Here is a 124,727-nt window from a genome sequence, read left to right on the forward strand (position 1 = left end):
ATGACGAGTGACAGGGGAAAATGGAACAGGATGACATATTGCGCCGACTCAAAATAATATTGGGAACAGGGCAGGAGGAAGAAGATGTAGTATTGTGTGTATACTCACGCGCGAGGCGGTGCGCGGGCGCGTGCGGCTCGCGCGGCGGCGACGCGCCCGCGCGGCTGCCTGCGGACACGGAGCGACGTATTGCTACTAATATACAGAGAGTTATTGATGAATGCCTACGCTGCGTAACATGCGAGTGGTAATAGGAAGAACTACATATTTATATATGTAGTGTACATATTTATATAGTTATATATACACATATATATTATTATTTACTTATTTGTGTATTTTAATATATGTAGGTTTATGTGTTTTTCGGTTTTGTTTGCACCTACCAACGCTTTCTCTCCGCCACCCAAAGGTAGACTGGTAGAGAACGCCTTAGGCGTTATGTCCGCCATTGTACTATATGTGCAAGAAGTATTAAATAAATAAAACTACTGGCACTGTGTGTAGAAAAACCTTAATAAGAAATACTAAAATAACAAAAGAAAGTACTGAAAGCAAATTGACAGTTATTTCTTTTCTTTTTAGTCTAGTGTGGTGTTTGTTCTATCGGGAAACGCGTGACAATTATTTGTTTTCTTTTAATTCTAGCGTGGTGCTTATTCCCTCGAAAAGCGAGCCAAATCGTTATCTTGGGCTGTATTTTTTTTTATCAATGGCAAAAATCATCAAATGACCCCTCCCGCTATGGGTTAGTAGTAGTGAGAGAGTATCAGACTCTTTCTGACTAAAAATCCATCAAAATCAAAAGACATTTATTCAAAGTAGGCTGAAAATCAGCACTTTGAACGTCAAAAACAAAAGACAGCCCCCAAAACGCCCGCCCTTCACCACTGCCTATGTGTTTTTGCTGAGAAGAAGAAGTGGTGGAACAAACTCCCCAGCAACACAATTCTGTCTGCATGGTTTGAAGAACCGTATACAAATATTAAAAATATCAGTATACAACATTGTATACATAAATAAATTAATCATCATGTTCCTTCATAAGTCTTTCATGTCCCAGGGCCGCGGTAACATCCCACAGCCTTGACTCACCACTAGGCTGATGCAGCGGCGCGTGCAGAGCGGCGACGGCGGCATGAGCAGTGCGTCGCTCGTGCGGCAGCGTGGCCGAGCCGCGGGCCGCGGGGGCGGGGGCGCGGGGCGCGGCCGGCGCCAGGGGGGGGGAGGCTGACACCGCTAGGGGTGGGGCGCCGGCGCGGGAGGACGAGTATGCTGTAATGTGTGGATGGTTAAGTGTTTTGTATGATAGACCGTAATATGGACAGTTTTGTCAGTCATTCTGTCCCGGTATAGTTATCGGCACGAATCTTGAGCTCTGACCTTCACCTGCGCAGAAGTAATTTATTGGGTCCCTTTTGTGGTCTGAAGTGAGGCGCGGGGGCGGGCTAAAGCGGTGATTGGCCCGCAGTGCATCGCGTCATAGCCGTCACTCGGGATTAATTCTTTGCTAATAAATCACTTGTGCGCAGATGTAGGTCAGGCTCAAGATTCGTGCCGATAACTATAAATAACTTATGTGGTCACGTTTGTATTATGCAGTAGTTACATCCATAGCGCTTTGCCTTGCTATTTGTATCTAATTTGTAATTTACTTTTTTACAAGCCTCATGTTATAGTAGAATATAGTCAATGCACATTTTGTTAACTATAAGATCTCCATATATACATATGCGCAAAATTGAATGTATTTGAATCAAATAGAAATAAAAACATCATCTACACCATTTTTTTTATTTGATAAAGACTCCGACACTACTGTACCGATTTGAAAAATTCTTTCACTGTTGGAAAACTACACTTCCCGAGTAACATAGCCTACATTTTACCCCGATACGATCAGTAGTCCCCAAGAAAACAAGAAAAACCACATAAATCGACTAGTTAAACTTAACCTACCTCTTATAACGGATAGTTCGATGGCGGCTCTCAGCTCGTCGTCGTCGGCGCGGCTGCGGAGACACGACATCGCCTGCAACACCAATATACATGTCACATTACTTCACTGTACCCACTGAGACACCGACTTCCATGTGTGGACAGCGACTTCCCCTATAATATATACAGCCAGCGACTTGTAGAGCAATATACATGTCACATTACTTCACTGTACTCGTATAGACACCGACTTCCATTGAGGACGGCGACTTCCACTATAATATATACAGCCTGCGACTTCTAGACCAATATACATGTCACATTACTTCACTGTGCGAGTATAGACACAGACTTCCATGTGTGGACAGCGACTTCCACTTCTAAATGTACAGCCTGCGACTTCTAAACCAATATGCACGTCACATTACTTCACTGTACGCGTATAGACGCCGACTTCCACGTGGGGACGGCGACTTCCACTACTATATGTACAGGGATTTCAACACCAATACACCTACACCTAACATTACTTCACTGTACCAGTAGCGACACCGACTTCCATGTGTGGAAGGCGACTTCCACTACTATAGAGACAGCTATATCTTCGTTTAATTACACGCTAATTTGCGTTACTGTATTCGATGCCGACTGCCATGTGGACGGCGACTTCCACTTCACTTCAACATTAAATCGATTTACTCGTAACGACGGCGACTTCCACCACAATATAGACAGTGTCTTCAATACCTATTTACATGATACGCTGCTTCAAGCTACTTGTTTTACATCGACTTCCATGTGGTCAGCAAATTCAACACAATGCGAAAACGACTTCGAAATAGACTAGAGTGAGTTACTTAGTTGAATTACAATTTGGGCCAATGGCACATATGACGTTTCGGATGGCACCTTAAATGCGCTGGTGTGGTCAAATGGTCCCGGCTGTCATTAAACATCCTTGGCAGTCGTTACGGGCAGTCAGAAGCCAGTAAGTCTGACACCAGTCTAACCAAGTGGTATTGGGTTGCCCGGGTATCTGGGTTGAGAGGGTCAGGCAGGGCAGTCGCTTCTTGTAAAGCATTGGTGCTCAGCTACATCCGGTTAGGCTGAAAGCCGACCCCAACATAGGGAGATGTACAAATGAGCTGAACCAGAGGTACAGTGATACGTTGGGACAATGGTGCAGTAAGTAACTCACTGGCGTGTGTTCCCGCTGCTGCCGGCTGCCGTGAGCGCCGCCCGCCCGCTGAGCTCGAGAGCCTGCGGAAGCATGACACTTTAAATAATAAAAAAGAGACTACTTATGTGTGAAGGATAAGTGTCCGTCCAAACAGACCGGCTCGGAGAGCATCGAAGAGCATGCAAGTGGAGCCAAACGTCAAGAAAAAATACACGATCGGAGCCGGTCGGCTCCTCTTATTATTTCACACCGAGCGCCTTCGAGCATTCTTAATGACAAAAGCAGTGCACATCCAAAAATAAACCTTGCCACAAATACTAAGTACTCGATTTTCAACGTGTTAAGAATTTGCTCTTCTCTCCGAGCCGGTCTGTCTGAACGGACCCTAAGTTATAATACATAGGCTCCGAAACTACTGAAATGATTTAAAAATTGTTGGGAAGATACAATATCCCTGCTAATTTGCTACATTTTATCCATGTACGGGAAGTAGTCCAAAATCAAAATCAAATATAAGTTACCTGGTCGTGGTGTATGCGTAGCTCCATCACCCAAATCTAGCTGTAGAACTCCTCCACCACTGTATTCTAAAACAAAATAAATGAAAATTATTATCATTCGGGCTCTGCCACATTGAGACGCCATGGCGACGTCGCCAGTTGCGCAAGCCTGGCTACTTCTGGCATCCCAAGGTCGCCAAGTCGAGTAGCCATGGTGTTCCGACAGTCAATTGATTACGTCGTCGCTGAAGAAATCGCACGCTGACTGGCGACCACACTGGCGACTGACTGAGCTAGGTGCACAATACCGTGTACATTATGGTGGCAACCGTGGCATCGTCGCCGAGCTGCCAGAGTATCTAGAAGCCACGCTTTCAATTTGGTGACGTTGCCAAACCGTCGCCAAGTGAGTAAGGTATCATATATTTCAATATTATGGATACGTAGCCGGCGACGTCGCCATTGGCGTCCTAACGAGGCAGAGTTCTCATTGGATTGTTTGCATATATGCTGTAATTTGAACAACTGCCTCGTTGGTCTAGTGGTCGCAAGCCGGGCTACTGTGCTCGTAGTCTCAGGTTCAATTCCCGGGTCGGGCCGAAATCGCTTTGTGGGCTTTAGAGAGTTTCACAAAGCAGCTCGGAGTCTGAAAGTTGGTGATTGATACACCCGTGCATCGTAGAGCTGATGAATTTCAGACTAACGAGCCAGTTCACACCCAAATCCATGTATGAAAAGTAGTTCCCTGTATAAAGAGTAGTTTCCTGTCAAAAGTAGTCCTCACTATAAAGTAGTTACCTGTCAAAAACAGTTCCCTGTCAAAAGTAGTCTCCCATATAGTGTCCCTACCAAAAGTAGTTCACCTTACGTACCCCATGGCGGCGCGTGTCGGAAGTAGTCCCGGGCGGTGAGCAGATGCGTGTTGGCGTTGGGCGCGCACACGTCGGGCACGCAGGCGGACAGTGCTGCGCGGGGGACTGACTGTGCTGTACATACCCCATGGCGGCGCGTGTCGGAAGTAGTCCCGGGCGGTGAGCAGATGCGTGTTGGCGTTGGGCGCGCACACGTCGGGGACACATGCTGATAACGCCGCGCCAGCCGGCCTGCCTGCCGCCCGGGGAACTGACTGTCTGAAGGGGACAGAATAATAGATGCTTCAAATGCCAGAAACGTTTCAATTAGGGCGGTTTGCAACAGGTAAATTGGCAAGAATTAGATGAAAATTAATAGTTTTTCGATCATAGTGTAGCAAGGGAGTTACGTCGGAGTCACAAGGACTGTTAGAGACTGACTTTCAATGCTTATTTTTAAGGAAAACCATAGGTTCTGAGCAGAAAGTATCTATGATGATTTCAGTGAATTTTTTTGGTCATTCTATGTGACACAATTCAAAAACTGACCATTTGTAAAAAAAAAACTGACTTCTTTGCACACTCTGGTCCGTATTCCTTTCAAAAAGATATATGTAATTACAAATAAACTCTTTTGCAAAAAAAAGCGGGCACCTATGCGAAATCTTAGTTTTAAGGACTTTACGTGTGTTGAGGCCTAACATGGCTCAAAGGACTATGTTCCAGTTTGGTTTTGTACGTACTTGATGTTTTTGTTATGTTTTTTCTTCCTCTTACCTTTTTTATACGCCATTACTATCACACCACACAATATTGTACAAATTCAATTAAAACTTATAAAATATAGAAGCAAATCTATCATTAATGTCAAGATCAGACATAAATTTTGGCGACCGTGACAGGACCGAGCGTGTAAACACGGATATCCAGCCAATGCAGCCTACAAATACCTGGTTGAAACACACGTGAAGAACACCAAATTCACCGTCACCAGCCCGGCCAATGCAGCTAAGTTTCCTCCTAAATTCCCCACATTCCTTAACCTTGTGTATTCGTAACAATAATAAGAATGGACAAAGACGAGAACATGCAAAGTTTACAAGAACTATTTGTTAAACGTAGCTCTATAAAGGGTCAAATTACCAAATTTAAAAATTATTTAACCAATTTAACATCAAAAGCCACAATTACAAACACCGAAGTAGCTGAGTTGGGACTTAGACTCAGTCGATTTGAGTCCCTATCATTAAAATTTGACGACTTGCAGAATCAGATAGAAGTGTCAAATTCAAGTAATTTACAAGAGGAGATTGACGAACGCGACAATATTGAACAATCATTTATCTCCAGCATTTCAAGTGCTAAAGGCATCATTCAAAAGCACCAGTCAAATAAAACCCATGTGTCATCTGATCCCATTGTATCTAATAATCTCATTGCAGGTTTCAAGTTGCCGCGGTTAGAAATTGCTAAATTGAATGGTACATACTTCCGTTGGCTTGAGTTCCGTGACACTTTCAAGTCTGTCATACATGATAATGGGCATATTGCACCTATAAATAAATTTCATTATCTTTTATCATACCTGGAGGGAGAAGCATCTAGAATAGTGAGCAACTTAGAGGTATCTGATTCTAATTATAATATTGCTTGGAAACTACTTTGTGACCGTTATGACAATAAGCGTCAATTAATTAGTCATCATTTCACTTCACTGTTAAACATAAATAATATGACTCGTGAGTCGGACAAATCCCTTCGTTACATGGTGGACCACGTCACCAAGAATCTGAGAGCTTTGTCTGGGCTAGGTCTACAGACTGATAATTGGGACCCTTTATTAATACATATACTTAGTTCTAAGCTTGATAATCGTACTCTCACTAAACGGGAGGAGTGGCGTGGCTCTATGGAAGATGTGGTGCCCAATCTCCAGCAGTTCAACAAATTTCTAACTGATCGTGCAGATGTTCTTGTATCTTTAAATAATTCATCGAATAGCAATAACAGCAACAAGGCTTCAGGTTCAACTCCATTTAAGAACAACAATAATAAATCTGATCGGCCACATAATAAATCCTTTACATCTAACTCTGCTTGTCAGAATAATTCTTCAACTGCCTCATGTTGTGTTGTTTGTCAAGGCCAACATAGAATTTATGATTGTCCTATTTTTAAAGCCAAGAGTGTAGAAGAACGTATAGCTGAAGTAAATAAATTAAACCTTTGTGCAAATTGTTTAAGGTCAGGACACATAACACGGAACTGTTACCTCCGGCCTTGCCGGGAGTGTAAGAAAAAACACAATGCACTCCTGCACATCCCGGTAGTGACAGAAACACCTGATGAAACTACCACAAATTCTTGTGGAGCTATAACTGTACAACACAGGGTTCAAAGTATATTTTACTATCCACAGCGATGGTTGAGGTATCCAATCCAACAACTAATAAAACAGAAAGGGCACGAGCATTATTGGACTGCGGGAGTCAATCCTCATTCATGACACAATCTCTAAAGGATAAATTATGTCTATCAGGTAAATCTTTAAATAATGATTATATAAACATTGTTGGAATCGGCAATCAGGTTCATAGTAAAGTAAAGGAAAGCTGTGTGGCACACTTTAACTCTTTAATCAAGCCATTCCATGTCACAACTTCATTCTTAATTCTACCTGAACTAACTAGTAAAATTCCTACATACACGCTAAACACTCAGCAACTGAAAATACCTCCAGAGGTACACCTTGCTGACCCTAATTTTAATCAATCCTCTGATGTTGATTTGCTCATCGGAGCAGATTTTTTTTCTTTTTCAAAAATTTTGGGACATTCTTGGCTGCCACCAACAGTCATTAGGCCCTAATAATCCTACATTAAGAAGTTCTGGATTGTTTCAGGTCCAACTGAATTAAATAATTTAAACGACATAGTCAATATCCAATGTCATCATTCTTTGTCTTCATCAGACATAGTGGAAAAAGATTTTAATCAGCAAATTTCCAGATTCTGGGACCTTGAAGAAATACCATTAAAATCAACATTAAGTCATGAGGAACGGCTATGTGAAAAACACTTTATAACTCATACTGAACGATTAACTACTGGAAGATTTTCTGTTAGATTACCCCTTAAAGATTCACCCAATTGTTTAGGAGAATCATACACACAAGCAAAAAAACGATTTCATCTTTTAGAGAAAAGATTTAGAAAGCACCCACAGCTTAAATTAGAGTATGTTAAGTTTATAAAGGAATATGAACAGCTGGATCATCTCTCACAATCTGACATATTACGCCCTGATCTTTCACATTTTTTATGCCACCATGCTGTATTCAAAGAAAATAGCGAATCAACCAAAATTCGGGTTGTGTTTGATGGCTCAGCTGCTACTTCATCTGGGCTGTCAATAAATGACATTCTCATGGTAGGTCAAAATTTGCAGGATTCTCTTTTCTCCATTTTAGTACGGGCTAGACAGTATAAATATCTTTTTCATCCCACCATCTCGAAAAGAGTAGTTTTATCCTTTGATATCTGAGCACAAAAGCCGTTTTTATCCTCTAGAGCGGCAAAGTGATTTGAATTTAGAACATTACACATCGTGACAAGCTTGATAAGACTTTTCAAACAAATACATATTAAACAAATAAAATACTGCTTAAAATAATTATTCAACTAATTAAGTGATTTTTATTATTGTTTTTACATAGATTTTTAACCTCGTTTCATTTTTAAGCTGAGTTTTCAAATAAATGAACTTTAATAGGTCCTTCTTTTTAAATTGATACTCATATGCGCGCCATTTTGTTTTTTTGCATTTAGAAATTTCCTCGATGAGGAGGGATGAAAAGTTACGTGTTGCACTCGAGTGCAAAGATTTTTCACCTTGTGCTCTTTTGATTCCCTCGCTATCGCTCAGGATTCTAATTATTAAAACACTCGCTACGCTCGTGTTTTTTCAACACTACTACGCTACACTCGCTACACTCGCTACGCTCGTGTTTCAATTTTAGAATCCTTCGCTTGCTCAGTCATCAAAATTGAGCCCGCGTTAAAAAGCAACTTTGCACTCTTGTATAACAAATAACTATTGACCGGAGACTTAGAAAAGATGTATCGCATGGTGGAACTTAATGATAAAGACAGAAATTTACAGCTTATACTATTGAGAGACGATGAGTCTTTACCTATCAAGACAATGAAACTTAATACTGTCACTTATGGTATGGCAAGTTCCAGCTATTTGAGCACTCGTTGTCTTTGGCAGCTCGGTGAAGACTATCCAGATGTTATAATTAAAAATGTTATTCAACATGATTTTTATGTAGACGATATGATCACTTCAAGTGATAGCGAGCAAGAGCTAAAGCGTATTCTTAATGGAGTTACTGCGGCATTAAGGTTGGGTTGGTTTAATTTAAGAAAACTTAAAAGTAACTTAAAAACTCGTGTTTGATTCTTCTTCAATAAATACTGATGATAAATTAACTCTCAGTGAGTCTTCTAGTACATTAGGTTTGGGTTGGGACCCATCAACTGACACACTTCATTTTCCTATACATTCATCACTTTTATCAAAGAACAATAACCCACCCAACTAAACGTTCAATACTGTCAAACTTGTTTAATTTTTTTTTTTTCCGATGACCTCCTTTGCCTTACCCCTGGTCATTTTCTGATTGGCCGGGCTCTCACCGCTATTCCGTCGCCTTCGCTTGAGGACCACAACATCAACAACCTACGACGGTACCAGCGGATACAACACCTCCATCAACATTTTTGGCGTCGATGGCAGCGTGAATACATCGCTGAGCTACAGCAACGCTGCAAGTGGAAGGTTGACAATACCAGTCTCAACATTGGAGACCTGGTTCTTCTAAAAGAGGATAACTCTCCTCCCTTATGCTGGAGACTAGGACGAGAGACAAGATTATTTCCTGGCTCGGATGGAATTTCCCGAGTTGCAGATGTGAAGACTCAGCGTGGCGTCGTGCGGCGACCACTAGTTCGGCTGTGTCCTCTACTTTCGGCTGATAAACTGCATATGTAGTTGAACTCCGAAGATTTCAACGGCGGGAGGATGTTGAGGCCTAACATGGCTCAAACATCGTCCATGTTCCAGTTTGGTTTTTATTTTTCTTATATTGGTATTACGTACTTGATGTTTTTGTTATGTTTTTTCTTCCTCTTACCTTTTTTATACGTCATTACTATCACACCACACAATATTGTACAAATTCAATTAAAACTTATAAAATATAGAAGCAAATCTATCATTTATGTCAAGATCAGACAACGTGTATTTCAAAGGGTTTTATTGATTGTAGTATGTTTCTAGCATCAAAAGAGTTAGTCAAGCATGCGTGAGAGTGTATTCTAAATTTGAATTTTGTACAATTGCTAAGAAATTGGTTAAACCTTGTTTTGGACTGATTGCTGGCTGAAAATTCGTCGGTGTTTTGAAAAGTTTTTGAAATGATTTTCAGAAAAATGATGATGCAGTTTTAATTAATGATTAATGTACCTTTTTGTTAGATCAAAACATTTTTGAAAAACTATGCGCATTTGATAAAATTTTCACCTGCTCAATGGGCTATACTGATGATTGATGGCAATCTTAAGAGTTTCGGTATTTTAGTGTAAAGCGTTCTATTGTTTAGATATTGTACCCACGTGTTTTAAAATATCGCTTTTTCATAATTAAATAATGTTTAGAGGAGTATAGTACTTTGGGCTGCGACAAAACCAATTTAAAGTAAGCAGTGCCGATCACATCTCGTCTCCTATCGGACTTTTACATTTCTAAAAGTCTTGAAATTCTACAAAATACAGAAAATAGTGCATCTGCATAGACTGTGAGCACGGGGTCTTAAGGTCTCGTAATCACTGATTTTTAAACAACCTCGTCTCTTGGAAAACTCCGTAGACCTCCGAAGATCTATGAGTCTGAGCGTTCAAATAGCGTGTTTTGATCCCACGGACATTTTATTAAATAAACTTACCTGCACCGAGATTTTCTGGTATCTACAGCACTTTCCTGCTTAAATCATAACAATAATTGGCTATCTGCTCATTTCTTAAGAAACATACGTTTGGCCAATAATTTTGAATTCTTGACTCCTTTTCAGCTAAATCATCGTTTAGTAACCCGATACCTATGGAGTTATCGAGAGCTTCAACGCGGCAATAATTTGACTTTTTAGATAGCTTCAACCCTCCTCACCATTTTTCATGTGGTTAATTTTAACATTTATCACGAAATTTGGTATTTTTTAAATGTCAAAGTCCGATAGGAGACGAGTTGTGATCGGTACTGCTTACTTTAAATTGGTTTTGTCGCAGCCCAAGGTACTGATACTCCTCTAAATAGTGTTTAATTATGAAAAAGCGATATTGTAAAACACGTCGGTACAATATCTAAACAATAGAACGCTTTAGGGCTGATTTTTCAAGAGCCAGATAAAACGTCAAGTAGCTAACTGATCAATAACTTTATCTGATTCTTTAACGAACCAATAAAGAGTTTCAATTTTTCAAAGCATAGTTACCAGTCAGTTTACTACCTGACCTTTTTTTGTGACTAGCTTCACACTACATCTGTGTGAGCGAGACGCGCTTATGAACATTTACAGATCTAAGAAAGAGACAAACAATTTTCAACTTAATGACAGCGGTTGTCACATTTTAGAGGGAATCATAACATAACCTTAAACTTTGACGACTCGTCTTCGTGTTAATATTTATTTTCCGTTCGAATTTATTGTTTGCTGTTTGTGTGTTGTGTGTAATCATGGAAAATATCGTAAAACGTGAACGTTCCACGAATTTTAACAAAAGCGAAATAAGATTATTGACTGAATTGGTGGCAAAACACCGTACTATAATTGAAAATAAGCAGACAGACGCCGTAACCAATAAAGAAAAGGAAGCAGCGTGGATAAAAATCAGTTCATTATTTAATGCGGCTACGGGATTTACAGCGAGGAGTACCAAGAGCCTGAAGCTTAAATATGAAGGCATAAAAAAGGAAACCAAAAAAACATTGGCCAAACATCGGCAAGAGCTGTACAAAACTGGTGGCGGGCCCTCTTCAGCCCCAGAGGTTACAGATATACAGGAGAGGGTTATCGCGATATGTTCGAATATCAATGGGCTGGATGCTCGAAATGACAGCGACAAAATTCCAGGTATGAAGTCAAATATTTTAAAATATTTTTTGTTGATGTTACCATGGGAATTGATATAGTGTTTATGAAAACAAAAGTAATAACGCACTACATTTATCTTTAGCATCTTTCTAAGCAGTTTGTGTATTGTTGTTTTTTTTTTTCAGAACCTTTAGAACTGGAAGAGACTGCTAAAGTTGACCCGCTATCGTTGCCACTGCAATCATTAGAAAATAATTTAGTAATTGTACCATGTGATGACGATATTCCGTGTACTTTAGGTAAAATATCTAATTCAATAATAATAAATAACTTTAGAAAATAACTAAACATGTGCTGTAATTAATCTCTGGCTGCAGAATGGAAAAGAATAAATGTTTGATTTTTACTCATATCCTTGATAGATTTATGATCACATGATGGCCACTGATTTTTTTACAGAATGTTCAACCTATATATATTTATTTAATGTAAAATGAAAAACAAGGACCTGAATATATTTTTTTGTTTTAGATCAAGAAGAGTTTTGCCCGCAACAGGATTTAAAGGAGAAAGTTAACAGTGAAATTGGAAATGGTATTTTAATTTATTGAAAAAAAAGTACATAGTATAATAGTGTAATAAAATATAATAGTAAATTAATTTGTTTTCAGACAAGGCCTTTGATGACTTTCAATCTATAGAGATACAGGATATGGAAGTGGATCAAACTGAAAAAGGTATGTCTTTATCAATTTTCCAGTTCATTTATTTACATTGTATAAAATAACATTAATTAAAACTTATCATTATTTTCAGAGAATAAGTGGTCTTCATGGAAGCCAAAGGCTTTAAAAACTAAGATTAGTCCATACTTGAAAAGTAATCAAAAAATTACTAAAGTTGGAGTGACTGCAAAACTGGACCATTTAACTGAATCTCGCTTAGAGCTAGTGAAGCTCCAGAAGGAAATTGCCATAAAAGAGCATGAGTTTGTCAAACAGGCACACTTATTAAAAATGCAGAACCTGCATAATGATGAAAGAAGGAAGCAGGAAATGCATGAAGTACTATTAAGTAAGCTCCGTACTGGTGTAAATTATGGAACAAGTCCTTTAGAAATAATAAATAAAGATTTATAAAATGTTTTTTTTTTTCATTTACCTATTCAACAAAACAAGGATCTCTTTAGTCTTTGACCATTTTTTATTGTAATGTGTGTGTTTAGTTCCAATAAATTAATTTTTTATCACTACAAACCCAGACTGTTAAATTCTAATAATCCTATTCAAAAGCAGTGAATACCTCACCACAAATTATTTGATTATAACAATATGATTACTGTAAAGTGGAGGTATAATAAAAAGAACACATTGTAGTTATAAAATTGTGTTTATTAATATATCATTACTAGTTGATTAGACTTTCAAAATATTCTAACATAGAGTCCCTTGTACTATTGTGTTGGTGTCCTGGCTGGTCAGCAATGAGAGTTTCAAATTGTGGTTGTTGTGGTATGTGGACTTCAGGATCCACAGGTGGTTCGCTTTCATTTCTAATTCTTGCAAGATTATGTAAAATTGCTGTTGCTACAATAATGTCTTGAGCGAGAGGGATTCGGCACCGCATTCCTATACTTAACACAGGAAATCTCCTTTTCCAAACCCCGAAACATCTCTCAATTACATTTCGAGTACGAATATGAGACTCATTATATAGTCTTTCGGCTTCTGTTCGAGGATCACTTAACGGAGTTAGTAAATAATGATTTAAGAAATAACCACTGTCACCTAGGACCAGTCCATTCTGAAATCTATTAGTATCAAACTGAAACTTTGCTGCAGAGTTTGAGAATATCAAACTGTCATGTGTTGAACCTGGCCATCGTGTTACTATATCTTCAAATTTTAAGTCGCTAGTACACATAGCTTGCACATTCAATGAGAAGAAACCTTTTCGATTTCTGTAGTCTTCTGCAGTATTGCCACCTGGTGAAATTATCTTGATGTGAGTACAATCCAATGCCGCTATAACCCTCGGAAATCGGGCAATATTAAAAAATCCTTCCTGTACTAATAATATTTCTTCTCTGTTAGCTGGCAATGTAACAAATTCCTGGCGAAGAGAGGCAATTGCTTCAGTAACTTTTCTTATAATTTTGCTCGCAGTTGAGTTGTGTATTCCAGCAAAATCACCTATCGTAATGTAGAAACTACCACACGCATAGAACCGCAAAGTCAGAAGTAATTGTTGTAAAGCTGGAACAGAATTGTTTCTGAAAAATAAAAAAATAATATATAGGTATCTTTCAATGTTACCTAGATCGTAGTCAATATACAAAAATCTCGTTTTTATTATTTATATAGAAAATAATTCTTACCTGTTTGTTACGTTGGCGATTTTACTTTCAATGAGGGTTAATAAAAATTGCACAGTACTTTTTTCGAGACGAAATCTCCTATGAAATTTCTTATCATCCCATAGAGACATATTATCAGGTCTCTCTCTAATAACTCTTTCTCTTCTCTCTGACTCTAAATAATTTAGCACTATATCATCTTCCTCGATTGTTTCGTCGTCGATAGAATCAAAAATATCCATTATTTTATAATTTAGGAAGCAAGAACACAAGTATAACCTACAAAAACGAACGCGCGTGATTGCAGAAATGACAAAATATCTGAGTTATCTGACCGTTAGCGCGCTACCTGGCCCGTAAAGGGCCAGATAAATTTATCGGCTGGATAGAGAGTTTACCTGACCGTTAGGGCCTATCTGTCAATTGAAAAATTGAGATTCTCGCTAACTGTGGAATAAACCTTATCTTTCCCTTTATCTGACCATTGAAAAATCGGCCCTTACACTAAAATACCACAACTCTTAACATTGCCATCAATCATCAGTATAGCCCATTTAGAGCAGGTGAAAATTTTATCAAATGCGCATAGTTTTTAAAAATGTTTTCATCCAACAAAAAAGTACATTAATCATTAATTAAAACTGCATCATCATTTTTCTGAAAATCACTTCAAAAACTTTTCAAAACACCGACGAACTTTCAGCCAGCAATTAGTCCAAAACAAAGTTTAACCAATTTCTTAGCAATTGTACAAAATTCAAATTTAGAATACACTCTCACGCATGCTAGGCTAACCCTTTTGATGCTAGAAATATACTACAATCATTAAAACCCTTTGAAATACACGTAAAGTCCTCAAAACTAAGATTTCGCATAGGTGCCCGCTTTTTTTTGCAAAAGAGTGTATAATGTACAAAAATTAAAAAGGAATCACATTTTTGTCACACTGTGCTCTAACCTTGTATAGATCGGAAATACGTACGCACACATAAATCACCCAATAAATAAATATAAAAATTATAAAAAAACAAACAAGTAATGATATCATACCTGTGTAGTGCAGCATCAGCAGATCTAGAGGCACCATCTCGTCTCCCGCACGTGCCCGCGCGACTGTTGTCTGTAACGCAACAACAGTACGTTTATTACGTTACTGTTACAGCCTTTATATCGTCCCACTGCTGGGCTGCAGCCTCCTATGTACTTTCTAAGAATATCTTGGACACCAATGGCTAATAAAAAGGTGAAGGAAAACATCTTGAAGACTTGACTACGAGTCATCATCATCCTCTGAGCCTTTTCCCAATCATGTTGGGGTTGGCTTCCAGTCTAACCGGATTCAGCTGAGTACCAGTGCTTTACAAGATGCGACTGCCTATCTGACCTCCTCAACCCAGTTACCCGATATTCATTGGTTAGACTGGTGTCAGACTTACTGGCTTCTGATTACCCGTAACGACTGCCAAGGATGTTAAATGACAGTCACTTGAAGACTTGACTACGAGTATATAGTCTGAAATCACCAACCCGCATTGAGCAAGCGTGGTGGCAACAGTTACTTGGAAATTACTGTTACAGGCTTGTTATCGTTCCACTGCTGGGCTGCGGCCTCCTCTCACACGGAGAAGGATAGAGCGTTAATCACCACGTGCGCTCAATGCGGGGTTGCTGATTTCAGACTATAAGTCCAGGTTGCCTCAAGATGTTTTTCTTCACTTTTATATCTGTCATTGGTGTTCAAGATATACTTAGAAAGTATGATGTCGATGAACTTGTACCTTTATTCGGACATGTACAGTAAACTGCACATCAGTGGTAACTGTCATGCATCATAACTCAATAGTAATAAGTAGGATTTTCGTATAAAACTGTTACCACTGACCTGCAGTTGACTGTACATAGATACATTAAAACCACGTATAGACAAAACTCTTATCTCGTCTTGTTCCGGGTCGCAGCATTATGCTGAGCGAGGGACTATTGCGCTTTAAGCTTATATTTTCTCTTTCTATAATTATTTCTGTATAATGTGTCTAATTTTAAGTGTGTGTAATGCGTCTTTGGTTGCGCAATAAAAAATATTTTCTTTCTTTCTTTCATCTGACAAAAGCGAGTCGGGCATATAATTCGACTTGCGAAGAAGTCGATATCGATCTTTGTAACACTAGTGTTGTTAACCACTTCACTGTCCACGAAGCAGACACAATAGTTTAAACAATCGGTGTGTATCACATATGACTCATGGGACAGGGAAGTTTATTAAACTTAAAAAGACTGTGTGAATACTTCTTTAATCATGTTCAGTAGTATCTAGCATGCATTTCATTGTATAATTTTATTTTTTTAATTCAGGTTTGTCTTGATAAGTAGCTTACTATTGTTCATCTTAGTTGTGAAAACTTCTAATTGGCGATATCTTACTTATAATAATTACTAATGTATAGTTTAGCACAGAACCGGGGATTGTCCTTGGGTACATTTCTATAGTGTATACTAGCCCGGTCAAAATAGACATTTGAAATAACAAAAATTCCCACAGAGCTAATTTTTGGTGGAGAGCTAGATTTGATCATTATAAATAAAATACTAAAAGTCCCCATCGATCCCATGTGTGCGTCAAAAGTTATTCGAGGGCAAATGTCAAAATTTTAGGTTTTTTTTATTTTTTTTCGAAAACGGTAAGTTTTATCAAAAAAAGACATCAGACCAAAATTGTAGATCTTTAAATTTTCTACAAAAATTGCATTAACAGTTTTCTCCTAAATCTTACCATTCCTGAGATATTGCGCTTTAAAGTATATTCCATACATGACATGCACACATTTCCACGCCAGCTATGAGGTAGTGTACTCGGCGCGTTTTTTTTACCGTAGTTTCTCCTGTAGGCCTACTCCACTAACTGTCATGACAATTTTAGGATAGTTTAAGGGAATAATTGCCGTCAAGTTCTAATATGATGTCATTATTGATATTATCTATTGGGTTAACTATTATTGAGATTGTTTTAGATTTATCAGATTCATACAAAAACTCGTGGTGGCCTAGTGGGTAAAGAACCAACCTCTCGAGTATGAGTGGGTTCGATTCCATGTCAGACAAGTACCAATGCAACTTTTCTAAGTTTGTATGTACTTTCTAAGTATATTTTGGACACCAACGACTGTTTCTGATGGCACGTTAAACTGTAGGTTCTGGATGTCATTGAACATCCTTGGCAGTCGTAATGGGTAGTTAGAAGCCAGTAAGTCTGACACCAGTCTAACCAAGCGGTATTGGGTTGCCCGGGTAACTGGGTTGAGGGGGTCAGATAGGGCAGTCGCTCCTTGTAAAGGACTGGTACTTAGCTACATCCGGTTAAACTAGAAGCCGGCTCCAACATAGTTGGGAAAAGGGCTCGGAGGATGATTTGATACTACAATCTTTTTTGCAATTGCAAAAAATTATGTCAGGAGTTTTCCTGGAGCAGGTGGGAGTAAAGTTTTAATAGGTTCCAGATATTATGTATCAATTTCCAACCCCAGTCTTCTGGATAAAAATGGAAATGTCGAAGTTAAATAAGCGTGCGATAATTTTCTACAATTTTAAAAGCGGATTGTCGCGAATTCAGCGCTTTAAAAAAAAAATTTCTGTGTTTAGTGATGCAGAACCATGCTTTAGGACTGCAGTACGCTGATATTTAGGATTTAAAAGTGGGCAATCTAGCCTTAGGGTGCTTACATAAAGAAACAGGTTGCCGGTACAGACAAACCTGTACGGGTAGGTACCGATCAGTGCAGGTATAATATTCTAAAGAAACAGGTAAACAGGTAACCTGTTTCTTTATAAGTGAGTCAATAGGATTGTATTGAAATATTATATGATAGGTTTGTCTGTACCGGCAACCTGTTTCTTTATGTAAGCACCCTTAGAGACAAGCCACGTGAAGGTAGTTCAAAACCCGATATGACCCAAGATAATATCGAGGCTATGCGGCAGTTAATTGTCGCAGACCAACATGTAACATACCGTGACATAGATCCGTGGGCATAACGATTGTTTTACATTCCACAAAATTAAGCAGTCTTCATGGTAAACGTTTCAGCACACCTGAAAAAGCTGTTGACTCATACAAATCGGCCAATTTGACTACCCCCACTTTAGAATGGAATAAATGTTTCAAGCACTGGGTTTAATGCGTGCAAAAGTGCATTAAATATCGCGGAGAATTCTTTGAAAAACAATAAATGGTATTAACCTATTAGATTGCCTGTACTTATTTCAAACGATACAACTTAAAGGCAGCCCTCGTATGTACGTGGCTTATATGTGCATATCATGTACGTACAGTGTGACTCTTTGAATCGCGATATCTCAGGAATGGTAAGATTTAGGAGAAAACTGTTGATGGCATTTTTGTAGAAAATTTAAAAATCTACAATTTTGGTCTGATGTCTTTTTTTGATAAAACTTACCGTTTTCGAAAAAAAATCAAAAAACCTAAAATTTTGACATTTGACCTCGAATAACTTTCGACGCACACATGGGATCGATGGGGACTTTTAGTATTTTATTTATAATGATCAAATCTAGCTCTCCACCAAAAATCAGCTCTGTGGAAATTTTTGTTATTTGACCACTACTTTTATGTCTATTTTGACCGGGCTAATACGGGGATAATCGTCGGTTTTGTGTCACCATTTCATTAAAGTTGTCTCAAAAGGGCTTCAGCGTGTCGGCTTCGGCCCCACGTTCGCCTCCCATAAATCTGGGACTTTATAGTCCCGAGGTCTGGTAGAGACATACAAGCTATTGTATTACCTAACATTTAAAATAAATAAAATGTGAGTATACTGACCGATGGGTATGTGCAGCGCGGGCTGCGCTCGCACGCTGCCGCCCGACGCGCAGCGCAGCGACCCACTGCCGCTCAGCGTCCTGCTAACAACATACACGTACATATTTATATTGTAATGTATACAAATCACTACTTTTACAATCGTCAAATTCACGTAAGACAGGTTAGGTAAGTTAGTTAGTCTACTATATTCAAAAAAATATGAACAGTTAATTTTAACATCTCATCTCCACTCTCCGTCCACTTAATTAATTATTTTTGTTTAACAGCAAGTTTCTTCATCAAAAGTAAAAGCCCAAGTAATGGCATAAAGTAAAAGTAACGGTCAAATTCGGTTTATTTTTTAGTTTTGCTGTTATTTTTACTTGGATAGCAATTAAACTAATTAATTTTAGTTATATTTCAAAATTCAAATTCGCTTTTTCTATTAGTGTTGCTGTCACTTTAGCCTTGAAAAAACGAATTTGACCGTTACTTTTACTTTAGACATTACTTTGACTTTTATGTTTGATGAAGAAACTGGCCGTAAGTGAGCGACTAACCTTAAGTGACGAAAAATCAACAGAATAGTATCTTACAAACATTAATTTGAGTTACTTAAAATACAAAATGAGCAGCTTCATAATATTTGAGCGACTTAATATTTGTTTGAGTGTCAACGTTACGTCCTGCATTTTTTTCAATATTTGGCAAATGTATTTTTTATACTGAGCGGCATTTTATCTTAAATGAAGTGTTTCGAATACAAAATGTGTGAAATAAATTACATTATACGACATTTCCTAGGAAATCTATTCATTTCCTAAATATTAATCGGAAATGTATAATTAAGATACCAAGAAGTAAGCGGGGGATAGCGGAGCGAGGGAAGGGGATTGAAGCGAAGCATGCAAGCAGGCATGCAGCATGGAAGCACAATGCAACATTCAGCAAGCATGGCTTCTGTCACGGCTCCGGCGCTGCGGGGCTCCGGCTGTCCCATGCGAGCTTATCGTCGCAGATGGTTTTCACGCTCACCTTAGCCTTAAAAACTACCTGCGCCTCAGCTCGCAGGCCGCCTCGCCCCTCCGCGCCTACGCGGTTTTGAATTGCACTCTAGGGGTAGGGCAAACAAGACTACGTGGAGTCGGTTTTGCAGCAATTCGTTTTCAAAATTCTGCCATCTTAAAATAGAATATCAGGAACCAATAATCATTAATAAAGCAGCTTACAAAACTTTGCTCAAAGTGAACTATTTAGTAGTACGTTATGTATAACCACACTTAGAAAAATCGATTCTATCTTAATATTGAAGTTGCCCTCTCTGTATTTCCAGTCGCTCACTTAGTAATGTAGTCGCTCGGATAAAATTTTAATATATGAAATGGATTTATCACAATGCACTTTTTGTAAGCTCGTTCTGGATTTTATTATTAATCAATATTCGTTGTTAGTTTAGTTAATTTTTCGCTTACTCAAATTCATACCGCTCAAGTTATTAATACAGTATGCCATCATCAGTCGCAAAGCGTTTTTTTAATCGCTCGGTTTATAATTCCCCTTTTTACTTTATGACATTACTTTGGCTTTTACTTTTGATGAAGAAACTGGCTGTAAGACGATCATAAGATGAACGTTTGGCTCGGTCTGACCATCTCCACAGTGACGAATTCATTCATGTTTCAGAATACACATTAAGGGTTCGTTCAGACAGACCGGCTCGGAGAGAAGAGCAAACAAGAGCAAACACGTTGAAAAATAAACCTTACTACAAATACTAAGAATCGAGTACTTAGTATTAAGGTTTATTTTTGCATGTGCACTGCTTTTGACATTAAGAATGCTCGAAGGCGCTTGGTGTGAAATAATAAGAGGACGACCGGCCCCGATCGCGTACTTTTGCTCGCGCAGCCGATCGGCTCCGGTCTGTGTGAAAAGAAAAATGCGCGCCGATGCTCTCCGAGCCGGACTGTTTGAACGGACCCTTAATTAGTTCCGGCTGTCATTTGAACATCTTTGGCAGTCGTTACGAGTAGTCAGAAGTCAGACAGTCTCATAATTAGTAGCAATAGGTATCAGGTTGCCAGGTTACTAGGTTGAGAAGATAGGCAGTTGCTCCATGTGGCACACTGACTCAATGCTAAGGAAGCGGCTAGGCGGATGGTTACCTGCAGCAGTCGAGCGGCGGCTGGTCGGGCCAGCGCTCGTCACTGACTCAGTGCTAAGGAAGCGGCTAGGCGGATGGTTACCTGCAGCAGTCGAGCGGCGGCTGGTCGGGCCAGCGCTCGTCACTGACTCAGTGCTAAGGAAGCGGCTAGGCGGATGGTTACCTGCAGCAGTCGAGCGGCGGCTGGTCGGGCCAGCGCTCGTCACTGACTCAGTGCTAAGGAAGCGGCTAGGCGGATGGTTACCTGCAGCAGTCGAGCGGCGGCTGGTCGGGCCAGCGCTCGTCACTGACTCAGTGCTAAGGAAGCGGCTAGGCGGATGGTTACCTGCAGCAGTCGAGCGGCGGCTGGTCGGGCCAGCGCTCGTCACTGACTCAGTGCTAAGGAAGCGGCTAGGCGGATGGTTACCTGCAGCAGTCGAGCGGCGGCTGGTCGGGCCAGCGCTCGTCACTGACTCAGTGCTAAGGAAGCGGCTAGGCGGATGGTTACCTGCAGCAGTCGAGCGGCGGCTGGTCGGGCCAGCGCTCGTCACTGACTCAGTGCTAAGGAAGCGGCTAGGCGGATGGTTACCTGCAGCAGTCGAGCGGCGGCTGGTCGGGCCAGCGCTCGTCACTGACTCAGTGCTAAGGAAGCGGCTAGGCGGATGGTTACCTGCAGCAGTCGAGCGGCGGCTGGTCGGGCCAGCGCTCGTCACTGACTCAGTGCTAAGGAAGCGGCTAGGCGGATGGTTACCTGCAGCAGTCGAGCGGCGGCTGGTCGGGCCAGCGCTCGTCACTGACTCAGTGCTAAGGAAGCGGCTAGGCGGATGGTTACCTGCAGCAGTCGAGCGGCGGCTGGTCGGGCCAGCGCTCGGGGTCGGTATCGTCGGAGGGTCTCTCGCGCTCCGTCACTGACTCCCAGTCTTCAGCTTCTCTCTCCCTGCAAACATATAATTAAAATTTTAAGTTTAAAAAATATATCTATAATCTCATTTTTTTTTAAATCTGAACTCAAAGTATCATTACTGTCTTCCAAGCTAAAATAATCAAACTCGCAGTGAGTATTTCTACAACAAAACACGGGCATCCAAATCCACAAGTCCCTCCTTTTTAGAATAGAAAAAAAAATATTAAATTTTTTCTTTTTTTTCCCTAACTCAACAAATACTAACTGGCGTTACCAAAATTCTTTTTATCCAATACTTGCACTTTGACATTACTTCTACGGCGGTAATATCATAGCCAAATCTCTAGTGCGCATAACAACAGATAGCATCGCGTATAAACACATCATGATGGTAATATATGTCTGCTCACCTGTCTAAGTCTAGGTCTGCGAGCAGCAGGTCTGCGCACGCGTCGGGCAGGGACATCTCGCGCACCGCTCGTAGCGCTATCTGTTGGCGGAAGAGAGAAACATTTAATGTTTGTATTGTATTAACGCCATCTATCGGTGAATAGGATTAACCTCTTGTACTGTTGTCAAAAGCAAAACCGACTTCAATAATACACCTAAAATCTTTTCCTAAGTCTGACATATACTAAAGATACGCAGACATGAGATAATTGCGCACAAACATACATCAATACTGGTCAAACCGGGAACCTCTTTTTTGAAGTCGATAAAAAAATCGTTTATTCAGACTTGGCTGCAAAACAGCACTTTTCGAACGTCAGAAATTTACATAAAACAGCCCCCAAAACACCCAGCTTTCACCACTTCCTGTGTTATTACTGGGAAGAAGTGGTGGAACCCAGCTTACACTGACAGCTGTCAACTTGAATAAGACACGGTGGCAATTTACATTACATTTTGAAGAGGTATTTTCTAAATATAATTATTCTTCATACCCCTAAGGATTGGGAGTACCCTCCGATCGGAGGCGTATTTACAAAAGCTATAAGAGTCACGAGTCAGAGTGAAATGGATGAAAATCGACTGAAATGAAATAGCTTTTGGCCTCGAATTTTGTTCATTTGATTCAATTTTATAACCGAGATAAATTAGGGTTGGTCGTGTAATATACATGAGTCAATCACTCCTGGTTCAAATAGCTTTTCTAATGACGTGACCAGAACGCTGTTGTTTTTGGTGGACTTGCCTGATAATTGTCGGGTTCTAACATACAGCTGGTGTTGAAATAAGTTGTGGGAGTTTGTGCGATGTAGGATTGACACGTTGGTACCTACCCCCTCTTTTTGATGATGGCGGTCAAACTTTTTCTATTGGACATTTCGATACTACATGTCCCTCTCTCCTGCAATGAGTGTTCCTGGCCCCTAGGTGTACCTGCAGTAGTACATACCTGCTTGTACACAGTGTCCCTGCCCCCCTCGTGCAGCGCGAGGGCCCGCGCGGCGGGGGGCGCGGCGCGGAGCAGGCGGGTGCGGGCCCCTGCAGTAGTACATACCTGCTTGTACACAGTGTCCCTGTCCCCCTCGTGCAGCGCGAGGGCCCGCGCGGCGGGGGGCGCGGCGCGGAGCAGGCGGGTGCGGGCCCCTGCAGTAGTACATACCTGCTTGTACACAGTGTCCCTGCCCCCCTCGTGCAGCGCGAGGGCCCGCGCGGCGGGGGGCGCGGCGCGGAGCAGGCGGGTGCGGGCCCCTGCAGTAGTACATACCTGCTTGTACACAGTGTCCCTGCCCCCCTCGTGCAGCGCGAGGGCCCGCGCGGCGGGGGGCGCGGCGCGGAGCAGGCGGGTGCGGGCCCCTGCAGTAGTACATACCTGCTTGTACACAGTGTCCCTGCCCCCCTCGTGCAGCGCGAGGGCCCGCGCGGCGGGGGGGCGCGGCGCGGAGCAGGCGGGTGCGGGCCCCTGCAGTAGTACATACCTGCTTGTACACAGTGTCCCTGCCCCCCTCGTGCAGCGCGAGGGCCCGCGCGGCGGGGGGCGCGGCGCGGAGCAGGCGGGTGCGGGCCCCTGCAGTAGTACATACCTGCTTGTACACAGTGTCCCTGCCCCCCTCGTGCAGCGCGAGGGCCCGCGCGGCGGGGGGCGCGGCGCGGAGCAGGCGGGTGCGGGCCCCTGCAGTAGTACATACCTGCTTGTACACAGTGTCCCTGCCCCCCTCGTGCAGCGCGAGGGCCCGCGCGGCGGGGGGCGCGGCGCGGAGCAGGCGGGTGCGGGCCCCTGCAGTAGTACATACCTGCTTGTACACAGTGTCCCTGCCCCCCTCGTGCAGCGCGAGGGCCCGCGCGGCGGGGGGCGCGGCGCGGAGCAGGCGGGTGCGGGCCCCTGCAGTAGTACATACCTGCTTGTACACAGTGTCCCTGCCCCCCTCGTGCAGCGCGAGGGCCCGCGCGGCGGGGGGCGCGGCGCGGAGCAGGCGGGTGCGGGCCCCTGCAGTAGTACATACCTGCTTGTACACAGTGTCCCTGCCCCCCGCGTGCAGCGCGAGGGCCCGCGCGGCGGGGGGCGCGGCGCGGAGCAGGCGGGTGCGGGCCCCTGCAGTAGTACATACCTGCTTGTACACAGTGTCCCTGCCCCCCTCGTGCAGCGCGAGGGCCCGCGCGGCGGGGGGCGCGGCGCGGAGCAGGCGGGTGCGGGCCCGCAGCGCCGCCAGCACGCGCGGGGACACGCAGGCGCGGGCGCCGCCCGTGTCCGCCGCGGGGGCCGAGCGCGGGGGGCATGACCGCGCCGCTGCCACCTACGAGATAAATTACAGTTATAGAAAGAAAGAAAAAAATCTTGCACTCCGAAAGGCGAAATCTTGACGAAACCGTAGTACAGAAATTGCCCAAAATAGCGAAGACTTTGTTCAAGAATTCACTCAATCGTTGCAGCAACGAAGATCCATCAGAATGAAAATGCAAACTGAATTGGTATCTGTCGCTTGACAAAACCCCTGATCTATTTATAACAGTACTGCACATAATCTAGAAAGAACGTAACAGCGGTAACTAAATATTTTGATCATTCAAATAAAAAACATAACTGAAGTCACAAACAAATCGGCGACAGAAAAACTCTTTCGCGGTAAACAAAAATTGCATTGAGTTTCTACTCAACTAGATTTTGTTCACGCGTAGGTGCCTTCCTACGTAGACTAAACTCGACGGAACCTTATATATTTGAGGCAAATATACTAGATTTTGTCTGTTAATTGCTGAAAATACTAAGTCATAAGCTATTCTATTTCAATCAATTTTATAACCGAATCTTTTTTGGCAGGTAGATTTTGTCGTCGAATAATGCGTGAACAAAATATCACCTATTTCAGTCTGACACGTGACTCATATGGCTTTTGTGAATTCGCCTCCGAGGGTGCCGGCAGAAGTGAATACTTGAATTATAACGATGTGCAATTTTGATGTTTTAGAATAGTTAGGGATTTATTTTGTATGAATTTCTTTTAATTACTTAGCCAAAAATTACTGCTTATTTTGCTAGGGGGCTAATTTCACGAGGGGCCTTAAGTTAATTTTGCTAAGGAGCCCCGAGGTAATTTTGTTGAGGCCCCGAGCTAATTTTGTTAGGGCCCCGCTCTAATTTTGCTAGGGGCCATCGCTATTTTTGCTAAGGGGGGGGGGGGGGGCGGTAATTTTGCTAAGGCCTCGCACTAATTCTGCTGGGGGTCTCGCACTCATTTTGCTATAGGCCCCGCACTAAGTTTCCTTGGGGCCCACCCTAATTTTGCTAGGTACCCCGCGCTAATTTCACAAGGGCTCCCCGCGCTAATTTCACTAGAGGCTTCGCGCTAATTTCAGTAGAGGCTTCGAGCTAATTTTACTTGGGGCCCCGCGCTCATTTTGTTCAGGGTCATGAGACCCCGCGTTAATTTTCTTAGGGGCCTCGCGGTTGCTTCTGTCTGGTACTGATAGTACTCACCATATACAAGGTGTCGGGTATCCGATGCAGGTAGCGCTCGCGTCTCGCGCGGGACAGCTCCGCTTCCGGCACCGCTTGGTCCTCTAGTAACGCCTGGGGAAAGATATAATATTATAGGCTAGTTCATCGACTAAATATACACCCGTAGGCGTATAACGTTATGTTGTACATTGCATCATTTTTGTGTAGAAATTGTAATCATAAAGATTTTTTTTTAAAGAAAGACAGACATGTGTTGCTGGGGAGTTTGTTGCGCCACTTCTTTCCCAAACTTACATTCTTTCACAAAAATACATAGGAAGAGTTGAAGGGTGAGCGTTTTGGAGCTGTCTTTTGTAAATTTTTGACATTCAAAAAGTGCTGTTTAGCAGCCAAGTTTCAATAAATGATTTTTAAATATTGAGTTTTATTTGTTGTCATTGCAGCAACAGAAATACACTTCTGTAAAATTTTCAATTGTCTAACTATCACGGTATATGAGCTACTGCTTGCTGACAGACAGCGAAGTCTTGGGAATATGATCCCGTTTTACCCTTTGGGTAGTCGCCCGCCAGTATGCCGCGACAGTACAACATACCTTCAGCTCGTCCAAGTAAGGCAGGAAGCAGCGGGGCGGGCGGTAGGAGCCGCGGCCGAGCCACGCGGCCGCCGTGCCCGCGCCCTCGCCCGCGCCCATAGCCACTATGCCGCGACAGTACAACATACCTTCAGCTCGTCCAAGTAAGGCAGGAAGCAGCGGGGCGGGCGGTAGGAGCCGCGGCCGAGCCACGCGGCCGCCGTGCCCGCGCCCTCGCCCGCGCCCATAGCCACTATGCCGCGACGGACCACCTGGAAAACAGGAAATAACTGTATTAGCAAAATATACGAGAGCCAATTGATAAAAGTCAGATAAACGAAAGGATCTGTTCATTTGAAACCTCTAAATATTCAAAGACAAACATTTCATTTAGGACCATGTAGAACAAAAGAACTAGCGGAGATATCATAACGCAAAATCTTCTAAGAAAGTAGCGCGACTACATGCGGGGGCGAAAGGAACGAGAAACATTAATAGCTCCGCCCTTATACGCCATCTTTGATAAACGCCGCGATAACTCGCGCGAACAATCCCACAGCCCCGGTCCATACTTAGACTTTATGGCCAGTTAAACGCTCTGGCAAAAGCCGTTTTTTGAATATATAATAGGAACTCTATGGGGTTTCCGCGGGGTCTCTTATAGTGGGACTCTGTGGGATCTCCGCAGGACCCCTATGGGGCTACACTGCGAGACACAGGCACTCACCTGCTGCAACAGCTCATGGTCGGGCGGCAGGTGCTCCAGCCTCAGCAGCGGCGCGAGCGGCGCCAGCGCGTCGCGCAGTGCGGCGTCGCCGGCGTCGCGCCGCCGCCCGCCGCGCCGACCCACCGACTGCGCTCGAGCCCACACTAGGCCTGATTCTGTGAGGAAGACATGATAAAGATAAGTCATTTATTCAAAGTAGTCTGAATGTTCAGCTCTATCGGAAAGTCAAGTTTACAAAACGCCCGCCCTTCACCACTTCCTATGTGTTATTGCTGGGAAGAAGTGGTGGAACAAACTCCCCAGCAACACAATTCTGTCTGTATGGTTTGAAGAACTAAGACCAAGAAGTTTTATACAAAATTGTGAAACACAGGCGGACGGACTGTATCTCAATGCTCCCAGATCTCACTCTTCTTCACGAGTTGGGTAACTTTGGTAGGGACCAAAGACCGAAAGGGGGTAAAATTACCCCATAAGGAGTCATTAAACGTTGTATACGGTAAGTATATGACTTACCGCAAAAAATGCAGCGACTCTGTCGTCTGTTCGGGTCTGTTCGGGTGTCAGGTCTTACGGGTGCGACATGCAAGTCTTGTAGGTGCGGGTGGAAAATGTCGTGGGAGCGGGTGAAACTCTTGTAAGTGCTGGTGAAAAGTGTCATGGGAACGGGTGAAAATCCGGCGGCTGCCCAGCGCAGCAGCGCCCGCAGCGCCTGGGGCTCGCTGGCCTGCAGGCAGGGGGGGCGGACACTCACCTCGCGGGGGCGGGTCGGGGCGGGCGGCGGCTGCCCAGCGCAGCAGCGCCCGCAGCGCCTGGGGCTCGCTGGCCTGCAGGCAGGGGGGGCGGACACTCACCTCGCGGGGGCGGGTCGGGGCGGGCGGCGGCTGCCCAGCGCAGCAGCGCCCGCAGCGCCTGGGGCTCGCTGGCCTGCAGGCAGGGGGGGCGGACACTCACCTCGCGGGGGCGGGTCGGGGCGGGCGGCGGCTGCCCAGCGCAGCAGCGCCCGCAGCGCCTGGGGCTCGCTGGCCTGCAGGCAGGGGGGGCGGACACTCACCTCGCGGGGGCGGGTCGGGGCGGGCGGCGGCTGCCCAGCGCAGCAGCGCCCGCAGCGCCTGGGGCTCGCTGGCCTGCAGGCAGGGGGGGCGGACACTAACCTCGCGGGGGCGGGTCGGGGCGGGCGGCGGCTGCCCAGCGCAGCAGCGCCCGCAGCGCCTGGGGCTCGCTGGCCTGCAGGCAGGGGGGGCGGACACTCACCTCGCGGGGGCGGGTCGGGGCGGGCGGCGGCTGCCCAGCGCAGCAGCGCCCGCAGCGCCTGGGGCTCGCTGGCCTGCAGGCAGGGGGGGCGGACACTCACCTCGCGGGGGCGGGTCGGGGCGGGCGGCGGCTGCCCAGCGCAGCAGCGCCCGCAGCGCCTGGGGCTCGCTGGCCTGCAGGCAGGGGGGGCGGACACTCACCTCGCGGGGGCGGGTCGGGGCGGGCGGCGGCTGCCCAGCGCAGCAGCGCCCGCAGCGCCTGGGGCTCGCTGGCCTGCAGGCAGGGGGGGCGGACACTCACCTCGCGGGGGCGGGTCGGGGCGGGCGGCGGCTGCCCAGCGCAGCAGCGCCCGCAGCGCCTGGGGCTCGCTGGCCTGCAGGCAGGGGGGGCGGACACTCACCTCGCGGGGGCGGGTCGGGGCGGGCGGCGGCTGCCCAGCGCAGCAGCGCCCGCAGCGCCTGGGGCTCGCTGGCCTGCAGGCAGGGGGGGCGGACACTCACCTCGCGGGGGCGGGTCGGGGCGGGCGGCGGCTGCCCAGCGCAGCAGCGCCCGCAGCGCCTGGGGCTCGCTGGCCTGCAGGAAGGGCGACGCTAGTGCCTCGCACAGCGCGCTGGTGGGGATGCGGCCGCAGCTGCTGCCCGACATTATCGTGGGGAACTCGTCGCGCAAGTACCGCATCGCTTGTCTACAACATCACACACAACATAGTTACATTACGCAGCGCAGTAGTCTGTGTTACGCTACAGGAAGCTTGAACTACGGCATACTAAACACTACGCCGTAGCAAAAGTTAAGTTCGTTCGTCGCAATCAACCATTTCCTAAACCGTAACCAATAGAACTCTACTATGTCGTAACGAAATGTTGCTACGTCGTAGTAATTGCCCGAGACGCTACATCACATTCTGCTACACTACATGTACAATGTCGCCACAATGTGTTTTACGCCGTCGCGTCGTCAATCCCTTCCTACAATCTGCTCTATTGCTACGCCGTAGTAAATCCCTTGAGCGACAATCTGCTCTATTGCTACGTCGTAGGCAATCGCTTTTACTCTATAATCTGCCCTATTACTACGCCGTAGCCAATCCCTTACTCCACTAAACTGTCCAATTGCTACGCCGTAGTCAATCCCTGCTTTACAATCTGCTCTATTGCTACACCTTATTTTATTCAATGCCCCATACTACTCCACTATTTTGCTACCGTTTCCTATAGCAAATAGACCAACATGAAACACACTCAACCTGACGACACATAGTGTCATTTCGCCTTCACAACAACACATAGGCATCTCCTTATCCACAAGCACCAAGATACATACCTGTGCACCCAGTGCGAGGCGTGCGGCTGTGCGGCCCAGCGCAGCACGTGCGGCAAGCTGTCGGGCGTCAGGGCCTCCACGATCGCGTCCTCGCAGCCTTGCACCACTATCGGCATCTCTACGAACCTGGGGACGTTAATACAGAGTAAGTTATTTATAATGAAAATTGTATATTGAAACTTTACTGCTAAGCAGTACTTTTTGAATGTTAAAAAATTTACATTTTATCGCTCTCTGTGTTTATTCAAATATCATTTGTTGTCACAGGACTAATTCAACGATTTGGCCCAAGTTCACCAATAACATAAATCGGTTCAGCCGTGCAAGAGCTATGGTGCCACAGGCAGATATACAAAGCGATCAAATTTATAACAACCTCCTTTTTTACGTTAATAGACAATAAAAAGAAGGTTTTAATTATGTTGATTAGAAAACAAAGAAAAAGACACGGATAATTTTGTATGAACTCCTTTCATGCCATGTCAATTTTAACTATGAAGATTTTCTATTGTTCTCTAATTAGCGGTATCCAAGTAGTCAATACCAATTAAAAATACGAAAAGAAATCCCCCCAGAATCCCCCAATCACCATTCTGAAGAATAACTGACCAGCTAGAGTGAGTACTGACCTGGCGATCTCATATAGTTGGAAGGCGTCATCTAGCATGGCCGCCGTGACGGGACGCGAGCCGCCGCGAGATACACCCGACCACGCCTGTAATGTTACAGTTTATTGTGAAGTTGCAAGAAAATTTATTCAATAAGTACAGTCATTTGAAATTAAATCATGTTTATGTACATGGCTATAGTTTTTAAAAGTGAAGTTATTTTAATAACAGTGGGACCGGCATTTCTTCACTGACTATCCTTGAGAAGAAATGCCCAAACCAAACTTGTAGTCTCTTATAAAGAAACAGAAAACAACGTTATCTTAGGACTTCTATGTCATAAAAAAGTTTGAGAATTAAATATGGGCAGCCATTTTTCGCGATTTTTACATAAGACATTAGATATTATTTTATTTTTACTGAATTTTTGTTTTTTATTTGTTAACTTATTATTTACTAATTATTTACAAAGATATTTACAGAATACGGACATACAGATCTTAAAAGTAAATTGAATTTTATTTTAGACTCACGTTGCCACTGCCGGTGCTGTTGGTGGAAGACGGAGACGTGGAGTTACGACCTATCAGACTTAGATCCACCTGGAACAATAACAATTAAACAATTAGTACAATCACAATAACAACATACATCACGATTTTTTCTGTATTGCGTGTATTACTTTGTGTACACTAGAGAATATTTTTTTTAAAATGTCCGTTGTTTGATAGTTAATGCTATCTTCCAGATAAAGATGGACTTCAGGCTCAGGATCGAAATTGACGTGCTCTCCGATGCACGGGTGTATCAATAGCCAACTTCCAGGCTCCGGGCTACTTTGTGAAAGTTTCTAAAACCCATAAAGCGATTTCAGCCCTATCTGAGAACCGAATCTGAGACCTCGTGCTCAGCAGCCGTCCTTGCAAAAACGAGATAATTGAGCCTATCAAAAAACACAAACACTATGATTTTTTTCTCCGGTGATGTTGGATTGCAGTCTTATCGCGCTATGAGAGTGAAGGAGTAGAGAGCGTGTCTGCACAAGTATGTCCTGCGCAACTGACTAATCTCCTCGGCCGACAATCAGCTAAGGCCACTGTTACTGTTACTGTAACAGCTTTTTTATCGTCCCACTGCTGGGCTGCGGCCTCCTCTCACACGGAGAAGGATCGAGCATTAATCACCACTAAGCTAAGGCCACTATTACGTGTAAGTACAACTCACAGTATCAGTATAAGCAGCATGCAGCAGTGCCCTCGCGAAGCGCCGCGGCAGCACCTTCTCGTCCACGCACCACGCCGCCGCGCCGCCGCCCGCGCCCGCGCGCCGACACAGCACGCTCCTGTCGGGGCACGTAGCTAAGTGTAGGTGATACAATACAGACAAGATGGGCTTACATGGTATATTGTAGAGTCAATGACGGGCCTGCTGGAAGAAATTGCAAATGAAATAACCTGTGCCTTTGTACAATTTTCTGTTCTGTGTATAACTGAGTACTTACATAAAGTATTAAAGTAAATAAATAAATAATGAACCTTATTTTAATTTCATTCGCATCGATTTTTTTATAACTGCGAAATAAACAAAAAACACTGAAGTGCAAGCTCTTATGATTTATACAAGCCCTATACAAGCTGTCATATTCATACCTCCAATAAGCAAAACGACAGATTGATTTATTGAGATAGATTATTATTGAGAACCGCTGTTAGTAGACAGCCCAAGATGACGAGAAAATCTGCTTATCTTTTTGAAAATGATTTTAAATCCGAGAATGAAAACATTTTTCCCATCATTGAAACAATATAAACCAAGAAAAAACTACCAGTATCTTACCTGAAAAACACCTTGTGGCACACCGGTACTCATCTACATCTGGAAACCAACCCCTACGTAGTTGGGCAAACTCACCTAAAGAACCTGGACCGGGCAGCCAGTACGATCCTATGGCAGGGCAGGTCAGCGGCCGCGCGGAAGCCGTAGGCGGCGCCGCAGCCCGCGTCCAGGCGGAACACCAGCCGCGCGTCGGCCGCCTCGGCGGACTCCAGCAGGTAGCGCATGTCGCGGTGCAGCGCGTCGGCCGTGAAGCCGAGCAGGGCGCCGAGGCGGCGCAGGGTGGACGCGTCCGTGCGGGAGCGGTTGCACGAGCACGAACGACATGCTGGAAGTCAATAGAGGATTAGTTACACAGTGTTCACATGAGATAGTGGTATCACCTGAGTTTAATGGAAGCAACTTTCAGCATGTGGATAAAACTAGGTTTATGTTATTGTGATGTAAATGGATCAAACGGCCATACATCATTATGTGAACGTTTGGACCTCTTTCAAGCAAAAACTATGTAATTGAAACTTGGTAGAAGAGCTTATGTATCAAAATAACATATAAGCTACTTTTTCGCCATCCATACATGCATACATACCTACTTTCGCATTCAAAATATAACTAAGACATTTGTCCTTCAAAAAATGGTGACATAATTTCCACCTTATTCGATTAAAATCAGAGTAAAGTTTTAAGTTGTAATGTAATAACTCTTTTTATTACATATTTTTTAATCTTGTAAATCAGACTGTATGTAATATCTTTGTTTTAAATAATTAGAAAATAAAAGTAAAAATGTTACTCACTGGCATTATTATCCACATTGATGATGTCGAGATCTCCGTCCGCGTTCACGCCGCGATCCCACTCTGTAATGATTTAGCAACCATGTTACTTATTTGTGAAATGAGAAAATCTCCAATCGGGTTCGATTCCAGGTCAGGCAAGTACTAATGCAACTTTACTAAGTTTGTATGTACTTTCTAAGTACATATACGTTACGGGAAGTCAGAAGCCAGTAAGTCTGACACCAGTCTAACCAAGGGGTATCGGGTTGCCCGGGTAACTGGGTTGAGGAGGTCACGCAGGGCAGTCGCTTCTTGTAAAGCACTGGCACTTAGCTGAATCCGGTTAGACTGGAAGCCGACCCCAACATAGTTGGGAAAAAGGCTCGGAGGATGAAAAAGTGAAACTCACTCGCACACAGATGACACAGCGTGTTCCTGGAGCACGCGATGTTCCCCGCGTACAGCGCCAGCACCACCGCCTCCAACTCCTCGCGGGAGAGAGCTGAGCAGGCTCCTTCCAAGGGGACGCGGCAACATGACCTGCGGATATGTTAAATAAGGTGTAAAAAGGTTTTAGTCTGTCAGTAGACTACAGGCTGCCAACAGGCTCCAGGTTAGCAGCATACTACAGGCTGCCGGCGGACTAAATGCTGTCAATAGACTGCTGACCGTCGATAGACAGTCGAGAAATTATTATAGACTAGCTTCTGCCAGCGGTTTCACCCGCATCCCGTGGGAAGCTCTGCACGAACCCGGATAAAAAGTAGCCTATAGCCTTCCTCGATAAATGGGCTATCTAACACTGAAAGAATTTTTCAAATTGGACCAGTAGTTCCTGAGATTAACGCGTTCAAACAAACAAACAATCAAACAAACTCTTCAGCTTTATAATATTAGTATAGATTATCGACAGACTGTTGACAGACTATCGGAAAACTACAGAGACTGTCGACAGACTACATACTATCGAAAGGCTATAGATTATCAGCAAACTATAGACCGTTGGCAGACTACATTGTCAACAGACTACAGACTGTCGGCAAACTACATAGGGCCTCTTACGACCGTTGAAAATATTCCATTTATGTAAATGGATAGATAGATAAAACATTTATTCAGCATAAACAAAAATACACAACAAGAAATAACAAAAGTAGGTAAAAGTGTACAATGCAACTTTACCTATTAAACTACTGCTACGTTTTACCTGCTAAAGATAGAACTTTAACATTAACCCGTACAAGTAACTTCAAACCCCTATCTCCAGTAAGTACCCAAAACAACACACAGACAGCATATAGGGATCACTCACGGCGGGTATCTCTGCAGCAGGTCGCGGAAGTAGGTGCAGCGCGCGGACAGGATCGCGCGATGTGCCGGGATCGACCAGCCCGCGCCTACTAGCTCCACGTCACACCACCATCTGTGAAGAAGGGTCGGTTGGTCAGTCGTTGGGGTTATAAATAATAAATATGAAGGTTCGTCATCGATGGTCGAGATATCGCTGAGGACACGAAATAATAGTCACAAAACCTTGGTTAACATTTGTAATAAACTATCCAAAAACCAAGTATATGCTTGAGATGATTATAGATTTTGTAAGAAGGAACGCGGGAAGTTTGGCGCAGAGTAATGGCCAACTACACAGTCTCGCGGTCCAGCTAAAGATTGATATTTGACTCCACTCGCTAGCCATCATTTTCCTCTGGCTTATTTGACTAGTTTCGGTCCCTTGAGTTTCCATCGATTTCTTAGGGTTCCCATCGTTAGATCCTGACAGGATAGCAATTGGAACCCAACACTTACATATAGAAAATTATCACCAAATTCGGTACGAAAACGGTAGACTTATCCGCAAATACACATATTTATGTATGTGACGGCGCCACCGTCGATGTGTCAACGGTGGACCTTATATAAACCGGCGCTGGCGCACGACTCGGGTCATTCGTTCACCGACCGTTGCCGAGTGCACACCTCCCACAAATTCGTGATAAATAATTGTAGTGACTAATATTGTGTTAATTGGAATAAACCAAGTGATTGTGTGAGAACCCCTTTGTTTTATTTAACGATGTCGGATCCTGACGCCGACATATGTTATTTAACAGGGACTTCTTTTCGGAGAAGTTGGTTGAAGTTGAAGAGTGCCCATGGAGTTTCTTGCGGACTTTTTTCCAATAGATCAACTTTTTGGAACCATGCAACTAGTGTGACCTTTCATTGGTAAAACACATAAACACTGGCAGTCGGCTGAATCCAAAAAAACTCAGGCTGGAAAAGGCTCAGGAGATGATGATGATGATGTTTACAGATAGTAAGTATTTGACCTAGTACCCCGTGTTTCATACAAATAAAGATTCTTATATTCCTATTCTTAGAAGAAGGCGCCTTTTCTGCTTGCCTCTGTGGGTAGAACCTATAGAAACCTGACCTGTGCCTTAAGACATCTCTCCTCCCTGTTGACGAGAGCTGTAGTACCCCTGTCCTGTGAGGTGGTTACCTGTCTGCGTGCGCCCGCGCGAGGTCCTGGTGCAGCGCGCCGGCGGGCTCGCGCGCCAGCTCGGCCTGCGTGACCAGGTCGCGCAGCGCCGCCGCCGCCTCCAGCTCCTCGCACAGCAGGAACACCTCCGCCAGCCGCCACGACGACACCACCGCGCGGATGAAGCGCGCGTGCTCGCAGCCTGCCGACCAACAACACCAGGTCAACACGACGATTGCAAAAAATTGTTACCCTGTCAGACAGTCTAAACAAGGCCTTTTCACATCGAGTTTCTTGCAGGCGTGTGCATAGGAACTAGTGTACATAAGATCCTGCAAACATTTGACTTTGACATGTATATGGTTTTCACACGGTTACGGCACGGTTATGAAGAAATTTATATGAAAGTCATCGGCACGGTCGCCGTGTCATGTCTTCTGCTCATCGAGAACCCAAGTGGAATGTACGCCAGTCTGCCTGATGGTCTCTTCTTTTTCTCTTTTCTTTCTTTTCTCTCCTGAGAAGTCATCAATATCTGACTCTTACTAACTAGTACCACCACGTTCCTTTTTTAGCCCATAAAAGGCATGATAACAAAGCCGCGGTAACTCGCCTATTCCCTAACTTGACGGCCCCTGACGAGAAGTTGAGACAAACAGTGACTATTACTGAGTAGCATTCCAAGACGTCGATTTTATATCAAAGGCACGGAGGTGTAACTTCCGACAACTTTCACACTCCAGAGAATTAAAGATGTAAAAATAAAGATGTAAAGATATTTACGTAATATCTTCTAAAGTTGGTTAAGATGAAGACCAAAAATATTTATGAAGTAAATAACCACATAGATACATAAACAACCACCTAGTTAATTTCCATAGACTACACTACACCAAAAAGACCACTATACTCTATCCACGGAAGCAAGAGCTAAAAGGTAAACAAAGAATGACACTTTTTCAAGATGGCGGTATAACCCGACCGATGACAAAACGTCACATTTTTGTGTAAAATGTTCGCAGTATCTGTGATTTTGTCATCGGTCGGGTTATACCGCCATCTTGATAAAGTGTCATTCTTTGTTTACCTTTTAGCTCTTGCTTCCGTGGATAGAGTATAGTTCCGTTGGTACTGACCTCTGTCGGGACGGTTGTCGCGCGGTCGCCGCACGAGGGCGATGCGGCGCCGCAGCGTGCCCAGCCCCGAGCCCGCCGCCTTCTTCTTCCTCTCTCTGTAAACCGTAGCAGTAGTATTTCAGTATGATGGATCAAACTGCTGGACTTATATTAGGATCAGAAAAGTGTATGTAACTCTGTAACTGTCACGTTTTCACCTAAAGTACTTAGTTACAGCCTTTTTTTTATGTCATTTTATCCTCATTTGTCTTTGCGATTCTACATGATCTTCGCATGCTGTTATTGTATGTATCAATACATGAAAACTGTAAAAAATACTATTTTCTAAAAGAGTAACCAAGGAGTTTCTTGCCCGTTCTTCTCCATAGGAAGCTACTTTTGGAATCGACAACTAGAATCAAACTTATTTAGGTATATTTTTTAACATTCATAAGTGCTTGTAAAGGCCTAAATGAAATAATGATTTCACTTTGACTGTAAATCTAGGACAGATGAGTTCCTGTACTAAAGCGACAAACTTTTCTAAGCCTCATGACAGTTCCCATGTATGCGTATGTGGTAGATGGCAAGTGGCTACTCACCGTATGACATCAGCCATGGTAGGAGGAGCGGCAGCCACGCCGGCGGCTTCGCACGCCTCGCCCTCCTGAACACACAAACAAAACATTACATTTAGTAGAGATCGTTCAAGATATAATAACAGCGTCGGTCAGGGCGGCTGTTCTCATGTAAGGAGATCAAACGGCTGTGCAGGACATATTATAGTGCACGAGCATTTGCGCAGACACAGATGCACTCTGTTTCCTCACTCAAAGCGCGATGGTGAGAGCACTATGAGAGGTCAGGTAACAGCCGCACGGGTCGAGCGATAAGGTAAGCATCGCTTGGCAAGCGAGTTCTGTAGATGGGTGATCATCTTGTCATGATGAGTTTCTCCATGTTTCTGAAGGCACGATGAACTAGGGGATCCCCGCTGCCATTCGAACATCTTTTGGCAGTCATGACGGTTAGTTAGAAGTTAGAAACTCTGTCATCCGGTCTTACCAAGTGGTATTGGGTTGCCCAGGTAACTGGGCTGACAAGGTCAGATAGGCAGTCGCTCCTTGTAGCACACTGGTACTCAGCTGCATGTTGTTAGACTGGAAGCAGACCCCAACATAGTTGGGACAAGGCTACTGTATTACCTGAGGATGCGAGAGCGCGGCGCCCATGTCGGCTGGGCGCGCACACAGACAGCACAGCAGCCGGCTCATGGAGCGCCCGCCACCGCCATCACCGCGCCAGCCACGCGTCTGCGCACTCTGCAACAAACAACACTACTTGTTACCACTTTGTTGCCAATACTAAGGGCCAAGGCCTGCCGGGGCTGCAGGATTGTTCGCGCGAGTTACCGTCGCCCTGGTACATACGCGGCCTACGACGGAACACGACGGTGTTTAGTCAGTAAGAGTCTGACACTCCCTCACCGCTGCTAACCCACAGCGGGAGAGGTCATTTGATGATTTTTGACGTCGTTAAAAAAAAGGCTGGCAATACATGGACCGCTTGAAGCAGTCAGGGGCGACAACTTCAAGCAGTCCACCGCCCGAATAATTTGCAACTGCTCGAGTGGTTCGTGTATGTGCGTCCATAGAACTCTGCAGTTCACTGTGCAGTCGACAGCTTGAACCTATCGACCCTGACTGCTTCAAGCGGTTCGTGTATTGCCAGTATAACTGGTACAGACAGACAGAATATCAACCTGCCTCAATCTGTCAAACTGTGATAGATTTTCAACCTTATCACAATAGTGGAAGGTTAATGTTCGATTTGAGTATAGTTATCGGCACGAATCTTGAGCTCTGACCTTCACCTGCGCAGAAGTAATTTATTGGGTCCCTTTTGTGGTATGAAGTGAGGCGCGGGGGCGGGCTAAAGCGGTGATTGGCCCGCAGTGCATCGTGTCATAGCCGTCACTCGGGATTGGTTCTTTGCTAATAAATCACTTCTGCGCAGATGTAGGTCAGAGCTCAAGATTCGTGCCGATAACTATAGTTTGACCTGCAGGAGTCTATACAATAAAATTACCTAACATAAATTAACACGTATATTCCTTTCTCTAACTCACTAACATCTACAAGCATTTTATACGAGGATAATGCAGTTTCCCAACAGTGAAAATTTTTTTCAAAGTTTCCTAGCCTTTGAGGTCCAAACAAACAAATGCTTTCTCTTGATTATATTAGCATAGATAACACAGTTTGGTATGACTATGGCCTACAGTGATAACGGCTGCTATCATATAAATGATGCGTCTGCAAATATTATGAATCACAGTCATTGTAGTGTGGGCTTTCTATTATTAGCACTCATTTTGAAGATATTGTTGTTTATGTGTTACAGCTCTCACCAAATAGCTATGCTGCTCTGAAGTTGGCTTCTAGTGCCTATAGACAACAGCATAAACTACTCACTACTTGCAATCTACATGAAAATTTGGTCTTAGTACTCTTTCACACTAGTGGATTTAACCCGCGAATCGTACGGTCATCTGAAAATCGCAACCGGTTCTTTGCCACGCTAAGTATGTCGCGCGTAAAAAGAACGCTAGTGTGAAATCAAAAACACTTAATCAAAAAAATCTGCACTTTTTAATATCAATCATAGACAGCCCCCAAAACGCCCACCCTTCACCACTTCCTATGTTTTTGCTGGGAAGGAGTGGCGCAACAAACTCCCCAGCACAAGTCTGTCTGTAGGTTAGAAGAACCTTTACTAATACAATGTAACTAGCTTCTGCCAGCGTTTTCACTCATATCCCGTGGGAACCTCTGCACGAACCCGGATAAACCCTGATAAATCTAACACTGACGGAATATTTCAATATTTCCTGAGATTAGCACATTCAAACAAAAAAAACTCATCAGCTTTATATTCTGTGTAGGAAGAATATTATTTCATAGAATTATAATTTAAAAAAACTAGGTAAAATATACACAGCTATATAAAAAAATATTATTATCACTCTTACAATCAGCATTATGATATTAGCGTGACACAGTTCTAAAACATTGTTTATCTGATTATCAGCACACAAACGATACACATGTAAATATTATGACAACTCTCTTAAGGAAGTGGGACTGTATGACACATGCTTATTTAGAAAACACACATGTTTTTGTTTTTTGAAAGTAATTCTGCAGTTTTTAAGAGTAAAATCTTTAATTAAACATGTAAATGTCTGGTATTGTTTTAAATGGGTTTTACGAGAGCTCTTCATAATTCTATGCTAATATATAATAAAGAGAAAACATGTTTTTGCTTGTTTGTTTGTACTTAAGGCTTTGACATTACTGAACTCATTTGAAGAATTCTTTCACCGTTGGGAAGCTACACTCTCCCCAAGTAATATAGGCTATATCGGATGTGTCGTTCACCAATCACATTAAAAGAAATGCGTTAATATCATGGTTAATACATGTCGATTAGCACAAAGAAAAAAAAATAATACGTAAAAAAGAAAACAAAGTAAATACAAAAAAAATGTGCAAAAATTAGAACGCCATATAAGAGTCAGTCATGACAAACAACAGAAATTCTCCCTTGAAAACTGACAGCTGTCAACTGATCAAAACATTCAATACTCCTAACTTTATCTCTGCTTTACACATGATTTTGTAAATTATGAAAACGAAAAATAACTCCTGTGGTTAAACCACTGAATGGATTAGGTTAATTTTCTTACAATTCACCGTAGAATATCATAAAGTATACGTGATAGAATTTACTGTGATTAGGTACAACATGCCCGATATGAAAGTTATGATAACCAACTAATGACAAGTAATATACTCATCGTGTGGAGACTAATTAATTTTGTCATTAAGTATGACTTATAACTAAATCAATATTATCAGGTTTTTCCTTTTGCTGCAGTTAATAAGTTTCAAGATAATATTCATGTCATTTTTGTAAAAAATGTTTGGAAAAAACGTGCACATCTACAGATCCTTACTGGGATTGAATATAGCCTATGTTACTCGGGAAAAGTGTAGGTTTCCAATAGTGAAAGAATTTTTCAAATAAATTCAGTAGTTTCAGAGCCTTTAGGGTACAGACAAACAAACTGGTTTCTCTTTATTATATTATGTATAGAAGGACTATTTGAATAAACTTGAGGTTCATTACAATTGCCAAGTTTTTCATGATTCTTATAAGATCTTTCACTAGAAAATAATGTCTACTTGGCAAATCCTAAAGCAAAATATTTGTAAAAACTACAAAATCTGAAATACAGTATGCCAGTAATCTCTAGCTATGGGAAGAAGTTTCCTCACAGTGAATCCATGGGAAACTGCTAGTTTTTTAATATCCATTTTATTAACCAAATAGGTCAGTTTATAGAGGGTCAAACTACATGCTCTCATACAATCTTTGACAGACCTTATTATAGTCATTATTCTGCTGCAAGACTCATATTGGTCCCATTTTAATATTCTTGAATATTTCAGACTGAATAAGATTCTCATTTCTCCAGAATATAGATAAGGGCCTAATTAACATCAAGTACACATAATTAATTACATTATCATACAAAATAAGCACATACCGAAATTATCCAAAAATTACGATCATTGGCTTCGAAAAAAAAATCTGACCATAAACAAACAAGACTAAGAATAAATGGCAGGTATGCAGCCTCTTTTCTCACATGACCTAGCTTTTATATATTTTATATTTTCGTGTACACAGAAAGTGAAATGTGCTGGGGGTGGCAAGGGGAGGCTGACGTCACTGCGCGCGCATCTGACCCCAAACCGTATGACCTAGATACAGCCTTGCCTTGCGACATGATTCTTTAAAATGTCAACACAGCTCGCCCTGAGCGAAATACCGCAGATATTGACCAACACGCGCGCTCTACGACCTACATATCGCCTCTACGACACACCAATCGAGCCCAAAACATATTCATGACCTATTTTTTTACACTTTCAGGACCTAACTTTGTCTGCCGTTAACACCACCATAATCGATAAGTTTACGCATGAAAGTTGAAATTTAATATCTTATCACAACGTACTGACCAGCAACTAAACACATCACAGCAGCTTCCTCCGATTATTGCACGTTTTCACACAAACATTTTGATTTTATTCTGTCCTGGACGCCATTAACAACATCTACCAGTAACTTGTTAGGCACTATTTCACAGCTCATGCGGCGTCCATCGCGTTCCGTCGCGCACTCGAAACACTTATCACTATCGACTTATAATTATTTTACACAAATAAGTCACGGATGAAGCTCGTAGTTAGTGAAAAATGTTAAAAACGGGAACGGGCGCAATCCGCTACGCCACCCCGTTTCACTGCAATTTTGTCACTGTTGCCAACTGACAGGAACATAAATAAATACATCAGATTACCGACTGCGTTTTGCGCAATCCTATTGGCTAATACACTTTACTAGAAACTGATTGGCGTAATATCTGACATATTTAGCTTTTACACCAATGAGATGTGAGGATTTGAGCCATCTCGATTCTCGCCCCTTTCTCGCATTGCATTTTCCATGGAATTTTTAACATCGATAAAATAATGAGTTATTGTAGTTCCCCGTTTTGCGTTTGGATACAGATACAATGATTAAATGTTTGGCTGCAAAAACAAAGTGCAGGCAACTTTGTATGCTGCCTCAGTTTTCGACTTACTAGTCTCCACAATATTTTTTTATTATTATATGTCTACTTAGATCATAAAGTAGTTTGAACCAGTCGTTACTTTCTTTGCCACCTTCAGTAAAAATTCATTGTAATTTTAAATTAACCGGGCACACTCATTGGTCTTCTTTCCTTTGTTTATATCACTTTCCGTCTTGATCTCTAAGCTGTTCTTCTGACTGATATTTCGGATATTTTTGGTGGAAAATCAGACTCTTACTGGCTAAAGTCCACCACTTTCCTTCCTAATGGCCTTCTTCTTCCTGGCCCCTTTATATTCCAGGGCCACAGCAAGTCTTTCAAACAATCCCGCAGGCTTAGGCCCTATATAGTGGCACATATTTCGGGCTGTATCCGAATTACCAAAAATCAAAATTGTTCGCTTCTGTCAAAAATGATAAAATTCAAATAGTTGACTTGACTGATAGATCGACCGACATTATTTATTGTTCTATAAACGATAAATGGCAGGAATATTTTTTATAAAAATATACTGTTTTGATCCGTTTTTTGAACAGAAATGTTATTTCATCTTATTCAGTCGTATTTAAGACGTCCGTAGTGTGTAGTTCTTTTGTTATATCGTGTTTTATTTGGAAGCATTTGACAGTTTGGTTGAAAACAAGACTCGCTTGGATGTTTTTCACAACTTAATATAGTAGGGTAAGTAATATCTTACTTGTTAGTTATCGATCTTTGTAGGTATATTTGTGTATTAGAGAGTTGATATAAGTGTAGTTTTGTCACACCATCTCCCGGTTAAATATATCCTTATTTTGTCAGACCTGTTTGTTCGCTCTCGCTTGCGTTCCCGCTAAAATCAGCTGTGTGCTTTATTTACTGCAAAATACTCGATATATTGACGAAAAATAGAATTCTTAAACCTTATTGTATAAATAACCTCAATTGTTTTTGTTCGTTTTTGTTATAATTCCTGAATTTGACTGCAAAAACTATTCGTAATGTAAGTTCTGTTTACTTAAAGATAGGTTACTTTGATTTTAGTGTAGTGTGTATTTGAGGTAAGTTACCTGCACAAAATAATTGAGAAATGAGAATAATGTTGAATAGGTTATATTATTTATTTATTTTACTTCAATATAATCTCTCACACATGCTTACAATGATTAGAACAAGTTTGAACATGTTCAATATTTTTTGTGGTCTATCTCAGAAAAATGATAAAAAAAACACCTGAGTTGTAATCTTTATACTCCATTTGAGTAGACCTAACCTAACCAACTGTAGGTAAACAATCTTGATATGACGTTTTATTTAAAAGCTCAAATCAGAAATGAAATGTAGCTAGAAAACAAAGAAAATACAATGGGTAATTAATGAATTGAATTGAATTGTTGTTGAGCCAAATAAATAAATAAAATTGAACACACATAAGTTTAGCGCTGAGCGATACGTGGCAGGGATTACTGCGCATGTGTACTGTCGCGCATGCAGTATATTTATTAGCAAAATAAATGACATTATTTTAATGTAAAGCCAAATAATATGTCTAGTGCTAAACAAAATGTTTACAGTTTATAGTAAGTACCTAACAAATAGTTTTAACAAGTTTTGTGGGGAGTACAAAATGAAAACATTTATTTAGCAATTTATAAATTTTTATTGTACATTAATCTAAATCTGACACTGGTGTCACCTTCAATAGTGCCTTGTCTTGGTGGTTTAATTGGTTTCAAAGAATCAATTATTTTGATGGATTCCCTGCATAGACATCAATTTGCGTTGTAAACTATTTCTTTTGCCTGTATTTTCAAAACAGGATTAGCATCTTTATTTACTTTTAAGTCACTATAGTTCGGCCGCTCAGAGAATGCGTTTCTGACACATCGCGATTGAACTGACGACGTAACTTTGTAATGGCGTTGCAGTACGATAAAAATATTTTTGCTGGTTGTTTATCGTTTTAACAATTGTTGAGCATTAAAACAACATTATTATATCAATAATAATCAATGAATGTTGTAATTTTGTGCCAAATTGAGTGTCAAATAACTTGGTAAACAATATTTTTCTAAATCTATACTGCGCTATTACAAGGTTATGTCAGCGCTTTATATTTGTAGTGCTGTGCTAAAAATAACAGGCAAGTATCGTAATCTGTTCTGGTTGATGGTTCTTATACAGTTATACTTATAATATAAAATAATACTTTTTGTTTTTCTTTTTAAGAATTTGAAAATAATGGACTATAGGATAACTTTTATGAAATATAAAAATAAAAGTATGATCAAACTGAACGCGCGAAAGAAAGTAGCATTTTTATATTTAGGTTGAAATTGGTAACCCCAAATGGCATCATGGGCCGTCATTTTGTGACGCTAAATAGTCGTTTGTTGTCGTTTCGTGCGCTAAGACTAAGTGCCCTGCCTCATTAGGACGCCAATGACGACGTCGCCGGCTACGTATCCAAGCAGTTAGTATTGAAATGTATGGAACGTCGCAACGTCGCCAAATTGGAGGCGTGGCCACGAGCTACAGTTCCCTATGTGGCTTCTGGCTACCGTGGCAACTTGGCGACGCGACGTGGCCACAGTAGCCACTATAATGTACACGGTAAAGCGCACCTCCCTCACACAGTCGCCAATGTGGTCGCCAATTAGCTTGCAATTTCTTGAGTGACGACGTAAACAATTGACTGTCGAGACGCCATGGCCACTCGACTTGGCGACATTTGGATGCCAGAAGTAGCCAGACCTGTGCCGCTTGCGACGTCGCCATGGCGTCCCAGTGAGGTAGAGCTCTAAAAACCTGATTTTGGAAGGTTTTGACCGAGATATCAGGATTGATTCTGTTATTGATAATACCTAATATAATTATACACGTAGGCGAAGATGATGATGAAGACACCACCTCCTCAAGCGAATCGGAGTCTGATTAATATTCTGTACGCACATTCAATTCAATGTACTTACTTTATTGCATAGAAATACAGATTGTAACTTTGTAACAAAGAATAAATAAAACGATTTTATTATATGAATATTACCTTTTTTTGGTTTCCACTTAAATAACTAAAATATAAATTTTAAATGATTCCGCCAATTTAAAACGAAAATAATCTTAAAATAATGCGGCGGTTTATTTTGGGGGAACGGTAACGAACTCAGTGTTATGTTGTGCCCATCACTAGTCCTGACTAACTGATAGGTGTCAGGAACGCATTCTCTGAACGGCCGAACTATACACAACAGAAACAAACTAAACTAATTTTTAACAAACAAATTCAAATGATTAATGATCAATCCTTCTCCGTGAGAGAAGAGGCTCGTGCCCAGCAGTGGGACGATAAAAAGGCTGTAACAAATTCAAACTTTAAAAAAAAACAACAAAAATTAACAGCAATATCAAAACACTTAATGACGTGACTGTACACGGGAAGTGCGCGGTGCGTCGGATTGGCTGGATGAACCGAATGCGAGCGGAGAGCCAATCGGCGCTGCGCTCGCTCGCGCTTCATCCCGCTAGCCCCCCTCGAGTACCTTAATTAACCGACTTCCCAAAAAGGAGGAGGTTATCAATTCGGCCGGTATATATATATATTTTTTCTATGTATGTACATCGATTACTCCGAGGTTTATAGACCGATTTACGTGATTTTTTTTTTGTTCGACGCGGAATAGCTGCCAGTTGGTCCCATAGTCATCAGGTCAGGATCTGATGATGGGAACCCTGAGAAATCGAGGGCAACTTTCGAAAGTTGTAAGCAAACGTTGAAAGCGACGACCTCTGTGGCGCAAAGGTCACCAAGCCGGACTGCCGAATCTGAGGTCCCGGGTTCGATTCCCGGTTCGGTCGATATTTGTGTGATGAGCATGCTTGTTGGCCGTGGTCTGGGTGTTACTATATGTATTTATAAATATGTATATATGTAGCTATATGTAGTTTATCAGTTGTGTTAGCACCCATAACACAAGTTAATAAATAACTTACCATGGGGCTAACCGACCGTGTGTGAAAAGGTGTCGCGACATTATTTATTATTTATTTAAACATAGGGTTTAACCTTGACACTCATATATGCCTGATAGCACTATTCAACAGTGAAGGTTTGGAGCTGACCTGATGATGAAGACCAGAGAAGGTCGAGGGAACTGGACAACTGAGTCTGTAAACTACCGCGTGTTTGGGCGTATATTATTCGTATTGACGAGACCTTTGCAACAGTGAAGGTTTGGAGCTGACCTGATGATGGAGACCAGAGAAGGTCGAGGGAGCTCGATAACTGAAAATAAAAACTACCTCGTGTTTGGGCGTCGTGTGTGCGATTCTTCGTATCAATGAGAACTTTCCAGTTATGTGGATAGTGACCTATTCGTTTCACTGAAAAGCTCAAAATAAAAAACTCTTTTACAAAAAAAATATAACCGACTTCCCAAAACACTAAAAAGCAAAAAAAAAATTTTAGGTGCATCAGCCTAGAAGTCGGTGGCAAAATTAACTCAGGGACATCCATTAGACACCGACTTCTAGGCCGATGCACCTAAAATTTTTTTTTTTGCTTTTTAGTGTTTTGGGAAGTCGGTTATATTTTTTTTGTAAAAAAGTTTTTTTTATTTCTGCGCAATAACGGTCAGCGCTAAAGTTACGTGCCGCTAGTTACAAGTGCCTACTATAGACTGTTCTGATAACTTGAACAAAATTCTGCATAATATGTCCAAGATTAGTTACCACAAATCTCACCAATTAGCCATTTTCCATAATTTCACCCGCCTCTCATGGGAACTACTGCACATACGGGGATAAAATATAGCCTATGTTGCTTGGGAATAATGTAGCTTCCCAACAGTAAAAGAATCTTTTAAATTGATATTCGTTCAATTCATTAGTAGACTAGCAGATTTTCCATGTTTTCACTAGCACACCGAGGGAACTGCCCTCACCTGGATAACCACAGTTACTTGGGGATAACTTAGTTTCCCAACACTAAAAGAATTTTTCAAAGTTGTTGTTTTTAAGCACAAGTACAAAAAAAAAATGTGCCCTCTTTATTATGTCTATAGATTTGTATTTGTATTCCATCTCTCTCTTTTATAGGTGCTGAGAAAATGAGTATATCCAGTACGCCGGACCGGCTGAGTCCTAGCATGCTAATACCCGGGACTCCCGGGACTCCAGACTTCTTCGAACCTGAAGATGATACAACATCAGATAACATCAGCACCAGGCAAACAATTATTGTTCGTACTGAGGATGCTGCCGGTGAACCTCGTGTAACTATAGAGAGTGTACCCGATGAGCCCAGTGTATTGAATAGTTTACATAATGACCCCAACGTTCAAGTGCTTGTTCCAACGCGTCTTAGACTTGATGCAATGCTCAATGACGACAGTAGTACTACAGCGTCTATAACCAGCGAGGACTCTCGCTCCTTACCTGATATCAATATGAGAGACAGTAGCAACCACGAAGCAGCTCCACCAGCTAAGCTAAGGAAGATCAATTCACCGCCAAGGAAGGTCAATTCACCGCCAAGGAACGATGATCTGGATGGAGAAACTGGAGAGACCTGTCCTATATGCTTAGAATCATGGGGAAACTCTGGAGAACATAGATTAGTGGCACTCAAATGTGGTCATCTGTTTGGATCACATTGTGTTGAGCGATGGATGAAGGCTCAGCCGGCGAAGGATCGATCTTGTCCCACATGTAAGACTAAAGCTTTTATGAGAGACATCAGGTTTATTTACGCAAGAAAATTAGTTGCTGCGGATACATCACAAATTACAGCTTTGCAGAAACAATTAGACACATTACAGGCTGAAAAGAGTCGAACAGAGTTGGAGCTGCAGAAGACTAAAATAGCGCACCGCGCCTGTTTAGCACAATTAGAAGAATTAAGAAACTCAATATCGTTATCTCAGACTACCAAAGCGCAGACGAGGCGAGCGTGGCGATTCGCACTGGAGAAAAACTTAGAAATTTGCAAAGACGGTGGTTGCAGGGTTCTTACGTACAACTGTAGGACTTATGAGCTATATGTTTCACAAAAAAGCACTAACTGTATATTCCCTGGTTACGGCATTAGAAAAGTGAGCTGTGTTGACTATAAACTTGGACAATTTGTGCATTTACATCCGAAACCTATTAGAGATATGACATATTCTCAGCCCAGAGACTTATTACTAAGTGTAGGTTTAGACAGTACCGCAAGAATTGTAGATAGAGGCATTCCTAGTGTTACCGTTCAAGCTGGCTTCCCGCTATGGTCTTGTGCCTGGGACTGTATAAGAACAAATGAATTCTACGTCGGTGGTGCCGGCGGTATGATACACCAATACGACTTTAGGAACCCTTCAACTTGCATACAAACACTGACAGGGGTTGGAAGTTCCATAGATATGTCACCGGTCGTCTCAATATGTTCTACTCAGTACGGGCTGATGTCCTGTCAGTTAAACTCCTGCTGGTTATGGGAGGCTAATAATGGAAGATGGGAACCTCGTCTGCTGCCTGTTGAAGGGTCCTTCATGTCTCTGGACTACGATGCTGAAAGCCATCGAGCAGTCATTGCTGTCCGACCAAGTGTGAATGGTTCCCAGCGATCTAAACTAGCAGTTTGTAAGTTGACAGCGAGCGGTGGTATGGGAGAAGTTTTCATAGATGTAGAAGATACTTTCAGCGGTTCTGCGACTTGCTCCCTGATGTCTAGAGCTACGTTCGCAAGGGCTCCGGGTGCCTCTTGGGTTGCTGCTCATTCAGAAAGTGATTCTACGCTGTACCTCCATGGTCTAGATGGGTTAAGGACTATGTCACTTCCAGCCGCAGAACCAGCTATTGATATATGTTCGGTACAATTAAATGGGAATAGTGTGTTAGCAGCCTTATCAGAATCCAGGTTAAGAATATACAAAGCAGTGCCAACTAGTGTTTAGAGCATATTGCCTTTGAAAAAATACATGACACTTCTCATAATCGTATGATGGACATGTGTGCGTCAGTTTTAAGCTTGAGTTTGTCAATTTTTTAGTGTGCGTGTGTAAATATGTATTCGAAAATGCATGTTGTGTTACAGACTTTCTCATGGACTTGGTGCACTTGGCGTCTCCAGTTGGTGAAATGATCTAAGTTGACAATAAATGCAATAGTAAAGAATTGTGTTTGTGAAAGACTTTTGATACAGGTTTTATAAACTTGTAAGATAGGTTATCGAGGATGGTTGACCCGCCTATTAAAATCGTAATTAATGTTTTTAGTGCTTATTATTTTTGTTAATTATATTTAGATACCGATTATTTTTCCCTGTTTCATTAATGTAGTAACTAGATTTGCGTACATGCCGAAAGGTATGATGCCTTCCGGCTAGGGCTGCCATCTCGAATTTCGCCAAACCCGGGCATAGATTAAAAAAACCCGGACATTTGGCGTAAATAGCATTTTTTCCCCGGACGAGACCGAAAATAATAAGTAAAAAAACAAGACCTCATTTTCATATTATTTTTTTAATTTCACACAATGGTCCGGGTTTTCCCCGGACACTTCTTCAAAATCCGCCCGGACGGCCCCCGGACGGGCTCCAAACGAGGACAAATCCGGGGAAACCCGGACGGATGGCAGCCCTACTTCCGGCTATAGGAGAATTCCTCAGGACGATGATTTTGATTTCCTAGCCGATTGTCGGCCACGGCCGCTGTTTTCATATAAGGAGATCAGCCAGCTGCGCAGGACATGTTATAGTGCACAAGCATTTGGTACACTCTATTCCTTTACTCTCGCAGCCCGATGGGACGATAATCCGATACCACCGGAGAGAGATCACAAGCAAGATTGACATTAACGTGCGACACGATGCACGGTTGAATCAATCACCAGCTCCGGGTTGTTGTGTCAGTTTCTTAAAAACCAGGAAGCGATTTTGACCCGACTCGGGAATCGAACCCGAAACTTCGTGCATAGCAGTTAGCAGTCGCGCTATACGATTACCGGGGCCCGATGCTGCTAAGTTAATAATGTCATAATTGAATAGAAATTGAATCGCAATAGCAGTTTTAACCTTAGCGGACATTCTGCTACTAATATAAGACCAATCGTATACCAATGACCATTTGGTCTATCTATACGGTAGTTTGCTCTACAACCATATTGCAATTGTAAATAATTTGCAGACAATATGATTCATAATTGAATCACAGAAACAGATAAAAACGTTTATTTAAAAGAAAAAATTGCGGAATGCCAAAAAGAAAATGATTTTCAAATCGGACTAGCAATTCCTGAGATTGCGTCTATAAACTGGGAAATAGGACTATAAATAAAGTAAGTCAAGCTCAACAGTTTGTTTGAACGCGCTAATGTTAACTGCTAATAAGTTCAACAAATTCTATAGGCTAGGCTATTTATTTTATCCGAGTGCACGGAGTAGTTTTCATGACACATCTCTTAAATTACAGTATTTTCTACTATATACGCGCCAACCCATTAAGTTTGCAACATTGAACACTTGTCAAAACCATGTCAAAACAAAAGTAGGAATCTTATGTCAATGTCATTTCCTTGTGAATCAATTATCAAATAGCGGTATCTATGCTAGATTCACAAAAAATCGTAATTAAATAATTATTCCGGCATCGTTATACATCAAAAAGTGTTTAATTACAATATTTAGCAGCTTTACTATATAGCTAAAACTTCTTTTGAGCCGGAAAAAGGTAAGTTTCTTTCATATTGTTAGATCAATGAACATGTGTGCCGTGCGTGAGCTCATCGAAACTAAATAAGTCTGTATATATTTTAGGGCAATATATTTACTACTTATTTACGATTTATACAGAACTATGGTTTATGTATATACAATTTAGTTACTGTACATAACAATAAAAGTATATAAAGGGCTTAAAAATACAGGTTTTGTTGTTTTATGACCAAATATAGAAATAATTACGCCTACGCTTGTCCTTATTTCGCGGAGATACTTTCTGTGTAGTAAGAATGATTCATATTAAGTCGTAAATATTTAGAATACTTTATAAGAATAAATAGAGGAATTTGTTTTAAACATTATGTTAATGTTTTTATTCATTTTTAATATTCTATTCTATCCTTGTCTACATTCAAGGCCAAATCTTATACCACCTATGTACCTACTTACGATATCTATTTTTATTGTTTTGAGTTTGAACTACTTATTAATATATTTAAAAAAATATTCTACTCTGAAGATTAGACCACATTTATTAATCAACTGAATAGGATAACTTTGACCTGTATGTATGTTTGTTCGTGAGTATCTCATATTTGGATGAATCGTCAGACATAGGAGAAGGTTTATTATTGAAGTAGATTTTATTTTGTTGTTAAGTTTTGAAAGCATTTTTTAGAAGGTAAATAGTGGTATTGTTCATATTTTTACTAAAATAAGCAATAATTTGTATGTATATTCATATACTTTCAGCAATAACCTACAATCATGGACCAGCTCCTGCACCAGGTTGCCTCCAACATGGAGAAGCAGCTGGACAGTGAAATTGAAAGGTAACCGCAAGTATTTCATTATTATTTTAATGAAGCAGAACAATATTATTTGTTTTGCTGGTGATATCTCTAGAACAACAAGTCTCCAGAACTTCTGCTAGACTGAATTAAAATTACTGTTTCCATTTCTTGGTCAAAACTGTTTTAAAGTCTTTTCAGTTAAGATAAGATAAAATTAAAGAGTATGTTCGTTTCGATGTGCTAATCTTTAGAACCACTCAGCTATATATGGAATTCTTTCAGTGTTAGATAACCCATATAATGAGTTAGGTTAGGTTAGCCATTTTATAAATAGTTCTCTCAATAAAAGGGTGAAATAACACAGCTATTATATAAAATTACCTTTTACAATTGCAGGTTAGAAACCCTGGACTCGAGTGACCTGGAGGCGATCAGACAGCAGCGCATCGCCGAGATGAAGAAGAGAGCTAAGGCTAAACAGGAGTGGATGGCTAATGTGAGTATAATATACATTTATTTATACCCTCAAACGGCAGGCAGAGATGTTATTTTTTATAACCGAGGTGTTTAGTATAGTAAAGACTGTAAATACTCTTGTTCACTGCATTTTTAGGTTACTATCCCGAAAAAAGTAAAACAAGACGTTATTGTTAAGACTTTTCTGTCTGGCACCGGGCTGTATCTCATGAACCATGATAGTTTGACAGTTGAAATTTTCAGAGATCATTTATTTCTTTTGCTGCTATAACAACCGTTATGAACACTAGAATAAAAAAATATTTTAAAGGACTCTCAAACAACAAACGTGATTTTTGTACGTAACCCTTTGTGCGTGAGTCTGACTGTACTATTTGAAAAACTAACTGACAGTGGTACTAATACCTAAAAAACTGGCGATATTCGAGTAGGTATCAGTGGATGGCAGAGACGTGGCAGGGACCAGCCGCCATTGACTTTTGTGAAAAGATTACACATAAAATGTTAAATGGGAACAAATATAATGACCACCATAAAATGCTTTGATACCCTTAGTTTTGCAACCAGAAAAATCTACTGAACACCAGAAAAATAAAGTCTAAAAATGTAATAGTACCAGCTATTTTAGTCACGACTTCACTTTAAATTGTATTCGACCACCAAATTTAGTAAATGATCACCAACTCTTGACGACCAAATTAATGTATTATTTTTGCCTAAATAAGTCACTGTGATTGCCATAAAATGTAGGCTTATTATCAAATAAAGTATTATGATGCCATATTAAGTTATGTGTCCGGCTTGCAATGCATGCGTGAGTGTCAGTATGACGAGTGACAGGGGAAAATGGAAGAAAATGACATATTGCGCCGACCCCAAGTAAAATTGGGAACAGGGCAGGAGAAAGAAGAAGAAGAATGTGTTTCTCAATACACTCCCTCGAAAACACACTCTTATCGCACTGTTTAGAGGCATGCAATAGACAATTTTCCACCCTAGTGCAGGAAAAGGGTCCCCATAATGTAATTACATTTATTGTATCAGGCCGAACTTATTTTTTTGGAGTCAGTTTACTTAAACAGGATAGCAAGATGTAAAAACTTTGATTATCATTTTATATTAAAACGCTGGTATAATTTTGATGATCATTCACTACTTTTGGTGATCATTTACTACTTTTGGGATAACAATGATTTATTTGGACTCATTTTGCTTAAATAGGATAGCAGAATGTAAAAACTTTGGTTATCATTTTACTTTAAAATGGTGGTTTAATTTTGGTGATCATTTACTATTTTTGGCTTGCGCATGATTTATTTTGGAGTAATTTCACTTAAATGGGATAGCAAAGTGTTAAAACTTTGGTTATCATTTTACATTAAAATGCGAGTTTCATTTTGGTGATCATTTACTATTTTTGTCTGCTATTTGTTACTATTTCTGGTGATCAGTTAAACATAAGCCATGTTAAATTACACTTTCAATTTTTAAATTATTTGTCTAAACATCACCAATACTTCTTCCCCAGGGCCACGGCGACTACACAGAGATAGACGGCGAGAAGGAGTTCTTCACCGTCTGCAACAAGAGTGAGAATGTGGTGTGTCACTTCTACAAGAGTGACACTCCTCGCTGCAAGATAGTGGACATGCATCTCAAGCTGCTCGCCAAGAAGCATATAGAGACGAGGTTCGTCAAGCTAGACGTGGAGAGGGCGCCGTTCCTCACTGGTGAGTGGAGCAAACAAAATCATAATTATTGAAAACAATTCAATACACCAAAATTTACATTGGCATCTATCTTTACTAATATTGTAAAGCTGAAGAGTTTGTTTGTTTGAACGCGCTAAGCTCAGGAACTATGGTCGGATATTATTAATTTTATTCACTACATAGGCACTTTGTCTGAGTACGGAATATACTTGAGACGGGACGCGATGCATGGGCTATTCCTATACTACTTAATATGTATCAAAACTAGAAATATTATGTTTTCAATATTTGTACGCCTTTACAAAACATGAAAAATCTACCTAACTGTTGTAATTTGATGTGTGTGTATCTGTGTACATGAACTATTAAATAAATAAATAAATAAATCATTCTGCTTTTTACATTGCAGGTCGTCTGAAGATCCGTGTGATTCCCACCATCGGGCTGGTGAAGGACAACAAGACCAAGGACTTCATCGTCGGCTTCACGGAGCTCGGCAACCGCGACGACTTCTCCACCGAGCTGCTCGAGTGGCGGATAGCTAGGTAGCTATACTAATATCATCTGCCTAGGCCATTCCCTATGGCGTCGGCTTCCAGTCTAACCGGGTGCAGCTGAGTACCAGTGTGTTATAAAGCGACTGCATGTCTGACCTCCTCAATCCAATTACTCGGGCAATCCAATATCCCTTGGTAAGACTCGTCGTTAGACTTACTGGCTTCTGACTACCCGTAACGACTGCCCAAGATGTTCAATGACAGCCGGGACTTATTGTGCTTTCCGAAACACGGAAGAATCGTTTAGAACACTGTTAGGAATCCACTATCCCCGAGTAACACAGGCTATATTTTATCCCGGTACGAACCGCAGTTCCAAAAGGACGCTGGTGAAACTGCGGAAAAACAGTTATGTAAGGTAACCAAGATTCATCAAAATATTTATTTATTTAAATGTTTTTTGCAAACTTTCGCTTTTAATATAATAAATGCCTAATTCCTTTATTAATTTTCAGGTCAGAAGCAATCGAATACAACGGTGACCTCCTCGTCCCGCCCGCAGACGCCCGCAAAGCCCGCATGGTGCAAATACAGAGCAAGAAGACCATCCGAGGACGACCGGACTCAGATTCCGATCTAGAACTTAGCGACTAACAGACAATTACCGAGAGTTGAAATAGTTTCTACCATTTTAGGTTAAAATTTTGTGTGTGGCAATACTGGTGATGTGCTGTCATTGGTGTGACATATCCAGTGAATAATGCCTAATTCTTTTTATGGAGGGTTGTGTTAAAAGGGGAGGCTAATGGTCCATCCTTTTCTTAATTTATATTGTTTTAACAGCTTTAATCAGCTGTTCTTAACAAGTTGATTATTAAAAACAAGCAAATTATTAACTTGCATTTTAGCACAGCTCAGAATACAGCTCTATTCTGTCAAGATCATTGACAGAATCACTTCAACAATCTTTTTCAGATTTTAACCTTCTTCTGAAATTTTCACGTAAATAGATATTTTTGCCATTCCAATGTCAATAACAGACTATTATTATGTAAAGCAATATTTTTTTGCAAATATTTTAAAATTGAAGTATTTTATGTATGTGTGAATGGTGCTAAGCGATCTGAACTTTATGGAGTACAAGATAGAGTTGTGTTTTGTTTGCACAAGCGTGTAGTGTTGCCAGTTACCGTTGGGGTAGTTAGGTAGTTTCAGCTAGTTGTGTTTGGGTTATATTCTGTACAAATGAAATTAATGTATATCGCAAATTATTATCATATTTTGAATAAACACTTTTCTAACAATTTGGGATTATTAATTACTACCGTGTTGCATCCTGTTTACATGCGTTCTTCATAGAACTGAAAGGTAAGTAGATCTAACTTGCGAAATAAATTTTAAAAGCCAGCAAGCAAAAGTCCAGCTTAAACCTAATGCAAAATAAAATGTAAGACAAAATGAGCATTAACTGAATATTCACATTATGTAGTTAAATATCTACCACCGCACTGAATATACTCAAAATTCTACGGAGAGCAGTAGGTACATTTTCAAGTAAATACCAAACACCCATAAGTATTGTGTTCCGAGGGTTTGGTGAAATTAATATTTGGCCTTCTCCGTTGTTGTCGACTCACTAACAAGAAAACTTCCTGCAACCTGCATGGAAACTTCATCTCAATCGGTTCAGCGGTTCAAGCTTGAAATCTTTTTTTGTAGTTCAGTCTTTTTTTTCATAACTTAAAAGGCCACGAAAAAAAAATATTGGTAAAAATTAAACTTATAAATAGTAGAATGGCCAATTTCACCTAAGCATCCCCAAATCCGAACAGCTGTCATCTGCCAATCCAATTGTCATAGTCATTGTGCTTTTGACAGCTGTGTGTACGAGTTGTGCAGTGCTATTACGTACAGTGTTTTTCACGATTTTCTCTCTATTAGAAAATTATTGACTAAACAACGACCCCATTTAGTGTCAAAACTCTTCAATTAAAACCACTCACTTTATTACCAACCTCTTTAAAGTGTACTTTTCTGTGATTGTTTGAACAAAAAAGTTGAAATATTTTACAAAAACGTCGCTGGAATTCATATGCGAAATGTTGGTAAGTTTCTCGTGTGCCGTGTCTAGAAACACTTCCCGTGAACCTATTTATAGATGATAGATGTCGTTTATCGCTTGTTAGCCCTAAAATAATCACTTCAAGGTTGAAAAGTAGACTTTGTACTATCGGCCAATGATATTGAAAACAATATTTTTAAGGCCAATTGTCATTGCTGCCTTTGCCCCTCAGCGAGTTTGTAAACATTGAAAAAAAAAAAACCTGTTGTGATGACGCAACTTATGATATTCGGCCTTTGCCGTGCATTTAATTTATTTCCTCATTTTTTATCTCTTTTATGAAGTTATTATGTATTTTATTTCATAAGCTTGACTTATCTTAATTTTTGCCGAATCATTGAGAACTATGACTAGGTTTAAGATAACAATTTCACAAGAGTTTATCTTTTTTTGTGATATCTCACTAAAAATAGTTATTTAATTGATTTGTTTCACAACAAAATTATTTATGTATGTGTAGAAAATACTGGTATATAATATTTAAGTCTAAATTCTATATTATAATAGCGGTATTTATATATCAAGGTTAGTTCATCGAACTCTTGTGTAATAGACAATGGAATCATAAATGTAGGTATAGACAATTGCAAATATATGCTAACCTTTTTCAGACCTAGGCATTCATGTATAATCATTAATTTTTCTCTACTAATATTATAAAGCTGTAGATTTTCTTTGTTTGAATTGAATGCGTTTACCTCAAAAATGACTGGACCAATATAAAAAAGTATTTCAGTGTTAAAAAGCCCATTTATCAAGGAAGGTTGTAGACTACATTTAATCCTAGTACATAGCAGAGTTCCTGCAGGATGCTAGTGAAATTGCAGGCTAAATCTATTTCTTAGTTTAATTACAAGCAATTTTGTTTCCCTATTTTAATATTTATCACTCTGCCTAGCCACAACCAACAAAGTTCAGGTTGGTTTCCAGTCTAAACATGTGTGGGGTTACCTATGTATATCTGTGCTCAGAAGTTAGTTGCAAAATGCCATTGAATTTGGCAAAAACTATACCTACTCGTTTTCTAGATGGTATGACTCCCTATCTGACCTTGATAGCACTGTTAAATTTATGATATATAGCATATTGCTATGTTTTGTTTATTATTTAATAATCTCTCCTTTTAGATATGAAGTATTATTTTTTATTCGCATTTCAATTTGTTTGGCTTTGCAAAAGATAGTAAACCAGAATGTTCCAGAATTAAATACTATGTAAATAGGTACTTTAAATTTTTCACAAACATGTTTATATTGAATATTATTTATTATAATAAAACACATAGCCTACGCAAGCTGATGCGTAAATAATAAATATTTTGATGAATGCAGTTGTTTTAATATTTACATAATGCTTACTTTTATCAGACAACCACATAGATAATTATTATAATATGAATGAAATGTCAAAACTTATTTTAACATTTTTCCTCATTCTAATCTTAGTACAGGGGGTAATAAGGGGTATCGGGTTGCCCGGGTAACTGGGTTGAGGAGGTCAGATAGGCAGTCGCATCTTGTAAAGCACTGGTACTCAGCTGAATCCGGTCAGACTGGAAGCCGACCCCAACATGATTGGGAAAAAGGCTCGGAGGATGACTACATTAAGAAATTACTGGTCCCTTTCGAAAAATTCTTCCAGTATTGGATAGCCCGTTTATTGAGGAATGTTATGTTCCTACTTATCCGGATCCGGTGCAGAAAAGCTAGTTTTGTCATAACTAGCAACCCGGCTTCGCACGGGATATCAATATTTCCCCACAATTTAATGGATGTTATTATACATATAAACTTTACTCTTTAATCACTCTATCTATTTAAAAAAACCGCATGAAAATCGGTTGCGTAGTTTTGAAGATTTAAGCGTACAAAGGGACATAGGGACAGAAAAAGTGACTTTGTTTTATACTATGTATGTAGTGATGCTTGAGAATAGTTTGTGAATGTAAAAAATTACTTTATGTATTTTTATCAATCTAATTAGATACAGACATCTGCGGGTTGTTCGAAAGCTGCGGGTTGTTCGAAAGAGATACCGCGGCCCTGGTACATAAAAGGCCCATGACGGAACACGACGGGTTTTAGTCAGTAAGAGCCTGACACTCTCTCTCTGCTGCTAACCCACAGCGGAAGGGGTCATTTGATGATTTTTGACGTCGTTAAAAAAAAAAAATTAGATACAGACATACACATAGTATATGTAAAGGTACTAAAGACGTGGTTTATATTTAGTGCTACTACGACGTAAGTAGATAACGTAAAATAATACCTAATAATAAATTGATAACAGTTGATATCAATGTGTGTGTGTGTGACCGTGAACTACATGTAGGTACAGACGCCAGCAGGTCAACCTACGCGGATCTGTGAAATTTTACCAATCGAACATTTACCTTCCACTATTGTGATAAGGTTGAAAATGTATTGAAAATATTTGACAGATTGGGGTAGGTTGATGTGCTGTCTTCTGTAAGAAACCTACAATATGTGGTCAGATGTTAGATCGGTCCTGCCGGGGCTGCGGTATGTTCGTGCTCATTACCGCGGCGCTGGTACATAAAGGGCTTAAGAACGAACATGGTGGGGTTTAGTCAGTAAGAGTCTGACACTCCCTTAACGTGGACAGATATAGTGGAAGAGGACGACCAAAAAATGATTGATGGAGTGTGTGAATGTCGATATGAATAAAATAATGTTGCTTGCGAGATGATGGCAGATACAAGAGTATGGAAGAAGAAAGCATGCTGCGCCGAATACAAATAAAATTGGAATATCTTCAAGAGGAGGGTGATGATGAGTCTGACAATCACGGTGCAATCACAGGTGAAAAAATATATTTGTCAGTTTAATTAGGTGTCCAAAACCATTACGGACAGTCTTTTATGCAGTTTTCACCACTCTCAAAAAGTCAGCAAAACGCGTGTACTGTATAGGTATACCTCAATAATCGAATTCAGAAACAAGTTAACAAAGCTTTATCTCATACAGTAGCTACCTATAGTTCTCACCAAGTGTTATCTCATACATACAGTAGCTACCTATAATTCTCTACCTAAGTGAAAGCCCCCCGCGAGGTTATCAATCGTATTAACTAATGAGTACTTATGATTTCATTGGCAACTGTTTATCCACGCCTGCCAACTATGTGATAGCCTGATACAGTCTGATAGCGTGATAATGTGACACGTCACAGTAGGCAATATTCATTTAGATAACGTGTTTTATGTAACCGTGGTCGCAAATTACTATTTGCAGTAACGTTAGGCTTTTTGTAGACCATATCGTAGGCTTTCTATACTAATCTATACATATAATAAAATGATAGGAAAGTCAAAACTGTACATTGAATATTTTTTTAAAGAATACTTGGGGGGTGATCTATGATCGATTCTGAACCCAAATATGTAGTTTTTAGAATTTTTGTCTGTATGTCTGTTTGTCTGTATGTTTGTCCCGGATAAACTCAAAAAGTACTGCATGGATTTAAATCAAATTTTGCATGACTATTACCTGGGGGCCGGTTCAACACATAGGCTATATATTATCACGCTATCACCTGCGGAGGATGAGCAATGATAGATTAAATGAACGAAATTGGAAAATTGGAAATTCTATATTGCCCACGCAGACGAAGTCGCGGGCAACAGCTAGTACATATTATACTGAGAAGAAAATTGTATTTTTGTTTGTTCTATTATATGTGTAATATGCAGTGATAAAGCATCACTGTTTCACTCGCACATCGCCTTCCTCGATAAATGGGCTATCTAAAACGGTCCAGTAGTTCCTGAGATTTACGCTTTCAAACATGGAAATAAAATCTTCATCTTTATTATATTTGATCAACACTACATAGACGCATGGGATCATAAAATAGTTTTTATATCACTACACCACTAGTTCGCTAAAAATATAACACGCTTCGTCTATCGAGATCCTAATATCTCTGATATATATGATTCTGGCAAGATCAACATTTTTCTGTGATTTATTTTTAGTTCTATTAGAACATAGAGTACTGCTGCCCTTACCGGGATAAAATATAGCCTATGTTACTCGGGAAGAGTGTAGCGCCCCAACAGTGAAAGAATTTTTCAAATCAGTTTAGTAGCTTAGGAGCTTTCAGGGTACAAATATATAAAAATGATACCTCTATGTCCGTGAGATGACATATAAATGATGTTTCACGTGACTTCTAGGTCATTCACACTTTCAGACATCATATGTTTCTAATTTTATCTTTTCGCATACCGATCATAATATCTCTTTGTATAAGGTATGTTTTCCTAATCCTCGTGACCACGAAAGACGGCTGTCATTGGACATCCTTGGCAGTCGTTACGGGTAGTCAGAAGCCAGTAAGTCTGACAACCAGTCAGGTTAGGTAATTGGTTGCCCGGGTAACTAGGTTGAGGAGGTTAGATATGCAGTCGCTCCTTGTGGCACACTGGTACTCAGCTGCATCCGGTTACACTGGAAGTCGACCTCAACATAGTTGGGAAAAGGCTCGGGAGATGATGATATAAGAAACGAACAGACATAACAAAGTTGTATATAGTGTTGTTTTCGCATTTATGTTATCAGCAATAACACTGTTAAGTATCGGCAGTTTAATTTGGTTTCTTTAATTACTGTTAATTAACACAAAGGAGATTGAAAGTGTGTCATTACGTGCGGTATCGGGCGTTATGTTCAAATTGAAACGCGTTTCATGTTTTTTAATCTTTTGTATGAGACACACAGACATGTGTTGCTGGGGAGTTTGTTGCGCCACTTCTTACCAGCAATAACACATAGGAAGTGGTGAAGGCTGGGCGTTTTTCGGGACTGTCTCATGTAATTCTAACGTTCGAAAAGTGCTGTTTGTTAGCCTACTTTGAAAAAACGCTTTTTGATTTTGATTCTATTTGTCCAGTAAAGTCAATGACTTATAAACTTTACTTTAACTGAGGTGACTTTGATGAAACGTCATCACCCATACAAATTGGTTCATCCGTTTGATAGTTACGGTGCCACAATCAGACAGACATCGGTCAAACTTATAACACCTATCTTTTTGCGTTGGGGGTTAAAAACCGGATAAACAATCATACAAACAAAGGAAATCTACATAATACTAAAATAATAAAGAGGATTTTTGTTGTTGTTTGTACCCTAAAAGCTCCGAAAATCCCGGACCCCACTCTTCCCGAGCAACATAAGCTATATATTATCCCGGTTCGGGCGGTAGTTCCCGCGGGACGCGGGTGAAACCGCGTGAAAACGGCTAGGTTTTAATAATCAAGTTTAACATTGTAATACCTACTTTTGGTAGTCAATCAGACAGTGACATTGAGGTCGTAACAGACATCTTATCATTTAGACTTTAGACAATGAACTTATCAATCTTTTGTTTGTTTTCAAAAATATAACTACGCAGTGTGGAATTTAGACTTTTTGTTATAAAAACAATTTTATTAATGGACCTTGGACACTGGCTAACAAGGTGACGGAAAACGTCTCTCTCCGGTGGTGTCGGATTGTCGTCCCATCGCGCGCAGAGAGTGAAGGAATAGTGAGTGCACTTGCGTCCAAGCAAATGTGCGTGCACTATAATATGTCCTGCGCAGCTGATCTCCTTATATGAGAACAGCCGCCGTGGCCGACAATCGGCTAGGACGCATCAGACTTATGGTATAAGCACTATATCAATGTTGATATAACATGTATTTGTCAATACAAACAAGCATTTAATGCATTTGCGTAGGTAGATAAAGAACAAATACGTTTAATTCAATCAATTAGTAACCTACATTGTAATTGGAATTTTATTGACCTTAATTAATGACGCAAAACTAGACCATCTGTTGTTTCGTAATCATCATCCTCCGAGCCTTTTCCCAAACTATGTTAAGGTCGGCTTCCAGTCTAACCGGATTCAGCTGAGTACCTACCAGTGCTTTACAAGAAGCGACTGCCTATCTGACCTCCTCAACCCAGTTACCTGGGCAACCCGATACCCCTTGGTTAGACTGGTGTCAGACTTACTGGCTTCTGACTACCCGTAACGATTGTTGTTTCGTAATAAATACACTTTATAAGGATGTTATTTGTACACTCTTGATAGTCATACGGGTAGTCGGAAGCCAGTAAGTCTGACAACCATTGTTAGTTTGTTTCTAAGGGGTATTAGCACAGATAACTAAATAGGTATTAGGTTGCACGGGTAACTGGGTTGAGGAGGTCAGATAGGGAGTCGCTCCTTGTGGCACACTGGTACTCAGCTGCATCCAGTTAGACTGGAAGCCGACCCCAACATAGTTGGGTGCAGGCTCGGGAGATGATGACGTATGTTCAATAAAGTTAATTTAATTTCACTGTATGGCAATAAAAACAGGTTATCAACCAGTTTGGGTTACAATGTCGTGCACACAAATAGACCAATGTCACAAATTGTAAAATGTATGACGTATTTATTATGTTGACTTGATAAAGATAGACGTAATAAAATATGTAGATTGTAGACTGTGGATGTTTTCGTTTGTTCTAGAATAATCTAGATGTATGAGTGAACGTATACTTATGTAGATATGTGTAATTATTTGAATTGAAACAAGGAAGAATGTTAAGATGGTTACCCATCCAAGGAGCTACCGCGACTAGCCTTGCTTTACCTTGTGGTCGATATCTACTTGGCTTCAACTTAACCAATATTTCATTAGATAAAGCTACTTAGCCACGATTACATAACAGTTACTTAGCCACAGTGACCCTCGGTACCTGCGGTTACCTAGCCACGATTGTAGCTACTTAGCCACATTACTCAAACTCAAAACCAAAAAACAGCCCCCAAAACGCCCACCCTTCACCACTTCCTATGTGTTTTTGCTGGAAAGAAGAAATAGCGCAACAAACTCCCCAGCAAACAGTTACTTACAGCCAGTTTCTTCATCAAAAGTTAAAGCCAAAGTAAAAGTCAAAGTAATGTCTAAAGTAAAAGTAACGGTCAAATTCAATTTTTCTATTAGTTTTGCTGTCACTTTAGCCTTGAAAAAACGTATTTGACCGTTACTTTTACTTTAGACATTACTTTAACTTTAACTTTTGATGAAGAAACTGGCCGTTAGCCACATTACTGCTACTTAGCCAAGATTACAGTAACAATGTTGATGTGTTCCCCAGCTGCGTGAGTGATGTGAGACGTCACAAGATGCCGGTGGGCGAGGCGATTACATTACTGCTACTTAGCCATGATTACACATACTTAGCCACATTACTGCTACTTAGCCACGGTTACATCTTCTTAGCCATGGTTACAGCAGCATAGCTAACAATGTTGATGTGTTCCCCAGCTGCGTGAGTGATGTGAGCGCGTGACGTCACAAGATGGCGGTGGGCGAGGCGCGCGTGCCGCTGCTGCACGGCGAGCGACCCCCGCAGCCGCACAGGGGCGACACCCGGGCGCCTCCTCACGACCGATACGATGCAGGTACCACCCGAAACAGCCCTGTCCGGTGAGGACCTACTTAGACGACAGACCCGTGTCGACGGCGCGCGTTGTACTACGCGCTCCTCAAAGAGATGTCAGCAACCCCAGCAGGGCCCAGTAGTGCCAAGGCCTGCCGGGGCTGCGGGTTGTTCGAAAGAGTTACCGCGGCCCTGGTACATAAAAGGCCTACGACGGAACACGACGGTTTTTAGTCAGTAAGAGTCTGATACTCCCTCACCGCTGCTAACCCACAGCGGGAGGGGTCATTTGATGATTTTCGACGTCGTTAAAGAAAAAAAGGGCGCCATGACTCCTCCCGAGCCACTCCTCACAGAGGGAACTTGCCGCCACTATGGTGGCGTGCGAGTCTGACGCTGCACAATGCAACCACAGCGGGAGGGGATTTCCCATAGTTTATAATTAGGTCGCTAGTTAATAATACAAGGTGTTGATTTGCATTTGTGCCATAGTTCAGGAGGAGGACATACAATACGTAAATAATCGATTGGAATTACAGTTGATGGGAAATAACTAATATGCACTGTTTTTTTGTCATTGTAATGTTGTGGTATTTCCGAAGTAATCCAATTTTATGAATGAAATTTATGAGTGATCGTTGCGTATGCTTTGTGTTTGCGCTTGTGTGAGGGTGCAGCACGGTTTGAAGGCCAGTAACATACGCGCCAAGTTTAAATAAGGCTAGATGACATCTACGGAATTCCGAAAAAAAATTAAAGAAAAAAAATTACGTACCAATTTTTTTATTGATTTGGGTCGAGAATCATTAGCATAATTACCTCCTTGAATATGGCACGGATACAAATCAACAGCTTGTATTAGCAAAACTGCATAATTTTTTGGCGTGGGTGTGACTGCAATTGTCTATCAATGCTGTGCATCTGCCGGATGTGCAGTGTCCGTTGCATTTAAATTCTAATTTTACTACAAATTACACTTTAGTACTCTTTTGTCCACGAATTTGTACTGGTGTTACTGATCATACCTTTATAGGAGTGGTGAAAATATGGATTCAAAACTAGGCAAGTACCTATCAGCTCAATTCAACGTTATTCCACCAAAATTGGTCGCGTACATTTTTTCGCGAACACTTAAGTATGTAGAATCACTGTGACACAAACATATGTATCTTCTGCTCTACTCGCTCTAGCAAACAGTAACATATTGCGTGAGAATGCGTGAAAGAGCCCATTCTTCTCCATAGGATACTACTACATATTTTGTAACCTAATCCCGGTACAGGCAGTAGTCCCACAGAAACAGCTAGTTTTAAATAAATTACATCTAAATTCGGTATACAAGTGCCGCGAGATGAGATAAGAGCCATTTGTCTTAGATATCGCGTAATGATAACTTGAGTAGAAGTAAACACAGCGTTTGCGATAACTACAAGACAATCATTGTGCGCTTACTGTCGCGTTCATTGATAATATCTAGTGATGGGTGCGTAGCGGATTCTGTAGATACGGGCGAGTGCTGCGGATATTGTAAATAATGATGAACTTAAAAGGATTTATGTTCAAAAGATCTTTCCTCGCTAAAAAAATACGTTACATATTACCTATTATTGTACTGTTTAAGCACTCATATAGCCAAACTATTCAGTCTATTACATAGAGCTTACAAATAATAAGCCACATACCTATTTATCTTATCGAGTCACATAGGTGATACTAACCTACACCCTCGTTGACCACACCTACTGCCTCGTTGATCTAGTGGTCGCAAGCGCGGCTGCTGTGCGCGTGGTCTCGGGTTCGATTCCCGGGTCGGGCCGAAATCGCTTTGTGGGTTTTCTTAAACTTTCACAAAGCAGCCCGTAGTCTGGAAGTTGGTGATTAATTCACCCGTGCATCGGAGAGCACGTAAATGTCGGTCCTGCGCCTGATCTCTTTCCGGTCGTGTCGGATTGCCGTCCCATCGGGTTATGAGAGTGAAGGAATAGGGAGTGCACCTGTGTCTGCGCAAATGCTCGTGCACTATAATATGTCCTGCGCAGCTGGCTGATCTCCTTAAATGAGAGCAGCCGCCGTGGCCGAAAACGGCCGTGGACGCCATTATTACTAACCTACGTAACCACACCTTTCTTTAAGATATCATGTGATAGTATCGGATAAATATACATGAACGTGCTTCTTTAACAACACTATAGGTAAATATAGGTAAACAGGGAAGGCGAGAGACGCCTTCAGATAACACGTTCATTAGATAAATTACTAAATACTATTAAGGTTTATTCTCACTAACATTTTCTTTTGTCGCGAAGGTCATACTACAACATGATAGTTCTGGATTTATTTCACACTGAATTGATGTCCAGATCACAGAATCTCTTTTGCATTGAGGGATTTTTAGATATCCCGACCTTAAAGAAAGTGCTGAAAACATGATTTGCCGCGATATTTAATTAGAGTGCCCTTTAAAAAGACGTGATCAGTGCTTAAGCAGTTATTTTAATAATACAAAAGAACACTCCAATTTTATTTAGCTAGTTTTACAAACGATATTATTATCTATCTCAAGGTTCTCCACACAACACACTCTTCTTCCCCCAGATTCTCCAGGCCACAAGGCGCCCCTCGACCACTCGTCGCTCGGCGGTGGCGTGACCGTGGTGACGTCACTGATAGCCGGGGCCACCGCCGGCGCCATCGCCAAGACTGCTATAGCGCCTCTAGACAGGACCAAGATTAACTTCCAGATTTCGTGAGTATATAGTTGAAGATTTTTGAGAATTAAATCAAGTGTTAAGAATACATTAGTTACGAATTTATATAATCGGAACCTGGCAAAAGTTCAAAGGGAGAGTTCCAAGGACATTAAATGTAGTATATAGGAATATTCAAAGTCATATTAACACTACTAACTGTGAAGAATACGCTGTGAGGAAACCTGGGCTGGAATGGCTTGGTCAGCCATTTGAAGAAACTGAGTGAACACTTGCTTTGCTTTCTATTTGTGCTAAAGTCTATTTAATTGGAAAATAAATATGCTAAAGCTTATATACTCCCTTATTTATTTTCCTTATGTACTCTTCTATATTCTCCCTTATATACTCACCGTGTCTTCTCCTCTATACTTCTTTGTGTACTCCCCCTATGTATTTCTAAATGTACTCTCCAATATCGACACCTTGTTTCAAGAGCTTTTGCATATTTATCTATAGTAGTCCATACTATTCATATAACTGCGAAAATGTACGTCTGTACATACAGAAGTACATTTTAGATTTTTGGAACTCAAAGATACCTAAAGAAATGTAAAAAAAAAACCGAAAAGTAAAGGGCGCGAGCGGAGCGAGCACGAAATTTTTGAGTTTTGGAACACATAAGTATCCAAACAAGTTTGAAAAAAATCACTGTAAAGTGAAGAAGCCGCGAGCGCAGCGAGCGCGAAATTTCATGATTATGCCATAAGTATCGGTAGTATAGGTATATGTAGTATTTGACTATTAATTAAAGAATCTACTTTAACGCGGGCCGCACAAATAACGCGCGCGGGCCGCAGTTTGACGACCACGGCCTTAGAGTGAAAACCTCGTTAGTGCAAGAGATAACTTTTCAGGATAAGGATTAGTATTAGATATTTTTTACGATTATCTTCCAAGAAATACAATAAAAAAATATTGAGAAAAAATGCATTTCCGAGGTTTTCATTCTAAGACGAAGATATGCTCTTTATAGACATTTACCAAAAATACGATTGTTGGCCCAAAAACCAGATTTTAAATTATCAGCCATGGCAGATGGATGTGCCCACACCTTTTTTAGGGGCTCCTTTTTGGAAACTAACTTCATATTCCATATATTTCCTATTCCAGCCAAACCCCATACTCGTGGCGAGCTGCAATCAACTTCCTGATCAAGAGCGCCCGCACCGAGGGCTTCCTGGCGCTATGGCGCGGCAACAGCGCCACCATGGCTCGCATCATACCGTACGCCGCCATCCAGTTCACCGCGCACGAGCAGTGGAAGAAACTCCTCAAGGTCGACACTCCGCAAAGCGCCAAGTGAGTCCAACTAGCTTGTCCCTGCAGTTTCAACAGCATCTTGGAGAAATGACATTCTGCATCTGGATAAAAAGTAACCTGTCTTCTTCTCTAAGGTACTATCTATATCTGTGCCAAATTTCATCTCAATCGTTCCAGTAGTTTTCCAGTAAAAGGGTTTACCATACGCGACTATAACGCCCGTGATTGCGTCGCAGAGCAGATGAAATAAACTAAGTTTTATGGAAACGGGAATAATACTGGTCTCAGAAAATTAAATCCATTTGAATTCAGCAGATTGAATGACATGACCAACCTTTGGTCGTCTTTTTAGGACCTACATAAACCATTTTCTTCTCCTCCCTTCCAGAGCACACCCCATCCTGCACCTGGTGGCGGGTTCCCTCGCCGGCGTGACGTCACAGTCCGCCACTTACCCGCTCGACGTGGCCCGCGCCCGCATGGCCGTCACCAACACACGCGAGTACAGCTCGCTGAGATGTGTGTTTGTGACAGTGGCGAGGGTTGAGGGCTTGAGGACGCTGTATAGGTATGTATGGTCTCTAGCGGGCGTGACGTCACAGTCCGCCACGTACCCGCTCGACGTGGCCCGCGCCCGCATGGCCGTCACCAACACACGCGAGTACAGCTCGCTGAGATGTGTGTTTGTGACAGTGGCGAGGGTTGAGGGCTTGAGGACGCTGTATAGGTATGTATGGTCTCTAGCGGGCGTGACGTCACAGTCCGCCACGTACCCGCTCGACGTGGCCCGCGCCCGCATGGCCGTCACCAACACACGCGAGTACAGCTCGCTGAGATGTGTGTTTGTGACAGTGGCGAGGGTTGAGGGCTTGAGGACGCTGTATGGGTATGTATGGTCTCTAGCGGGCGTGACGTCACAATCTGAGAGTGTCTAAGAGGTCCGAAACTATTGAAATACGACTGGTTTTCGTCTGACATTTCTTGCTAAGTTACGTGTAGGGCTTTCAAATACCGGATTTTTTCAATACCGGTATCAATACCGGTATTAGAAATTTCAATACCGTGATCACGTGATCACGGTATTGTCGGTCATGCAAATATTGCAATATTCCAGATAGCTCGTTTATGCGTCTTCAAAGTGCTTTTGCAAGGCTTAAGTCATTAGCTTGACCATCTAACTTCCTCAACATAAATGTTAGCGGTATATCCGCTTTTAGTAAATTGGCATCCCGTTTACAAAGTTTTCGAATACAGTTACTTTTACTACAGAAAGGCTGTTGTAAATATTTTTTAATATTGTCAAATCGAATTCGTCTAATTCGAAATCGGAGTTTAATTTTACATCGATTAAAACTTTAAAAACTATTAGTTTCAAAAAGCGTCCAATCATAGCCCCGACACTATGACTAGAAATGAGATTGACTTCATCATGACGAACAAGAAGCACATAGTCAGAGACGTCTCCGTGATCAATAGGTTTAATACCGGTAGCGATCACCGACTTGTCCGAGGCTCTCTGAATATCAACTTCAAGGCCGAACGTTTCCGTCTGATGAAGGCCAGGCTCCGACCAATACTGCTCCAAACCATTTCAGGATCTGAAACGTTCCAGTCAAAGTTGGAGAACCGATTTGCCGCCGTGGAAACCACAACAGACGTTAACCAGAACCACAAATATATGTTTCGGATCCTCAGGGAGGAAGGTTCAAGATTCTGTAACATGCAGCGTAAGGGCAAGAAATCAAAGCTTTCGGAAGAGACATTAGGGCTTATGAAGAAACGACGTGAAAACCCGCCTGTCACTTCATCAGCTAAGCAGGCTCTAAACCAAGAGATCAACAAGCACGTACGACGCGACCTCCGGTGCTGAATCGGGGGTCAAAGGTGTTCGTACAATCTCTTGGAAGAAGCCACTTGACGAAGCTGACCACAACAAGTGGAGAAGTCATTTCTTCGGTGCCGGCAGTCCTTTCGGAAGTGGAAAACTTCTATGGCCGGTTATACGCATCGCATGCATCTCGACTTGATCCCGGAAATGAGGATTCTAGAGCCACATTAACACGCCATTTCACTGAAGACCTGCCAGAAGTCAGCAGTGGCGAAATCGAGATCGCTCTGAAGAGCTCAAAAATGGAAAAGCCCCTGGCGAGGATGGCATTACAACAGAGCTATTAAAAGCAGGAGGTAAGCCCGTACTGGGGAAGCTCCAGAAGCTTTTTAACGCCGTCATGTTTGAAGGGAGAACTCCAGAGGCGTGGAGTAGGAGTGTTGTCGTCCTGTTCTTCAAAAAGAGAGACAAAACCCTGCTGAAGATATATCGACCCATTTCCCTCCTAAGCCACGTCTATAAGCTGTTCTCAAGAGTGATCACGAACCGACTTGCGCGAAGACTCGACGAATTCCAACCACCGGAGCAGGCTGGGTTTCGGAGCGGATACGGCACCATAGACCACATCCACACAGTGCGGCAGATTATACAGAAGACCGAATAGTATAATCAGCCCCTGTGTCTAGCATTTGTGGACTATGAAAAGGCCTTTGACTCGGTTTAAATCTGGTCTGTTCTGGAGTCCCTGCATCGTTGCCAAGTAGATTGGCAGAAAAAGGCTCGGAGGATGATGATGATATCTTACGAGTACATAGTTATTTATCTTATTTAATACAACTTCCTGCTACTTATTACAACAAACCACAATAATTAAAATTATAAAAAGATTGTAATACCGTAATCATGGTATTGGCTCGTCAATACCGGTATTGAAAAAAGACCAAAATATGTCCGTGATCACGGTATTACGGGATCCCGTAATACCGGTATTGAAAGCCCTAGTTACGTGCCAGAGATTAATTCTTAAAATAACTGTAATTACCTAATGGCAAATCTATGTTGGGTCTAAATATGAGGAAATGACATGGAGAAGATTGGGCAAGAAAATAGCAGATTTTTATAATTCCGTCCGTTCTTTTTTCAGAGGTTACTCAGCGACCGTGCTGGGTGTGATACCTTATGCCGGCGTCTCCTTCTACACGTACGACACACTCAAACACAAGTACCAAGGTGAGTGTTGTAATAACATAATATAAACTTTACTACTGAGTGACGAATAACGAAATTCTATTGGTTGTTTAATAACTCTGCTTTTTTGGAATCTGGGCTTTACAATTGCAATGCAAATTATTGTGACACTGTTTATCTTTTTATATGCAATTCATGTAATAAGCTAATGTAACATTGGATATTGTAATTAGTGAAAGGAATTGAAATAAGTATTCTAAATTGGAAATTGTATGCTAGATTCCTATAGTCTGTTTTTTAATCTCGTAGACTAAATTGACACTTGCAAAATGTCAAACTTTCTAATAATTTTGCTAGCTCTGTGGTGCAGTGTTGTACTTACGATACCGGTTCGTTGAATCGTAACTTTTTATCTATAATAGACGAATTTAATATTCATTCAAAGTTTTATATTTAAAATTCACGTACGTACACATGGCTGTACGACGTGCTACAAACTGCCAGGGATATCTGACCACGCAAAGCCATGCGTAATCATCAAGGATAAGCCCATTATTTCAGGATGACTTATTGTAAAAAGTTACGATTCAACGTACCGGTATCGTAAGTACAACACTGCACCACAGAGCTAGCAAAATTATTTGGAAGTTTGACATTTTGCAAGTGTCAATTTAGTCTACGAGATTAAAAAACAGACTATAGGATATAGATGTTATTTGTTATATACAGGTAATAATGTTTAGGAAACCTTTCCGCCTACGTCTTTTTCCACTATTCTCAAACCTCTTCCAGAATACTTCGGCAAGCCGCAAGGCGCGGTGGTGAACGTGTGCCTCGGCGGCACCGCCGGCGCCATCGCGCAGACCGCCTCCTACCCGCTCGACATCGTGCGGCGCCGCATGCAGACCGCGCGGCGCCGCCCCGACGGCACATACCCGTACGGCAGCATCGCTGATACACTCGTCATGGTGTATAAGTGAGTATATTGTACATCGCGCAGACCGCCTCCTACCCGCTCGACATCGTGCGGCGCCGCATGCAGACCGCGCGGCGCCGCCCCGACGGCACATACCCGTACGGCAGCATCGCTGATACACTCGTCATGGTGTATAAGTGAGTATATTGTACATCGCGCAGACCGCCTCCTACCCGCTCGACATCGTGCGGCGCCGCATGCAGACCGCGCGGCGCCGCCCCGACGGCACATACCCGTACGGCAGCATCGCTGATACACTCGTCATGGTGTATAAGTGAGTATATTGTACATCGCGCAGACCGCCTCCTACCCGCTCGACATCGTGCGGCGCCGCATGCAGACCGCGCGGCGCCGCCCCGACGGCACATACCCGTACGGCAGCATCGCTGATACACTCGTCATGGTGTATAAGTGAGTATATTGTACATCGCGCAGACCGCCTCCTACCCGCTCGACATCGTGCGGCGCCGCATGCAGACCGCGCGGCGCCGCCCCGACGGCACATACCCGTACGGCAGCATCGCTGATACACTCGTCATGGTGTATAAGTGAGTATATTGTACATCGCGCAGACCGCCTCCTACCCGCTCGACATCGTGCGGCGCCGCATGCAGACCGCGCGGCGCCGCCCCGACGGCACATACCCGTACGGCAGCATCGCTGATACACTCGTCATGGTGTATAAGTGAGTATATTGTACATCGCGCAGACCGCCTCCTACCCGCTCGACATCGTGCGGCGCCGCATGCAGACCGCGCGGCGCCGCCCCGACGGCACATACCCGTACGGCAGCATCGCTGATACACTCGTCATGGTGTATAAGTGAGTATATTGTACATCGCGCAGACCGCCTCCTACCCGCTCGACATCGTGCGGCGCCGCATGCAGACCGCGCGGCGCCGCCCCGACGGCACATACCCGTACGGCAGCATCGCTGATACACTCGTCATGGTGTATAAGTGAGTATATTGTACATCGCGCAGACCGCCTCCTACCCGCTCGACATCGTGCGGCGCCGCATGCAGACCGCGCGGCGCCGCCCCGACGGCACATACCCGTACGGCAGCATCGCTGATACACTCGTCATGGTGTATAAGTGAGTATATTGTACATCGCGCAGACCGCCTCCTACCCGCTCGACTCGCCATAAAATGCTTCAAAAGAATTGCCTCGTTTTTTGGAAGTCTGTAAAAATATTATTATTTTACACTAACTTGCACTGCCACCTTTTTCACCCGCTTCCCAAAAGAACTACTTCCCGCAACCGAGTAAAAAAGCCAACATATTGTTTTGAAAAATAAGCTATATAACTGCCAAAATCCAATCAAAATCCATCCAGAGTTTTGGGTGAAAAATAAACAGTACATACAAACTTTCGAATTTACAATAACAGTACGATTTCCCATACATTCAAAAGCTTTTACTTATCATTGTATATTCTTCTCTACAGATCAGAAGGTTGGCGCGGCTTCTTCAAGGGCCTCAGCATGAACTGGGTGAAGGGACCGATAGCTGTCGGTATATCTTTCGCTACCTACGACGCCATTAAAAGCACCCTCAGAGATATAGCCGTACATTTCAACAGCTAGTCTATAGCAAAAATATCAAATAAACACACCTAGTGACAGGTAAAAGAAGTTGATTCTAAATAGATGGAGAAGAAATGCTGTATCTGCTAAAGAGCTTTGAGATGGAGAATAATAGGCTAGAACATTAAAAAGGCTTTATTAAATACTCAAAAAAACTTCTCTTATGATGGGGTCAAATAGGTTGGTTCAAAATAGATTTGGGATGGAGAAGAATGGGCAAGAAATATTTAAAGGCTATATTAGATGCTCAAACCACGTTCGAGTTGATGTCTTCTGGTAAAGGCATAGCGACTTTAAGAGAAGTTTTATGGAGAAGAATGGCATGTTGCAATACCGTGGAGACGAATGGGCTAGTCTATATAAAAAGTTAACTCTGTATTAACAAAGCAAGTGAACGCTTGTAGATTGTTGACTGTTTTTTTGGAAGTCGGTTAAAATGTAATGAAAGATTAATCACGAAGTTCTTCCAGTTTTTTGACACTCATTTTTGACACGTAGAAATGTTGTAAAATAGATTTTTTTGGCGAAATAAAATAATACATGTGGTTTCACAGACTTTTTAAATAATGTCAATTCAATGTGTTAGCTTTCGATGTTAGATTTGACTGAAATAACGACAATAATATTCTAACGATTGATATTATAGAAATATCTTTACTTCTAAGTCAGAAAAGTCAGACCATGTCAGAAACTAACCTTCTAACATTTGAACACATTTTTAGGCTATAAAAATCATGTTAGACGTTTAAGTTGACATGTCAGAAAAGTCTGATAGTTCTGACGTCAGAATCATTAAAAAAATCGCACCATGTAATATAGCAAATTTTTTATTGTCACTGTTTATGTGAATCGCATGTCATGCGCGAGGAATCGTCAAATGTCGATCGGTTGCATCTTACGTTCAAACAATATAATATCTGACTTCAGAGCGGCAATATATTTGACGACGATTGTACTTTTCATTTTTTTCTTTGCAAGATGCAATGAATCGTCCATTGACGATTGCTTACTCAAGACGTGCAGTCTACATGAATATTGCTAAGTGTACTTTAACGCACACATAGATATTATTATCTTAAGTTTAGATTTTAGATTGGTTCGTTCACCTTAATATAATCAGTGGTACTCAAACATTTTATATGTCATAAGTTATCTCTCTAACTACTGCACCGATTTCAGTAATTCTTTCACTTACATATAGCTTATTAGGTTTATTAAGTGAAGTTTTGTCTGCTTTAAACACAAGCGAAGCCGTGGGCAGAGGGTAGTCTAAATGGTGTATGGAGTTAGAAATACTTCAGTGTTTTAGAGCATTTTTTTACTTTGTTTATAGGTCCTAAATGAATTGTTTTTAGTAGTAGATGGTAATAGTACTTTTTTCTTTCTTTACATACTTAAAATTGGTATGCGGGCGCTCGCTCGCACTCACAGTCATACAAACACGATGTGCACGTACATTTACACACACAAGTAATGTTCACCCGCTTTCCTAAGATAAAACATCTGAAATTGAACCTGTTTTCTTTGTAAGTTCGAGCACCACTGACTATATCTAAGAATTAACTCACTGTGTATAGATTGTGTATATGAATTGTTATGTTTGTGAATATTCTGAAAATAATATAAAATACAGTGCAATAAAACTATTTAAATTGTCAATATTTCAATGACATTGCAAAGCCGTTTTTAACTAAAGATAAAGAACCTTTTATTTAAGAACTCAGTATCAAAATAAAATATTTTTTTAATTTAATGACTCATTAAAAATATTGTCAATTTGAAGTAGTTTAAGGCCCATATTTCAATCTAGTGGGTAAGTTTTTAAACAACCAATAGAATTCTCCGCTTATGGATACTTACTGGCTTGTTGTAATAACGAAATTCTACTGGTTGTTTAAAACTTCTCCACTTTGGAGAAGTCTGGGTCTTATATTAATTATCCATTAAGTTTTTATCATATGGTTTTTGTTTATACACATTCTATATATCTGCCTAAGTTATGTATTTTTAAAATGCACATGAATATCTCAACGTTTTTTAAATAAAAATATCTTCAAAAACGTAAATCAGGAGTAAATATTAAATTGTTAGAAAAATGAATGAAAATATGTTTCGTGTGTTCAAAAATTTTTTGAGATTCTACTTTATGAGATTATGTAAAAAATGGAGTTTAATATAGTTATTATATTTTTTTTGGTATCAAATTAAAAAAATACGTTATAAAATTCAAATAATAAAAAAATATTATATTTTTTAATTTATATAATATTATTTATCTGGCGTCAAATTTTATGCAATTTAGAAATAATTTTTGGTCAGTTCTTGTGCAATATCGCTAAAAATTACATTTGTATGTTTGCGGAACCCTAATTTTTGTATTTCTAGTCCTTCAGCTATATGCAAATCGAGTTAGACTCAATTATTTACTATTTTTGTTTATTTGTATAGTTTTATGTTTAAGGAAAGTATTAATTTTATTATTGTTTGCTGACAACTGAGATATGCAATATATGAAAACCTATTGATACTCCCTTTGAGTAGGCACTTAATTTTAGGTAAACCATCTTGACAGGACGTCACACAAATACATATTCAACAAGTAAACTACGGCTTCAATTCATTAAATTATTATATTTACATGGATTTTTAACTTAAAAAAATCATATCAAGATTGTTTACCATCTCAGTTGTCAGTCGGTTCAGCTGCTACTACATATAGTGACTGCTAAATAAATGTATAGAAATGTGGAATAAATGTTTATTATATACCTAAATACATATGTTTTATTTACATATTCTTCTTTCTTCTCTATAACCGTGTTTCGGAAAGTACGTTAAACTGCAGATCCCGGCTGTTTGAACATCTTCGACAGTCGTTACTGCTAGTCAGAAGCCAGTAGGTCTGACAACCAGTCTTGGCTTAGGGTATTGAGTTGTCCGAGTAACTGGGTTGATTAGATCAGACAGGCAGTCGCTCCAAGTGGCACAGTAGTACTCAGCTGCATCTGGGTAGACTATAAACCGACCCCAACATAGTTGGGAAAAGACTAGGCAGATAATGAGTGTCATCATTGTTGAGCAATATTAAAAAAAAGGGTGCTAAATAAACAGGCTTCTTTTTAATATCATTATACGCCCCCAAAAATGTATGTTGCCTTCTAAATTACTAAGTCAGCCACAATTAATAAAGCGTCGAGCATCTAAATAATACTATCTTAGCCACGAGTTATCTTCCACTCTAAATACAACTCAGCATGATAGTTATTTTTTAGCATCTAAATTTGTAGCATGCATTCTAACAATAAATAATGACATCATAAAATATATTTATTTAGCTTCTAATTTCTTAACTCGTATAGTTATCGGCACGAATATTGAGCCCTGACCTTCACCTGCGCAGAAGCGATTTACTGCCTTATTGCCTTATGCGTACGGTGCGCAAAGCGATCCCGACTCTTCCGCCGAGAGCTCAATATCCGTGCCGGTAACTATACTGAGTTTTTTGTTTAAAATATAACACATCCCATATTAATTGACCCCGCATGGAAGTAAGCATGCAACATGCAGCAAGCATGGCTTCTGTCACGGCTCCGGCGCTGCGGGGCTCCGGCGGTCCCATGCGAGCTTATCGTCGCAGTTAGTTTTCACGCTCACCATCGCAGCTTCGGCGCATGCCTCAGTCTCAGCCGCGGCGGCGAGCGCTGAAACTACCTGCGCCTCAGCTCGCAGGCCGCCGGGTAGGGCAGACAAGACTACGTGGAGTTTACGGTTTTGCAGCGATTCGTTTTCGTCACTAACTTCAATTTTAATACAATGTTTTTTAATTGAAGGTTATAAATGGCAATCTGCTAAATAAAATGAATCCAAATTAAATTCTTCCATCAAAAAAAATAAAAAAAAATAAACGAGCCAAGAAAAACGTTGATCTCGTTTTTCTTGGCTCGTTTTTGGAAAAATGAGGCCGAGTTAGTAAATTAGATGACAATGTATAAATAAGGACAAGTTACAATAATTGATGATCTTTTATTGAAGCTTTCTAGTAGTTGGCGTTGTAAAAAAGACGAATTAGTTTATTAGAGGCTATGTCATTTCCCCTTGCTTAGTTATAAAATTAGAAGTTTAATCATGTGTCTAATAAATAATTTTGTGGCTAGACTTATAATTTCCCTAAAAAAAACATGTGGATAGCTGGGGTTAAGCAACACTTGGTGAGGTTGCAATTTGGATGGGTGGGGTTAAGCAACACATGAGGTTACAGTTTGGATGGGTGGGGTTAAGCAACAGTTGGCGAGGTTACAATTAGGATGGATGGGGTTAAACAACACTCAGTGAGGTTACAGTTTGGATGGGTGGGGTTAAGCAACAGCTGCCGAGGTTACAATTTGGATGGGTGGGGTTAAGCAACACTTGGTGAGGTTGCAATTTGGATGGGTGGGGTTAAGCAACAGCTGCCGAGGTTACAATTTGGATGGGTGGGGTTAAGCAACCTTTGGCGAGGTACTATTTGGATGGGTGGGGTTAAGCAACTCTTGGCGAGGTTACAATTTGGATGGGTGGGGTTAAGCAACCTTTGGCGAGGTACTATTTGGATGGGTGGGGTTAAGCAACTCTTGGCAAGGTTGCAATTTGGATGGGTGGGGTTAAGCCATAGACATAATATTAGTAAACAGGACTGCGCATATAAACCCAAAAAACGAGCCGAGTGAAACAGTTAGTACGGAGGCTGTCTGTCCCTTTCTAATAGGGTGACTATGAGATTAAGCTATGTGAGACAAATCCGAATTTGCTAAGATTATTAAACACAGATTAGTATTGAAGTTTTAACTTACGCAGTTTGTGACCTTAAGATACTAATAAAGGCTTTTAATAATTAGCGGAAATTAGCAGTATAAAAGCAGGAAGATTCGAAGTGAAGACTGTTTTTTTTGTATTTCTACTTCATATATAGACTGCTGAGCCATTTATGTCGCCTTTCTTCATTTTTTGGGAAGCTATAACAATAGTACAACAGTTTTAAAATCCATCACCCATATTTTGACTCGTTACAAGAATTCATGGGCACCCTAGTTGTTTGGTTTACGAAAATGTTATTATTAGCTAACCTGTGGAACGATATATTGCAACCACCATAGGATTCACTTTTGCAAGTAGAAACGCAACACTTTTTCACCATTTTAATAGTTTAAATTGATTTAATACAAAAAAATATAAACAAAATTTTAAATGCTGATTACGCGCCAAGAATGTTCAGGGTTACCGCTAGAAAATAAAAAAAGCAAAATAAAAATTTATGTTGTTTATGTTTTAATAATAAATACGAATAAATTAATGCGATTGATATTAATTTGTTGACTTACAATTGTTAAAATAAGATAAAAATATAAGTGATTCAATTGTTTTTGGGAAGACAAAACTTTTGATCACAACATTTTTTTTATGCTGGCAAGGTGTTAGAAAGAGACAAACAGCCTCCGTTCGAACTATCCCTCTCGGCTCGGATTTGCCTCTGTGTATTATGCAACCAATTTAGTACCTTATTGCGTTAGAATAGAGTTCATTTTCGTAAATATATATTTTGAGCGTGCGCAATCTTGTTTAGTAATATTATATCTATGGGTTAAGCAACACACGGCGAGGTGGAAATTTGGATGGGTGGGGTTAAGCAACTCATCGTGAGGTTGCAATATGGATGGGGGGTGATGATAAAATGAAATAATCATTTTATTTATATTTAAATAGTTTAATTAACAATAATATTCACATGATTGCTTATAATTCACAATGATAGTTGTCTACGTAACTAATTTATTATTATAGGTAATATTGCACATTTTAACTAAACACATTAATAACTAATGACTAGGTTATCTTAAATAATCGCCCGTAGGTATCCCAAAGGAACAACTTATAGATAAAAAGTTGCCAATGTCCTTTCTCAGGACCTAGTGTTTAGTAGATAGTTAGCCAACAATTTGTAGGATTCTTGGTCTAACGTTATTTTTTTATTCTTAATTAATATTGAGTAATTTGAGTTAATTAGATGGAAAAAATGTAAGATAATACAATTAATATTACTGTACAATATGACTAGATTCAGGAAATAATCACAAAGTTGAGATCTTACAATTGCGGGATAGCTTTTAGTTTTATTTCAAAAGCATTTGATGAATTAATAAAGCAACATTTCTATGAAACCAATCATTTCTTGTTTAGTTGTGGTCATATACTTTTGCCGCTCCGTGCTTTCTACCAGTATTTTCACGATATTCAGAATGCATGACCGAAACACTTGATATGTCACGCGATGTGTCAGTTCAGAGCGGCAAAGTTATACGTGAGCTTCTTTACAAAGTCGATTTAAAGTTGCACCTAACGATAACCGAACCATTTTCAGTTGTCAAATCACTCACAGATTTGACCAATAACCGGCAATTTCACGACACGGTCATAGTTTGGTTATTGTTGTAATGTACTTAAATTACCTTAATTGCTTGTTTTGCTCTCAATTACAGAACAATAAAAAATAATTCTTACATACAGCGGGTTAATAAATAAAATAATCAAAAACCTATCAAAGATTCAAAACTGAGAACATCGCCTACGTATCATAATGTCCCGTATGATTGATATGGTGATGGTAATACCGGCGCTGGTACTCAGCCTGTGGGGGCGGCTGCAGGTATTGGGGGTAAACTCCCCCGTACAACGAGGTGAGCACATCATAGGGTGCCGGGGCGGGGGGTGAGCGGGCGCGGGGGGGTGCCGCCATGCTGAAGAGAGCTTCGGGGTCGCACACGAACTTGTAGACGTAACGTTCTCCTGGAAAATGGAGATTGATTTTATGTAATAATTGTGAGGAAGATGATGAGTATGAATGTGGACGGATATAGTGGAAGAGGAAGACCAAAGAAACGATACATGGATTGTGTGAAAGTAGATATGGTAAGAAAGAATGGCAGATGGCAGATAGAAGAGTATTGAAGAAGAAAACACGCTGCGCCGACCACAAATAAAATTGGGATAAGGGCAGGAGGATGATGATGATGATCTCACGCATAATTCTTCCTTATGTATGTATGTTCCTCTTGTATATGTATTTATTTTCCCTGGACATATGTATAGGTACTTACGTACTCAGGTTACTCTCTTATGAACTCCCCTTACATACACTCTTATGTACTCCTGTTATACATACTCCTATGTACTCTCCTTATATACTCGCTTATGTACTCCTGTTATACATACTAGTACTACTAAGTAGGATATCTAGTGGAATGAGGAGTACCTGCGACCTTCTGCATGATGCCCTTCTCGTAGTAGTACCTCAGAGATCTGGACAGCTTGTCGTAGTTCATCGCTGGCCTGTTCTTCTGGGCGCCCCAACGTCGCGCCACCTGAAAGAGAAGGTATTTATCGTGTCTGATGAGAATTTAAGACCTAAGTTACAGCCGCACAGGTCAAAGATTCAAAAGGTTAAGCTATGCTTCGCATGGTTGGTGTGCCATAACGTGTTCCTCCGCGTTTCGAAAGGCATGTTAAATTAGTGCGTTATTTTAAAATCTTAGTCGTTATGGATAGTCAGTATCCAGAAGTCTGACAACCGACTGGTTGTTAGACTTCTGACTTCAGACTCACTAAGCTGGTATGGGTTGAGGAGATCAGATAGGCAGTCGCCGACAACATTCTCAGCTGCATCCAAGTAGCTTTAGGCCAACGCCAACATGCTTGGGAAAAGTCTAGACAAATAATTAATGGTTTGGCTTAAATAGATGAGTCCTGAAGAGTAAATAAATACTCAATTCGGTTAACCCTCATAATCTTGAAGAAACCTAAACCTTATACTCGATATGCACCATACTAAATAGACCAGATACCACAAGTACCACAACACCAAAGACTACCTCTTCAGGCTCATGCAGTTTGAACTCCAGCCCCCGGCCGGTCCAGGCGACGCAGCGCGCGCCCTCAGCCAGCAGGGAGACCAGGAACTGCCATAGCTGTAGGGCACCGCGACGACCTCCGCCTGGAAACAAGACTTTACGTAGAATGCGGTGGCTAAAAAAAGTACTTGGGAAGTTAGCAGGAGCCTAAAGTGTTTAGCGAGAACTTTTATTCAGTTCTTCAGTTTCAGAGAGGAGAAAGAATGTGTTTCCGTGCCTTTTTGCGATGTGGAAATCTTCATAAATGATTACTCTCATTGTAATTGAAAGGGAAAGAAAGTATTTTAATGCATCCCCACAACAGTTAATAAACTGATAAGTTCTCCTGGAGCCTTTTGATTTCTAGATCTGCGGTAACCAATTGCACCAATCTCGCTTACCAATATAAGGGGACTGTGTCGTGGATAGGAGCCAGTTTTTACGACGCAGAAGAATAGAGAGTGTACGTACATCTGGTTTTTGGGTATAATTTTAAACTTAAAAGCCCGGATATGAATAAATGTCTGTTTCTCCCACTTACTGGGTGTCTTAACTAAAATCCAACATACTCAGATGACATTATAACAATATGTTACAAACCAGCATGCGTGGTGGTGACGTGCTGGTGAGGAGACGCGGCGTCAGTCCGGCTGGAGCTGGCGGCTGCTGCCGTGGGGCACAGGGAACTGCTCACTGTGGAGAGAGAAGATGAAGAAATGTAATGTATGGAGAATATTCTGGAAGGTGGATGGACAGATGACTTATTTATGTTTATCAAAGCTTAATAGTAGAGAGTGACTGAAAAGCTCATGGCTAAATAGGACGCGCATGGGCACGGTCAAATAACGCGTGACGCGGACTCTCCAAGAGTGGGTGACGTGGAGTGTAATCAGAAATTAGTAGTTCCCGGCTGTCCTTGAATATCCTAAGTAGTTGTTTTGGGTAGTTCGAAGTCAGAAAATCTTACAACTAATCTTACTAAGCTTACCAGTGCTTTATAAGAAGCGACTGCCTATCTGACCTCCTCAACCCAGCTACCCGGGCAACCCGATACCCCTTGGTTAGACTGGTATCAGACTTACTGGCTTCTGACTACCCGTAACGACTGCCAAGGATGTTCCATGACAGCCGGGACCTACAGTTTAACGTGCCATCCGAAACACAGTCATTGGTGTCTAAGATACTTAGAAAGTACATACAAACTTAGAAAAGTTGCATTGGTACTTGCCTGACCTGGGCTCGAACCCGCGCCCTCATACTTGAGAGGTTGGGCCTTTTACCCAATAGGCCACCACGACTTTTTTATATTTTGAAGTAAACGTGGCTGTAGATAATTTAAAAGTCAGCAGGCCACTCACCTAACTTCTCATCCCAGTGCTGATGATGTTCAGTGCTAGTGACCGCCTCGTCTCTCTCACGCGGTTCCTCCGTTACTTCCTCCACGCATTTACCGTAGGAACTGCATCTGTGGGAGAATTAACTTTATAGTTATAGCCTGAGGGTTGTTATTTCAAGGGTACCTACTTAGAGCTCTCTTAGGCTCCATTGGGCCAAAGCCTGCCGGGGCTGCGGCATGCTCGAGCTCAATACCGCGGCGCTGATACATGGCGGGCTTAAGAAGGAACATGGCGGGGTTTAGTCAGTAAGAGTCTGACACTCCCGAGCGCTGCACACACAGTGAACTCTTTAGGATAATTTTGAGACTTCACCTGATTTTAGATCTTTAAAATACATATTAGTTGTATAGTTACATTTACTCCGAGAGTTAACACTGCCAAATTAGGAATAGCCTAGACAAATAAAGTCTGGATATTTTACCTGTGTAATTGTCCTGTATATTGTTCTCTATAGTCCGGCCTAGTTTCCTCGCCTTCGCCTTTACAACTGTAGAAAAACAAATGAATGAACTGCGTTTAGATTATCCACGACTTATTTATTTATTTATTTAGGCACACCAACAACTTATTTACAAATACTTTCACATATATAAGTTTACAATTGTAATAAGTCCTGCGTAAATATGTTAATTACAGGTGCGCACAACGTTCAAATTAAAAATAACTTAAATTACTTCTTCGTGCCTCGAAAATAACGATAAAAGAAAGTAAGTAACTGCAAACTTTTGGTTTCTATTGTCTTCCTAAGATCTTTTACTGTCCTAAACATGATAAAAAGTCTAAGCAAAAAAAGGATATTGAGTTGCCCGGGTAACTGTATTGAGGAGATCATGCAGTCGCTCCATACCGACCCGGGAATCAAACCCGAGATCTCGTGTACAGCAGTCGCGCTTTGCGACAACTAGACCAACGAGGCAGTTCATATTGGAAAGTAGTACATAATCGCATTGTATCATTGATTTACAAAAAACCCAAGATGCACACTCAACGTCTCAAAAACGTCCCCACCAAATAAGCGCAACATGCGCTCATTTGCTCAGCGCAGCCGACCACTCCGGTCGTTAAATTTCATTGCTTTAACTACAGTGCGTTGTAATAACGACTTTAAACAGTTCGCGAAAACTTGAATTTGCAATAACGTATGCTTGTACCTTATAGAAAGAGACAGAATTAGTGTTCGAGGACACTTTCGAGCGTTAGTTTTATTCGAGAATGTGCATCTTGGGTTTTTGTATATCAATGCATTGTATAAGGTACAATACATCATACTCACGGTTCATGCTGGTCGATGAGCGTGTGTGTATGCGTGTGTGCATGTCTCGCGTACAACTGTGCGTGTGTGTGAGTGTGCGGGTGTTCGTACGGTCGTGCGGTAGATGTCGGCGTTGTTGATTCTCTGTAAAGGTATAAGAATTCGTTTGAAGGATGTTTTATATTGACGATATTATATGAAGGGTTGAGACATCATACTTTTCTAGCGTTTAAGAACTTGTATATTTCACTACACGCTTATATTTTAGTGACTCATTTTTGCAACATCCTTACACTTGCGAACTTAGCAACTTCTTCTAAATGCATAATTAAGTCTGAATGTCTGTAATGCTTTCACACAAAAACTTTTGGAGCACAGATAATATAGAGCCTGAGAAGACACATGGAACATAGCTAACAATATGTTGATGTACTTTTTAAGAGGACGAATTGGAATTTTTGGCGCCAAGGATCTCAATTTTCCTCAGTAAATACAAAACGGATCAAAATACAACTTGGTTACCTGAAAGTTCATGATATAAACCTTATTTTGTTAGAAGTAGAAACATGATTAGGTAACTTTCATAACAGAGAAAAATATATCAAACATACCTCTTTTTAAAAAGAGATTCACATATTATGGGCAAACGGGACCGATTTAAGCCTCTTAACTTTTTTAGTAGTTGAGTATATACATACTCTTTAAAATTGTAGAAGGAATTTTTATCAAATTATCATTTCTAAATAATAAAATTACAAAACCATTTTGTCGCTTACGACTTTTAGTTATAAGCTAGCGCGCGTATTGTTATCCTCGCCCCGCTCAGACGCTCCGACCCCTTTTGGCGCCTTAGATGCGCGTGCCGGTTATGGAATTATTGTTGACCAATTCCTCGCCTTAATCAGGTGCGGGAATTAGCTCCCACAGAACTCATAAAACTCACTTTATATCATTCTCCCACAACAAGAGAAGTTATTTTGAATTCCTAAAAGGACATTAGTTTATGACAACTCACTACTGAACGATAAAACATTACCACTAGCAACTAGTAACTGATGGTATACCTGTGTTGGTAGTGCAGCCCCCAGGGTATGGGGTAGGGCTGTCCCTGCTGCGCCATATCACCAGACATCGCTGATCTTCCGAGGAGTCTGCATCATGACCAACTGAGGGAGAAAGTATAGGATTTATAACACCGACAACATGAAAGTCAGTTTTTCGTAAAACCACTATTTACTTAGAAAATTGAACGTGAAGATTTATTTTATGAGAACTAACGTTTTTATTGTGGGTCAAGTTAAGCCAGATGTCCTGAGCAGATTTTAGAATTCCATAGGTACTGTAGGACCGTTTATCATCCGTCGATCACCAGGCTGTACCTCATGAGCGATTCGATTTTGAAAAAAAAAAGCTATTTTGGCCTTCTCGGGAATCGAACTAGAATCCTCTTGACTAGACCAAATAAGTATGAAAACACAGCGCGTCGGACTTATGAAAAGAAAAAATCCCGACAGATAAATGCTTCTACGACAAAGTTCTCCAAAAAAAATCAAAAAACTCTGTAAAAGTCTTCATCTTTCAAGCACTTAATACTATTTCCTGCTGACAGTAGATACTAGAGCTTCAAGCGACGGTAAGTTAGAAATGTAGCTCAATCGCATTCAGTCTAGACTTTCTTTTTGCCTAGATACAGCAGCCTTCGCGGTAAACTAGTTAGGCGTCGGCTAGAATTTGCGCATTTGCTCAAAAAGTAAAAAATAAATTGTGGAATTCTAGCCGCTTCATAGTGTCCGAAGTCAGAAAGTCTGTGAATCCGAAACTACTGAACCATTTGATTTGGGAAGCTACACCGTCCCCGGGCGACATAGACTATAACAGCCTTACTACAAAAACTTAAACATCTGTTGAACACTTGTCTAAAAAAGTGCGGCTGCAAAACGGACCTTATTTCAACGTCATAATTTGACATTTTTGTGGTACTACGGTAAGTATTTGTCCAGGTACGCAGAAGTTCCTACGAGACGAGGGGGCTACCGATAAGTACCTACCAGAAAATAGTTTGTATATTATAAACCTTATATCATATCATCAAGCCTTTTTCCCAACTATGTTGGTGTCGGTTTCCAGTCTAACCGGATGTAGCTGAGTACCAGTTTATTATGGTTAAGTATTATAATCACTACATAGTATAAACAAAGTCGCTTTTTCTGTCCCTATGTCCCTTTGTACGCTTAAATCTTTAAAACTACGGAGCCGATTTTCATGCGGTTATATTTATCAGATAGAGTGCTTAAAGAGGAAGGTTTTTATAAGTATAATAACATCCATTAAATAGTGGGGACATACTGGTAATCCCGTGCTAAGCTGGGGCGGGTCGCTAGTAAACTTCATAATATTTAATATATCATCATCAAGCAACATAACATTCGAATATCCAAAAAATAAACCTAAATCCTTAATAAAAAACCCACACGCCAGTCTTCCCGGATATAATCTCAAACAGCGCGAATTCTATCAGCCGCCGGAGACTACGTTACGCGGGAAGAGCGTAGCTTTCCAGCAGTGAAAGAGTTTTTCAAAACGGTTCAATAATTTCACAGTCTTTACAAACAAACAAACAAGACTCCTCTTTATTATATTTTTACCAGTGGCCCGCGATACGTGCTTCGCTACGTCTACGTAGATATAGGTATAAGTTCACCATTCCAGACCGCGTACATGGTGACACTCACACATAATATTATTTGATTTATAACATGTTTGGACTTTAAAAGAGACTGTGACCCTTGAGTTTGTTTCGGCGTTTCTTCTCAGGGATCAGTCATTAGGAAATGCCGACCTCAGCGTTCTTAAAATGACGTGTAAAAGTGATTTAATGTCCAACTTGCAAAATAAACGATTTCATTTCATTTCACCAAGCGATTTCCTGCAAACTTCACATAAACCATCTGCTAAATAGTCCGAACAAAGCCTAAACATTTGGTTTGGATAGGTGAGCCCGTTCTTGAGTTATACAATTACAACGAAAAGTGTCATTAATTTTTATATAGATAACATTCCAATATCCTAAAAAAATATAAAAACACGGCTGAACCTCACACTACCTTCTCCCGGATATAATCTCAAACGCCGCGAATTCTATCAGTCGCCGGAGACGAGACGCGCATGGCAAGCAGACGGCTTAACCTAATCAGAGATGGGTGGCGCGGTAAGCAATTGTTGAGTGTTATTGTTTGATTATTGAGTGATATTGGATATTAGTGGAAAAATACTTTTGGTGCCAGAAAGCGATTGTCTAGTATCTACCTACTGCGCAGAGGTTTAGCTCCTATCTAATACAACAGTATCTAATGCATGTTTAATTAGGTACTGTGCCTAATATGATAATTAAATTGATCATTTATTTTTTTAACGAATCTACTTAATAATTTAACAAAAATCTAATAAAGCTGAAGAGTTTGTTTGCTTAAACACTAGTTTCAGGAATATTTATGATCCGATAGGTATTATAAATCTGTGTTTCGGATGGCACGTTAAACTGTAGGTCCCGGCTGTCATTGAACATCCTTGGCAGTCGTTACGGGTAGTCAGAAGCCAGTAAGTCTGACACCAGTCTAACCAAGGGGTATCGGGTTGCCCGGGTAACTGGGTTGAGGAGGTCAGATAGGCAGTCGCTTCTTGTAAAGCACTGGTACTCAGCTGAATCCGGTTAGACTGGAAGCCGACCCCAACATGATTGGGAAAAGGCTCGGAGGATGATGAGGTATTATAAATTTCTTCAGAGTTATATCGATTACAGCTGTAGGTTACCGACTGGTTATCCAGGTGCGCGAAGAAGTTCCCTTATGTTGCGACTGAATCCGCTGGTGGAAGCCAGTGAATTTTACGGCGGTTAGTCACCTCCGTAAAATTGCTCAGACTCAAATACCATCATTCATTCATCAACGCAATTCTAAACGGCAACTAAGTTAACTGTCATTTAACCAGGATCTTACAATCTTGGAAACATACCTATACCTACACTAAATATCTACATACTCATAAAAAACTCAGTTCCCACAGTATTTCAAGTAAAACCGCAATAAACAGCTAGTCAAATTTATAGAAAAACCCCAGTTTTTCTCATTAATATTCCACCCGCGTGTTGTGTCTGCTTTCGTTTGAATACACAAGTGAACAAATTGTGTCGCTGTCAATCTATCAATCAAACTGTATTTTGTGTTTATGCAAAATATGTGGGTTTTACAAGCCGAAAGCTCAAACATAAAAAACCGGAAAAGTGCGAGTCGGACTCGCGCACGAAGGGTTCCGTACCATTACTTATGAAACCGCATCTCTACCGGATGCCGTTATCGATATTGAGCAAAAATGAGAGATCCATCCTCCTCCGAGCCTTTTCCCAATCATGTTGGGGTCGGCTTCCAGTCTAACCGGATTCAGCTGAGTACCAGCGCTTTACAAGAAGCGACTGCCTATCTGACCGAGCAAAAATGAGAGAGAGCCCCCCAAAATAATTATGTTATTCTAGTTTTCAGTATTTGTTTTTATAGCGGCAACAGAAATACATCATCTGTGAAAATTTCAACTCTCTAACTATCACGGTTCATGAGATACAGCCTGGTGACAGACGGACGGATGGACAGAGGAGCGAAAAATAGGGTCCCGTTTTAATATTTGGGTACGGAACCCTAAAAATGATTTATTAACACGCTATTATTAGGACATAATCAACTAATTATGTAACGGAATCTAAGGTAACTAATTTAACCATCGTCAAAAAATTGTCAGCTGTATGTAGTTCTGATGACAATACAATAATGTGGTACTGTCGAACTGATCTGATGATGGAGCCGGAAGATATGCACTGAAAGTTCATGATGTAACAACATATCATAGCTGTGTCTAGAAAGGTCTTGTAATTAAATTTTTTTATGTGCATTTATAAAAATATGCTTTTCTAATATCCCCGAGTCTTTTTCCCAACTATGTTGGGGTCGGCTTCCAGTCTAACCGGATGTAGCTGAGTACCAGTGCTTTACAAAGAGCGACTGCCTATCCCACCTCCTCAACCCAGGTACCTGGGCAACCCGATACCCCTTAGCTAGACTGGTATCAAACTTACTGGCTTCTGACTACCCGTAACGACAGCCGACGAACCAAAACCAAATCTATCTTCACTCAAAAGATAACAAATCCAATAGAAAGTCAATTGAGAGAACATTTGACTCCCGCCACAGCCACGCCACGGCGGCGGGAAATGAGCGCTCGCCTTGTTTCCGTCGAGAGAATTACATTTACAAACAATCTTTAGATTATATGAACGGTTTATAAATCGATCTTGTTAGATGTTATTTTGTTTGAGAATAATCTAGGTTTTGCTATCAGATTTTTTCTAGATATTGAGATCAAAAGTAGACATTTTAAAGTACCTAAGTAATAAGGTTCGCCGAAATCATATTGATGATTATTTTATAAACTAGCTTTTATGTTTCTCGTGGTTTCACCCCAGTTCTATGGAAATTCTTACCATACTTGGATATTATATAGTTTTTTTCACCCGATCTTAGAGTAGCTTTCAGCTCAGCTACATCCGGTTAGACTGGAAGCCGACCCCAACGTAGTTGGGAAAAAGGCTCGGAGGATGATGTTAGAGTAGCTTTCCAACAGTGAAAGAATGTTTCAAATCGGTTCAGTAGTTTTGGAAATAGGGTTACAAGCAACAACAAGATTTTTTCTCTAATTAGAAAAGTAGACTTTTAGAAGATTTTATCCATGTGCGGGAAGTGAGAATAAGCTTAATGAACCTCCACTCTAAATAAGATTAAAATCGGAAAGCATATTCGTTTTAATTCAAAAAAAGTCTCATACCCTTATTCTAATTCACAATCTTTTCCACACCTTTAAAAATTGTTATAAAAATCCTACCCCCGAGCGATAGACAGGGGTGTCAAATACTATCAACATTGATATTATTCATCAGATCAATTGTCCATGAAAATGCGGTATGAATTACAATGTGAACGTGATATTTGGTTTACAATCAAAAAATGATTGATTTCTGTTACTTGTACTAGCTTTTTTTCGTGGCATCACCTACTACTTCTACGGATAAAAGGTGAGTCATTTTTGGTGTACGTTTGATCAAGGTAAGTTCACGTCACGTCACGTCATTAAGCCTCACGTCTCGTGGGCACTTCTTTGTGCAACCGGATCGAAGTATTTTAAGCCTTGCTCAATAAATGGAATATCTCATTGGCTAATTTCAGAGCTTCTAAGCGTGCTCGAGCACCAAAAAACTTTTTATCTTTGTCGACCTTTGAACATCTTCCAAAGATCGTAGCGTAATGAAAATTGGCAGCTGTATAGTTCTGATGACAATACAAAAATAATATGGTATGGTATTGTCGAACTGATCTGATGATGGAGCCGGAAGATATAAACTGGCACTTCATGATGGAACACCGTTTTAGTAAAGTCGTGCACTTAATGATTTTTACTTGCTAGATTTTCTAATATTATAGAATCGTACCTACAGTATTTTTCAAGTAAGTATTTCGTTATTTTGTTACTGTATTTCTGTATGGGAAAACCATTGATTGGTATCCAATATATTAGGTCACATTGTCATAGGGGTGTGAACAAATAGTTCCATATATTTAATGAGCCCTGTCATCGTCACTGGAGGGGAAGTCGTGTAGGGTAGCATCACTCGGGTAAAGATATTAGCACTTTGTGGCAGTAGGGTAAATCGATCGGTTGTTTGTTTTTAAATAATCGGCTTTTAAGAAAGAGGTGTTTTTTGTTTCGAAAACGATTTTTTAATTTAAAAGTCGGGTAAAATATACACAGGAGGAACTTTGAGGTTGGCCTGAAATAGAGATTAGAGATTTTAAAGAAAATAATGTCTTCACTTTTTTCTTATTTTTCAAAATCGATTGTTTGTACGATTTTGTACGATACCTTTAATTCTTGATATTTTTGTGTTATTTATTAGTGACAAATTATTTTAATTTTAGGATTCACCAGCGGTTTCATTCGCGTCCCTTGGGAACTACTTTCTTTTTTATGCTCTAGAATCTAGAATATAAAACCTATTTCACAGAACCATGTATTTTCGTTATTTGTTACACATTATTTTAAAGTAAACTAAATTTATATTAAGATAAAAAAACATAAACAAATATAACAAAACATTAAAACAAAACGAATAATTGGCGTAATAATAAGAGAGTACCTAAGAATAATAATAAGAGTACATACCTATTTAAATCAATTCCGTAGTTTTCATGTGAAAGCGAGACAGAAACAGTTATTTATTTTTTAATCCAAAGTTTTCTTTAAAAACATCGATCCTACAGTCTCTGTATTGACTACAGTACGTCAAACCATCTGTTCTCAATTTGAAACATGGAGTGCGGGGCGCTTCCGCTTCCGGCCCCGCCCCCCGCCCAACAAGCTCGCAGGCTCTATTGCCTATGTTTCGAGTCGATGGTACACCTATAGATAACTGAGTATATGTGTGACTGACTTTTGTTTAGGCTGGAAAAGTGGTTTTACCAACTGTGTTAGGTAACTAAAATAGTTATTTGTTATACAAGAGTGCAAAGTTGCTTTTTAACCGCGGGCTCAATTTTGATGACCGAGCAAGCGAAGGATTCTAAAATAATTAGAATCCTGAGCGATAGCGAGGGAATCAAAAGAGCACAAGGTGAAAAATCTTTGCACTCGAGTGCAACACGTAACTTTTCATCCCACCTCATCGAGGAAATGACTAAACTCAAAAAAAGAAAACGGCACGCACGTCAAACATGGTAAATTAAAAAGATGTACCTATTAAAATTTATGTATGCAAAAACTCAGTTAAAAAATGTAATTAGGTTTAAAATCGACCTCAAAACAATAAAAAATAATTTTATTTAAATTTGATTTAATAATAAATTTCATCCCACTTCATGGAGGAAGTTACTCAATGCAAAAAAAAAACAAAATGGCACGCACATATGAGTATCAAATTAAAAAGAAGTACCTATTAAAGTTAATTTATTTTAAAACTCAATGTAATGTACAAAAATCTATGTAAAAACAATAATATAAATTACTTAATTAATTGAATAATTATTTTAAGCAGTATTTTATTTGTTTAATATGTATTTGTTTGAAAGTCTTATCAAGATTGTCACAAATGGGGTATTGCACACGATGTTCTAAATTCAAATCACTTTGCCGCTCTAGACTCTAGAGGATAAAAACGGCTTTTGCGCTTAGATATTAAAGAGTAAAACTACTCTTTCCGAGATGGTGGGATGAAAAAGGATTTTGCAAATCGGTCCAGACATTACGCGAAGTTTTTGCCTATGAAATATTTGTGCGAGTGATTTTCAGTGTCTGTATGTTTTTTATTTCTTTAAAATGCCGAAACTGACTGGGTCCCAGTTGTTATTTGAACGTCTTTGGTAGTTCTTACGGGTTGTCAGTATGTCAGACAACAATCGGATACCATATTACCCGGGTTGAGGAGGTCAGGGCAGTCGTGTCCTCCTTGTGGCACCCCGGGGCCCGATTCTCCTAATTTTACTTAAGCGACATACGATTCACGTTCGACTCGATTCGACTGAGATCCAATCCCGACTCGATTACGATTGAAGCGTATGTGGCATTCCGCTATTTTTTCTTTGAAATAAACGTTTTTATCCTTTTCTGTCATTCAATAATGAATCATTTTGTCTGCAAATGATTTACGATTGCAAAATGATTGTACAGCAAACTACCGTATAGACCAAAATTACCAAAATAGGAGACCAATCGGACCCCAACATAGTTGGCAGATGACTTCAGTAGTTCCGGTATATCCGAGGCTGGTTAAACTGGATACCGAACCCTAACAGAGTTGGATTGGATGAATAGCTGGATAAAGACTAGGCAGATTATGAATGAAATATATACCCTTACCTATAATGTTTTGGTAGCACACAGTTTGTATGCTTCCCAGTGCCTTAGTCATAGGAAATCAAGAGACAAAACTGGGTACAGGTACTCCTTTTGAGTAGGCATAAGTTAAACAATCTTGATAGCACTTTTTACACAAATACATACATGGCTATTGAAACAAATAGACTAGTGCCACTACTGTTTATAATAATGATTAAACAATTGTTAGATAAATTTATTTGTAGCTACATTTTTTTATATAAGTAGCATTTTATTTTCTGTATTTCTAAATGTGCCTACTCAAATGCACCCAAGTATCGTCATGCAGAATGCAACATATCCAAGTGGTTTAAGCATCACGCACTCCCCTGAGGCGAGGGGGAGTGAGGGGTGAGGGGTGCAGGGGGGGTTGTAGTTAAATATTAAATAGAGCTGCTAATAGCCCGGGGTATGTGTGTGTGAGAGCTGTGATTTGTGAAAAGACTAGTTGTTTTAGGGATAAAATGGTGGGTCATTTATCTACTGTAAGTTTATTATGGTCATAAAAGTCGTGGTGGCCTAGTGGACAAAGAACCAACCTCTCGAGTATGAGGGCGCGGGTTCGATCCCAGGTCAGGCAAGTACCAATGCAACTTTTCTAAGTTTGTATGTACTTTCTAAGTATATCTTAGACACCAATGACTGTGTTTCGGATGGCACGTTAAACTGTAGGTCCCGGCTGTCATTGAACATCCTTGGCAGTCGTTACGGGTAGTCAGAAGCCAGTAAGTCTGACACCAGTCTAACCAAGGGGTATCGGGTTGCCTGGGTAACTGGGTTGAGGAGGTCAGATAGGCAGTCGCTTCTTGTAAAGCACTGGTACTCAGCTGAATCCGGTTAGACTGGAAGCCGACCCCAACATAGTTTGGGAAAAAGGCTCGGAGGATGATGATGACTAAAGCTGAAGAGTTGCAATTGTGTGTATACATGTATGTTTGATTGCTTGGACGAGCCAATTTATTAATTTATTTGGTTCACCAACAATTGTATAATACACTGCCACAGACAAAGAAACAAGCAACAAATTACAATAATATAGCTAGTCTCAAGAATTACTGGACTTGTTTGAAATATCTTACATCGTTGCAAAGCTAAGGACAATGGGCGTTTTGGTACCCTGTCCAACAGTGTTGATTCTAGTACCATTGCGTAGGTCTTGGTAAGGCAAAAAATGTTTACTATGACGACTAGTCCCAAATCTTTGTCCATTTCGCGTGACATCGACTAATAGAATGTGTAATGTTCATAAATCATCAACGTAGATGTAGTTCTTAAATCCAACTGTATTGAATAAAAACTCGGTGGCCTCGGTGTCCGCAAAATTTCCAGTTTAAGTCTACCGGCGTTCCTATCCTCGGTCTGCGGCACTAAGGAGTTGACCAGAAAAATTTTAGCCGCTTCACGCACTGCCGTCACCCAGCGTTGGGACCATGCTGGGTGACACTACATTCCGGCTCGCTACATGCCTACGCCTCGGCGCTCCCACTGCGGCTCCGCATCGCTGCCAGTGCGGTGAATCTGTGGACCGCCTTGGGCACCATGGTCTTTCCTGTAGCAAAAGTGCTGGTCGCATGGCACGACACGCCAGCATAAATGACATTATCCGTCGTGCTCTTGTCACCGCCGGAGTGCCAGCCATTTTAGAACCCAGAGGCTTGGCGCGTGACGATGGCAAGAGACCAGACGGGATGTCTATAATGCCTTGGAAGATGGGAAGGTCTTTGGTGTGGGACGCAACCTGCGTCGACACCCTTGCACCTTCCCACCTTCCCAGTACGGCGAGCTGTGTCGGTGCAGCTGCTGCAGCCGCGGAAAACCTCAAGCGGCACAAATATGTAAACCTCACCGGCAATTGCATTTTTGAGCCGTTTGGGGTTGAAACCCTGGGACCATGGGGCCCAAGTGCCCACAGACTCTTTCGAGAAATTAGTAAGCGATTAGTGGAGTCCACTCGTGACCAAAGGGCTGGCCTATACTTCGGTCAAAGGATATGCATTGCCATCCAGCGTGGCAATGCAGCCAGCCTTTTGGGCACGATCCCAGCTGACAGCGATGCGGATGAATATTTTGATACTTAGTTTCCCTATAATAAGATCATTTTGTAAAACTATTGAATAAATTCGATATTGAATAAAAACTGGTAAAGTAATAAAAAAACAGGAATTTGGCCTTCTTAGAATGTTTGCATGCCCACTACTTTAAAAAAAGAATGTGCAAACCTTTGCAGTTCACGCAGAACTAGCTTATGTATTTGATGAAAGTCTTTCAGTATTTACAATCTATTAATGTTTAATGATTATCGTGTTTTAATAACAGGTTTTTTTATTTCATATAGTGTGTAGGTACATGGAAGCCAGAATGTTTTAAGATAATATGTAAAATGATTAGTTGTGTTTTCAGAAATGATTTAGTTATCATTAGACTAAACACTCGACAACAATCACTGGCCATAATTTTATGATAAAAAAGATATACCTAGTCTGTTTTGAACCACATTAAAGCTTCCCATAGAAGGCAAGATCTCAGTTGTTATATTTGAATGAAAAAAGAGGAATGCATTTTCTATAATTCTTTACGAAAAACTTACTGTCGATTCTGAAAAAGCATGTCCTGATCAAGACAACCACTGTTCCGGTTTTTATTCAGTGTATTTTTAGACTATTTTAGGCTGAGAATGTATATGATCCCGGTACGGAATGTATTAGCTGAAACACCTCAAAATCTCAAAATTCTGCTCAGATATGTGAATTGGTCTGTAGCCCAGTTAAATACTATTGCAAGCCTGGAGGCCTAGATACAAAGAAGGTGATATTTTTTTATAATGGATACTGTTCTTTTACAAACACGGAAGTCGTCGTCACCATCGTCGTCGTAACAGCCGAAATATGTTCACTGAAGGTGTGCTATCTACCCCAAGCAGGGGGGGATTTGCCTATAGCCACCGCGCTGGGCACGCGTGGGTGAGAGTCTTAGACGGACTTTCATTTATTTATTATTTTTGTCTCCATTATGATTCGGATATGGATCAGGAACGTGTATGGACTCTTTCAAGTTGTAAAAACAATATTCTTGCAGCACGTTCAAATAAATTGTAAAAAAAAAGAACTCGAAGTTAAGATTGTCACAAATATTTTGAACACAATGGAAAATCATCATAACTGTGTAATGTGTCGCCGAGGTCTATATCGTATCGTAATTTTTGATAACAATAATATTTAACTTTAAAATGATCTTCTGATGGAAAATCCGTTGTAAACTAGTCTTAATCAGTTTTAGGGAGACATATTTTTCTTTAGGTTAGGTTTCTTTAGGTATGTTTTGTTAATAATATGTTTCTTTTTCTTGTCGTGTGTTGTATTATTAACATCCACCATATTAGCAGCCAGCATCAGTCTTATCATTAAGGTTGAAAAGTCAGGAGACGATGTTAACATAGAACATATTACAACTCAATCTTGCTCCTCAAGAGGTGCTGAGATAATGATGAATTTCTTCTTAAAAAAGATGAATAGAAATGTTTTGAACTTTTGTCAAATCAGATGACGTTTGTGTTTCCGTAGTATGACTCCATAGACTATTACAACCTTTAGATTATAATAAAGTGTATCTCAAACAATGTAAAATGTCTATTAACTGAGCTTAAAATTATTATACTGACGACATATGCCTCTTAATGAATTTGCATATATGGATGACATACTTGTATGTCGATTGAATTTTTATCGTTACTCGGATCGGACAGCTAATTGAGGCAAGCCCCATAGTTTTTATTATTGTTCACGTAAATACCTTTCTAATGATATATCATACGTTACTGTTGGAGCGGGTACCAAATCCCATACAAAGTGCCCATTGTCCTTTATCGCTATATTAAACTATTATTATCCAGGTGTGTGCAGTATTTCTTACAGTACTAAATGTATTTTAATTAAAAACTGATTTTTTTTTAAATAATGTATCTATCAATCAACATAAAAAAATCTAAGACAGTTTCAGTGTAAAAAAATTTAGGGTATCTACCCCCTGCCCAGAGGAAAGCTGTTTGCAATGTCTTCAGAGGGGACAAAAATTCTTACACTTCCCTTAATAAGCTAAAAAATCCACACCAAAAAGGGCCAACTTCAAAGCAAGAATTTAACAACAAAAAGTGTCAAAAAGACACCCATTTACTATTTTTTTGAAAAATAAACACTCACTATCCCTTATTTTCGACACACAATAGACAAATACACTATTGTAGTGAAACCTTAGATTATTCAAACAACTGGAGACGTTATGAGCACAAATCTTTTAACGAAAAGTCTGTCAATTTAACGTGTTACTAATAGTGAAAGCTCTTCACTTGCTGAGCCTTTTCCCAACTGCGTTCCAGCTGAGTACCAGTGTGCTACAAAGAGCGACCCAATATCCCTAGGTAAGACTGGTGTCTTTACTGGCTTCTGACTACCCGTAACGACTGTCAAAGATGTTCAAATGCCAGCCGGGACGTACAGTTAATCGTACCCTCTGAAACACAGTCATTGGGATCGCATACATTATTCACAGAAAGTATTTACAAACTTAGAATAGAACAGTTGCGATCGAACCTACACACTCATACTTGAGAGGTTGGTGCTTTACCCTGTTGTAACTTACAACACCTTGTTTGGAATAGTATTCTGTGAGTCCCTTTGGCAGAGATACTTCAATGCCGTATCCACCAAGTTCACTGCTCCAAACTTAACCCTCCAATTCATTAGCTAATTGACGTTACACTACACACAACACACAATAGCACACAGACACCTGTGTTTGGCGTGTTATTGTACACATTTCTGTGTTAGGGGTGACATAATTGTGTTTCATTAGAAAGTTCTTATAAAGGAAGTATTTTTGGATTTGATGGTTAATGATCTTGGTCCGTTTAAACAGATTTAAGTAAAAGCTATAGAAATAGTCTTCCTAGCCTAGAAACTGAGAATGTGGGCATAAGCTATTTATTATCCGGGTGCGGGAGAAGTTCACTCTGGACATTGGTTAAACCACAGGAAGCATAACAAGTTAAAATCATATTCTCCAAAATTAGCTACAAAGTTCAAAAATGGGCAAAACAATACCAAAATTAATTAAACGTGTTTAAATATCACCCCTTTACATATTAATCCGTGTTGACTGCGATGCAAGCCGACGCACCGTGTAATAGTCAATGTAAATAATTAAATACTAGACAATGAACACAACACTAAATTATTCCGGGGGCTTGGGGGCTTTTGGGGGAATTTGGGGCCCTTCGGACCAGCCGCGGTGAAAGGGTTAATGTTGCTAATGCTGAGCGTTTATTTAGTTTTTTATTTTGTAACTGCCTGTTTCTCGTGGTTTCACCCGCGTAAAGTGGAAACGACTTCCCATAGCAGGATAAAATATGTAGCTACTTATAGCCAATATCAGTCGGGGATAGTGTATAGCGTTCCAATAGTGAGAGAATTTTTGGTTAAGGCCCAGTTTCACTGAAAACATAAACGTCTTAAAACAACTGTGTGTGAATTTTCACGTTCAATGTTCAAAGTAAATAGATGTATCTACCTAAACAGATAAAACTGAAGAAGAAATGTCGGGATTAAATATATAAATAACCGCTATAAAATCCGTAGTAAGTAGCAGTAGTTTTATTTAAATGTCTAATATTCGCGTAAGTTTCAGAAATCAACAATCGATGTTTACGATGTCTTGAGCCTGAGATCCCTAGGTATAGTTTAACCAGCCATTTATCATTCCTTCTGGCTTCGGACTACCTTTTAACTTTGAAAACTCATCATTATCGTCATCATCCTTCTGCCCTTACCTATCCCAATTTTTATTTGTTTTCAGTGCATCATGTTTCCTTCTTCCACATGCCTCTATTTGCCGTCATCTCACTAGTAACGTAACTTTGAAAATTGAACGTGAAAATTCACAGTTGTTTTAAGAAAACTGTCTTTTATGTAGGTACGTCGATTCTATAAAATTCAGACAGCAACTCGCATTTCACTTCGCTATTCACTCTCACTTCACATTCGGTTCAAAACGTTCTAAAAGTCATCTCATAGGTACTTTATCTGTCAAAATCTCGAGTTTAATTTAGTTCAACTCGCAAACACGCTCGCAAGAGTAACGCTAGTGTAGTAACTCACGGCGGATTCAGATGCGAAGTTAAGAGTGAAGTCTTATAGAATCACACTGATGCTATCGATAACTATCCTTCTATCTATCCTTTTAACCGGTCAGCCCTTACAGTAACATGCCTATTGTCTGTCTGTTTAACATCATCGTTTACGGCTATTAATAAAGCAGGAGTCGATTAGGTGTACCCTACAGTACCGAGGGAAGAAGCCACTTATCTGTAGGACAAATAATTCATGTAATACCGACATGATACGAAAGGGCTATGAAGTTAGCGAGGAATGAGAATTATGGGTACTTTCTAAGTATTTTAAGTAAAGGAAACGTAACAGCAATTTATTCAAGAACTCAATCTGTATATTATTTTTATTTAACTTAAGTCTACATTTATTGACATAAACAAGAAACTTAAAATTAATAAAAGGCAATAAGAAATCTTTACTAATATAATTGGATTTTTGTTTGTTTGGACCCTAAGATTTGTATTACTTTTATTAAGTATTAGATGTTTCCCGCGGTTTCACCCGCGTCCCGTGGGAACTACTGTCCATACCGGGATAAAATATAGCCTATGTTACTCGGGAAGAGTGTAGCGCCCCAACAGAGAAAGAATTTTACAAATTGGTTCTGTAGTTTCGGAGCTTATTGTTGAAATGTTTCCTCTTAAATAAAATCAGTTATAGATTAATTTAAATCCCACCTCGCTAGTTTCCTAGCCCCACACAAATGCAAAGCTTTTAATGAAAAGAGCAAGCTAGTTGACCCTCTGTTTGCCGGGCCTCTGGGCCCCACGGGAGCGGGGCCCACGGCGATAATGTTATGAAATTTATTGTTTGCCTGCCGTCAATTTTGATTTGGGGCCCGTCAATAAGGTTTTTCATTGAGTCATGTTTTGTGTATTTCTGTGTCTTGTTGGTGATTTATCTGTGTGAGATTTTGATAGGTTAATTTTTAATCTGTTTATTGATAATCTAAAACAATGTTTTAGTGTCTTTTTTTTGTCGTTTGTATCAAGGCTCCACCACCAATCCACCAATGACCGTGTTTCGGATGGCACGTTAAACTGTAGGTCCCGGCTGTCATTGAACATCTTTGGCAGTCGTTAGGGTATCGGGTTGCCCGGGTAACTAGGTTGACGATGTCAGATAGGCAGTCGCTGTTTGTGGCACATTGGTACTCAGCTGCATCCGGTTAGATTGGAAGCCGACCCCAACATAGTTGGGTTAAGGATCGGAAGATGATGATGTATCAAGGCTCCAAAACTGCTATTTAAAAAAAAAAACGCCAGGCATTGAGAAGCTACACCCGCGTGAAGTAAGCTATATTTATTTAAGTCGCGTACGGGAAGAAACTAGTAACCTATGCAAGCAAATCAAACCAATAACTCTCAAGATAAGCACGATCAAACACTTATAATTATTTTATTGATATGTATTTTTGTTTTGAATCTGCATCTAACGCATGTGTCCGCGTGGCGGTTGCAGTGTCGCGGACGTGTAAGTAATGTTTGCGCGCAATGTGTTGTTTGCTACAGTGAGTACACCACGAGATACATGCGGTGTGCCGAACAGTGCCGCAACTAGGGGGAATCTTTTTTTTAAATAAAAATCTGGATTCCAATCAGTCTTCAGTTGGTCTATTAGCGGCCTGAACTTTGTAATGTGCGTACTACCATTCATCTTTATACTGATTATTGAGCCCAAACAAACTACCGGCCAACTAAAAGTTTGCAGTGTGCAAGGGTACTTAATAAAAGACCATTTCACAAAGGAACACTTCTATTTAACGAATAAGCTGTAACATTAACTGCTTGAACACTCCTATTAACTACTCTCCACATACCATTAGGATATACTCTTGATGTGAATGTCATTTCTCCTTCTCCACAGAAAACCTCAATAGAACTGGCATCTAAAAATACTCTCCAGGATGTTGACAGTATAGGTTTCCATTCCCCTTGTCTTATTTCACCATTTCTGTCTAACACAACCTTCTTCGTAGCCATATCCCATTTAAGAATAAGCAGAGCAACGTCGTTCTCACCTCTGATGTTCAAAATTAGATCTTCTGTCACATTGACAGTTATAATAAGCTCTCCTGTTTGGTTCAGTGATATTATATTGTCAGGTTCCAGATATCCGTCAAAGATCGGTGGTCCTCTAAGATTTTCTATAGCTTGAACTGGTTTCATGAGGATTCTATCTCCGTTTAAAGTCAATTGTCTGGTAATAGTCATAGCTCCGGCCCATCCGTCTTCTCGTTCAGGAAAAGTAGCATCCCACGATCCCATCCATGCAATTAAATATCTTACACCTTCATGTTCTAAAGTTTGGGTAGTATAAAAGTCATGACCGTAATCAAGCTCTTGAAAAGATACCTCTTCCTTAAAATTACCAGTAGAATAATCAAAGGTACCAATAATATATCCAACTTGGAATTGATTCTGAAACCTGTCTGTAGTCTTATTTGTAAGACCTTGAGGTGATATGAGGAGCACAAAACGACCATTTAACTCGAAGAAATCGGGACACTCCCACATGTAGCCCAAATCAGCATTATTTTTGGCAATTTCACTGACGTATTCCCAATATTCCATATCCTTGGATTTGTAGAGAAGGACCCTGCCTTTGTATTCAGAACTTCGGCTGCCAGTCACAACATAGTACCAATTACCATGCCTCCAAACTTTGGAATCACGAAAATCTAAATAATTGTTATTCGCAAACGAAATAACAGGATTCTTTACATACTTGTTGAAAACCACTCCATCGTTACTGAATGCTAGGTACTGAGTTTCATTGAAACTATATTTATTGTTCTTATGTGCAGTATACATGAGAACTAGCGTACCTTCTACTTCAATCGCACTGCCAGAGAAACACAATTCTTCTTCAGGTATCAAAGCTATTGGTAGTTGTGTCCATGTCACTAGATCATTGCTTATCACATGGCCCCAATGTGTTTTACCATAAGAAGTATTAAAAGGGTTGTATTCGTAGAAAACATGGTAATTTTCTTTGTAGTAGGTAAACCCAGCAGGATCATTGATCCAACCCACTGGTGGTGCAATATGATAATGCAGTCTATACCTTGGGTTAGCAAGTACAACTGGTCTGGTCTTATTAATGTATTCTTCGACCAGTCTTTTGCTTTTTATTTCTTCATTTGTTTCTTTTAATTCACAGGCTAAAGCTGTCACTATAAACTGAATATCACTGAGTATACTTGAAGAGTCTTCATTATGGATTGTGATTCATATTCAAGGTAGATACAACGTTTATATATACCTAGTAGTTTTATCTTACGAAAGTATGGCATGTAAGGGTGGGTATAGACTACAACATTTACTTGTAACAGAACAACGAGCCGCTCTATGAGATGTTCTAGTGTATCATCCTTTTACGAACAAAACATCGAGCACGCTCGTCTGTTTGTTACAAACCAACGAGCATATTGGTGTAACATTTCGTCGAACCAAGAGCGGGCTATGCGCGGTTGCGGGGTGACGCGGAATGAAAGGGACGAAAGACTCGCTCGCTGTGAGCATTTACCCGTAACATAACGCCGAGCATTCGCACGAATGTTACATTACATGGCAATGCTTTAGAGACTGAGCTTTTGCCTGTATTGTACCATTCGCTAGAATGTTACATTACACAGAAATGCTCGAGAAAATGTTGTAGTCTATACTCACCCTATGTCTCTCCGCTTTCGTAGAATACTTCTATAAGTAATTATTATAAGTACTGATTGCATATTGAGTGTTTTGTTTTGAGTGACATAGACACAAGTTTGGTCTAGTGGGTAAAGAACCAACCTCTCAAGTATGAGTGTATGTTCGATTCCAGGTCAGGCAAGAACCAATGCAACGTATCTAAGTTTGTATGTACTTAAAATATCTTGGACAAAAATGACTGTGTTTCGGCGGCGACGATAAAGTGTAGGTCCCGGCTGTCAGAACATCTTTGGCTGTTGTTACGAGTAGTCAGAAGCCAGTAAGTAAGTCTGACAACCAGCCTTACCTAAGTGTGTTAGGTTGTTCGGGTAACAGGGTTGAGGTAGTCAGATAGACAGTCGCCTTGTGGCACACTGGTACTCATCTGCATCCGGTTAGACTAGAAGCCGACCCCAACATAGTTGGGAAAAGGCTGGACTGATGATGTATTATGCGTGATCAAAGTGGCTTAGCAACTAAACTAAACCTAGATTTCCTCACTATGTTTACCTTCACCATTTTGGCAAAATGTTGAAAGAAAATTGCGTAAAAATGTGTAGGTGTGAACGGAATGCCAACCTTTGTGTTACGATGACAAAGCTGCCTTGTAGTTTCCTTATATGGTGGTTAAATATGTGTGTAAACCTTTTATGGTATTCTAATCTATAAACAACAGGTTATAAGTTATTTAATATAGCGTAGACTTTATTTTTTTGAGTGTTTCAATGGCATTTTGAATGAACCAGTTCACATAGTTAAGACTAGCCTAAATTGTATTGTTGTAATTGTACTGGCCGTTTTACCCGCGTCCCGTGGGAACCACTGCCTGTACCGGGATAGAATATAGCCTATGTTACTCGGGAACAGTGTAGCGCCCCAACAGTGAGATATTTTTTCAAATAGGTTCAGTTGTTTTGGAGCCTTTAGGGTGCAAACAAAAAAATGTTTCATATTTATTATATTAGTATGATAGCCATTCCTCCTCTTCCTTCACTCTCATAGCTCATAGGGAGTGCACCTGTGACTGCGCAAATGCCTGGGCACTATAATATGTCCTGCGCAGCTGACTGATCTCCTCAAATGAGAACAGCCCGTGGCCGAAACCGGTCGTGGACGCCATTATTATTAGTATAGTTATCGGCACGGATATTGAGCCCTGACCTTCACCTGCGCAGAAGCGATTTATTGGTTTATCTTCCGCCGAGAGCTCAATATCCGTGCCGGTAACTATATAGAAGTGTATAATAGATTTCCACCAGATCCTAAGAAGGTATAATATAATTTTATACATACATATAAACGAGTACATGTTATCGTGACTTCAGAGAGTTATTGATTCATTGAACAACAATTTTCACGTTGTTTGAAAGTTCTGATCTCAAGAACTACTTGACTGATTAGTATGTATTTATCTAAGAAGGCAATAGGCTATTTATCTGGGTGCGTAGAGTAATTCCCCCGGAAGCAAAATGTTTAACTTTAGATCTCTTTTCAGGTCACTATTTCACTTATTTTGTTTGATACAAACTTAAAAGAATATTCTATCTTTTCTATAAATGTCACCCAAACAGTCCTATTCTCACGTGACACTCCAATGACACAACAAACAAGGGTGCCCAATATAGTGAGTGTCAACATGACCCCCGGGGCGTCAGTCACTCATTAACTTGAGTGTCACTGTCGGTCAGGGAAGGGTTAATTTCAGGGCGCTACAGGTGGGTCTTAGAGAGTAATTTTAAGTCTAATATACTTATAACAAAGGGTTAACCAGAGACACAAATAGCAATTTTATTAGCTAATTTGCCGAGAGCTAAATCCATACTAATATTATAAAGCTGAAGAGTTTGTTTGTTTGTTTATTTGAACGCGCTAATCTCAGGAACTACTGGTCCGATTTGAACAATTCTTTCGGTGTTAGATAGCCCATTTATCGAGGAAGGCTATAGGCTACTTTTTATCCCGGTACGGGAAGTAGTTCCCACGGGATGCGGGTGAAACCGCTGGCAGAAGCTAGTATAGTTATAGCAAAGGGTTAACCAGAGACACAAATAGCAATTTTATTAGCTAATCTGCCGAGAGTTAAATCACTCATATAAAATTAGCTTGCTTGCAAACTAGCTTCTGACAGCGTTTTTATCCGCGTCCCGTGAAAGCTTTTTCGCGCTCAGGGATAAAAGATAACCAACAGATTCCTCTAAAGATGGGCCGTGTAACACAGAGAGAATTATTTTCATCGTAGCAATGGTTCCTGAGATTAACGCGTGTCACTCTTTTACAATATTTATCACGTAGTGTAGAATATTATTTATTTTCGCATATTTTGCTAGAAATTGACTGATGAAAATTATACTTTTCTATCACATCCATAGATATTTCTGTAGAAACTGAAAGTTCTACCACATTCGTCATTAGCTAACAATGATCTGTAAATATCTGAAGTACTTAGATCATTGGAAAGAAGTGACACCTAACCGAATGACAAAACTACATCAATTTGAAGGATTACGGTAAAGCACAAGAACATACTTTCCTACCCTAACCCACTTATCATGTAAAATTGAATCAAACCCGACTGGCCGACACTTATTGACACGGACACAAATAAATGACATTACACTGAGTGTCCCGATGGACTGTGACACTGGGGCGCAGTGAGAGGGTTATGTCTTAGAGTGTGTTACTAACTGGAACCGAGAGCACTTGTTATGGGGAAAAGACTGCTTATTAAAGTATGGAGGGACAAATATGTAATGATAGCTCACTCACGCATTTTATACCGATGATCACACTACAAGATTGACAAGCAAACAAAGTCAAAATCAAAGGTTTTTTTTTCATCTAAAGACCTAATTAACTATATTACAGATTGTTACGAAACGTCAATAGCTAAATGCACGGTTCCAATGAGTGGGTTTTATAGAGAAGAACCGGCGATAAAATCTATAGACACTGGTTTCAATAACACACAATATTTGACAAACACATCTATGTATCAGTATAAGCACAGATTACTTAATAGTTACTACGTATGTAATATAAGTTTGACTCCTAGAAGATTATACAACGCAAAATGTATTGAACTAGAAAGTTACCTATATGCGGAATTATTCTATAAACTGATGCTAGTTAGAAAGTAAATTATACAAGTAATTTGGCCACTGTAGATGCCATGTACATATCTTTGGAACAATGGAGACAATGGCGTCTTCAGTCTTTTCAATGCTCTAAGTATTGTATGGACTTGTGGACACGCCACAGGTGTCCACTTCAGATATTTGGAGACACACTTTGTACCCCCAAGCGAGTATTATAGGTTTAAGTGTTAAATCAGCTTACGTTGTTATGTTATTATTCTATTGGTAGAGAAGGGTTTCATACACCCCTAATGGTCAGTTTCACTGGTTACTGATAAAGTCTCTGATAGCCTATCAGAAACTTCATCGTCATCATCATCATCCTATCTCAGTCCACTGCTGGACATAGGCCTCTCCAAGTGCACTCCACTGAGATCGATTTTCGGCTTCGATCAGAAACTTATCTGACAGATAAACTATAACTTTTGGTTTTATAGGTCTCGGATAGCAATATATTGTGGTAGAAATTAAAAGCAGCCTTTATCTGGCTGATAGCATTAACTATCAAATAACTATTTGGCAATTTATCAGTAACTTAGAAGCTTAGAACAGTCGCACCGTTCAATCATTGAATGGGTGACCATTTATGTCAGACTTTCTGTCTTTTCACAACCCGTAACGACTGCTAAAGAAAGATGTTCAATGACAGCCGGGGCCCACAGTTTACCGTAAACTCAGTCATTAATTATCATCGTTGTCCAAGATATACTTAGAAACTACATACAAACTTAGAAAAGTTGCATTGGTACTTGCCTGTCCTGGAATTGAACACACACACTCATACTTGAAAGGTTGGTTCTTTATAAGGCCACCAGGGGCCTGATTCTCCTAAGTTAATAATGTCAAAATCGAATAGAAATTGAATCGCAATATGATCGCAATAGTAGTTTTAACCATATCGGGCATTCTGCTACTAACATAAGACCAATCGTATTCCAACGACATTCGATTGGTTTGCGATTGGTCTGCTATTTTGGTGATTTTGGTCTATACGGTAGTTTGCTCTACAATCATTTTGCAATCGTAAATCATTTGCAGACAAAATGATTCATTATTGAATGACAGAAAAGGATAAAAACTTTTATTTCAAAGAAAAAATAGCGGAATGCCACATACGCTTCAATCGTAATCGAGTCGGGATCGGATCTCAGTCGAACCGAGTCGAACGTGAATCGTATGACGCTTAAGTAAAATTAGGAGAATCGGGCCCCAGGACTTTTGAAACATAGATAGAATATTGGAAGATTAACCTTAGACAATATTTCGGCCCCAAAAATAAACGGTTTCTCTTTGAAATGAAAACAACTATCTTCCTCCCCTATTCAGTAATAACTTGTAAAATATTGCTATATAATTGTCGCAGCGGGGGGCGGGGGGAGACGGATGTGACGTCACAAGTCACTGATGATCAAACGTCGCTGTGAATGTCAAGATCAGGCTGCTGGGGTGGCCAGGTTGGGGATCGGTGTGGGATAATTCTCGGTTCTTCATCATCTCCCGAGCCTTTTCCCGACCTCAGATCAAAGAAATTCCCAACTATGTAGGGGTCGGTTTCCAGTCCAGTACCGCAATGGAATTACTTTCAGCAAATATCCGAATTGAGAACTAAGAAGATCTCTTTTTGGGAAGTCGGTTAAAAGTTTGAACAGACTTTTCAGTCGTGTTTAAAGAAAATTCGTGTAAAATATTGTCTTAGACACGTATCAAACTTCCATTTTACCGGTATATCGGGTGTGTCGTTCATAATCACATTAAATGAAATGCGTTAATATACTGGTTAATATATGTCAATTAACACAAAGATAAAAGAAAAATACGTAAAAAAAAAAAAAAAAAAAATTTTCAAACAAAGTAAATGGAATAAAAATGTGCAAAAATTAGAACACCATATAAAAGTCAGTCATTACAAACAACTGAAATTCTCCCTTGAAAACTGACAGCTGTCAACTGATCAAAACATACGATACTACTAACTTTATCTCTGCTTTACACATGATGTTGTAAATTATAAAAACGAAAAATGACTCCTGTGGCTAAACCACTGAATGGATTAGGTTATTTTTTTTACAATTCGTCATAGAATATCATAAAGTATATGCGATATGATTTAATGTGATTGTGAACGACACACCCGATATATGTTTTGCTAACGGGTGGTTAACTTCTCACTTTAAGTCTTAAAGGCTTATGTCAAAAAAAAACTGGTTGATTCTTTCTTATAGAAACTGGTATAAGAGTAAAGATTCAGGTGTGCGGCACTGTGTCGCACACCTCATGTATCTCGTGGTGTACTCGCTGTAGCAAACAGTAACACATTGCGCGCGAACATTACTAACATGTCCGCGACACTGCAACCGCCGCGCGAACAATTTTGGTGCTATCTCGCCATTACATTAACAGTTAATTAAGTCAATATTTTGTTTCAGAGTCATAATTGATAGGTTTAATTACTAATGTAGATATACATATATTAAAAATCTCTTCTTTTAAGATACAGGACAATTCCACTTTCTACAAAAACTAATGTCACCCTCGTACAGGTGACACCCTGCGGCGCGAATCAAAAATAAGTTACCTCGAAATTATACCCAACTTACACATACACTTACCAAACTTATTGCCACACAATTTTCAACCTTAATCCCATAGAAATAAGAATCACATATTTGAGTAGAACACTTTTTCAGCTGCAAATGATTTTGACAAACTTAAGACTTGCGGTTCTGAAACCAAATTTGTATACAATAATAGACTTTATGGTTTACAAAATAAGAGTGATTCCAAAATTTTTTGGTTGGTTACAAAATGTGGTATTTTGAGATAGGGCTGTCGATAATTTTGACTTGATTATAAGATGAAAAGAAATCAAATTTTGGAGTCTTCGCGGTGGCTTCCGTTACGAGGGTAGGCAGACACCCCGCTGCGTTGAGATTTCTATAATATTGGTACATGTCAGTTTAAGGGATATCAAAGGTTAAGCATCAATTGCCAAGGTTGTTTGGCGGATGGGTGACGTTCTTAGTCGAGAATCTATGAAGAATCGTGGTAGCCTAGTGAGTAAAGAACCAACCTCTCAAGTATGAGTGCGTTTGTTCGATTCCAGGTCAGGCAAGTACCAATGCCACTTTAAGTATATCTTGGACACCAATGACTGTGTTTCGGATGGTACGCTAAACTGTGAGTCCCGGCTGTCATTTGAACATCGGTAGTCAGAAGCCAGTAAGTCTGACACCAGTCCTACCTAGGGGTCGTGGCGTGGTTTGCCCGGGAAACTGGGTTGAGGAGGTCAGATAGGCAGTCGTTCCTTGTGGCACACTGGTACTCAGCTGCATCCGTTTAGACTGGAAGCCGACCCCAACATAGTTGGGAAAAGGCTCGAGAGATGTAAACGTCAAAAATTACTAAGTTTTTTTATTAAATTATCAAGCTATGAAATGACTATAATCGGTTGCCATGGCAACATTCTAACAAGGGGTCATCGATTTCTTAAAGAATTTAATTTGGAACTAATGTAAAGCTTGACGGTGACTAATTTTAGAAAACGGCTAAAAATAATATTTCGTTTATTTACTTACTTATTGATATTTGAGGAAAACCCCGTTATAAAGGCGTTAGGATACCTTTTTGATAAACCGCAAGATGTAAAGTCGTGGTAATCTAGTGGGTAAAAAACCAACTTCTCGTGTATGAGGGTGTGGGTTCGATTCCAGATCAGGCAAGTACCAATGCAACTTTTCTAAATTTGAATGTACTTTCTAAGTATAATGGCGTCCACGGCCGATTTCGGCCACGGCGGCTGTTCTCATTTAAGGAGATCAGCCAGCTGCGCAGGACATATTATAGTGCACGAGCATTTGCGTAGACACAGGTGCACTCACTATTCCTTCACTCTCATAACCCGATGGGACGGCAATCCGACACGACCGGAAAGAGATCAGGCGCAGGACCGACATTTACGTGCTCTCCGATGCACGAAGTATATCTTAGACACCATCATCGTCCGAGCCTTTCTTTTCCCAATCATGTTGGGGTCGGCTTCCAGTCTAACCGGATTCAGCTGAGTACCAGTGCTTTACAAGAAGCGACTGCCTATCTGACCTCCTCAACCCAGTTACCCGCGCAACCCGATACCCCTTGGTTAGAATGGTGTCAGACTTACTGGCTTCTGACTACCCGTAACGACTGCCAAAGATGTTCAATGACAGCCGGGACCTACAGTTTAACGTGCCATCCGAAACACAGCCAATGGTGTCTAAGATATACTTAGAAAGTACATACAAACTTAGAAAAGTTGCATTGGTACTTGCCTGACCTGGGATCGAACCCGCGCCCTCATACTCGAGAGGTTGGTTCTTTACCCACTAGGCCACCACGACTTACGACAAGTATATCTTAGACACCATTGGCGGATAAAAAGGTGAAGGAAAACATTTTGAGGAAACCTGAACTATAAAGTCTGAAATCAGCAACTGCAACGCATTGAGCAAGCGTGGTGATTAATGCTCAATCCTTCTCCGTGTGAGAGGAGGCCTGTGCCCAGCAGTGGGACGATAAAAAGGCTGTAACAGAAACAGTAACAGCAAGATGTCAATAAGCTGTCGTCAATTGACGATGACGATTGAGTGCATCTCATCATCATCCTCCTGCCCTTATCCTATTTTTTTTATTAGTGGTCGGCGCAGCGAGTTTTCGTCTTCCATACTCTTCTGTCTGCCGTCATCTCACAAGTAACATTCTTTCTTACCGTGTCGACAAGCGTCTTTTGCAAAATAATTAAAACTGGGTCTTCGGAGACACGCTATGGGATTGTTCACGCGAGTTACCGCGGCCCTGGTACATAAAAGGCTTATGAAGGAACACGACGGTGTTTAGTGAGTAAGAGTCTGACACTCCCTCATCGCTGCTAACCCACAGCGGGAGGGGGCATTTGATGATATTCGACGTCAATAAAAAAAGAAGTTTACGACGTTTTGATTCTCGAGTAGAAGGAATATACATTTATGAGTGACACTTTTCAGTGTTCAAATAAGATTTTTAGAACAGTTAGATTTTTTTATTTATGTAACAGAATTTGCCTGACAGTTTATACTTATAGAATGTGTCCGACAGTAGATAGATTCATCTTTATTGATGAAACTTTTAAACTGTAAGGTTCGATTCCCGGGTCAGGCCGAAAATTTTTCGTGGATTTTAAGAGGCTTCCAAAGCAGCCCGTAGTCTGGAAGTTTGTGATAGATTCACCCGTGCATCGGAGAACACGTTAATGTCGGTCCTGCGCCTGATCTCTTTCCGGTTGTGTCGGATTGTCGTCCCATCGCACGCACAGAGTGAAGGAATAGTGTGTACAAGGATTAACACTTTAACAGAATGTTTGAATTTTCTTTTGTGGAATTTAATACCCGTTACATGAGTTACATGAACCTAGGAATCAAGGTGGTTTTGGTTAAGTCAATTTGAAAGTGGTCAGCCGTCGGATCGAGTTGGATGGGTGACCATCGCACACAAACTATGTAGGTATTTTTTTATTCTGATTTTAGTCTTTAGCTTTAACATACAAGCCAGAAAGTCTTACTACTAGTCTTACCAATGTGTATCGTGTTGCCTTGATGTAGGATAGGCAGTAGCTCTACATCTATACATATATAAAAGAAAGTCGTGTTAGTTACTCCACTAATAACTCAAGAACGGCTAAACCGATTTAGCTGAAAATTGGCAGGGAGGTAGTTTAGAGCCAAGAGAAGGACATAGGGTAGTTTTTGTCACCATCCGGGTACAGGAAGCAGTCATATCGGAACGCGGGCAGAAGCTAGTTATATTATATTGGTACTGGCACAAACCTAGATAGGTAATATGAAAAAACTTAGATAGGAGTACCTAAATTAAATTCTACTTACATACAAAGATATACCAACCTTAAAAAAACTAAAACCAAACTCTCTCAAAAAACCACAACACAGTTTAAAACCACTATCACTCACACAAAAAAGTCACAATCACACTCAATAAGACACTCACTTAGTACTTTTTTTGGAAAATTTCTAGTTCTAGAGAAGTTATCATCAAGCCTGAAAGACACGTACTGACAAGAAGGGTGGGTGAAGTGGGCGTGGCGACAATAAACCCCGCCTCTTCTGAGGGTGGTTTTAGACCACGCCTTGTTGAGTTCATAAAATATTTAGTACCGAAAGGGTAAGCCTTTGTTTTGTTTAAATGGGTGGGGTAGGTTTTTTTTCTGTTAATAGGGGGTAGTTTTTTATCGGCTTGCTTTGAAATTTCGGGGAAATCAAAGGTAAAAATCCGGCCAAATGCGAGTCGGAAACGCACACGAAGGGTTCCGTACCATTATTTAGAAAATTACCAAAAAATCACGTTTGTTGCCCCCCGAAAATTTTATTTTGTTCTAGTTTTCAGTATTTGTTGTTATAGCGGCAACAGAAATACCTACACCATCTGTGAAAATTTCAACTCTCTAAGTAACTATCACGGTTAATGAGATACAGCAGCCTGGTGACAGACGGACGGACGGACGGACAGAGAAGCTAAAAACAACAATAGGGTCCCGTTTAACCCTTTGGGTACGGAACCCTAAAAATGTAAGAAGCATTTGATTACTATTTTGGGACATATCAATAGAAAATACGAAGAATTGACAGTACCTTCAAAAACCTGTTTGATTCCTTTGTTCAAAAAATTATCCAATTCCCAGATTGATTACTTACCTAGATATTCATATCACATTTAATACTTACTAGCTGTCTCCCATGTTTTCACTCGCGTCCCGTGGGAACTACTGCCTGTATCGGGATAAAATATAGCCTGTGTTACTGTAGCTTTCCAACAGTGATAGAATTTTTCAAAACGGGTGAGTATTTTCAGAGCCTTCAGGAGGCTCGAACAAACAATATGTGTAATTTTTATTATATTTATATTCTAGCTGTTTTCTATAGGTTTCACTCCCTTGGAAACATACACACATCAAAAGTGTCTAGGGATCAACATATATTTTTGCAATAACTTTTCTCCTGATTGATATTAATTAAAATTTTCTTTAAGGATTCATCAAATAAAGTGTTTTCGTTTGTCACAGTAACGATAAACCAAGTCACCTTTGCACTAATAAAGAAATTTGCCATTTTCCTAATAAAGGGATTTTTGACATTTGAAACACTAACACAAAAGTTCGAAAAAAAAGACTGAAATAACAGTTTTCTTTAAAAGTTTATTGGGTAACTTAAACAATTAATAATCCGTGTTTCTACCGCGAACACTAACAACACAAGAACATCGGTTTGGCATACTCAAAATGAGTTCATCCAAATCACGATGTGGAATGGCCGCCCATGTTCGTTGCAACAACAAAAAAAGGTCTTCTTGCGACTGGATACCCTCCATATTCGGCAGAGCTCTTCTCTGTAGCATATCCCATGCATGCTCAATCGGGTTCAAGTCTGGCGACTGAGCAGGCCAGGGCAGGACATTGATGTTAGCTGCCGCGAGAGTCTGTCTTACAACTCTTGCGGTGTGCGGTCGTGCATTATCATGCATTAACTGAAATAAGGGACCGATTTGCACTTGTAGAGGAACGATGACGTCTGATACAATCGTCTCAGCATAAATTTGAGCGTTGAGGTTGCTTCTGATCCAAATCAACTCAGTTCTTCCGCCGATCCAAATACCCGCCCATACCATGATGGTTCCACCACTATAAGGATGGACTTCCTGGCAGGATTTTAATCGCTGTTGGCGTCCAGGGGTTCTCCAGTGTCGTATACGTCTTGTATCCGGTCTCATACCAAAACGAGACTCATCAGAAAAGCACACGAAACGCCATTGTTCTTCTGCCCAATTTCTGTGTTCAAGAGCCCATTGATATCGAATCCTACGATTGTGCATTGCTATAGGTGGTACCCGTAGCGGTCTTCGGGAATGAAGGTTCACTTCATGCAAGCGGTTTCTGACTGTTTGGTCGCTAATTAAGTTCCCTGAAGAGTGATGAAGCCTCACGGCTAACATCATGGCGGTTATTGTTGGAGCTCTTCGAGTTAAGATTTGAATGTATCGGTCTTGTCTCCGTGTGGTGCAGCGATACCGTCCTCCATGGCGCTCAGCTACGGTACCAGTGCTTCGGTAACGTGTCCAAAGTCGACTGATAACACTCTGACTTGTATTCAGAGCTAAAGCCACAGTACGTTGCCGGGAACCAGCTTCTATCATTCCCACGGCTCTGAGCATTTCTTCCCTGCTTAAATGACGTCGCCGCTCCATAATAACGTTGGTTTTAATCAGTAGTAGGGAAACAGTAGCACTAATAATGTCTTCAATGCGTTGTATGTGTTTATAGGGAAAATATTGACAGCTGATTTTCATCTTTTACTCGAATTTGATTCACAGTTCCTGATTCAAATTATGAAATGCACCAAAAAGGATCCATATAAATTTATAAAATCATAAATTTATTACAAAGCCACATCTCAATCTCAAGAAATCCGCATAAAAATGCTTGATCCCTAGACACTTTTGATGTGTGTACTTCAGGCTCTGGGATAAAATACAGCCAACATTACATGGGGACAGTGTAGCGTCCCAACAGTGAATATATTTTTCAAATCAGTTCAATAGTTTCGAGCTTTTAGAAGAGTATAGTTATCGGCACGGATAATGAGCTCTCGGCGGAAGAGTGGGGATCGCTTTGCGCACTGTACCTACACTTAAGGCACTACACCAATAAATCACTTCTGCGCAGGTGAAGGTCAGGGCTCAATATCCTTGCCGATGATTATAAGTACATGTTTTTTCCTCTTGATTAAATTAGTAATTTAAGCATACCTAGTATAGAATATAGATTATTGTCAAGTAAATACTGACCTTATTTACTTCATACTCGCTTCTCCAAGACTACTGAGTTATTTCTAGCTATGCCTGGATAATAACTGGTAATTATGTCTAACTTGTTATGCAAAGAGCTACTCATTGTAATAAGCGTGTGTCTGTCAGTATTTATGCTAGCTAGGAAGATTCCGTCTAACTGCGGTTTAGAACCTAATTAAAATCTATAGATAGGTAAGTACAGAATTATAGACCAATTACTTAGGTATTGCTCGCGTTGTGATTTGTGTCTCGAGCTAACTACCATAGTTTAAAATAATATGTATATCTGGGAAATACCTAACCTACCGTGTTAGGATAAAACGAAGCATATATTCGTCTCCAGAGCGCTACTTGCTTTCAAGACGAACTTTGTGTCTTGGCTCAGCCGTTCTCGTCAAAGAGTTACAAACAGAAAAATAATTATACATACAGACTTACCTACTTACCTTATGAAAGGTCAAATTGTGCCATCTTGTCATGACGAGTCTCTCCGTGTTTCGGATGGCACGATAAACTGTAACTCCCGGCTCTCATTTGAACATCTTTAGCAGTCCAGTCATTAAAGTTAGTCAGGAGCCAGAAGGTATGAAAACCACTAGCCAGTCTTACCATGGGTATCGTGTAACCCAAAAACCAGGTTGAGGAGGTCAGAAAGGCCATCGCTCTTTGTGGCACACTGGTGCTCAGCTACATGCGGTTAGACTGGAAGCCGACACCAACATAGTTGGGTGCAGGCCCGGCAGATGTAAGATCATGTAGGTACCAAAAAACACTAGGCAGATGCCAGTTCATATACAAATTAAACAAGGGTATTTGTATGTTTCTCATTGTATTTATTCTAAGAAACTTAATTATTTATTCATTGAATACTCGTGCTAAAATAATTACACTTCGTGCAATATGACAATACTATAGCTTCGGCCCGGGGTTTCACTCGCATCCCGAGGGAAATTTTTCTCAGTCTATATTTATAAAAGAAAGTCGTGTTAGTCGTTACTCAAGAATGGCTGAACCGTCTAAGATAAAAAAATTATAGGAGATAGCTTAGACCCGGGAGAAGGTCATAGGATAGTTTTTGTCGCCATCCGGCTACGGAAAGCAGTTAAAAAATACAGGGATAAAAAGTTACCTATAATATTATGTCATTTTGATTTGTAACCTATATTACTATTAAGTTTCATCAAAATCCATCCAGCAGTTTTTGCGTAAAAAAGATATATACCTACATACGTACAAACTTTCGCGTTTATAATATTAGTAACTAAGGTTGATATTTTTAATTAATTTACCTTTGGGTTTTTATTGAAAAATATAGGTAAGTACCAATTTCGTCAAGTTGGGGTTTTCCGTCTAAGTTTGTATATTTTATGCTACGACTACCTGTTTCTTGCGGTTTTACTGTAGTACCTACCTACTTTCCGTATCCGGATAAAAGGTAGACTTTTCATCTTACCTTTCATTTCAAATGTCCAATGCCACAAATAATAAGTTTTTTTTAATTAATTTTACTTTTCTTCTCCGAGTCACCGAAAAATATGTATGTAAGCACGCTGCATACTTACCCATTTGACTGTGGTAAGCAACCCGGAATATTAGCGACACTCAAAAGATCGACAAGTGTGGGGACAAAATGGGGAGGACTTTGCTCAGCAGTGGTACAATAAGAGGCTAAGATTTTTTTGTAATAATAATATTTTGGTCTGTGCTATTTTTCTCTGTAAATGATTCCTGAAAAAATCAAGTGATGAACTGAAATCAATTAATTTACCTACTTGTTTAGATAACTCGATATAGGCAATGTTATTTGAAGAGAATAAAATGTCTGCCTAAAAGTCTGGGTTGGAAACCCGTTAAGCAATTCTTATTATTGACGAACTGTTTTACATACTACGCAAGCACATATAAAAAATACTACCAATCTAGTAGAACATATAAAAAACTAACTTTGATTAAAATCTACATACAAACATTTGCAAAAAAAAAACCAGTGCAATGACCATTTAGAGTACAAACACACTGCAAACTTTTAGTCGGCCTACAGTTTGTTTGGGCTCATAAATCAGTATGAAGATGAATGGTAGTACGCACATTACAGAGATCAGGTATTTAGCCGGTATCAGACCGACTGAGAACTTTGATTGGAATCACGACTTTCTTTTTAATTGTCAACTGTCGGCCGACTTTTTAGTCTGCAGTGTGTTTAAACTTAATAAAAATGCCGACACGTAGCAACGTAACCAACAAAACTATAGCCATCTCTTTCTAACTTACGTAGTTCTGTATTTGCTATCTCTGTCACGCGAGAAGCTAGTTTGATTTCGTGTCAGAATTCGAATCACGCGCATCGGAGCGACGCTAATGTCAGTTATTGTCACAGTTAAGTAAATATGAGTTATACAATAGTTAACTGTTGGTAGTTAACTTTCAGAATGCTTGCAGTTTGTGGCTATTTTTGATGGCGACAAAAAAGTGTGATGTCATTAAAGTCAAAGTCAAAGTCAAAGTCAAAATCATTTATTAAAATAGGCTAATACGATTAGCACTTTTTAACGTCAAGATTTTACAAGAATGACAGCACCCCCAAAACGCCCCCCTTTCACCACTTCCTAGTGTTATGGCTGGAAAGAAGAAGCGGTGAAGAACAAACTTCCCAGCAACACAGCTGTCTATACAATTTAATTATTATTAATTTATTTTACAATTATACAATCCAATTTTCTCAATTATTAATTTAAAACACAGAAAAATACAAAATAAAATAAAGCACTTTTGTTCCACTTCAGAGCTGCCATCTGCGTTTATCTGTGAAATAATCATTAACATTATAATATGCCTTTTTAACAAGAATTTCTTTGATTTTGTTTTTAAAAGAACTGTCCGTTAATTCCAACAGATGAACCGGAATTCTGTTATAAATGCGTACACAAAGCCCCACAAATGAACCGTGCACCTTATGTAGACGATAATTAGGTGCGGTTAACTTATGTTTATTTCTAGTATTAAAATGATGTACGTCGCTGTTTTTACTATATGAATCTAGGTTTTGCCTTACGTATATTATATTGGCATAAATGTATTGAGACGCCACAGTCAGAACTCTAGCACCAAGTTTGTATATAGCACGGACAGCGCGCTTCTGTAGTACGAAAACATTCTCGATATCGGCAGCATTGCCCCACATAAGAATTCCGTAGGACATGATGCAGTGAAAATAGCTAAAGTACACTAAACGCGCCGTGGCTACATCGGTGAGAGCTCTTACTTTCCTGACAGCGTACGCAGCAGAGCTTAATTTACCCGTGATGCCAGTTATATGCTCACCCCATTGAATTTTGGAGTCTACTGTTATCCCTAGAAAAGTCGTAGCATGTACCGTTTCAAGTTCCTCATTGTTCAAAATTACACCGGGACCGAGATTTTTTACATTGGGCAAAGCAAATTTAATACATTTGGTTTTCTTCGCATTCAAAACCAAATTATTGGCTGTGAACCATTGCGTTACTAGTGAAAGACAAGAATTCACGTCATCAAAATCTACTCTATTCCTATCAACTTTAAAAATTAGAGATGTGTCATCAGCAAACAATACTACATCACACAATGATTTTAAATAATATGGCAAGTCATTAATGTATACAAGAAACAAAAAAGGACCTAAAATCGACCCTTGCGGTACGCCCAAATGAACGGGTAGATTGGAAGATTTGACACCATTAACATCAACACATTGCATTCTACCGCTTAAATATGAGCTAATAACACTAAGTGCGCTGTCTCTAATACCATAGTACTTTAGCTTCTTGGTAAGCGTTTCATGTTGGACGCAGTCGAACGCCTTAGAGAGATCACAGAACACCCCGATAGCATTCTGTGACTTCTCCCACGCACTGAATATATGTTTCAGTAGAGCAACTCCGGCATCCGTTGTGGAGCGACCCTTTGTAAAACCGTATTGTTCCGCATGTAAAATATTGTATGAATTAAAATGCCGGAGGAGTTGATTTAAAATTAGCTTTTCGAAAATTTTGCTCAACGCGGGCAGAATTGAAATCGGTCTAAAGTTGCCTAGATCGTTCTTGCTCCCGGATTTAAAGAGAGGTATAACTTTACTGTATTTCATAAGTTCAGGAAAGGTACCTGAGTCAATGCACTCATTAAATATACGAGCTAAATAGGGCGCAATATCGTCAATAATACAGTTTAAGACTTTAACAGAGACACCCCATAAATCACCTGTCTTTTTTGAATTTAATGACTTGAAGGTTCTTACTATGTCATAAGGTTAAATATAACTAAAGGTAAATGTGGCTTCACATTGACTAACACTACTACGTAAAAGTTTTTCGGCGTTGGTGGCAGAGGAGTCTAAGCCGCTAGTGGTCTTGATTGGAATATTAGAGAAGAATGTGTTAAATTCGCGAGCTACATCAGAATCTTTCTCATAAACTTGATTCTCATTCATGATTTTATACTGATTATCACGCTGTTTGATTTTCCCGGTCTCGCTATTTATAATATTCCACGTCGCTTTTATTATACTCTTACTATTCTTAATTTTATTACTGAAATACATTGATTTTGCCGCATGACAAACTTTTTTAAACAATTTAGAATAATTCCTAACAAATCTAATAAAATTTTCATCAAAATTATAATTTTTCATTTCATACAACTCATACAGCTTAACTCTACTCTTGTAAATGCCGGGGGTAGCCCACTCATTGAAGTTAGCCGTTTCTTTTAGTACGAGCGTTTTGGTTTTAAAACTAGAATTAAATTCGTATTTTATTATATCAAATAGTGCTCCGTACATTAAATGGGGATTGTTTTTATTTAATACTAGCTTTCCGCCCGCGGCTTCGCCCGCGTGGAATTCGGTTCACCCCTCCCGCTGTGGGTTAGCAGCGGTGAGGGAGTGTCAGACTCTTACTGACTAAAATCGTCGTGTTCCGTCCTAGGCCTTTTATATACCAGGGCCGCGGTACCTCTTTCGAACAACCCGCAGCCGCGGCTGGCCCTGGCGCTACTGGGCCCCACTGATTTCAAAACAGACTAATTCGCGGCGAACCTTAACACCACGATACAGAAAAGCACAACGCCATCTATCGAGCTATCGGGAAGCTCGCGATTGAACAATGAGCTACAGGTTAAAGCGCGAGATATCATTGCACTTCTTACGTATCTTAAAAAAAACAACGTCACCACGTTTTAAAAAGCTATCATTCCACTTCTTATGTATTTTAAAAACACATCGTTACCACGTTTTAAAAACACCCAGCGCCATCTATCGCATACCTCAAGAACGAAATAACTTAACTAATACTTATACCAATTAGTAATTCGTTGAATTATAGTTAATTCAGGATAAGTAGATGTAAAAAAAACAGTTAAGACGATAAAACAAATCGTACGTCATCCCTCGGGAATTCCTCATTTTCGAGGATTCATTATCGTATCATTTAGCTTCTAAATTTATATGTTCATATTCGTTTGCAATATATAAGTAGATGTAAAAAAAAACAGTTTAGACGATTAAACAAATTGTACATCATCCCTCGGGAATTCCTCATTTTCGGGGATTCATTATCGTATCATTTAGCTTCTAAATTTACATGTTTATATTCGTTTGCAATATATTACCTTGTTTTAAACGACACACAGCGCCATCTACAATCCATCCATCAAGCAAACAATATTTTTGTTTTCCCTCGGGAATATCTATTTTTTTCGGGATAAAAAGTACCCTATTATTTAATCCGGACTTCTAACTTTACGTCTGCAAAATTTCAAAGCAATCGGTTCAGTAGTTACGGCGTGAAAGCGGAACAAACAAACAAACAAACAAACAAACTCACTTTCCGATTTATAATATTAGTAAGGATTTCATTGTCTAGTTTCGCGTTAATATTATTTTTAAAACTATTAAAACGACTGGTTGTTAAGGGCCGACATGTTATTTCCCGCTGGATTTTATTCTTTTTATCAGGAAACCGTGCCAGTTGACCACAATGATCGGAAGTTAGGCCATTGGTAATCAGAGTCTCTGTGGCGCTACAATTAGTAAATATATTATCTAAACAGGTTGACGAGGTTGCCGTAATTCGAGTTGGTTCTAGAAATAAATTTACTAAGTTAAATGATTTAAATAAGTTTAGCAACCTTGTAGTTAAAGAAGATGATTCTAAAATATTAACATTGAAGTCACCGCAAACTAAAAGTGATTTACTAGTGGAATTAAGTTTAGAGAGAGAATTTTCCATTACTGATTCAAAAGTGTTAAAATCACCTGAAGGAGGCCTGTATACACAAATTATAACAAACTGCTCCAGTTCAACACATGATAATTCTACATTGCGCTCGACTGATAATTTTACTATATCTGAACGTTCCTTACACTTTAAATTATTAGTTACAATTATAAGAGAGCCACCATGGATGGCTTCCTTTCTATTTCATTATCGGGGTGAAGCGGTTTTGGTGATGTTTTGGAATATACAGACGAATCTGATTACTTCTAGTTGTTGTCAAGTAACATTGCCGCTCTGAATTCAGTCATTTATGGCCTCGCATATAAAAAAAAGATTATTGTGACGTCATTCGTAGCCAACTTCGGACGAACAAACTTATTTGAAGGATGGGCTAAATAATCATGGGCAAGGATATTGAGCCCTGACCTTCACCTGCGCAGAAGTGATTTATTGGTTTATTGCCTTATGTGTACAGTGCGCAAAGCGATCCCCACTCTTCCGCCGAGAGCACATTATCCGTGCCGATAACAATACCAACTTGCTGAGGAGTCGCACCACCATCATTTCTTCTTCTCAGCAAAAACATAGGTAGGGCTAACGGTTTTGGAGGCTGTCTGTTGTTAAATTATTATTGACCTTCAAAAATAGTAGATTTTCACCCTACTTTGAATAAAATACTTTCCGGTACTATACTACCAGTAAGTCTGACACCAGTCTAACCAAGGAGTATTGGGTTGCCCGGGTAACTGGGTTGAGGAGGTCAGATAGGGCAGTCGCTTCTTGTAAAGCACTGGTACTCCGCTACATCCGGTTACAGTGGAAGCCGACCCCAGCATGATTGGGAAAAAGGCTCGGAGTAAGATGACTATACCACCAAAAAAACATAGGTATTTAGTACTTACTATCTGTCTTATTTGTAGTACAAACTGACGCCCCACACAACTACACTATATGCATAAAATATGTCGACGTATTGTATTCAATTGTTAACACGATACATAATCTTGTATGCATGATAAACGTTTAGAAAGGGACGAGTCAGACTGACAAATATATATATAAAGACTAGTCCTCTTCCTGCGGTTTCAACCGAATTTTCAAAGCCACGCAAGTGCACGCACATTTGCTTGGACTGCGGTGCACTCTCTATTCCTTCACTCTCATAGTGCGATGCGACGACAATCCGACACCACCGGAGAGAGATCACAAGCAGGGGCCCGATTCTCCTAAGTTAATAATGTCAAAATCGAATAGAAATTCAATCGCAATAGCAGTTTTAACCATATTGGGCATTTTGCTACTAATATAAGACCAATCGTATTCCAACGACACTCGATTGGTTTGCGATTGGTCTTTGATTTTGGTCTATTCGGTAGTTTGCTGTACAATCATTTTGCAATCGTAAATCATTTGCAGACAAAATGATTCATTATTGAATGACAGAAAAGGATAAAAACGTTTATTTCAAAGAAAAAATAACGGAATGAAGCATCAATCGTAATTGAGTCGTGATCGGATCGCAGTCGAATGTGAATCGTATGTCGCTTAAGTAAAATTAGGAGAATCGGGCCTTTGGGCAACCCAGTATTCCTTGGTAAGACTCTTTGTAATGTCTAACTCAATTTCATCCGTTTAGATTTTAGACTGACACGGTTCATGAGATAGGTAGGAGGTACAGCCTGAAAGATAGACGGCAGTCTTAATACCGAAAAAACTACATATATTTCAACAAACGGGTATTACCAATATTCTTTCTGTTGTTTTGCATACTAACGATAGGAATTTAACATTACCTACCTTCATTATGCATGGGGCTAATATCAAACATTCTATCTCTAATAAGCAAATCAATCTATCTAGATATAATATAGGGATCGGCAGTCATAGGCAACTCGTACAAGATGTGTTTCAAAAATCTATGACACATAAGTATGTAGGTACCTATGCAGCCTCTTTCTAGGTAGGTAACCTACCTTCCTACTTACCTAGGAACCAAAAGTAAAAAAAAAATAACAATAGTCGTTCTGCTGACAATTTCTCTGGCTTACACCTACGTGCCATTGTTAACACTCAAATAAAATATATGTACCGGTTTTATAACAGTCTCAAACCTGGGACAAACGCCTCTTTGCTACGAGGAATATTAATTAAGAATAAGAACCACGCTTGTTCAAAATACCAAGAATTGAACTGACTGATAATTCGCAAAAAGTCAAAAACTAGGAACTAACGCTATTCAAAAATAGTAAAGTCTTAAGATTTCCTCTGGGGTCAAAGAAAAATCTAACTAGCGTTTACCCAACTATGTTGGGGTCGGCTTCCAGTCTAACTGGATGCAGCTGAGTACCAGTGTGTCTCATGGAGCGTCCGCCTATCTGATCTCCTCAACCCAGTTACCCGGCAACACAATACCCCCTGGTTAAACTGGTTGTCAGACTTACTGGCTTTTGACTACCCGTAACGACTGTCAAAGATGTTCAAACAGCCGGGTCCTACAGTTTAACGTGCCTTCCGAAACATAGTACCTAGGTATCAATAAAATAGGTGTTTTACATTTACAACTAAATACTTAATTACTAAATTAGAATTATCTCAACTATTAATTGATCATTACTAAGAAAACTAATAAAGAAATTAGTAGCAATTAATCTATCAAAGAAAAAGGTTCAAATTCCTAGTAATTGGTAAACATAAACTATGTATGGTTTTTACTCTGGTAAAAATACGCAAGATGGCCGACCGATATGGTTCTTAATTTAGTATTTTGCAAACCAATGCTCGTACAAGGACGTAGTATGAGACCTCAATACTATACCAAGAAACTTGTCTTCTATAGCTTGATTTACAAACTTAAATAGTTACTAAATATACAAATATCACCTTTAATTCAACAGTTTAAAGATCATAACAACTGTAAATGGTTGTGGTAAAGTCATTCGGACAAACTTATTAAGTGTCCAAAAGCAATTGAAAATAGTCTTTATGTCTGTGGAATAAAGGTGATGTGAGTACAGATGTAACTTAGTCGAGTTACATCCGTATCAATTTGTGTGAACAAAACCAGATGGTTAATGTTGCCAGGCTTGTTAAGTTTTTCTGGATTTGTGGGAAAACAATTGTAATATAGAGCCATAGTTTTTTTTTCATATTAATTAATTTACAATGTTATATTTTTAAATGAGAAGATCTAACAATTTAAATGAAATGCCGTGACAAAAGAAAATATGTATTCAGCCGACGGTAACATGATCGAGAAAAATATACAAAAAAAACGTTAATTTAATACCTCGTTCGGGCGTGAGCATAACTGTTTTCACTATCAAGATTTTTTAAATACCTTCGATTTAATCTTAAATTCCTTAAAAATAAGGTCGGCCATAAATGGTGACTCTTCTAACAGTGCGGGTGTGTACGCGATAATAGATCCCACAGCTCGTTTGAAAGCAATCGATTATCACATTTATTTAAATAAGTACACCCGTAATGCAAATAAAACATCTTTATCCAATTTCGTGGTTTTAACTTTAATAAGCACTTATTCAAAAACTTTTCAAAGTCATCAATATTGATCAGATCTCAAATCTTTCAGTAAATGAGATGAACTTGTCTTGCAATTCAATGACCATTAGA

General features: G+C 40.3%; 8 protein-coding genes across 11 annotated transcripts; 4 read left to right on the forward strand and 4 right to left on the reverse strand.

Annotated features, from left to right (window-relative positions):
* Positions 1 to 1,002: 1,002 nt before the first annotated feature.
* Positions 1,003 to 41,821, reverse strand: LOC124644358 (BTB/POZ domain-containing protein 7). Its single transcript, XM_047183670.1, has 27 exons — positions 41,531 to 41,821; positions 37,646 to 37,762; positions 37,043 to 37,107; positions 36,462 to 36,556; positions 35,347 to 35,527; positions 34,156 to 34,266; positions 33,253 to 33,383; positions 32,862 to 32,924; positions 32,143 to 32,392; positions 31,456 to 31,573; positions 30,765 to 30,833; positions 30,253 to 30,338; positions 29,624 to 29,749; positions 28,801 to 28,985; positions 27,047 to 27,201; positions 26,469 to 26,591; positions 25,764 to 25,856; positions 24,397 to 24,582; positions 22,252 to 22,331; positions 21,770 to 21,874; positions 18,813 to 18,895; positions 15,029 to 15,098; positions 4,615 to 4,748; positions 3,640 to 3,705; positions 3,137 to 3,198; positions 1,960 to 2,041; positions 1,003 to 1,275 (listed from the first exon to the last, which is right to left on the reverse strand). The coding sequence occupies exons 2-27, from the start codon at positions 37,712 to 37,714 to the stop codon at positions 1,025 to 1,027; spliced, it is 3,039 nt and encodes a 1,012-aa protein (XP_047039626.1). The 5' UTR covers positions 37,715 to 37,762; positions 41,531 to 41,821; the 3' UTR covers positions 1,003 to 1,024.
* On the forward strand, positions 10,921 to 12,767 carry LOC124644504. Its single transcript, XM_047183925.1, has 5 exons — positions 10,921 to 11,661; positions 11,808 to 11,921; positions 12,154 to 12,216; positions 12,294 to 12,359; positions 12,439 to 12,767. Exons 1-5 carry the CDS (start codon positions 11,265 to 11,267, stop codon positions 12,759 to 12,761), a joined length of 963 nt encoding a protein of 320 aa, XP_047039881.1. The 5' UTR covers positions 10,921 to 11,264; the 3' UTR covers positions 12,762 to 12,767.
* On the reverse strand, positions 12,993 to 14,470 carry LOC124644503 (putative nuclease HARBI1). Its single transcript, XM_047183924.1, has 2 exons — positions 14,000 to 14,470; positions 12,993 to 13,894 (listed from the first exon to the last, which is right to left on the reverse strand). The coding sequence occupies exons 1-2, from the start codon at positions 14,218 to 14,220 to the stop codon at positions 13,030 to 13,032; spliced, it is 1,086 nt and encodes a 361-aa protein (XP_047039880.1). The 5' UTR covers positions 14,221 to 14,470; the 3' UTR covers positions 12,993 to 13,029.
* A 762-nt stretch (positions 41,822 to 42,583) lies between the features above and the next one.
* Positions 42,584 to 49,418, forward strand: LOC124644532 (E3 ubiquitin-protein ligase RFWD3-like). 3 transcript variants are annotated; one of them, XM_047183966.1, is made up of 2 exons: positions 42,584 to 42,828; positions 47,221 to 49,418. In XM_047183966.1, the coding sequence occupies exon 2, from the start codon at positions 47,232 to 47,234 to the stop codon at positions 49,056 to 49,058; it is 1,827 nt and encodes a 608-aa protein (XP_047039922.1). In that variant the 5' UTR covers positions 42,584 to 42,828; positions 47,221 to 47,231; the 3' UTR covers positions 49,059 to 49,418. The 3 variants fall into 3 exon arrangements, with proteins under 3 accessions (XP_047039922.1, XP_047039925.1, XP_047039924.1); XM_047183969.1 differs by lacking the exon at positions 42,584 to 42,828 and adding an exon at positions 42,835 to 43,129; XM_047183968.1 differs by lacking the exon at positions 42,584 to 42,828 and adding an exon at positions 45,443 to 45,712.
* A 1,244-nt stretch (positions 49,419 to 50,662) lies between these two features.
* LOC124644533 (thioredoxin domain-containing protein 9) lies at positions 50,663 to 55,605 on the forward strand. The gene is made up of 6 exons (XM_047183970.1): positions 50,663 to 50,831; positions 51,575 to 51,654; positions 52,012 to 52,111; positions 53,621 to 53,822; positions 54,214 to 54,349; positions 54,817 to 55,605. The coding sequence occupies exons 2-6, from the start codon at positions 51,590 to 51,592 to the stop codon at positions 54,953 to 54,955; spliced, it is 642 nt and encodes a 213-aa protein (XP_047039926.1). The 5' UTR covers positions 50,663 to 50,831; positions 51,575 to 51,589; the 3' UTR covers positions 54,956 to 55,605.
* Positions 55,606 to 56,166: 561 nt separating this feature from the next.
* LOC124644551 (mitochondrial coenzyme A transporter SLC25A42) lies at positions 56,167 to 76,233 on the forward strand. Of its 2 annotated transcripts, XR_006986082.1 has the most exons (9): positions 56,167 to 56,406; positions 63,754 to 63,890; positions 66,464 to 66,614; positions 67,729 to 67,917; positions 68,267 to 68,446; positions 70,851 to 70,936; positions 71,687 to 71,748; positions 71,886 to 72,966; positions 73,321 to 73,463. XR_006986082.1 is itself a non-coding variant. In XM_047183992.1 (8 exons), the coding sequence occupies exons 2-8, from the start codon at positions 63,788 to 63,790 to the stop codon at positions 73,457 to 73,459; spliced, it is 1,032 nt and encodes a 343-aa protein (XP_047039948.1). In that variant the 5' UTR covers positions 56,167 to 56,406; positions 63,754 to 63,787; the 3' UTR covers positions 73,460 to 76,233. The 2 variants fall into 2 exon arrangements, 1 of the variants encoding a protein (XP_047039948.1); XM_047183992.1 differs by lacking the exon at positions 71,886 to 72,966 and having other exon boundaries at positions 71,687 to 71,870; positions 73,321 to 76,233.
* Positions 76,234 to 80,057: 3,824 nt separating this feature from the next.
* Positions 80,058 to 85,147, reverse strand: LOC124644359 (transcriptional regulator Erg-like). Its single transcript, XM_047183671.1, has 8 exons — positions 85,092 to 85,147; positions 84,049 to 84,171; positions 83,197 to 83,262; positions 82,737 to 82,843; positions 81,979 to 82,071; positions 81,361 to 81,482; positions 80,745 to 80,853; positions 80,058 to 80,278 (listed from the first exon to the last, which is right to left on the reverse strand). The coding sequence occupies exons 1-8, from the start codon at positions 85,145 to 85,147 to the stop codon at positions 80,058 to 80,060; spliced, it is 897 nt and encodes a 298-aa protein (XP_047039627.1).
* Positions 85,148 to 100,892: 15,745 nt separating this feature from the next.
* On the reverse strand, positions 100,893 to 102,379 carry LOC124644360 (sucrose-6-phosphate hydrolase-like; the record flags this gene model as incomplete). Its single annotated transcript, XM_047183672.1, has 1 exon — positions 100,893 to 102,379. A coding segment is annotated over one exon (1,485 nt), but the record flags the coding sequence as incomplete, so codon positions are not given.
* Between the last annotated feature and the right edge of the window lie 22,348 nt (positions 102,380 to 124,727).

This window comes from Helicoverpa zea, chromosome 30, assembly GCF_022581195.2.
Source record: "Helicoverpa zea isolate HzStark_Cry1AcR chromosome 30, ilHelZeax1.1, whole genome shotgun sequence".
Classification (NCBI taxonomy): domain Eukaryota; kingdom Metazoa; phylum Arthropoda; class Insecta; order Lepidoptera; family Noctuidae; genus Helicoverpa; species Helicoverpa zea.

Excerpts from the sequence above, each read along its gene's own strand:
- LOC124644533 (XM_047183970.1), top strand. The coding sequence starts at position 51,590 with ATGGACCAGCTCCTGCACCAGGTTGCCTCCAACATGGAGAAGCAGCTG. Across the intron at positions 53,823-54,213 it reads GAGGGCGCCGTTCCTCACTG|GTCGTCTGAAGATCCGTGTG; the intron begins GTGAGTGGAGCA and ends TTTACATTGCAG. Across the intron at positions 54,350-54,816 it reads CTCGAGTGGCGGATAGCTAG|GTCAGAAGCAATCGAATACA; the intron begins GTAGCTATACTA and ends ATTAATTTTCAG.
- LOC124644359 (XM_047183671.1), bottom strand. The coding sequence starts at position 85,147 with ATGGCGCAGCAGGGACAGCCCTACCCCATACCCTGGGGGCTGCACTAC. Across the intron at positions 82,844-83,196 it reads TATACAGGACAATTACACAG|ATGCAGTTCCTACGGTAAAT; the intron begins GTAAAATATCCA and ends ATTCTCCCACAG. Across the intron at positions 82,072-82,736 it reads GCACTGGGATGAGAAGTTAG|TGAGCAGTTCCCTGTGCCCC; the intron begins GTGAGTGGCCTG and ends CTCTCTCCACAG.
- LOC124644504 (XM_047183925.1), top strand. The coding sequence starts at position 11,265 with ATGGAAAATATCGTAAAACGTGAACGTTCCACGAATTTTAACAAAAGC. Across the intron at positions 11,662-11,807 it reads TGACAGCGACAAAATTCCAG|AACCTTTAGAACTGGAAGAG; the intron begins GTATGAAGTCAA and ends TTTTTTTTTCAG. Across the intron at positions 11,922-12,153 it reads CGATATTCCGTGTACTTTAG|ATCAAGAAGAGTTTTGCCCG; the intron begins GTAAAATATCTA and ends TTTTTGTTTTAG.
- LOC124644503 (XM_047183924.1), bottom strand. The coding sequence starts at position 14,220 with ATGGATATTTTTGATTCTATCGACGACGAAACAATCGAGGAAGATGAT. Across the intron at positions 13,895-13,999 it reads ATCGCCAACGTAACAAACAG|AAACAATTCTGTTCCAGCTT; the intron begins GTAAGAATTATT and ends TTTATTTTTCAG.
- LOC124644551 (XM_047183992.1), top strand. The coding sequence starts at position 63,788 with ATGGCGGTGGGCGAGGCGCGCGTGCCGCTGCTGCACGGCGAGCGACCC. Across the intron at positions 68,447-70,850 it reads GGCTTGAGGACGCTGTATAG|AGGTTACTCAGCGACCGTGC; the intron begins GTATGTATGGTC and ends TTCTTTTTTCAG. Across the intron at positions 70,937-71,686 it reads ACTCAAACACAAGTACCAAG|AATACTTCGGCAAGCCGCAA; the intron begins GTGAGTGTTGTA and ends AACCTCTTCCAG.
- LOC124644532 (XM_047183966.1), top strand. The coding sequence starts at position 47,232 with ATGAGTATATCCAGTACGCCGGACCGGCTGAGTCCTAGCATGCTAATA.
- LOC124644358 (XM_047183670.1), bottom strand. The coding sequence starts at position 37,714 with ATGAGCCGGCTGCTGTGCTGTCTGTGTGCGCGCCCAGCCGACATGGGC. Across the intron at positions 30,339-30,764 it reads ACAGCACCGGCAGTGGCAAC|GCGTGGTCGGGTGTATCTCG; the intron begins GTGAGTCTAAAA and ends GTAACATTACAG. Across the intron at positions 21,875-22,251 it reads GCAGACCTAGACTTAGACAG|GGAGAGAGAAGCTGAAGACT; the intron begins GTGAGCAGACAT and ends ATATGTTTGCAG.